At 42.3% G+C, this 106,692-nt stretch overlaps 1 protein-coding gene across 1 annotated transcript; it reads left to right on the plus strand.

Annotated features, from left to right (window-relative positions):
* Window positions 1-57,799: 57,799 nt before the first annotated feature.
* Window positions 57,800-104,841, plus strand: LOC309366298 (uncharacterized protein; the record flags this gene model as incomplete). Its single annotated transcript, XM_081904750.1, has 3 exons — window positions 57,800-57,860; window positions 100,906-103,191; window positions 104,822-104,841. Exons 2-3 carry the CDS (start codon window positions 101,367-101,369, stop codon window positions 104,839-104,841), a joined length of 1,845 nt encoding a protein of 614 aa, XP_081760876.1. The 5' UTR covers window positions 57,800-57,860; window positions 100,906-101,366.
* Between the last annotated feature and the right edge of the window lie 1,851 nt (window positions 104,842-106,692).

Genomic DNA, 106,692 nt, shown 5'->3' on the forward strand with positions numbered 1-106,692 from the left:
ACTTGCTGCAGTGTCCTCAAGGGCCATGGTATTGCTCAACAGAGTCGCAGAAATGTTCAACAATTACTTTTGATTCAATTATTTTAAACTGACACAAAAACGGCACCGGGAAAAGCTTTAGAAATGAAGGTTCTGAGGCTACAATCCTATTATGGCATAGTTTTTAAGGTGCCACGCAAGATGCTTGCAAGTTGTTTCTGATGCAACAGTATAGCCTGGTGAAGAAGAGGTCACCTTAAATAGCTGTGTAGAAAATGGAATTTCTGCAGGGGTTGCTTACAATTCAGTCTGAAATTCCCTCTTCGGCACAACTTTTGAAGACGTAGGAACCTTTCCACCCTGCTTCTAGCATGGCTACCCTCTGCAACTAAGCCCTGAATATGGAATTCAACATTGCATTAAGGTGATTGCTCCACCAGTCGAAGTATTCCTGCACGCCTGATAGAATGATCCCCCAACACCATTCTGGGGGGTACTCCTGACACACACACCCCAGAATGGATTTGAATGAGGCATGGGGACATGAAGGAGGAAAATTCCATTGCATTAGCAAGAATCTTTGTGCTGGCTTCTGCTAGTGCACCAGGTTAGCTGAATCTGTCTCAAAGCTCTGAAGGTAAGCTCAAAGAGGAAGCTCTTCTTAAAGTGTCTTCAAAAAGGACTTGGGCTTTCAAGACTTGCTTTTCATCCACTCCTGCATAATATTCTAGGGTCCATACTTAAGATGCGTATTATAATATCTAAAATCTACCAGCCCAAAGGCATTCCTGAGCACACTCCTTTGCATGTCTGCTCAGTAGCGAGTCCCACTTAGTTCAGTAGGGCTTACAGCAAGTAAGTGTGCACAATTGTCTAAAGGTTCACACAAAACCAAGACCCACTGAATTCAATGGGACATACTCCCAGGTAAGTAGGTATAGGACTGAACCCTAAATTAATATGTCATTTAGGAAGATTAATTCATACATTCTTAATATGTTTTCCAGCTTCGTGGTGACTCTGCATCTCCTTCTTTCTTGAAAAATCTCCCTCTCATTCCTATCTTTTTTCTTCTTTTTTGCAGTCTAAATATTAAGTAATGCAGAGCAATTAGTTTGAATGTGATCATTTCTATCAAGGAGAAATGAAGAGCAAGGTGTGGTTTCCTTTCTTGGAAAGAGAGAGCAAATGAAGATGGAGAGAAACTAGGCAGTCCACATAATATTGATGCAAACCAATAAAAATGGGTAAATTTATGCAGATCAGTTTGCCAGCCATCCCCCAAGTTCCCTACACTGTTTCCACAAGTTGGTCTCTTGTTTGGTGTTAATTTTATTAAGGCTTGAAAATATGGATAATGATAGCTAAAATTAGGCTTGCTGCTGCTGCTGTTTTTTTTTTAAAAAAAAAAAAACAACAGGGGGTTTTTCAGCCAAAATTCATGGGGAACTCAGTTCCGACACCCCTCAAGTGAGTGCCATTGCTATTATAAGAGAACAAAAGAGGCATTCAGGTGCATTCTGGCACCTCTTTTTCTAGAAAAATAGCACTGAAAAAACCTATTGTTTACCTGCCTCCCCCTTTACTGCTGATCTACAAATCAGATAGTGTAATTCACATCCCATTCCCAAATTGAGTAATTCCAGGCAGAGGATCTTCATTAGCTGATTGTGAATCAGACATCCCAGGGGGACCGAGGAGCCACAGTTGTGGTTTATTTGAGCCTCTCTCCCTGGACTTAAAAGCAGCTTCATCAATTTGTACTTAGATTTCAGTCCTAAGTACTGGGATGAAGGAAGGAAAACAACAGCAAAGACATCCAGAAAACTCTGAGTGATCCTGCCAGACCTTGGGAAGTTAGATCCAACCACAATCAGCGTTCCTCAGAGGAAACGGGAAATAACACAGTAGCAACTTGAAAAGATGTCATCCTGGCTATTTAAATTTTCTTGTTACAGTTACTTTGGTAGCATGACCTTCTTAGAAACTGATGTATCCAGCTGCCTGCACAACGGGCTCATTCATTGCTTCGCAGAGAAGGGAGTGTGTAGGGGAAACACACGGCAGAATTGCAAATGCAGGAACTGGGAAGCTACAACATGTTCCCAAGGAAGCTTTGTACACCCGTAAAAACTTGACAGAGGGGATCTGCAGCTCAGAGCATATAATAGAATGCAAATGAGAGGAGCTGGGCAGCGGCAGAGCAGTGATGCTTGGTGAAAAAGTAGAGGCATTGTGCCTTTCTTTTAAAAAAAGGGGGGGACACCACACAGCTCTCCAGGGCTGAACAAAAATAGAACAGACAGCTACTTCCTCTCTCCCGATTTCTCCCTGCTGAATAATTTTTTCCCTGTGAAATCTTGCATATGAAAAAAAAAATTCAATGGACTTCTGAAATCAGTCAGTGTGTGAGTCACCACCCACAACAGATATGAGCATTTGCTTTTTGTTTCAGTTTGTTTGTTTCGGAAAGGAGTGATGGGCAAAAAAGGGGGGGAAGAACAATGAGATGATGGGTATCTTTGAGAATGGGCCACTTTCAATTATCCAAGGACACTGTGGCTTTCTGTGGAAGCCTATGTTTGGGCTGCCAAAAAGGAGAGGGTGGGAGGAACATCACCAGGGGAAGGGGAAAAAGGGAATAAATCCAGCTAATTGTAAAAGGCATGAGAAAGTGTAAGCAGTCAGCAGTGGCTTGGGAGCTGGGGGTGGAGGGGAAGGAACTTTGGACAAGTTAACTAGCTTCCAAGTGAAGGGAAGACTGATGTGTGGTGAGAACAGGAGGGCAGTTCACAGACATATGTCCACAGTGATTTTTTTAAAAATGAAATTTAAAAATGAAATTAAGAGCATAAGCAACCCTCAGTGGAAAATCTGAACATTTTCATGCCGCCTTCCGAACAGATCTCTTGGGATCGTTTTACAGCCCCACAAAGGTCAGAGGTTATTCAGTTAGTAGCCTGTCTCTGGAATGGCTTTGGCACTTGTCCTCCATTCCCAAGGGGAGGCTGTTCAGATTTGCTGGGTCGTTTACTTTTATCATACATTTCATGAATTTAGAAAGCCTGAGCTGCTGAAACTGAAAATCTCCGTAAAATGCCCAATCCTCAGCAAAACAAGGCAAGCCAATCCTCTTCTTCACCCCCCCCCTTCATCATCGAGTAAAGAAGGGGCTGATTCACATGTTTTGACTTATCTTGTGCAATGTAAGCACTGTCCCTTGGCTGTTGATTCATCAACAAGGACAAAGTGAGATTTTTTTAAAAAAAAGAATGAATGTGTTAATCCTTTTTTCAAGAATATATTCAGTGAGAAGAAGACATTCATTGAGAAGGGAACAGTTAACCCTTCCCTTTCTAGCTATGCCCACCCCTCAATGCCCATCCCTAAACATGTTAGGACTTAAAATAGCATCCCATTGGAGTAAATGAGGTGCTCTTTCATGCCTAATTCATTGAAGTGGTGGTGAGGGGTAGCAATGAGGGATTAGAGACTTAACCTCTCTTTCCTCTGCTGTGACCCCTCCCCCACTGAAAATCATTACTCATGTGGCAATTAGGAACCAATGGATTTAAAAAAAACAAGACTAATTTAAACTAGACTAATTTCTGCATGGGGAGGCAAGGCAAAGCATCCAATTGAAGACACCCAACTGAAGCCTGTCAGACTTTTTTGGGAGTATGGGGTTGGGCTGTATCTTCTCCCCCTAACCATACCTGTGCCCCAACAATCTAAAAAAAGTTTGCATTTCACAAGATTGATCGGGGGGGGGGGGGCTCCCTCTCCTCAGCAGTTCCCTAAATTCTACCCAGGATTCGATACAAAGTAAAGCTGAAAGGACTGGAAGGAAGGAATGTTTTAATTTCAGGCGCTCAACCAAATCAGGAGTTAACGTATTAGTTTTATTTTAACAGCCGTTCGGTCATTTGCTTAGCCAGTATTAATGAACACCTTCGGCATGTTTCCCCAGATAAGGCTGTGATTCATGTAGTACATGTGACTCAGAGGCTCAGCGGGGCAGAAAGGTGGCAACGAAGAATTGCTATTTTTCTTTTTTAAAAAATCAACCCAGAATCCACTCTGTTCCTGTGGCTATTTTCATATCAGTAAATAACTATAGGTTTTCTGACCTAAGCAGTTCTGTTTGAGATGTTTGCAGCCTCAACGTTTTCTAAAATGTTACCAAATGATTAAACACAAAATCCTTAAATGAAGAGAGCAGGTTTTATTAAATATCCCAGAGCAATGTTGTTTGCCCGCTCTCTTGCCTAAGTCTGGCTGCTAGCTGATAAACGCCTTCGCTTTAAGATATTACTTATTAGCATGCCTGTATATTTCTACCTCACACAGTCACCCAAGGGTGATTGCTATCTGTTAATTGAATTCTGTGCCAGCAACGACGTCTTTGTGTGCCTGCCATTATAATTTCTGAGGATTGTAACTTCATTTCCTATTTACAAGCTGCAGAGACGTGTGTTGTCTGCATGTACATGATGTGTGGTTCTGTGTGGTGAAAGGGCAGGGGAGGAAGAGACATAGATACATAAAATGTGGGTGTTTCCAGATGGGGGCCTCAGATCGTAAATGAGCATAACGATCTTTATTATTTTACTGATTTAATGCCTACCCTGTCCTTCTTCCCAGGGAAGCTATGGGTTGTTGACAACAGTTATTTTTTAATGTATTGGCTTTCCCCCAGAAAGGTTAAGGTAAAGGTAAAGGGATCCCTGACCATTAGGTCCAGTCGTGGCTGACTCTGGGGTTGCGGTGCTCATCTCGCTTTATTGGCCAAGGGAGCTGGCGTACAGCTTCCGGGTCATGTGGCCAGCATGACTAAGCCGCGTCTGGCGAACCAGAACAGTGCACGGAAATGCCATTTACCTTCCCGCTGGAGCGGTACCTATTTATCTACTTGCACTTTGATGTGCTTTCAAACTGTTAAGTTGGCAGGAGCAGGGACCGAGCAGTGGGAGCTCACCCCATTGTGGGGATTCGAACCGCCGACCTTCTGATCAGCAAGTCCTAGGCTCTGTGGTTTAACCCACAGCGCCATTCAGATTAAAGAGGAGGAGTGATGCAGGGTGGCATTCTGATGCCAGCGATGTCCCATGGAGGCTGCAAGAAACTTGCATGTCCCGAAAGCACTGATCACCATAATAAACACCCATCTGGAAGCACTCTCTGTGTGTTGGGAAAGGAGAGACATTACATTTTGGGATAAGCAAAAATAGCAAATATAAAAATATGCTGGGTCGATGAATATTAGGAAAACGAGGCGATCCCATTCCAGAGATGCTTTAGCAGTTGCTCGGAGCTTAATTTGAGCCATGGCTTAGCCATGTTGCGCTGAATGCAATGCACGTGAATGACTAATGGAAAATGATGACCCGAAGCATGTTCAGAATTTCCCATTGCAGCTGCCATACACACATCTGGGATTAGCGGCAGAGGCTTCCAGATAGATCTGCCCCCCTCTGCTTCTTTGCCTAGAAACTCACCACTCTGAACACAGTACATGTGGCAAGTTGGTGCTTTTGCAAGCAGGAGGTGCAGCGCTACGGCCTCGAAGGCACTTAGTAAACTGCTTGGCTGGTGGACAGGATTGGTGAAGTTCCAAGCACACTGCTGGGGTTCTCCCTTGATTCAACTGCTTAGCACACCTCATCCATGCTACTGCATGGAGAGAAGACCTTGACATTTTAGCACATGTGCCGCAAAACAGGGAGGTGATGATGGGCGAGGACTGGAGACTGCTAAGCCACCAAAAATGTGTGGTTTGTGAGTGATTTATCTGCTGCAATCAGGGAAGCGTCGCATGCAGGGGTTTAAAACACCTGTGTTGAATGCAGTGTGTCCCAGGTTCAAGCCCTGGTATCTCAAGGCAGGGCTGAGAAAGATGCCACTCTTTGTGGACCAGAGGTAGGAACCTGAGGCTCAGAGGCCAAATGTGGTCCATGGGCTCCTGAATCTGGCCCTTGAAACTCTCTCTAGGCCAGGCTCCTCCCCAGCCCTGCTCCTTACCACTTCTCAAGTGCTTTGAACTATGATCGTGTTCCATCTTACCGGCCTCGACAGAGGATGGTGAAATGTGTGTGATGCATGTGCAGAAACCTCTCACTTTTGGATGGATGGACTATAGCCTCCTTACAATACAAAGAGAAGAGTCACAAAGAAATCTGGGTGTTTTGCCCTCCAACAAAATCTGAGAAAGGAAAATAACGAAATGAAATATTGCAGCCCAGCACTAGTTTATACATTGAGAAATGTTGGTGTTTCGTTCTCTGTGTTAAAGGTGCCCCACTCCCACCATGCCTGTTGTTGTTTCGTGCTATTGTTTCTATAAGTTTTCAGTTGTCCTTTCATTTCTCTGTTTTAACCATCGATGTGAGCACCCTTGGCAGCCGTTCCACTGATAGAGCATGAATACTTTAATAAATGCATACAAGCATTTATTATTTATTTACTGTTTATTACATTTCAGTCTTGCCCTTCCTCCCAGCCCAGGGCAGCAAATAGCAAAGCATGATCAAATGATACTTAAAAATAATAATAATCAAACCTTTTAAAGCATTTAAAAGCAATCTGAAAACAAGGACATACTCTCACAGAACACTGTATTTCAGCCATCAAATTCCTCAGTGAATGGAAATGTTTTGGATTCTTCTTGAATATTAAGAATGAAGGAGACAGGTGCACTACAGCAAGGAAAGTCTTCCATACATGGGGAGCCACTACCAAGAAGGCCCTGCAGTTGATCAGCCCGAACCGGGCAGCACCCAGTTTTGGCACCACCAACAGAACCTCCCCTGCTGATCATAGGCTCCAAGACGGTTCAACAGTAGGGGTCTCCTAACAACTTTCAGCACTGAGACTACAATTCTCAGAATGCTTTGGGGAAATCCATGACTGTTTAAAGTGGTATCATAGTGCTTTAAATGTATCGTGCAGATGGGGCTCCAGTCCAGTTTAAAGATTATGGACCATAAAAAGAGAGAGTAGGAGCTCTGAAATTTCACATCCACCATTCACACCTAGAGAGATTCTATTTAAATAATAGTAATTATTTCCACATTTGCATCTATGATTTTAGAATGTTGTATCATTTTATTGTTGTTAGCTGCCCTGAGCCTGGCTTCGGCTGGGGAGGGATATAAATAAATTATTATTGTTATTATTATTATTATTGTTATTATTATTATTATTATTATTATTATTATTATTATCTATGCATATAAATTAGCATACACAGATTTTATACGGATATGTGTCCTCTTTTGTCCTTTTGGAGATAGATATCTGACTTTAATATTGTATTGTTCCTCTTTACCTCTATATATGGAAAGATGGGGGTCTATTTTCTCCCGACAAATAAATAAATATTGTCTGAGACTCACAACATCCTGGAACTAGGCTGGTTACTGGGTGGGAGGGGGGAGGAGAGTCCTGCAATGGCAAGGTGATTTGGAAGCAGCAGCAGCTGGGCTATCAATGGAAATAGCATCTAAGGGAAGCCTTATGGGACATCTGTGGGGAGATGTCAGATGCAGAAACACACATTGTTTTGAAGGACAGGTGGCTAGGCTAAGTATGAGGATTGACAGATGCATTTTCTAAATTCAGAAAGAAAGGCATTTCTACAGATAAGGATCTTCAGGCACCCCCTCTCCAGTGATTGCTAAGTGCATGCATATGGTACATTTCCAGCAAGATATTTGGGGAACACCAACCTGCAGCCATTTGCCCCTGTCTTGTCACTGTGCAATATGATCATGGAATCTGTATAGTTCTTGACTTTTTGTTATTTAGTTGATAGATTTAGATCCTTTCCTCCCACCCACCCTTAATAAGAAAGACCCAACAATGCTGAAAACCAACAAATCAAATAATATACAATGAACAGCATAAAAGAAGCCTGGGTTCATCTTCCCATTGTGTGCAAACCTGGAAACTATGGTTAATGGGGAACAAACAAGCCAGGATATTAAGATACTTGAGAACTGGCATGTGTATGGTTGATTATCCACAGCTTGGGGGTTTGCATGTAACAGGAAACTCTGACTAAGAGATGCGTCCTGTTTTCTTCAGCCGCCTATATGGAAGCAGAAGCAAAACTCCATGCCCCACCACCCACCCACCCAGCATGTGCACATCCTGGCTTACTAAGTCAGAAATTGATAGTATGAACCAGGTGCAAGTGTGCATTCAACAAGAAATAGCCGCAGCCCTAGCTCTCTCATGGTGTCTGCAATACATGCATTTTTCGCACTTTTTGTGGTTTGAGAACTGCATTGCAAAACTTTAAGAGGTATACATTTTGAAGGGTAACTGTGTTTCTTGTTTTGGAAAAGGATAATTGATGCATTTGCATTGAAATGTGAACCAACATTCAACTAACCCAATGTGTTAGCAAAAGCCAGTACAAGGACTCCCACAAGCTCAATAGGGCAATCCCCTTCTTCTTCTCCTGTGTGCTGCCAGGGACTTCCTCAATGCCACTCTGGGGTGTGGTAAAATCCCCCAGAAAACTGCACAGAGGGAAGAGAGGGGAGATGGTTCCATCTGGCCAGCAGAAATGCTTGTACTGATGGTAGTGTGGTATTGAATTCCAGCCGACATTTCTCTCCCATCTCTTATACGATACCAGCTGTGTACGCACCATACATTTAAAGCACAATCGAAGCACCTACCTTCTCACAGAACTACAATTCCCAGCACTCTTAGTAAATTATGCTTCCCAGGAACCAGGTGTGTGTTTTAAACGGGTGGTGCGTACACAGCCACACATGTTCTCAAATCACCCGTTTTTCATATTCCCGCTGCATATTTTGAAGTGTACCTCCTGAGTGTGCATTCAGAAATGTAAAGTGTGAAGAGGACATCAGAGGAGATAGTTCTGTTGTTGTCGTTGTTTAGTCATTTAGTTGTGTGTAGGAATGAAAATCACGGGAGACGAGTAGTAGGTGTCATGTGAGAGGCGTCTGCCGGGAAAGCCCCGGGAACTCTCTTTTATTGAATATTACAAACATTGCCACAGGTGTGCTTGTCGCTGATTGGTTGATACAAACACAAAGAAACTTAATGCTGATTGGTTAACATACATACAAGGCGGGAATTACATGTGAGGGGTGGGAATTACACGTGAACATTAATCACCGGTGGATTAAAGGCTGGGAAACGAGGTTGGGACTAGACAGGCATGAAGCCTCCTAATTAATTTGTAACTAAAGATTAATATAGCATAAAACAATTGCTAATGATTGATCATAACATATAACAATCGAGTTCCGTAGATGTGGTCAGCTATGCACTGAGAACAGGTCATCATGATCTTAAGATGAACTGGGCAAGGAGGGAATGTCTTGGTGTTTGGAACAGGTTCGTACAGTGTGTGCAGAAACAGAGGAAAGATTATAAGTGAGAGTTCCCAGAATGCAAGAGAAAAGAAGCAATGCTTCCCTATAATGCAACAGTTATGTGCAGAGGGAAAACATATGTGCAGAAGGAAAACTTCCCTTTAGTTTTGTCTGACTCTTCGTGACCCCATGAACCAGAGAACGCCAGGCACTCCTGTCCTCCACTGCCTTCCGCAGTTTGGTCAGACTCATGCTGGTAGCCTTGAGAACACTATCCAACCATCTCGCCCTCTGTCGTCCCCTTCTCCTTGTGCCCTCCATCTTTCCCAACATCAGGGTCTTTTCCAGGGAGTCTTCTTTTCTCATGAGGTGGCCAAAGTATTGGAGTCTCAGCTTCAGGATCTGTCCTTCCAGTGACCACTCAGGGCTGATTTCCTTAAGAATGGATACGTTTGATCTACTTGCAGTCCATGGGACTCTCAAGAGTCTCCTCCAGCACCAGAATTCAAAAGCATCAATTTTTCGGCGATCAGCCTTCTTTATGGTCCAGCTCTCACTTCCATACATCACTACTGGAAAAACCATAGCTTTAACTATATGGACCTTAGTTCTAGGCTGGATGAATTAGTAATCTGACTCAGTATAAAGCAGCTCCTGATATTCTAAAATCACTAGGAAGCCAATCCTCTTCTAACCTAACCCTTGCATTCGTTTTGAAAAGAAGGACATTTGAATAATTTCTCATCAAAACTGAATGTTATAAATACTCGGTGTGCAGCTTCAGAAAAACCGAAGGCCACTCTGAGCTGTCCCATCTCTTGCAACTCGGTACAGTATCAGCATGCTGTCTACAATTTTCGCATTGCAGGCAATATTCACTCATACGTCATTACAGCACATTTAACATTGCAGACAATGTTTTGACGTTAAAATCTCAGCTCAGTGACTGACTGGAGGTTACAATAAATAAATAAATATCCACATATTTTATAAATATTTGCATAATGAGCTATTTAAATGCAAGAGTTTCTAAGATATGTAAACAATTGGAAAAACTGTTTATCTGCGAGGCTAAAGGAAGCATCAATATATAAAACCATACCCACAATTCCTTGGGGAAAAGCACACGTGTGATTTAGGGGGTTAACCACAGCACACATTGCAAAAGTTTTCTTGTCTTTGGGAACTACAGTTTCTAAATACATGTTGCATTTCAGACAATCATACATTATTTAGGAAAAAATAGCAACTAATGTCATTGAGCTGAAACAAAAAGCAGGGTTGTAATAAATGAGCATTAATTACTCTTCATTGACAAATGAAATTCCTACTGAATTCTGACATTGAAATGCACAGGAAAAGAATTCTGTGGAATCAGTACTATTATCTAGTAGAAACATCAAATGAATTTCTCATTGTTAAAATGATAGGTTATATAGTATAGCTCAAAGGTCTGAAAGCCACTTAATCTAGGCTCGCAAACAGTTGTTGTTAAACACTGTATATACTAAAAATAACAATACAGACCTGGCCCAGTAGCAATTTGGCCACCGGTGCAGCTCTCTGAATTATACGCTGACCATATCTTACTCCTGTCAGCAATTGTATTGCAGCATTCTGCACTAACTGCTGCTTCCAGATCAAGCACCAGGGAAATGACGTTCTTGTTATATGGCCAAAATGTTGCTTTGTGTTCCTTGGTAGGATGGCAAGCAGATCTAAGGCAACAGGTGCACAATAGGGTCAACCTTGTATTTGCATTGGAAGAATCGTCCCATCGACGCAGCCTTCGGGAAGATGATGTATTTCAGATGAATGTACAATACCCCTGTGGGAATTAAATTCAGAGGAAAGGGCTGTGCAGTTATAAAGTAGATGATACAGTTCTGCACCACTAGCTGTTTATAGTTCAGTGATTGAGGGTCTAATTGAGACTGTATAATTATCTCCTCACTGTATAAGGCGAAAAGTGTGTTTACTCAGAGGAGGCTGTTGATGGAGAGCCATGTGGGGAAAGGCTGAAACGTGCAGACAGATCAAATTTATTTTTAATAGCTTTTTAACATTTTTTCCATATATATTTTAATGATAGAAGCAGATGGCAATGAACGCCATGTCAGGTGCTGTGTTCTATGTCATGGATTGTGGTGGCGACTGTTTCTGGTCTTCTCAGTTTAAGAACTTTACACCCGAATATTTTATGACAGCTGTGATACATTTAAAGGAATTTTAATGGTGGGAATGTGTGAAAATAAATATTTCATTAAGGGGACCAGAAGCCTTTATCTTGAAAGTTTCTGTCTACCTGGAAGCAAAAATAAATAAATAAATAAAAATAATCAATTTGCAAATAACAACAACAATAATAATTTATTATTTATACCCCGCCCATCTGGCTGGGTTTCCCCAGTCACTCTGGATGGCTCCCAACAGAATATCAAACAGAATAAAACATCAAATAATATGGAAACGAGAGATAAACTTGTGCTAATATGCCACAATAGCTCAGCTACAATGTGGAAATTAAGCTGCCATGAGAATGCTACCTCAGAACAGTCGTACCTTAGAAGTCAAATGGAATCTGTTCTGGAAATCCGTTAGACTTCCAAAACGTTCGGAAACCAAGGTGTGGCTTGTCAGAAGTCAAAATGGACGTTTGGGTTCCAAATAACATTTGCAAACCGGAACACTCCCGGGTTTGCGGCATTCTATGAGTAATAATAGTAGCATCATTATAATAAGGATGTTTGAAGAATTCAATCTTCCTATATAAAACATCCTGATCTGAACCTCTCAGACAAATGTGTAGCTCCAAACTGAGATTTTCAACAGATTTTTCACTTCTCTCATGTTGGAAGACAGTTCTCAGTACTGAAACATAACAGATATTTTGAGAGAAAACATGTAGATAAATATATATTTTGAGAGAAAATGTGCCAGTAAATATGTGTGTTAGAAGGAAATAGGCATTTAAATACATGTTTAAAGAATATGTCTGCTTTATTTTATTTTATTTTTAATATTGCAGTTATGCCGAAATGGTACAGAACAGAATGGAATTATAGTTTACATGAGAAAGTGAAACATACCAAAAATAGTTTTGTACATCTCTAAGCAATATATCAGGGACGTGGGTGGCACTATGGTCTAAACCACTGAGCCTAGGGCTTGCCGATCAGAAGGTCAGCAGTCCAAATCCTGACAAAGGGGTGAGCTCCCATTGCTCAGTCCCTGCTCCTGCCAACCTAGCAGTTCAAAAGCACACCAAAAAGTGCAAGTAGAGGAGGAGGAGGAGGAGGAGGAGGAGGAGGAAGAAGAAGAAGAAGAAGAAGAAGAAGAAGAAGAAGAAGAAGAAGAAGAAGAAGAAGAAGAAGAAGCCGCCACCCCAGCCACTCTGGGAGGCTTCCAGCAAAATACAAAAAGGCAATACAACATTATACATTAAAAGCTTCCCTATATAGCGCTGCCTTCAGATGTCTTCTAAAAGTCATATAGTTGTTTATCTGTTTGACATCTGATGGGAGGGCATTCCACAGACCGAGCACCACTACCTCCGTTCAGAACAGAATGTCCAATCCTATCTTGCTCTGAAATGTGGGGGTGTTGAAGGGGGCATATTCAATTTAGCAGAGGCTGAGGCACTGCAAACAGGAACTGAGCAGGAAAAGCAAACCATCTCTCATGGGTTGTGGGTATTTATGGGAGTGTTTATGGAGATCTTCACAAGAGCCAAAGGATGTACTGGCAGGAACACTAGCATGCACAAGCATTACATTGCAGCCCCTAAAGTATATGACCAGAATAATAATAATAATAATAATAATAATAATAATAATAATAATAATAATTATTATTATTATTATTATTATTATTATTATTATTATTATTATTTATACCCCACCCATCTGGCTAGGTTTCTCCAGCCACTCTGGGCGGCTTCCAACAAAATATTAAAATACAATGGTCTGTTAAACATTAAACATTAAAAACTTCCCTAAATATGCACTGCATTTCACCCAATCAGTTTATAAATGGACATCTGCTTGGCCACTTAGAGAACAGAACATGGGACTCTTCTCAAGTTTTTTTGCAGAGAGGTGAAATACAAATTATTGTAATCAACAACACAATGACAAGAAGTATTCTGACAACCTCTGCTGCTCCATTATTCTGGTTTAAATATACGTTATGTTTCCACTGATTTTATTTTGTCCTTCATAAATAGATTTTGAAAGCATGAATGCACATTTATAGCTCAGCATGGCTCTTGATGTCACAGTGAAATGAGTGCTTAATTTGAGCCACATAACTACATATCTTCTTATGACATGGATTTTTGGAATACATTATGTCCTGGCAAAGTTTAGGCTGTGTTTGCTGGTTTAATCACGAATTGTACAGTTGACATTTCCCCTACTTTATTTTCTCAAATAGGCTTATGTCTCTTTGTTTTGCATGAATGCATTAAATCTTAGAAGGATCATCAGTGCCCTCAGATCTCCTATCAGATGTTGCTATTAGCTTTGACACCAAAATCATTAAGGAGTTGCCACGAGGAGACACAGTGATCAGAAATGTATTGGCCCATATGCATACTTGCATTATGTGTGTAAGTAATTAAAGAGAATGCATGCTGGGAATATATCATGTATGAATAATGACACAAAATGAAATTATTCTGGCTTCCTGGCAATTAGGTACTCTCCATTTCAACTTTATAAACTCTCCAGCTGATGGGAGTGACAGAAACTCCCAGTGCAAAACTGCTCTTACTGCTGCATTTATTTAGTACGGGAGACTGAAGCAGCAAAACGAATATGCGTTGGCTTGCCAACAAGCTTTTTTTACTTTTTTTACGTTTTTACTTCACTTTAGGCCTTGCAGGACAATTACTTATTGTCCAAAGAGATAAATGGTATTTTGCTCTTGCCAATTTCAAATCTCCAAGGTTCCCAACACGAAAAGGTTGCCTGCTATTAAAACATCAGCACTGTTACAGAGTGCTGAAGAAAAATAATTAACCTGAGAGTTCTTGGGCTATCTTCGTCCACCCCCAACTGCAAAGGGTAATTATTACCAATCAGTGCACAGGAACAGAGAGTGGGGATTATAGCGCTTTGTATGTGTTCTCCTAATTTGATGTGCAATGCAGAGTCAGGTAGCTTTGTGTCAACATGACAGCCTGCTCCCCTGCCATCAGTGGCAAGTGCATGCTTCCTAGCTAATCGGGCTCGTTTCTCAATAACGACTGAAGAGGAGCTTATATTGCCTGCCCTCTCTAAAGTGTCCAAACACTTGTTCATCCCTGCCAGTGACAGGCCTTACTAGAGCTGTTTCCTTCCTCCTGCAGTTGCCTCGCAGCTACATGCAAATCCATGTTATGTGCCCATTCATTTAGCCTGAGCATATGACATAAGCAAAGTTCTCCCGAATGCAACAGCTGGCTCTAAAGGATCATTCAAAGGACAACTTCTGTGCAGAGTTACAGAAGATTTGAAACATCAAATCACCAAATTTTATGCCCAGAGACTGGTGTCCGTAATATAGCTTGTACAGCATCAGTGTATGTTACAGGTAATGGCTGGAATATTCCATGCTATCCCAGAATGCAACGTATGTGGCCTTCAGTCCACAAATGTTGACATCATAATATCCTTACTAGTCTTTGAGGTGCCACAAGACTGTTCCTCTCTTTTTTCCCCCCCTACAAGAGACAAACATGGCTACTCAGCATCAGTTCTGTGATGCGGTCACACCTAAATAAATCAGCATGTGTCAGAAGGAATGAGTTCTTGAAGCCTCTGATCAATCAATATTTTCAGCAGAGCATAACACGCCAGCTACCTCCTCCCTGCCCCCACTGGCTGAGGCTCTACGCCTTTAATAGCTACAAGTCACTGAGGATTTCAACAGGTACAGCTTTCCTAGCATTATATGCATGGGAAATATTATACTGCATGTTGGAGAAAATGGAAATGCCTGTCTGCTATTATTAAAAAATGGGATCAAAATACAAAGTGGGTCTAAATGAATCTCCAAGTGTTCCATTCTTCCATACCAATCCAGGCCTTTCTTCCTATCTATTAGCAGATAGGTCAAACTTGTAAGCATAACCTAGAGTTATATATAGCATCTGTCGCATGCATTGCAAGAATCCATTGATAAAGTGCAATATATTATAAGTACAGCACGTGCCTCCAGAGATGGTGTCATGGAAAGGTTTCAGACAGAATGTACTACATCTTTGTAGGGGAAAGGCCCTTAGGTAAATAGAAGCATATAAGCCTTCCTTCAAAATGAGCACGTATAAATTCACAGGGAAGATTTGCTATGTCAATAAATCCTGGATCACCATAAGATTCTGAATGCATAAATGTGGGCAGCATTTTCTGAAGGCACTCTTAGGGTGGAACAATTTTAAAGGATACAGCGTGCACAGGGTCTATTCTCTTTTCCCCATTTCTAGAGTTGCTAATTAATTTCTTCCATTTACCATACTCTGTGCCCATTTGGGACATCTATAGCAATCCTTTTAAAAGAAGGCTTGAAGATGAATTAGAATTATTACAGATTTCCCTTACAACTATGAGATATATGGACCAAGAGAGGATAAAGTGAACAATGGCAAAAGGAGGGGGGTGAGGAATGAGGCTGTTTCCTGAAGAATCCCCTCAAAAGGCAGATTGGTACAATAGCCATCCTTCACCTTTTCAGAATTTGACAGAGATAGCAATCTATATATGAAACACAGTGATTTATTGATTTAGTTGACAGATCTTTATACATACTTGAATTTCCTCCCTCAAAAAGTAGCAATGGCCACCAACATGGATGGCTTATGGAGGATATGAAGTGGGGTAGGGGAGTACTGGTCTTAGTTTGCCAGTAGTAGAATTCTTGCAATGTGTTTTTAGGTTGACAGCAGCCACTCAGTCCAGAAAAAGACTGTGATTACAGAACCAGATCATGGTTCTTGTTGGGGGCACAATACTGTATATATGTAAGACCTCTTGTGTTAAAATTAGTTCTCTCTCTGTAAAAATGCTCTCTCTCTCTCTCTCTCTCTCTCTCTCTCACACACACACACACACAATTGTTTTGAATATGAAAGAAGCTTTGTTATATTTTTAGGCACCTTATAAAACAAGTTCTCTAGGCATCATGCAATGTTATACAGTGGTTTGCTGATAACATATTTTAGAAGCACTGAGATAATGCAGCTATGAAAACTGATGAAAAACAGTAAAGATTTGTAAATTCAGTAGACACATACAGTACTACTTTGTAAATAACAAAATTATTTAACCTTGCATTCCACCCTTCCATACGTAGTTTCCAAGTCATCTCCTATGTCCAGATCTGCTGAGCTTCAGAGGTGGATATACACAGTGCTTTTTTCGGGGGGGGGTGCAGGGGGGGCGCATACCCCTAAACATTTTGTGAATCTAGGTTTGGCTTCATTGAGGTATTGGTATTTCAATGAGTAGGAAAATGAGAGTACCCCTAAACATTTTTTTAGAAAAAAAAGCACTGGATATATGTACATCAGGCAACTTATCCCCATAGTTTTATTTGTACTGTAAGTGTCATCACCTGTTTGGAAAATATGTTGCTTTTTCCAATACTTTCAGTCCTACGGAGCAATGAGCTCTGCTTCTGCCCTTCATATTTTTCCAGCCCCTGTCCCCTCTCTAATTTCATTTCCCATCATCGGTCCAGAGTGTCCCTTACCTTTGAAGGATTGATCAGCAATCTATTATTTGGGCCCCATGGTAACTTACTTAGTTTCTAATTAAGAGCTGATAATAGGAATCATACCCATGCCAGTACCACGTCAGTGTGACCAAACAACCTGGAGGCCATCTCAGATTTTGTGGCATAGCATATTTCACAAAAAAACAAACAAACAAAGAACACCCCACCAATCTATTCTGAGTTCTTCCTTTCCTCCCACAAGTCCTTAGCTCTCAAATCCTGTCTCAAAATAATTTCCGTCCCCCACCTTTTTTTTTTGGTCCTCTGGATGATTAATGAGAATATGACCCTCCCACGCTCTCAATGCATCACACACATTCCTGCTGAATAATACATTTCTAGGTCTGAAAAAGTTCAAAGCCAGTTTAATTTAGCATCAATTCCCCCTCCCCTCCCTTGCCACCACCACTTAAACTATGCCTTTGCTACAAAACCAGCATGTGTTATTATGATATGATCGCCAGAAGCCCCGGCTCATGTTACCATCCCTGCAAGCTGTCCATGACTTTCAGAGGTCAGGATCATGTTATCCGTCATCTCCTCCTGTCTGAGCAAAAGAAAATTGTGTTCTACTCCGTGCCCAGTTTCACCTCTGCCTGCAGAGTTGGTGGCTGACAAGCACATGTATAATGGGGACGTGATCTACTAGCAGAAACTGCAGCAAACAGAGGGGGGAATGAAAACCTCTGTGGCCATATGTGAGGTTCTTTGCTTTTTCGGATGAAATTGGATTGAAAAGAAAAGCCGCCTGCATTTTTATCTGCAGAAAGTAAAACAGTCAACAGGGGAATGCGGCGAAGATGCTCAGTATAGCTTTTGAAAATGCACACACACATTTTTAATAGACTTTTAACTGGAAGATATATATTTCAAGCCAATGCTGCCCGGACACCTGGTAGCATGACATAAAATATCTGTACAATAAAAGACCACCTTGAATAGAGAGAAAGGCAATTCTTTGTAGCAGCATATTTGCAAAGGACGTCCAGAAGGATTTAAACAGGGGATACCCAGAATAATGAGCTGCGATATACAAAGGGTGGTTAAGGTCAGCTGACAAACAGCAGTGCCATTAATGATTAACAGCCTTAGCCAGGCCAACAGAGGTGAGTCAGTGTGGCCCACAATATCAGGCTTGTGACAATCCTGCATCCATTCTGTTCATTCTAACATTGATTTTAGAACCTGAATGTGATGCCGTGACTCCCTCCTGCTGGGCACCAGCTCCCAGTCCAATCCAATCCATCTCACCCCATGGATGGTCAGGCTAGGAGCAAATTAATGTCATTCCATGCAATTCTAGTGCTAGTTCCAGAACAAAGTATTGTGCAAATCTGAAATCTGCAATGTCAGCATCTTCACACAAGTTTATTTAAAAGTCCAGATCATTTCCAAGGCTTCAGTGGCAAGTGTTAATGTGCGGTTTCGAACTTTGTATCTTCTTGCCTAAACATCCTCAGATCCAACAGCATCCACAATGGTGAATGTTGTGCAATATCAAAATGTGATGGGAGAAAGCTTTCAAAGCTCTTAAAAAAAAAAAAGAGTCCTGAGAATACGCTTGAGGAAATGTTTTCGTCCAGATTTGGTTCAACTTTAATCCATTTTGCTTTGAGAAGGTCTGTAAATCAAAAGTAGAAGTGACCCTTTGAAATCAAAGGATGCTGCACTCGAAATGAAGATCATTCAAAAGTGTTCCTAATGGCAAGTGTTAAAGAAGAAAACAGGTATTGTCATGCTGGATCAGATCAGAGAGATCCATTTAATTCAGTATTATGTCTCAAACGATGGTCACCCAAATGCTCAAGACTTCACACATGGTCCCATGATAGAGAAGGACATCTCCTGTCCTTTGTCCCCATAGTCTGATAAACTGAGGTAGAAGTGGGACCTGTAATTCTTTATGATGGTTGAAGGGGGTGTTGCAGATGGAAGGGGGAATTTTATTCTTCTCCTTTGTTCTTACCTTGCAATTAACATCTAGTGAATTTATCAGTAAACCAAACTTAATTGTGCTACCCAAAATTGAGAATATATGTTGCTATTTTCTTTTTCTTTTTTAAAATCAGCTTTCCCAATTAGAGAAGTTGATGGTAATGTAAGTTGTAAGATGGAAAAATATTGAAGTTGATTCTAAATACTCTTACTTCAAAAATGCATTAAAAATATATTCTGAAGGATGGTATTGTTCAAGTGGTTATTCCTTTATTTTTAGTACACAATGATAATTTTGTAATTTACAAAAAAAGGGGAAATTGCTTTATCAAACTTTAAAATAAAGAATCTTTATGACTTGTTTCCCCTTCAAAGAACCTGTCCATTGTTTTAAAAGCAAAATTAAAAGGTTCAGAATTTAAACATTCTGATCATGTTTCAATTTTTAAAATGTGTGCAAAGTTCTCTTTCCACTCTAGAACATTCTTATAAGTGAAATTCAGTCTCCTGGAATCATGCCTCTAGTTTAACCAGGCAACTGTCACAAAACACCAGTGACTGAACAGAAAGTTTTAAAACCTTTGGGAATTTCAATCATTCATATAGTCAGAGGCAAATGAATCATTATGGCAGAAGGATCAAGGGTGGAATACTGTTTAGAAATTACCGTATTCAGAAACGGTGATTTTCAGAATGACTTCAGTGAGAATCAGTCTATAGAAAATTATAGCAATTGTCTATGGCCATTTCAGTTCTTTGTCTTGGAGATTTCAAACAGCAGAAAAGAAGTCTTACAATCAATGCCACCTATACAAAATCTTGCCCTATTTTAAAGTCAACTGTTTGCAAAAGAAAAGAATTATTTGAGCATAATAAACATCATAGACAATAACCTTATAGATAAAACACAACTATCATCACAATTTGAAACATATGCATTGCAGTTAACCACTCATATCAATGCTGGTCTTGTTCCCACTTTCACAATTGCTTTTTATTAAGACATTTGTCCTGCTGCCCTGTGCTTACCAATGAGTATGCGCCATTGAATACAGCGGTAGTACTAATTTCCAAGTAGCAGAGTTGATACCACATTAAAGAAATCATGCAGTGTAATCTTCTGCACATCCACTCAGAAAGTAGTCTCATTGAGTTGAATGGGACTTGTTCCCAGTTAAATATGTATAGGATTGAATCTTGGACTGCAATCCTATAACTACTTACTTGTGAGCAAGCCCTGTTTAAACTGGGATTTACTTCTGAGGGGACATGTAAATGTTTGCACTGTTAATTGGTTAAATTTGGATGCATGTAAGAACAATATTACTGAAGCAAAAAAAGGATATTTTCTTTACTTCTAGATGATGAACACACGTGCTTAAAAGATGCATCGCCAGCTGTGTGAAAAATGGAAATGTCTCTTCTGAAACGTAGCATGTCACCTGTAGGTTTTTTTGAATGACTTCTTTTTGTTTGTTTTTAAATTTAAATTAAAGGGGAAAATGCCCTAGTTAGTTGCATTTTTTAATTGTGTGTGTGTTTTACAAGTTTACTCCCAGGTAAACATGCAGAGTATTGTATCAGTCAGATACAGTCAGACTATGCTAGCTTAAAGACAAACTTGCGCCAATGTTATATTCGGTGAAAAAGAAAATGTCACTGCCTGGATGTTGAGACAGCCATATGGATATTGCATGACTTAGTAGTAGCAGTAGCAGCAGCAGCAGCAGCAGCAGCAGCAGTAGTAGTAGTAGTAGTAAATTTATTACTTGCCCTTCATCTTCAAGTCCCAGACTGAGTTATAATAATTTAAAATCCAGGATCAAAAAAAGCAGTTAAATCACAGTTGCAGTAATACGGTGGGTGTCCTGAGGTCAGGGTAACGAGGTGCATCTAAAGCATTCATTGAAAGCTGTGTAGTGAAGAAAACAGATCAGGAAGAATTCCACAATTTAGGGGCTGATACAGAGGATGCGATCTCCCAGGTCACTACCACCCAGAACTTCTAAGAGAGATGGAACTTCCAAAAGGGCCCCCTCTGCTTGTCTTAAAACCCAGGAGGTTCTGTAGGGAAGGAGGTGGTCTTTCAGATATTTAGAGTCTTGGTCATTTAGGGGCAGGCACTAACAGGAGCAATTAGAATTGTGCCCAGAAATTAACTGACAGCCAATTGTTGATGTCAGCACCGCCCACTTTAATGACAGTGACCGCAAGCAATTTGTAGTGGGATACGAACAGCGAGGCAGATGTTCTGTGAATATGAGTAGTCCCTATGAATGGGGAAAATTTGCCTGAACTGAACTACACATGTGTATAAACAAGAAATATTTCGGGTGGTTTTATCTGGGAAAAATTAAAGTGTAAAACACTTGCAGTGAAACTGCGAATGAAAGATCTGGTAATCAGCTCTGAGCTGCTTAATACTCAGTGGAAGAAAACTGCAGGAAGAGATTATGTTTTCAGCCACAAATAACGGCCCCCTCCCTCAAATTCTCCTTGGAAAAATTAGCCCGCTAAATTGCCATAAATATGAGGTGGTGGGAGGGTGGGGAATCTGTATTCAACAGGAGTGAGATTTATGCATGAGATGCAAATTACTATGTGTTATTTACACATCTGAAGAAAAACAAATCTTGAATGTAAATGTTTAGAGGGCATATTATTTTTTAAATATGAAAGTGGGGAAATTATTATAGTGTTTATAACTCCCACACTGTTAACAAGACATTTAAAATCAAAATAAAAAGTGTCTTCTTATTAAAACTATAGAGGGTGTACCAAAGTAAGACCAAAAACAAGTTTTAAAATTGCAAGTATTTCTTCTCTTGATAATTGGATGGCACAATTTGTTCCCCTAAGATTTTAGCCAACATAGGGAGAATTTACTTAAGAGTAATTGCTGAGGGAACAACTTGCATAGTTCCACTGTTTCAATTAAACATTTCATCAATAATACACATTTAATAACACCATAAAGACTAACAGATTATGAAAAATGGCAGCAGTCGCTGAATAATTAAGGCCACACAATGTATTTCTGTTGAAGTCTGATAATTCTATGTCCCTGATGCTTTTCAAGAAAACTTATAGCCAAAACATATGCAGAACCATACAAAGTGACTTTAACAAGTGTATTTGCTGCATATTATGCTAGGCTGTATCCAGTTGGTATCCTTGTCTTAGTACAATAACATTTGATCCAGTAGACCACTAATGGAAGAATAGTGGAGATAATTTTTTGCTCATTCCTCTTCCCACCTCAGTGACCCCACCCCTCTTAAAATCTACAGTAGAGGGTTGCGGGACCCACCATAATAGATTTTCTGGGGTCACTGGGGTCTTCAAAAGGGTGGCAGGTTAGCAAAAATCACCCAACGTCTCGTTAAGCCTGCACCTTTGCTTAAGCAATTGGAGTCTAGCCACTGATTTTAAATGCGGAAAATTCAGGTTTTCCCCCAAATTTGGTTAAAATATATTACCATTCCTTGAAAGGACTCAACATTTTGTTTATGTGGAAAGGAAATGTGAAGCAACCCACATTCTGATTATACTGGGAGAAAGGTTTTGGTTCAAACTGCACCTGCAGCAAAATAAGATAGTAGCCCCCTAACCTCGGTTAAAGAATGGACTGCACCACTTCAGAGTTCAGCTAGGGGTCACATTTTTAAAATATTTCCATTGGTGCAGGAAGCTCACATTCAAGCTGTTGCTCAGCTACGAAGCCAAAAGTGCTTTAGAAATGGCAAACAACATTAGATCTTTAAAGATAGGCATCACTCCCATGTGTGACCCTGTGCTTTTGGAAGCCATGTGAGAGACACCTCACAGTTATAATTTCACTTGGGCCAAATGCTTCCAGTACAATTAAACATGAAGACGTAAGAACAAATCACTGAAAAACCTATATGCACAGCTAACATTTGATGTCATTATTGTTGTTGTTGTTGTTCTAATTCTTATTACATGATTTCTTTTTTGGGAGTTTGCTTAAAAGAAGCCTCTAGTCAGGTGAGAGTTGATAGGAAAACTGGTCTTTATTCATTTCTAATAATTCCTCTGTACTGGTAGTACAGATAACAACACTGTCCATTCTTTATCTAGAAGGTCTGGATTCCACAATGGGTGTGGAATGAAGACCAAAAGCCAAAACTATCATAAGTCAGACCCAGGATCTACTTTTAATCCAAACAGGCATTTGGGGATCCATTTCCTAATCCTTTATTTGCATGGTAGTAATGCTCCTGTTGTGACCTACCTCTGATCAGGCCACAACTCACCAGAGTGCCCCATACCACAAGCTGAAGACAAGCTTGTAAACACAAATGAGGAAATAAACCTCCACCATTAGCATATAACAAGCATTCCCCTTTCTGTTTGTTTTCAAATGTTATGCATTCACACTCACTAAAGGTGAAGTTACACTGTGAAGTATCTGTTTATACCAGTGTAAAGGTAGAGTATAATCTAATTTAGGCCTGCACAGCACACTGATGCAAACACAGTGCATGAGTTATGTACTGGGAAACACAATCCTTTTCCCAGGCAAGTGGCAAAACCAGGAAGCATCACAACACTGTTTGTAGGCTAACCACTGAGGATGGATGGATCTGTCAGTTTCAGTTTCTCATTTTCCCCCAGTCTTAAATTCAGTTCTCCACATGTCTGCATCAGTTTACTTTTTTTTTTAAGTCCTCATGAAAATTTGTCAACCTTTAATGCAAATTTCATTTTATTTGTATGCGCATCTTGGTCTTTTCCCCTAATATAATGCACTTTGTATGGTATTTTCACTAATGTAAGACTTTTATGCACACTTTCCCTTCGCATACACATTGTTGTGCACATTATTTGGTATGGGAACTGCATCACAAAATTCCAAGAAGTGTAAATTTTAAAGGATAACTGTTTTTCAGTTCCGATATTCTTTCAGAAGACGTGAACTAGGCCAGTTCACATTAAAATCAAAACTCAACCAAATTTCTCCACCCTCCCTAGTAGCCTAGTAGCATTTGGCTCGATAAATCACAATACCTAGAACAGCTATCTCATAGGAGCTGTGCAGACATTGGCCAACAGGTCAACAGTGCTTTCCTGCTCAATGAGTCAGCCCTATTAATATCACCAGAAAGAACTGCATTCATGCAGCAGGTTTTGGTTTACTTTTGCAATTCCTCCAGCTTTTTTGTCTTCAAACTCATCAGAGTTCAAACAGAACTTCAAAGTGATGCAAAGGGGACAACTTTTCCTCAAAAGAAAAGAAAAGCAGCCCTTTGCTCACCCAGATGTCCTCTTATTAAGATGTCCAATTATTAAGGTCAGTAAGTCAAAATGCTTGGATTATTGGGTGAAGTGGTTTGAATTGAGCAGTAAGGGATCTGTGTCTAAACCTTCAGGTTCCATCTTGTGTACTCATACTATACCCCAGTACTTTGAAACAATACTGGGGCTGGATGGGAAGAAGGCAAGATAACAACAGAGATTGATTGTATACCTTTGTTCTCTTATTTTCAGCATCCCTTCTGTTGCTTGGCATTTGCTGATCATTAGCCTAGGGTCAGGAATCCATCTCTCTGATGGCCCTTCTGTATAGCTAAGGCCTTTTGGTATTTATGCTTTCCACCCCCTGAAACAACTGACATTGATCATTGTCACAGACAAGATAATGAACTAGATGGACCATTCATCTACTTGGGGAGAGCTGATCACGTGCTCTTACTGCAGTGATGACATCTGTCAGTAACATTTCGTTACAGCCTCCATTTTGCCGTCTTTCATTCCCTCCCTAGTACAGTAATGCTCATGCAAAGTGGCATCTGAAATCTGAAGTTCAGGCTTTATTTGATATGTGGTGATGGACACCAAAGTGCCTTTTTTGACATGCTGCCATCCTCAAGTCTGACAGAAAAATGTAGCAAATCCAACTGGCAAATCCAAAATGCCCAGAGACTGGAAAGGAGACTTGCATGGATCTGTCCACAACTCAGCCCTTTTCTCGTTCTGAATGTGTAAGTATTGTTTTCATTGAATTTTAGAGCTGTGAGGGATCTAGTCCAACCCTCTGCTCAGTGGTGGATCAGGCACACTCATTTCCTACTTCCTTTGCCTTGCTCATCAGTAGGACTTTAGTTTTGAGTAGCATATGACTTGTGAGGAGTTCTCGCTCAGAATCAACAGAAACCAACCTATGGAGCAGGCCACTGACCTGTCAAAACTGTCAATTGCCCCGTGACTCCCCTCTTTGCTCAACCCTCCTCCACCTTCTTCTCCTACCTTTCATGGTCTCTGGTCCTGCATCTGGGGGCTTTAGAAAGATGGGTGTGTTCCCTGAACTCTGTCCTGCAGGTATTCAAAGTAACTGCTATTTCAAAATCTTCGATGACTCTTACCTTCCAGGAACTGCCATCACCAATGAAAAGGTTTACAGTACTTAGTGTTCTGTAAGAATGCTTTCATGCAGAAGATCAGCTTGAACTCGAACAACCGGTTTTGGCCTTTGACAAAGCAAGATATGATAAAGGTAAAGGTAAAGGTACCCCTGCCCGTGCGGGCCAGTCTTGACAGACTCTGGGGTTGTGCGCCCATCTCACTTAAGAGGCCAGGGGCCAGCGCTGTCCGGAGACACTTCCGGGTCATGTGGCCAGCGTGACATCGCTGCTCTGGCGAGCCAGAGCCGCACACGGAAACGCCGTTTACCTTCCCGCTGGTAAGCGGTCCCTATTTATCTACTTGCACCCGGAGGTGCTTTCGAACTGCTAGGTTGGCAGGCGCTGGGACCGAGCAGCAGGAGCGCACCCCGCCGCAGGGATTCGAACCGCCGACCTTTCGATCGGCAAGTCCTAGGCGCTGAGGCTTTAACCCACAGAGTCACCATACTTGATGTTTGGTATTGCATCTTAGTAAATTCCACACCTGCAACTCATTTTTGGGTGGAAAAGATTTGCTAATACCTGGCATTACAATATCCTGAAGGAGTAATAAAATAAATAAATTATTGCACAAGAACCAATGACTAGTGTTCTGAATGACCAGCCATTAAAAATACAATATCCTCTGTAATTCTTCAAAACCAATGCAATATCCATTTAAATATTAGCTTTTTTAAGACCCCCCCCAATAAAGTTAATGTATTCTTGTTACTGTTTTTCTGATCTGCAAGGAAGAATGTGATTACGGAATACAAAGAATCTATCAAGAGATAGTAAGAAACTCCTGCTTTAATGGTGCAATCCTAACCCTGGTTGCTGCCTAGTAGGGACGCAGGTGGCGCTGTGGGTTAAAGCCTCAGCGCCTAGGACTTGCCGATCGAAAGGTCGGCGGTTCGAATCCCTGCGGCGGGGTGCGCTCCCGCTGCTCGGTCCCAGCGCCTGCCAACCTAGCAGTTCGAAAGCACCTCCGGGTGCAAGTAGATAAATAGGGACCGCTTACCAGCGGGAAGGTAAACGGCGTTTCCGTGTGCGGCTCTGGCTCGCCAGATGCAGCTTTGTCACACTGGCCACGTGACCCGGAAGTGTCTCCGGACAGCGCTGGCCCCTGGCCTCTTAAGTGAGATGGGCGCACAACCCCAGAGTCTGTCAAGACTGGCCCGTACGGGCAGGGGTACCTTTACTTTTACCTTTACCTAGGGCTTAATAGAGCAATGGGAATACCACTGCATCTGCAGACCTGCTGCACGCACTGGCCAGGATCAAAGATGTGGGGAGGAAGATGCAAATTGTTCTGTAAGCCTGGAGCTGGTACAGCAATTGGACCCAGATTGGGCCTGATGGAACTGCATGATGGTAGTAGAGCTGGCTCAGGGCCCAATGGATCTTGGGCCACTTCAGGCCACTGCTACCCCCAGAATGATCTATTTGGGGGCTTTCTAGTGGACAACCTGCAGGTATCACTGCCAAATTCCTGTATGTTTGGCAAACAGAAGAGGGAGCTCCATGCTGGAAGAGTGATGCTCCATCCCTCTGCAGGCAGAAGTTGGCAGGGATTGATGAAGGTACGTCTCCTTCCAACCCAACTGCCAGCCAGTCCAATGCATTGTATCTTCCATCAATATTATTGTTTTAAAAAAATGGACACAACATTGCATTCATCTACTTGTGGTGTGAATCTTCTAGCGCTCCTTCCTTGATTTTTGCCTTGTGTTTGGTAAACCGTGTTAAATATCTTCCATTATATCAAATGGAACTTGTGGACCAACATATAAATATCATAATGAGAATGCAGCAAAGACCTCAGACAGTCCCAAGTCAAGGTAAAGTTAAGGGAGTCAAGGGAGGGAAAAGCTATCAGTGGTTACCCATAATGGCTATGTTCTACCTCCAGTATGGAGCTGATATGCATCTGGATACCAGTTCCTGGGAATCGCATTGGGGGGGAGTGGTGCTGAAGTCAGCTCCTGCTTGTAGGTTTCCCATAGGCACCTGGCTGGTTGCTGTGAGAACAGGAAACTGGACTAGATGAGCCAGCCAGCTCTTATGTAGGTTCTTTGGGTTGTGTTGGTCATGGCCAAGACACAATTGGGGCTGTGGCTTTTGAAGGTGAAGCTGGTACTTTTTGAACATTTTATGAGGTGTCAGTAAGACGCCAAGGAGGGATTAGCTGCATGCTCACATATTATATTGCTACGATTTGTTTATTTTTTAAAAGCTACTTGGCTTTCTCTGTTTAACTCCATGCATGTTGCATGATTTATTGGCTTGTTTCTATATTAACTGCTCTGTTTCCAGAGCTTTCCCACTAGATTCCAGTTTGCTTTGTAGCCCTTTCTGTTAAATAAAAAAACCTGAGCAGGTATTACACAATTCTGGCCACAGGGTACTACTGACTGTTTGGCAAACATAAGAAAGAACAAAGGAAAAATACTATAGTTTTTCAGGAGCTCAATCAACCCCTCGTAATTTTTGCTCTTAGTATGGTAAGAGGCTTCAAGAACACATCTCTGAATTCATATTGAAAGGCCAGGTATAAACTTTCTTCAGTAAGACAGGCTGGTCCACTCAGGAGGCAAGATGCAGTGACCACCTCAGGCAGCAGATCCTGATGTAGATCTTTCTTCTCCCTTAGTCCTGATGTTAATCTTCACTTCTCCCCTTCTTCCCCAGTGGGGAGGGGGCACCATTTTGTGGTTCGTCTCGGGTGCCAATGTGTCTCGGGCTGGCGCAGATATTATATCTCCTAATATCTGACTGACCCTAAGCAGGCATCTCTTGCTTAACAAGTTCAGATCTGGTTTCAGAACTGAATCGACCTTGGTTGCCCTGTTGGGTGGTTTTTATCATGAGAGAGAGACAGGGGAAGTGTGACCCTGTCACTTCTGCTTAATTTCTCAGCTACTTTTGATACCATAGACTATCTCTCAGGACTGATTCAGTGGAATGGGTATCTTGTCACTATATTATGGTGTTTGCAGTCTTACCTTCAGAGCCATATTCAGAGAGAAGCACCGGGTGAGTACTCATGGGCCCATCACTTCTGTCTTTGCATGGGTTCCCATACGGATACACAGGACAGTGCTTGTTTTAATTCCAGCTAAAGATCCTTTTTGGGGTGACCATTTTGTGACAGTTTCACACAGGGTCCTCAAATGAACATGTCTATCACCCCTGTGTTAACAGAATAAAGGAATGCATGCAGCCTGCACATCTCACCCTCCCACTGCCACACTGCCTCCCTCTTTTGACAGACTGGATAGTTCTGGGTGTACCCAATCTGAGCCAGGACAATTTGCAGCAGTCTCAACCTGATCCAGCTAAATCAGCCTTGATTTGGTTCAGGATCTGGGATGCAGCCAGATCCAGTGCACAGATCGAGTTCTCAGTCATGCTTATTTTTAGTCCAAGTCATTGTTTGGGCCCATAGCAAAGAACCCATAACCCCAAGAGGATTCCAGAGACCAGTGGAAAAGATGGCCAATTATGCAACATCAAAAAGAAGAAATTCATCGTAAAAAAGAGGGCACAAATTTCCATAAAACTTCCTTATGATAATGTATATAATTTCATATCAAATTCCATGTAATTTCCATATCACATGATATGCATTGATGCACATTTAGAAATAATTACTATAATTTAAATAGAAACGCATTATATCTCATCATAGTAGGAAAGACTGCAACCAGGTAACCTGATACTTCTGGTCTTCCTTATGGCTCTTTAAACCAGACTTGGCCAGACAGCCTTTCAGTTAGACAAGGGGTAGTTAACCTGTGGCCCATCAGATAGTGAAGACTGGTTCACTGGGGCTAATAGGGCACAACCGTCCCACAGAAAATGTCAAATTCTCCCTAAACTCTCAAAGTGACATACTCTTTCCTGTCCCACATACATTTTATATTTACTCAAAGCTACAGAGGTATTTCTGTTAATCTCCTCTTCTCTTGCCAATCAGCTCTCTGCACCACTCAGCCAGTCCCAGTCTTGAAGTAGAGGTATGTGAAAGAGGTTTCTCCTATGCGCCTCGAAGCAGAAAAAGGCATGGGATTAAATGGGCTACCTGAATTGTAGCCCTGTTAGGAAGGCTCCTACTCCATCTGATGTTATGAGGCCTATCCAGCACAGCCACTAGAGCAGATATGGGAGAAATTAGGACTGCATCAAGAATAGATCCATGTAGCTTTAAACTATAGCATGCTCAGAGGCGTTTCCTTGAAGTCTGGGATTCCCCATAGGTAGCAAAAGGGAGCGTTTCCTACTTTGAGGAGCTTGTTTTGTTATGCTTTGCATTTATTCATTCATTTATTTGGAGGAGAAATAGTGGGTGGCTTGGGTGTGTCTTGCAACAACCTGTATTAACCATTTCCCGACATTCGCTCATTAAAAGCTGCAGCAGCTACTGGGTGGGGACAGAGCAGCTTGATCTGAGCCACATGCAATTCCAGACTATTTTCCAGAGTATTTCCAGGAAAGGTGTGCGGATTTGCTTCCAACAAGCTGTTCCCGAGCTTAAACTCAGAGAATACCTCAAATACAGAGAAAATGCTGTCACTGTTATTTCTAGCTTACTTAGAATCATAAAATCTTAGACTTAGAAGGGACCCCAAGCATCCTCTAGCCCAGCGCCCTGCAAGGCAGGAATCTCAGCTCAAGCTTTCCTGTGAGTTTGTCAGTGAATTTCTAAAATGAAAAGTTTGGGCTCTGTGCCTGTCTGGTTATGACTTCTGATCCTTCCCCAAACCTGGAAAGATACTCTCTCTAATCTCAGGCAACATAACAGAGGCTGGTTATGATTAGACTGATGCGATACAGAGATTATTGCTTCACATTTTTAGGACAAAGGTATGCACTGCAAATATGTTCTGCTGTGCTCTGATGTGCCCTGACTCAAATGAAACAATCTTTTTTTTGTCTGTTGGTAAGAATACTTTATTCTTTTAATTTAAAGGGGGAAAGGTGATTTTGATAACGGAAAGTGAAATTGATTTTCTTTGAGGGAGTGGAAGAAAACCGCGTGGATCTGGAAGCAGGTTTTCCTCACATTCTAGAGGTTTTTGAGTGTTCGTTTTGATTTTGGCAATGGATATGTAGGTGTATACAATACACGATTCAAAAACCTATGCCATGTGTCAGGGCAGGTTGCTGTCCCACAAAATCTGGAAGGCTGTCCTTATGGCAGCTCTACCACATAGGAAACTTTCTATCCCAGACCGATCACATTCAGCATTTTAGGCAATGACAAGCCCAAAAACCTTAGAGAATTTTTTTTTATATGCCACGGCTGCAGCCCAAACATTGGTGGCAATGAATTGGAAAGGGGGAAATGTTCCAATCATATTGGACTGGCAAAGCAAGCTTCGGGAATATATAGAAATGGCACAATTGACTAACAGCCTGAGGGGCAATTCAAGCCAAATATTTGTTCAGAAGTGGGATAAGTATAGGAGATATCTACAAAACCACCACAGCAGTATAATGTCTATGGCAGCATTCTGTTGACCCTTGTTTAAAGAAATATATGAGAAAAACGATAAAAGGCACAAATTGTTGTAAGAATGTATTAATAAAAATACAAAGAGCAAGCTAATAACGATATGTACATTCACTATTAGAAAGAGAATAAGCAGGAAGTATAACTTTATTCTTTCTGTTTAATTTATGTTAACAAATAGACAAGAATATAAGAGATATCAAAATACAACTTTAATTTGATTTCTGTAAATACCGTAATGGTATGAGATTTTTGTTTATATGGTTGAGATTTTTGTATATGTAAGATGATGTACAGTATATGTTATATATGTAATATGAAAATTTCAATAAACCATTTCTACAAAAATAATAATGAAACTTTCTATCCCAAACTGATCATATTCAGGCTTATGAAGTGTGCGAAAGAGATTTAAAGATGTTTTCAGCTGCCGTGTGTAAAAAAAACCCACTTGCTCCGTGTATTGCAACAGTGGCAGAGCTCTGAATAGCACACCCTTGTGAAAAATGCTAATCATTTCCCTGAAAGCATGTGCTTGCATACAATCTGTACAACATTCCTGTACTTGTGAGGGCATCACAGCGTGTTCCAGTCTAAATAAAGTTGCCGTGGAACAGATAAACAATTACACTTCAACACACCCAGATGCACACTCAGAAATGCTTTCTTATCAGGCCCGAGATAATAAACACGAGGAGGGCAGCCAAGTGAATCGGACCTGATTGACAATGCATAACAGATTGCCTAGCATATTCTTTGAGAGAAGGAGAACATACAATTAAATAAAACTCGTGATTAAAAGGCAGAACCCCCTGAAAAATAGATGTCAAACCCACAGCTAAACTAATGTGGTCCTTCAGGTGGAAAATTGAGTGGACTAATAGGAGTAATAGGAGCACTTGCTCCTGGTAGAGCCTGAAAAGTGTAAATATTGCTTGCCACAGATGCTGAGGAGTTGATGAATGTATCAAAATATTAGCATCCAAAGCCTATTGGAGTAGGTTTGCCGATGTGTCTAAGCTCGCAAAGGGTCTTTGCCTTCCTCCTGTGGCTATGTATTAATCTCTGGGCTCTGGCTTATTCTCCTGGGGTGGCATGCAGTATAATTAGGGGATAGAAATACATGAAGGGGGGAAGGAATGGGACTAATTAAGGTAAGCTATCTCAAACCTGTCCTCATCCTTTTTAAACCATCTAAAAATACACACATGGTGTGGCTGTTCAGCATACTGCCCTTCAAGGGGAAAGGAGCCAGACACAGTAATTGGGTGGCCTGGACTCCTGCTACTGGGGTGCCCCGCTCTTCAGGAAACCTATTTTCCACACCAAAATTGATCCTGCAAGGTTGTTATCTTATAATGCACACGTGGAGAGAGATGCTTGGAGGCCTCGGGGTATAGAATATCAGGGCCCTTAACAACTTTGGCAGTGCATTATGGGATGCCATACCCCAATCTTGAGCGACTTGATGCTGATATGGAATTAACATGAAAAAGAAAACCAAATATCTAAGTACCAGTCCTTTAAACACTGGGGGAGGAGAACCTGAACAAAGTAAACATGTAAAATTAGGTTTCATGACATCCAAACTGAAATTAACTCTGGCTTTCTCACCACCTAGGTATGTTTGGGACAGGAGATTGGAATACAGCTAGGACTTTTATTTAACTATCCCAAGCCCACTTTTGCTCCTCAGCAGACAAATTCCAGGCAGGCTGAATAAATAAAGTCATTTGTACATAATTGCAAGTGCTTCTTTGACATTTCCCCGTACATTTTTAAGGGCACTGCCTGCACGTTTGGGGCCAGTGAATAATTTAGTGCTGTTTGACATAAATTCTGTGGGTCAATTATTCAGTAAGTGCATTAATGCCTTCTGACTTTTAAAGAAGCGTGTTAGATTTTTGGCAGGCGTATCGCGTTACATCACTTCTTCCCTCTTCGGCTGCATGGTGGAGAATGCTAATGCAATCCAACAATGTCACTTGACAATGTTATCCAAACAACAATTGAACATTCCTCAAAGCTTCTCCACAAACCCTGATTGTGTATCCCTAGACCTGTATCTATCTAGCAAAGCCTTGACAAGTCTTGTTGGCTGATCCTGATGGGAGTTGAGGTCCAAAAACATCAGAAGGTTGGCAAAGGCTGATCTAGGCATTTATCAGAAAGAGAACACACCACAGTATTTGACCAGCCTTTACAAATATGACAGATTTAACATAGTCCCACCAATCTTATCTCATGCTAATTTTAAATAGCATCCTCAAAGTACATGGAAGGGAAGGTGTCTCCTGATGCGAAGCAGAAATTCTCTTACATGGGACATGTTCTGAAATGCACCACAGGACAAAGACACAGATCCCCTGGTTTCTATGCCTTTTTTCTGTAACTCTCATCCCACCCACTCTGTGCTTCTCAGTATTTTTAATTGTCAGGATTCCTCCTGACTGCCATCATACGGGTGGCTCTGACTCACAACGGATTGCCTCCAAACTAGACTTAGCAGATGGCCTGTCTCTAGGCCGAAAGAGCTCGCATTTGTAATTGCTGCTAGTGTGAGAAAGAAGGGAACAGTGAGGGAATAGTCATGCCATCAGATATGTCCGTCTTTTCTCTTCCCCTCCATTATACGCCGTAAAAACTATGGTGTCATCCTAGGGCTGACATAACAGGAACTGTGGCAGGGGAAAAAAGGAGTGTGAAATTATCCATACATTTCATCAGGTGAGGCCAAAGAAGCCCTGATATGCAGGGAGCTGTTTGGCAGTTGCCAACTTCTGACAATGCTATGGAGATGATGATGATGATTGTTGTTGTTGCTTTATTATTTCTACCCCACCCATCTGGCTGGGTTGCCCCAGCCACAATAGATAGATGATGATAGATGATAGATAGATAGATAGATAGATAGATAGATAGATAGATAGATAGATAGATAGATAGATGATAGATAGATAGATGATAGATAGATAGATGATAGATAGATAGATGATAGATAGATAGATGATAGATAGATAGATAGATAGATGATAGATAGACAGATAGACAGATAGACAGAAAGACAGATAGACAGATAGACCGATAGATAGATAGATAGATGATAGATAGATAGATAGATAGATAGATAGATAGATAGATAGATGATAGATAGATAGATGATAGATAGAATAGTCATCAATTAGCATGGGGGTGGGGGTGTTCACTAACAAATCCAAAATGGAGCAACCATTGTTAGCAGCACCAGCAGATATCACTGCTTGTTATAACAGTAAGAAAATACTGCATTGGAGTGATTGCCTCAATTAAGATATGAGGCATAGATCAGTCACCATGAAGCTATATGTTCCAAATAAGTTTGCAAAATGAGAAATCCATTTTAACCCATGATTAATGGATTTAGTGCCCTAATCAACTCAGGTTTTAGCATCAATATTTTGTAACTTCATTGCCAGTGAGAACTGCATCATATTACATACTCAAGAAAGAGACAGAGATGCTGTAGACCTGCAAAATGAAGAGTTTCGATTCAGTTCAGCTCCAGAAAACTTCTATGTACACAACCAAATTTGTGCATGGGGTTTTACAGCAGGAGTGGGGAACTCTCCAGATGTTATGGGACCCCCAGCCAGCCTGGCTGATGGTCAGGAGTGATGAGGGTTGTACTTCCATACATGTTCTGCATGATAGTGAAACTACTGAACACCTCCCACTGCAATGAGATTGCTATCCGTACATTGAAATCTCAAAACTACAACATTAAACGTTCACATAATGAAAGAAGTTCATTAACAAAATCTGTTTATTTTAATGTATTGCACACAAATCTCAAAATATTGGCTAGAGGTTGATAGATTAGCAGACCAATCTAGGCAGATGTATGTCCCATTATTCAATTGGATTTTGTGCTAGATATAGGATTGCAGATTTAATGTGATATAACTTTAGAATAAAATATACGTGTATTAAAAAGCTACTTGTTTTTTCCCCAAAAAGTATTGTTAATTTTTAAAATATTTCCTTGCAGTGTGGAAATTCAGAACACAACAGCCTTTTTGACAGATAGCATAATCAGTAGCTAAAAGGACTATAGATTCTTATTGAAATCAACACTAGCGATTTTCAAGCATGGCTATCTTTTTACACAAATACCAGAACTCGCAGCAAATATACCAACTAAATTTTCAAAAAAAATATTTCAATGGCCACAATCCAGCAAAAGTTAATTACTTTTATCCCCCATTGATTTCTATGGCAGAGTTAAGCGCACATGCATAAATCTCTTGTATTGGAATCAAGGGGACTTAGATTGCCTTAGCATTTGGAATTGTGCTCCATAAAAATGGAAAGAAAGTATTTTAGCACATTAATTTTCAACTGAATAAATTCTTCATATGTAAATAAATCAAACAAATCAATCCTATATTTTTATTTTAAGGTAATTTAAGTTGCCTGGTTTGGCACAAAACACACCTGACTTCCACATTATGCATAGATTTTAGTCCATCTTTCATTTTAATGGTGTTTTGTTTCTCAATTCCTTATGGATTAAAGAAAAGAAAAACTCTTCGTTCACCCACCCACCCTCTAAGTTGCTTCGATTTAAGGCTGCATCACTCAGCTAAAACATTTTGAAAAGATCGTTGTAATAAAAATAACCAGCAAAGATCAAAGCAGTACTGAAGACTTAATTGACACATGTAACTTTATCTCCTGCTCTGGTTATAGAGGAAGAAGCCAGCTTAGGAAAAGAATGTATTCCCACTGGGTGCAAAACAGGGAGTGTGACAGGTGCAAGAGGCTTATGAATCATGGTATTTCGAGGCAAGCAGATCCCTTTTATTTCAGGACAAAACAAGCAGTTTTGTTTAGTTCTCGAGCAAAGAAAACAGGAAATTGTAAAACATTAAGCTTTAGGACCGAAAATAGAAGTTCCTTCGCTTCCTCCTCCCACATGGCTTTTATGCATGGTGACTGCAGTTTCAGAATCAGAGGTGAAGACACAATATGAGTGGACTATGTTGTGCTATTCTTGCAACTGTTTTTGTCACACATCCAGGACATCTGAATTGCATTTCATGTATTGCAAATACTGCAAGGTTTTTCTGCCAATTACATTTTACTTAGGCACTTCCAATCAGTGTAGAGCAGGGAGAGGTTTTCAGCACAATACTACATCCATGCATTGACTTGGAAGGAATCTACACACATATAAAAAACCATTCTGAAAATGCTTTTTTTAAGTGTTTTTTTTTATTAAAAAAAAATACATCGAATTTCCGATAAGGCTCGCCATCGCCATCTAGCGTCACATTGTATATTGCACTTAAAACACACTTAAAACGTTTTATTTGCAGCTGTATAGCTGAGTCCTTGGTCTGTGTGAGCATACAGAGCTGGTTCACAAGGCCCACAATTTCTTATCATTTGATCATGCCCATGCCTGAGGACCCTCAGATGTCTTTGTGAACTGAATCTGTAGAACATTGTTGTGTTTGATGGAAGGGGAACGGGTATGAAATTTCTGTTTGTGGCCTTTTATTTGTGCTGGTTCATTTACATGTCACCACTTGGCGCTACATTCTTAAAGTGGTTATTCTGAATGTGTGAGGGGCACTAGCCCACGGCTTCAGTAACCTGTAATAAGAGTTGTTAGTGCAAATCAACACCATGTTTTCATCTTCAGCCAATTGACAGGAGTACACTTTCCCCTTTGGATCACTGATAGTGTTTTGGCATCTCTCTCATCTTTGACACCCCAGAATATGCCAGACCTTTCCCTTGAGGCACACATGTGTCCATGGAGAGATGGACTGACTTCATTCTTGTATGGTCTACCTCCTACCCACCCAAGAGCTCCTATTTGGGAACTAAAAATACATATCAATTTCACTTATTTATAGTTTCAATGTCCGACTGCTTGCAGTCATAATTCATTTCATAGGGACAAACCTCAGCATGTGGCTCAAGGATACTTAAAAGACTTTGACCTGTCACAGTCACACCTTTTGCATTTTATTTATCTTTCTCATGTGTGAATAAGAACAAGCAGCTTCAGCAGCGACTACGGCACCAACTTTGTGGCGGAGCATCCAGCAGCAACGTTTAGCAACCATCATTTCCACATCCATTCCTTAAAAGTTAATTCTGCGACAAGCAGGGCCAGCAACAAAACATTGCGGCCTGGAGTGCAGTAGTTTCTCTTTCCACTTAGTTTTCTCACCTCACCCCTGTCAGTCAGCATTTCATGCCCTCCAAGCATGCTCAGTCCTCATTGGTCTGTTATCCCCCTAAAGTTTTTCACACTTCTTCTAATCTGGCATTCCTCCACGCCTGCTAATGCCTTTAACATTCTGTGTGGGTGGTACCTTTTGGCTAGGTAGGCAGTGACACTCAGCCTGACTGTTGGAAATAAAATGAATTTGCTAGGACGGTATTCCTGTGTACACCTATCTGAGAGAGGAGTATTGAACTATTGAACTAATGCTTCTTTTTGAAATGTGTTTATGATTTGAAGGGCAAAGTTTACTTCCTATGTTGAATATGCCACTTTCAGGACAGGTGCATCTCTAGCCAGTCCAGAAGACTAGTCCATGTGCTTGCAGCCCTTCCAACTTTGTATATATCATAGAGCATATCTGAACATTTGTTAGTCTTGTTCATGAGTGCAGATAATTAAGTGCAGATTTGAAGCCAAAATAACCAGAGCAGGAAAGCTGGAAAATTCAAAAATTAATGTATACTAAAGATCATTCAATTAAGGGTTTGTCAGCTTTTAAATGCAAGGGGCAGGGAGAATAAGGTTTGTGTGACTTTAATAGCTACATGGCAAGTGGACGTTCAACAGCTGAATCTTATCCTGGCATGCAGATGCAGTAATGGGGTAGAAATTTCAGCAAGTCACACAGCTCTGAAAAGCACAGTAGTCCTGACAGAAGAAGAAAAAAGATACCAAGCTTAACGTAAGGTGACATTTCAGTGCCCCTCCCCAACACCACATGAAGGAAACCTCTTAGAATGAATACATTTCCCACTGTAAGAAAAAGGTCCCTCAAGTTTAAGATCATATCAGGACCTCACAAAACGATACAATAAATAAATACATTTGTCACACACTCAATATTTTGAGTGCAGTGTGATTTGTTGCTAAAGGAAAACTGTTTCAATGAGTTACTCTCTTTTCATTTCACTGACCTTTGAAAAACAACAGCACATTTTGTTTTGGTTTGATCTAAAGCCAACAAACAGCCCTTGAGAAAAGTTTAAATATTAATCAGTATTTAATTCCTTTTATGGCTTGGTGATGAGAAATGTTCACCCCACCTCAAATTAGTAAGTAATGAATGTGAACTGAGACTGCCAAATGGCACCAACTTTCTTTCAGAGAATCCAGCAACATACAAGTTCATGACGGAGCAGTAAAAAAACAGGGAGTGTATTCTTTCCTCACAGAGAAAGCTGAAAGTTTGGTGAGTCAGCCCAGAGCAAAATGGATGCACTGCAGTGTCGTCTAATATTCCAAATGCAAAACCAGCTGTCTGTCCTTCAGAACATGAAGCAAGTTAGGATACAGCTCTGTGGCTGAACAGACTTGAATGACAGATAGGCCACTGAGAAAATATTATTTTATTTATTAATAGATCACTACACCACACTTCATTGTATATGTTGGGAATAGCTGGTTAGGGACAGTCTGGTAAGATGAATGCTCCTCTCTGCCTTTTCTTCAGAGAGAGAACTGCAGTTTCTCACTTTTCTTCCAGGAGAAACCATTCCACTAACTGCAGTTCAGAAAAGGAAGGAAGGAAAACCCTTCTGTGACCTGCTAGTAGCCGATAAAGGAACAGAAGCTGAAAGATACTGGATGCTTGCCATATCTAACTAATACAGCAGGTGCAGCTGTTGCTCTGTACCCTTCAGGATCAGGCCCTCAATCCAAATGGGAATAGGAGACTTCAAAGAGTTGTGCAAGCAATACCATAAAGTTTGCCAGTTTGTAAAATTTACATGGCATGTTACATTCTCAGTAGTAGTAGTAAGCCACCCTTCATCTGAAGATCTCAGGGTGGTTCGCAACATAAAATGACAATATAAAGGTAAAGGGACCCCTGACCATTAATTAGGTCCAGTCATGACCGACTCTGGGGTTGTAGCGTTCATCTCGCTTTATTGGCTGAGGGAGCCGGCATACAGCTTCCGGGTCATGTGGCCAGCATGACTAAGCCGCTTCTGGCGAACCAGAGCAGCGCACAGAAACGCCATTTACCTTCCCGCCGGAGCAGTACCTATTTATCTACTTGCACTTTGACGTGCTTTCGAACTGCTAGGTTGGCAGGAGCAGGGACCAAGCAACGGGAGCTTACCCCGTCATGGGGATTTGAACCACCGACCTTCTGATCGGCAAGTCCTAAGCTCTGTGGTTTAACCCACAGCGCCACCCACGTCCCAAAAAATGACAATATAATAACCACAAAATTCATAGTAAAAATAAGAACAATAACCTAATAATATTCCCCCTCCCAAATCAGTTTTTTCTCTCTCAGTATGTTTGCTTTTAAAATAAAATAAAAGGAAAATAATACATGCTTCATGGGTTCAGCCAGATTTTAAAACCAGAAGGGCTCCTTAGGGCAATGGGAGGGAATCAGTAGCCCTCCAGGTCTGGCTGGACTTCATTACCCATCTGCCCCAGGCAATATGGTCAGTAGTCAGGGATGACTGGCTTTGCAGTCAAGCAACTTCTGGTAGGCCACAGATTTCTCATCCGTGTATTTTGCAGAGGAAAGAACAAAATGAGACTTGCTTCTCAGTTGTCATGCCTAGGATTGTAGTCTAAATCTGTTTCCTTGCCCTTCTCCCTTCCTCACATGCCAAACATATTTTCCCCCTTACAAAAAGACACTCATAATCCTAGGATAAGAATCATTTAAAAATAAATATATTATGCTGGTAAGAGAAAACATCTTATGCTTAACACACATACACACACTACATAATTCCATCTAATGTTTTGATCACTCTCTTATTTAAACAGATTTAACTTGGCAAAATGGCAAATACTCGATGTTCTATTAATTGCAAACTTATGACTAGGAAAAGTGTTAGCAGCTGCTTTGAGGTAAAGAGCTCCCTCCCTCTCTCTGTGTGTGTGTGTGTGTGTGTGTGTGTGTGTGTGGTTTCCTCAATGGCAGCCACAAAACATCCTAACAAAAAAGGAAAGGAAAGGAAACTGTCAAGAGGCAGTCTATTTATTCATACCCAAACACCAGTTTCCATGGGAATAAATTTAGTACTTTGTGTGGAGACTGAATGATCCTGATTATAATATACAGTATACTACTACTAAATTGTCCATCACAGCAAATATTATGCCACAAATATTTCCTCTGCTTCCTTCCCAGTCCCACAAAGGAACTTTCCACTGAAACATTGGGGTTGCCAACTGATGGAGGGGAATTATCAAAGCCTACTTGTATACTTTTGCCATCCTATTGATATGTAGCAAAAAGCAGATAAAGATTCAGGTAGGTACCCATGTTGGTCTGCTGCAGTCGAAATAAATGAACAAAAATACAAAATTGTCCAGTAGCACCCTAGAGTCCAACTAAGTTTGTTCTGGGTATAATCTTTCATATTTACATCATCATTATAAGCACAATTATTGCCTGGAGACCCAGTGCTGTTATAGGCATTACTAGAGACCAGCAGGCAGAGTGAGACATATGCCCCAGGTGGCAAATTTTGGGTGTCATGATTATTGTTGTTTAGTTGTTTAGTTGTTTAGTCATGTCCAACTCTTTGTGACCCCATGGACCAGAGCACGCCAGGCACTCCTGTCTTACACTGCCTCCCTCAGATAGGGCAGCAATTTTTTACTTATTTGATTTCTTGTTAGATAATTGCCTGGAAGGAGGAGAGGTGCTTGTGGGGTTTTCTGTCTCAAGTGCCAACATGACCTTGGGTATTATGTGCCATGACTTGGTAGGGGCAGGGACGGACTTTGGTAATTGTCAGGCGTGCTGTCAACAGTTCACTGGCTATCTGCCTAGTGAAATCAGAGAAGCAGAGAGAGCTTTTCAGTTCTTTAATTTTAATCCACAGGTACACAGGAAGACATGGAAAATACACCCTCTTGCTTGAGCCGACATTGCTCAGAGTGCCTCTCCAATCCCCAGCAAATACTTCCTAGCAATCAGATCCCTCCTGCTGCCTGCTAAGGACAATTCTCTTTGGGGCTTGTCCTAGGGAAAAGAGGTGGCTCCAGAGACAGCATGTCACTTGGCTGATGTACTGTTTCTAACACATCTAACTCCTGTCTCGGTTCACCACTAACTTGCTCCTGTTTGTCGTCACCCATTATTTCCCAGCTCCCTCTTTTTCCTCTGGGGTGTGACCTGTCTCAAACCACCACTCCATACTCTCTCCCACTTCCTCCTCTCTAGAAGGCTCTTGAGGTGGCGGTCTCCAGCAGTCCCCCTCATCTGCCCAGTCCCTGACATCAAAATGGCGCCGTGAGCAAGGGCAAAATTTGGTGCATCCCCCCCCCCATTTTTCTTTCTTTCTTATTTTCACAATAATTTATTTTGGTACAGCTGCTTTTTCCTGCATCTTCTCAGTAGGCACCTGTATAAACATAATTTGCTTTATGATTGTTGCTGTTATGATTATTGTTATTATTAGTAGTATTAGTATTATTATGTGCCCCCTCTGCCTCAGGCAGCAAAAATGTATTGGGCCAGTGCTCTCCTCCACATCCCCACATGCACTACTTGTGGGATTTCATGCGCCCCCTTGTATAAAACAAGTTTTAAAAATTGCAAATCCAGACACACACACAACAGCACCTGTGGGATTTCATGGGCCTGTAACACTAGCTGTGGGACCCTTTGTATGAAACAAGTCAATAAATGATGCGACTAAAACCTCATAAACATAGTGGATGCAGAGAAAAAAGCACCCATTATTGCTTGAACCACCTCTTCTGACAAGCAGCATTAGCAAATGGTCAAACTATGTAGAGGTTTACCTGACTTGTTCTGTGCTTTAAATGACAGCACATGTCGAGCCTTTAGGGCAACAGCAGTGATATGCCTATTAAAGCTGGCACATGACAGGAGGAGAAATCTGATGACCTAAGATCAGTCGGGTCACATGAGAACTCATGGTCTGTCTACTCCATTGGATCAAAGGGCTGTAATTTGACACTCTAAGACTTTTAAGGAAAGCAGTGTGGGTGTCAGGGGAGAAACTGTTTAGGAATCCATTATTCAGATGCTTCCACACACACCGTTTTGGGGTAGCAGTCACCGTAATGTCCTTGTCTTGCCTTCCAGTAAGGTAATTGTGTAGGACATCTTCCCAGATATCACAAATGAAATGCTTAATTTAATCTGTTGCATTTTCCAAGGCCTTAAGTTCATAAGGTCCATTGTTTAAAGACGGTGGGGCAGAGTGATGGTAGTCATGACAACAAAGAACAGTCAGGTGACAATGCACAATGGACAAAACTGCCAGTCCAAAGGATGATTATCGTTAAATGAAAACATTTTACTAAATCTCTACTGTACCTCATTCCTGGTGTGCGTAGGTCATTTTTAGATTTTAAACCTGTGGGAAGGGCCATGTGATTTTCAATTCCTGGTGTGCAATGCCTAGTAATTTTAGGGGCATTTCCGCCCCCGCCCCCAATAAGAGATGATGTTGGTGCCTGCAATTCACAAACCGATTATGCCAGCGTGTTTCGACTGAAGCCAATCAATCACATTGATCAGTTTAATGGGACTAATTCTACTTAAATTCAAGTACTTTAGCTTAGCCGAGGGAAGGATTTAAATCAGTATTCTCCTTAAAGGCTGCCATCATGTGCACTGATTTTGGAGTAAGTACCAGTGAACTCATAGGAGCATGGAAAGCTGCCTTAAACCAAGGATGTGTACACATTACCAGCTTAAAACAAACTATGTCAGAAAATGGGGGTGGGGGTGGGAATGCTTCAAAATATAAAGTGTAAAGTGATGTATGCTGGGACAAAAAAAATCTTAATTTCACATATACGTTCATGAAGGTGATGGACCAGGAATGTGACCTTGGGGTGGTTATAGATAGCTTGATGAAGATGTCAGCCCAGCGTGTGGCAGCTGTGAAAAAGACAAGGGATCATTTGGAAAGGAATCGATAACAAAACTACTGATATCACAATGCCATTATACAAATCTGTGGTGCGACCACCTTTAGAATACAGTGGACGCTTGGGTTGCGAACGTGATCCATGTGGGATGCACATTAGCAAACCCGCAATGTTTGCAACCTGCAGCATCTGCACGCACACGGGTTGCAATTTGGTGCTTATGCGCATGCGCAAAGAGCAATATAGCACTTCTGCGCATGCGCGACCCCAAAACCCAGAAGTAACCTGTTCCAGTACTTCTGGGTTTCAGTGGATCCGTAACCCAAAAAAACACAACCTGAAGCGTCTGTAACCTGAGGTATGGCTGTACTACGTATGTAGAGTTCCAGTCACCTCTCCTGAAACAGGATATTGTAGAGTTGAAAAAGGGTTCAGAAAATGACAACCAAAATTATCAAGGGGATGGAGCAATGATCCTGTGAAGAAAGGTTGCAGTGTTTGGCCCTTTTTAGCTTTGATAAAAGATGAGTAAGAGGTGACTTGACAGAATTTTATAAAATTATACATAGCCTGGAGAAAAGTCTCCCCCCGTCTCATTACAGTACAATGCAGCCAATGAAGATGCACATGGGAAAATTCAGGACAGATAACAAGAAAGCATTTCTTCATATAATGTATAGTTGAAGTATGGAACTTGCTCCCGCAGGAGGCAGTGAGGCCACCAACCTAGATGCTTCTAAAAGAGGACTCGACAAATTTGTGGAGGAATGTTGGCTGTGCTCTGTTTCCACAGTTGGAGGCAGCAATGGTTCTGAATACCAGTTGCTGGAAACCAAAAGAGGGGAGAGTGCTCTTGTGCTCAAATCTTGCTTGTGAATTTCCCACAGGCATCTGGTTAGTCACTGTGAGAACAGGATGCTAGACTAAATGGGTGACTGGCCTGAACCAGCAGACTCTTCCTATGTTCTTAATGCATCTCTCAGTGATTTCAAATAATAGACTTTCCTTATCCTGCCTGAAGATGCCAGGCACCAAACCTGACCTAAACCCTGTGCCTAAACAGGACCCTGACAGAGGTTATTCTCATGTTTCCAATAGATGCCACTGCCTGCAAATCATATGCTCTGTCGCTGAGCTATAGCAGCCATGAAATGATCAGCAGCTACACACCAGCCCATCCACTACTTTCTGCAAGGGGGCATATGTGCCCTGGGCAGCTGGCTGGGGAGTGACTTCTGCAAGTCCCATACAAGGCCTATTCAGAGAAATTTCTTTTGGATTCTGCCCAGTCTCTCCAATATAGTCATTCACAGGAAACTCTGTGCCAACCATTTCAATTAGAGCTTTAGCACTGGCTTCTATAGATGGAGCATTTTGTGGCCACCCCCAGGGTGAACATGGCACGCACCTGATTTTAACAACCCAGCTGAGGCACCAAAATTTGGTTCCATGGAGGAGTTTGTCTTTAATGGGCATATTTTTCTTATTTTATTGGAGCAGGAAAATCCTCTCTCTTCTGATCAGCTTCCCCAAATGACTTCTTTTCTTTATTGATTTGTTTTCCGGAAGTATTTTCTTTTCCTTCTAATGTTTTATTTATATACCAATGTTCACATTTTTATCCCTAGGAACCTTTTTAGGTCTGCTTTGTTTGCATTTGTGTTTCTCTATTGGAAGTGGGGAGGAAGTTCAACAACTTGAATTTCTATGGTAATTTTTTATAGTTCCGAACATCCCAAAGTGCTGTACATTTAATTACGCACTCACAACAAAATGACTGCATGACAAATGTAGCCTTTGGGCTTTCCATGGAGGGAGAGAATAACAACCCCTTCCTGCAGTCAGGCGAGAGAGAGAGAGAGATGCCTGGCAGCCTTCTTGCAAATGAACCACAGTTCTTGGGTGCAATGCACAGAACAAAAATAAAACCTATTATCTTAGGAAAATCAAAAGAAGAGCATAAGGGAAACACCTTTTCATTTCCCCAAACAAAGGTAAAGCAGGAGGTCGACATCTGGCATTTGCCAAAGCTTAATTCAAATGAATGCTAAACAGTCAGCTCTGTGCTCATTCTTTTCCTCCAGCTGTACAGAAATGAAGGCAAAGTTAAAGGAATGCAGGGGCCTGCTCTAAGCCAAACCTTGGCTTAGTGTGAATCAGAGGCGCCAAGTTTCCCCCTAGATTGAGGGGTGTGACATGTGGCAATTGTGTGTGACATCACACGTGCGATACACACGTGTTGTCTCGTTGTTTGGAGAAGGCCGAGCGCTCTGGAGGAGCCAGCCAATGAAGCTGCACTGCACTCATCTCCATGCTTGCCCTCCTCTTCCCCCTCAACATTGAGGGGGTCCTGCCCCCTTCCAACAGATACTGAGAGGGCCGAAGACACCTCAACCCCCTAGAGTTGGCAGGCTTGGCATTAACACACAAAGATTCTAGCTCTCAGGGAGGAGATCGTGGTCACTTTGTTCCTCTGTGGTCGTTTTGCTGCTGGGATGCCCTGAGCTAAGTCACTGCTTGGTTTAGCATGTCATCTAAACCCAAGCTTTAGCTCTCCCAAACCACGAGCTTTAACTACCTCAGGAAAGTTCATGCCAAGTGTGGTGGCTGAACCTACAGAGAACAAACAGACAAACCATTTCCCAAAATACATAATAGATATTATAGTGGAGTTAGGAAGCATTTGATCCTCCCACTTTTAACGCATTTCACTGGTAGACTGTTGGATGTTATGTTAACATTCTGTACAAAGGGAGAGTCTGAGTGAACAGATGTAAAGTTTTGTATGTCTTGCTTGCATTATCCTTCACACCAAAAGCAAACACTCCATATTATTTGGGGTCTGTTAGTCCAGTTGTATTTGACAATGGGTCTATGGCCGTATAAATAAATCCAATCAGCATCTTCGTTCTACATGAATGAACACCTGGAAGGGGCTCATGGGTAGAGTAATCAGAAGTAGATAAGAAATGAAGTGATATAGGCGGCTATCAATCCATTTGGTGAGGGGAATTCAACTCATGGAACAGGGTTCTCTCCTTTTTCAGCTCCTCCTTCTCTCTGCAGCCCCTGCAACCCTTGAACACTACCTCCAAGGTGGGGAAGCTTCAGGAAGAAGGGGGAGAATTATGAAAATTCTCTCTCTCTCTCTCTCTCTCTCTCTCTCTCTCTCTCTCTCTCTCTCACACACACACACACACACACACACAGATTTATGCACATTCACTCATACACTCTCATTTGCAAAAACCTTTAAAGCATCAAAGCCTGGATGGAACTGAACCTTCTATGAATGGATGGGTGCCTCTGGAGAACAGAAGACCACCTTTAACTTCCATCCATAGTGTTTTGAGTTTACAATGGCCACATTCACACACCATACACTTAAAGCACTATGATACTGCTTTAAACAGCCCTTCAAGGATTCTGGGAGCTGTAGTTTGCTAAGGATGCTGTTAGGAGACTCCCATGTTGGCACATAAGTAGATGAGGGATACAGAGAGCCAAAGGGTTAGCATGTTGGTACCTGATTTATCATACCAACATTGTTACATCTGAACCGTCTCTCGCTCTCACTCTCTCATTCTCTCTCACACACACTTATTGTGGGTCTTTTGACTGTGCTTTGAAAATCTGTAACTCATGTTCAAACTTGCAGCAACAACTCATTCTTCTCCTATCCATCTGAGATCGCTCCTACATAAATTAGAATTTCTGCTTCATTTCCTCTAATTTCATACCAATTTTCATATTTTTTCATCACCTCTGCAGTAATGATCTCTATCCCCACGCCATTATTACCAGACCCCAATACAGTATCTCTTCCATCTCTTCAGCAACGATGCCTCCTTTACCCACAAATTCATTCTAATCAAGACTGGAAGCCAAAATGTTGGATCTAATAGAGACGGTGATATTTTACCAAGCTTTTACTTATATGCTGAAAATCAATGCGGCACAGAGATTGCTCTGCTAAACGAATGCAAGGAGAAAGTGTATTTCTGGCTTGCCTGAGCCAAAGGAAAGTGTAGCAAAAAGAAGAAAGATTATGTAATCCAAATTGTCTCAGCTACCTTCTTTATCATTGTTATTCGCTCTGATTTCTCCAGGGGTGGAATTCAACATGGAATTTTCCATCTTATTTTTCATGAAACTTTGAATCATTTTAAAGAACAGGGTTCATGAAGGATACTTCAGTCACTTATAAATCTTGAATAACAATTAGACTGTGTTTTACTTCTGATGAATACCTGTTTCAGTTCAAGTTAAAAATGATAATCAGGAAATTGACTCATCATCACTGACACATCAGTTTTTAAGGGATTATTTTCAGGGGCCTTACAAACTTGTAACATGAGCTCCAACCTACATACATACCACAGGGGGATGCGTCCCATTTTGTCAATTGAGACGAAATGGGAACGTGCCCCCTGCTGCTTCCCTGCCCCCTTGCTGCCACCCCACTGCTGGCAATGCAGCTCTCTCGACTGCATTGTGTGGTGGCACCTGCAAAGTGGAGGTAGCGCCTGTCTGTGAAGTACTAGCAGCAACAGCAGCTTCTGGCAAGATCTCGTCAGATTTTGCCAAAGTCTCACGAAGTCTCACAAGAAACCGGTGCTGCTGCTGCCGCTGCTTCACCACTGGCAAGTGGAGGCTGCAGGGCAGGTGGTGGAGGCAAGGGAGGTGTCATCTCTTAGGTTTCTGCCACTTGAGGCAGGTGCCTCACCCTGCCTCATCAGTGGGCTGGACCTGTCACCAAGGCTGTCTTTACCTGGGGGTCCAAGGGGTGCGTGGCACCCAGGTGTTGAATCCTGGGGGGCGCCGGGCGCCCATCGCTGAAGCCACCTAAGCTCTTAGCTATCTACCTGTTATGAAATAATAAATAATTTTGATCAAGCTAGAAAAACAAAATACTGTATATATATATACCTAAGTATTACCAAAATGTATACTTACTGTTTCACTAAAGGACTTTTGACTTTGTGCGCTCATTTACCAAAGACTCGCCACACCAGCAAAGGCGCTTGTCATTCACAACGGCACCGTGCACGCGAAATTAACTCTTACATCAAACTATTATGTTACGTATTGTATTGAGCTGCTATGCGTCAGCGGCGTCAGCAGCAACTTTGACACGACTGATGTTTCTCCTAAGTAGGTGCCTAAACAATGCTTATAAGTTTAAGTGTGGTGTGTTGTATACTTAAATATAAGTCTATTGTAAATAAACTTTCTTTCGCAAACAAGAGATAAGGCGTAAGCAGGTGTCTGACATAAGCATAATAAAAGTTAATTTGACGGGCTAAACTAAATTTGGGGGTGCTGGGCAGATCTTTGCACCCTGGCACCACATATCCTAAAGACAGTGCTGCCTGCCACAATGCCATTCTGTACACATTCAATCTCGAAAGTCCTGAAAGAAATTTTTCTATTTTAATTCTGAAGCTACTGGGGCTTCTCTATTACGTCCCAACACATGCCTGCTGTCTCTCTCTCATGCTATTTTTGTTTAACATAACATCTAGCCTGAATATGAGTTTACAGACTACCTTGTAATTTGTTTGCTCCTAATAAAGGTATGATTATCCTGTTAAAGTTTTGATTTATTTATGTTTTTAAAAAATATTATACTATTGCAGCTGCAAACCTTTTATAAATAAACAAATGCACTGTAAGGCTTGGGCTTTCTGTCCTTCACTGCAAAATCATGGATTATTCCCCCCAAGTCAGTTTCCCTTACAAGGTCAGATTTAAAACAAAAAAAAATTCCTTCCAGTAGCACCTTAAAGACCAACTAAGTTAGTTCTTGGTATGAGCTTTCGTGTGCATGCACACTTCTTCAGATACACAGGTCAGATTTGATAGACAAATAGCTAGACAGCTTAACTGCTCTTGCCCATAGTAGATCTCCTGCAGTATTTGATGATTTCTAGTTTGCTAAAACTCCTTTTAGCTTCTGCCAGAAACACTGGCAGTGTGCAAAAGATCTGTAGGTTATGCACACTTCACTAAAAAAAATAGTTGTAATTCTTTTTTTTCTTTTTTTTGCAAATCTTATTCCAAAGTAGACTTCATTTTGTTTTAAAATTCAATATTTCACAAGGAAACCTCTCTAAAAGAGCTGTAGGATATTTGCGAAGTAGATATCTTGAAGGTTCTTCCATTTCCCCAGCCTCTAGTGTCACACATTTTAGGACTGAACTGAATGTAAGACAAATTATATGGTTGCTTTAATCTACCATTCACCCTCAGTTCTCCTTCCATTGTAGTGAAGTGGCAGCTTGGTTTTTCAAGATCTCTAGGCTTTGGGAAAATGTACCCTTCCCACATCTTTGGATTCTGAGAAATACTTTTACCAACAGTAAATCAAAGGACAAGGAGAACCTTGTTTTGATATGAGGTTTTTTTTGGCACAATTCTTAATGCAAGAAAGTTTAAAATGAAGCTGGAAATAATCTGTTTAAGATCATTTATGTTGTATTGTCAAAGGCACAAATGCTCTGAGATTCTTCATTTTGTGTTTAAGTGGGACCATTTGGTTTAGTTTAAAAAACTCTTTAGAAAAATTCAAGACAATGTTCTGCACTATCAAACCCAACACATCTTTTGTCTGACCATCTCTCCCAAATTTGTCCTTGGAGCTAGTAAGACTCCTATTCATGAGATGTACTGTAGCAGTTGGCACCCTTCTCAAATAAATGTTATTTTCCTTGCCCCCCAAATCTCCCTCCCTCTGTGTGTGTGTGTGTGTGTGCTGTAGTTCTAGGGATGCGGGTGGCGCTGTGGTCCAAACCACTGAGCCTCTTGGGCCTGCTGATCAGAAGGTTGGTGGTTCGAATCCTTACAACAGGGTGTGCTCTTGTTGCTCTGTCCCAGCTCCTGCCTACCTAGCAGTTTGAAAGCACACTAGTGCAAGTAGATAAATAGGTACCCCTGTGGCGGGAAGGTAAACAGCATTTCTGTGTGCTCTGGCTTCTGCCACAGTGTTCTGTTACGCCAGAAGCAGTTTAATCATTCTGGCTACATGACCCGGAAAGCTGTCTGTGGGCAAACGCCAGCTCGCCCGGCCTGAAAGCGAGATGAGTGCCACAGTCGTCTTTGACCGGACTTAACTGTCCAGGGGTCCTTCAACTTTACTTTTACCTGCTGCAGTTCTGTTGAATTTTAAGGCATTTATTTGAGAGGTTTCTAACCCCAGCACAGGGCTGCATGCCAGCAACTTGTAACGCAACATTTAAACAGGTTTGAAATTGTATTAGATTTGTACTTTTGACATGCCCTGAAAAGCACGATAATTTACTGTCCAAATGGATTATCCAGATGCACTGTTGACTTTACTAGATGTAATGAGAGGCACTGGTACTATTACCCTAGCTTTAAATATTCTGGCACTCCTGCCAGTGCTTGGAAGTCAACACCATTGATTTCAGGAGAATGCTTTTCCTGATGCAAGTGTACTTAGGATCTCAGCCCATGTTTCATAACCAAGTCATCAATAAAAGGGGGGGGGATCCTTTCCATACTGCACTCACTGTCCTACAGCCGAAGCCATCTAAATGCTGATTGGAATTGATTCTGACACAAATTGAATGCTCCTGATCTCGCGTCTCAGTGGTAGCCTGGAAAACGGGAAGATTTAAGAGGCTATTTTTAAAATTTATTTTTTGGGAAATTCTTATTATACCAGAGTTCAATACCCTGGCAATCCATAGTCACCCATCTAGGCACACGTAGAACAAAATGTCCACTGCATTGATTATGCACGGGACTGAATAAATCAGTTTAAAGAGTGCACTTACCACTTTCCCACAGCCATTTGGCATATGTTCCTTTTAAGTTTTTGACAAAAAGAACCCTCTTGATGGATGAATTCATCTCATAAGTGGGCAAAAAAAGGACCGTTTCTACAAGAGTGGAGTGTGGTTATGAAGCAGTCCCTCCAATAACTAAATCTGATGCACCACACTTGGTCATTAATCAACAGACAACATTTCATCCCTACAAACGCATAACAGTAATTCATCACCACCCTGAAAGACCCATTTGAAGTTTCTCCTGCTTATTTAGTCATAGTGGAAGTCTCTTTTTTAAACTTCTAAATGTCTTCTCAAGTGAACTTATAATACCAAGGGACATGGATCTTTCAGCCCAGCCCGGTTTGAATATTATAAAAGTGAAAAAATGTGGTGGAAATAGAGGAGATACTCAATTCAGGGGGGGGGGACCTGTTTTGCAGAAGTCCCACATTATCCTGTGTTGAACTCGGTTCATTTTGCCAGGATTCACTTAGATTCTCTGATCCCTCCAGACCATATAGGTCTTTTAACCATGTTTATGCTGCATCAGAGAGATCAGGATACAGAGAGATCACACAGGTATCCTAAGGTCTACAATATTCATAGCCTGTAGGGGCAGGAATTAAACTCCATAAACAACTGTTTTGTTATCACATTTTTGTATTGGATTAGATTGTTGTAAGGTGTACATTCTTTGTTTCTTCAGCTTGGAAACTGCCTTGAGTATTGTAAAATAGAAAGACGGTATACAAATTAAAAGTGAAATGAAAAAAATTAAGCCTCAAAGTCCAGTGCAATGTTGCAAGTGATGAACCTCACACTCAGGTCATATCTGCATTATACATGTAAAGTTGATATTCCCTCAGAGTCCCTTCCAACTCTATAATTCTATAATCCTACTTTAGACAGCCATGGCTTTCCCCAAATAATACAGTGGTACCTCGGATTACATACACTTCAGGTTACATACGCTTCAGGTTACAGACTCCACTAACCCAGAAATAGTACCTCAGGTTAAGAACTTTGCTTCAGGATGAGAACAGAAATTGTGATCCGGTGGCATGGCAGCAGCAGGAGGCCCCATTAGCTAAACTGGTGCTTCAGGTTAAGAACAGATTCAGGTTAAGAATGGACCTCCGGAACAAATTAAGTACTTAAGCCGAGGTACCACTGTACTAGGAAATGGAGTTTGCTAAGGGTTCTGCAAATTGCTAGGAGATCCCTACTCCTCTTATAGCATGACAGTTCTCAGGGTGGTTTAACAATCAACCCCTCTTCCCAGGGAACTCTGGGAATTGTAGCTTTGTGAAGGGAACAGGTGGCTCTTAACAACTCTCAGTCCTTGACGTGCCCCTGGATTGCCACCTTTCTGCCCTCTTTTCACCTTTTCTAATGGTGGGACACTAGCAGCAGAGATACTTTCCTCGACAGCTAGGAGGGGGCTTCCTAGGGCAGACCACCACCAAGGGAGAGAGATCAACAAAATCTCTTTGGTTCCTGAAATGCCTTCTGAGGAACTATAGGATTGCACTCTGAGGCATGTGAACAGCTAATTTCTTCTAAATGCTCTTGACAATTTATCCTTTCATGAGGTTCGCTGCATCTAATTGCATTTTCTTTCTCATCTGTTAACCATCATTATGTCAACTGTATTGCCTGTATTTATTACTACTAGCACAATTTAAAAATAAATATATATGTATATATTACATTTATCCTGATAGAGGTGAGATCATAGTGAGTCCATAGAAGCATGAAGCAGAATCCAAGGAAGAGGCTGTCGAAAGAGTTTGCGAGTGGAAACATGACAGGCCTATTAAAGAACGTGAGTCATAAATGGAAGTCATGCAGCGCTGATGCAAGGGGGGGGGGGGTTGGACACAATGTATTGGGGGTTTCCACACCAGTAGCAATATGTAGGAACAGATTTACAGGATAGACCAAGAATCCTGTCAGATTTAATGAGGAACACAACAGAGTGGCGCCTCCAGCTTTGTACTGCCAACTTATTTGCTTGTTCACTCCAATGGGAGCTTCTTCTCCCAATGCAAATTGCAGGCATGGGGAACTCAACCCAGAGTGGGACCACTGCAGAGGATATACGTATTTTTATGTATATTTGTATTTATCAGTAGATGCTAAATAGTGACACTAAATAGCTGTTGATTATGAGGGTTATAAATTGTGTAAATACAGACATAAAATATTTGCTTCAAGCTTATTAGGGGCTAATTTCTTATGTTTATCTATGGGGCAGTACATAGCTGCTTTATCAAGCGGGCAGAAGTGGAATGAAATGTAGATCAGGCCTGGTTCACACCCTTAGCAGTGCTACAAAGCTGCCTCCATACCCTTCATTTCACTCTACAGTTTGGGTCCCCAAGAGGGATGAAGAGCAGGAAATAATTGATTGCCAAAAGATCACAAAGGAAACTGCTAATTATTCAACCCAAACACTGAACTCTTAATTTCCTCACCACTATTGCCCTATTCTTTCAGATGACTTGCTGAATCAACACACTGGCGAACGAAGAGTCAAAGAGTTTCAAAATGCTAAAAGCAAAATTGCCTTAGCAATACTCAGTGGGTGGCCACTAATAAAGTCCTAGATGGGACCAGACAGTTGGACCTGGGACATGCAGCCCTCCTGTGGCCTACGTTCCTGCAATGCTTAAAGTGTTTTTACTGCTAGTTTCCTTCCTCAAGCAGAGCACCAGCTGTAAGACTTGCCACCCACTGAGCATCACTAATGCAAGTTAGTTTCAGATGCTAGCACCTAGCTTATTGGGCTGTAGCTGTCAGAGGTGACTGGGACACACAAATACCTTTTCATCCAATGTAGCGTTTCTTATTTACTCATCTTAATTCTGGGTGGGTGGGGGACAACCTCACAGAACTCAGTTTTCATTGGAAAGCGGGCTGTTCAGAAGTAGACATGTTTCAATGCCATTCACAAGGCATCGTCCACTTGATTTTAGCTCCCTTCTCCCATCCACATCGTTCATATGCTTTTGAAAATTATTCAGATATTTCCATATGTGTACATATATTACATAAACAAGCACATCCCTTGATGAAAATCAACAGAATAATTTCACCCTACTTAACAATTCTTCTGAATCTCCAGTGGGTTAAAAACTAAATCCAGTTCTCCATGTATGAGTTTATTTCCCTTACCTCTGGAAGGCTGCAATCCTATATACATTAAGGTAAACCCACTGAATTCCATGGGGATTATATCTGAGTACATAAATGGGTAAGTTTTGCCATCAGCAATGTAGTTCATCCTCCTCCTAGCCCAGCTTCATTAGAGAAAACATAAGAACATGGGGAGCTGACTTCTGTTGAGTTGGATCATCTAGCTCAGTTTTGTTGGTGTTGATTGGCAGTAGCTTTCCAGTAGATGGGGGTCCATTCTAAGCCTACCTGCAGATGGTGGACATTAAACCCAGGACCTTCTGTGTGCAAAGCAGATGCTCTACTAATGAGCTATGGCCTTTCCCCAGTCTGGTGGTACCTCGGTTTAAGAACCGTCTGGTTTAAGAACTATTTGGTTTACAAACTCCACAAAACCAGAAATAGTGTCTTGGTTTGAGAACTTTACCTCAGTATAAGAATGGAATCAGAATTGTGGAAGGGCACTGGCGGTGGGAGCCCTCATTAGGGAAAGCGCCCCTCGGTTTAAGAACGGTTTCGGTTTAAGAATGGACCTCCGGAACAGATTAAGTTTGTAAACCGAGGTACCACTGTATTCTATTTAGATTCTGTTTCAGTCCTGGATTTTAGGAACAAATTAATCATTTATTTTTCATTTTACTGTCTCAAAAGATTCCTTCATATAACATAGAAGAACTATTGGATTTAATGAGAACTTTTGGTCTGTCTTTTTTTATCACAGTTATAGCTTGCTGAAACCAGACATTTTTAGGGCAGGCCCACCAAATATAACCATTGTCTGCCTGAGGTTGTCCAAATCTTCAACAAGGATTATTTTGTATAAGATTATAATAATTAATGTTTCTTTATTTACCGCTTTTCAACGAATGCAGAGAGCCCCAAAGGGCTGATGATATATACGTATCTTTCTTGAGCTAAGAGCTGTTTGGTCGTTGTTTCATTTATTTTTCATTTTTCATCATTTAAATTGGTTTTTCTCTTAAAGCAATAGCTATAGACTTTTTAACCTCTTGAGTAAATATATACATATATCCAACATGATATTATAGTTCAGTTCCTTCCCCATTCAAGTGTAAATTTATGTTCAGCTAAAGATTTAGCCTTCAATCCTAAGATACTTTCAATGGGCCCAGCCATCCCAGAGGGTGCTAGAAACATTAGATCTCCTTCCAGTGTGGTGTAGTGGTTAAGAGCGGTAGTCTTGTAATCTGGGGAACCCGGGTTCGAGTCTCTGCTCCCCCACATGCAGCTGCTGGGTGACCTTGGGCCAGTCACACTTCTTTGAAGTCTCTCAGCCCCACTCACCTCACAGAGTGTTTGTTGTGGGGGAGGAAGGGAAAGGAGATTGTTAGCCGCTTTGAGACTCCTGAAGGGGAGTGAAAGGCGGGATATCAAATCCAAACTCTTCTTCTTCTTCTTCTTCTCTAAGGCCACAAAAAGTTGTTAAACTCTAGAGAAGGATAGCCAGTGTTGGATGTCTCCTCTTCCCTATCACCATGGTACTTTCAGGGGCCCTTGATCTTCTCTTGGAGCATCAACATCAGTAAGGCAGAAAAGGTGCATGTCATGGGCAGATAGAGGGCATGTTGGTGGGAGGCAGAACAAAAGTAGGCAAGGATGCAAAGGATCCAGCGCTTTCTGGGTCTCCAAACACCATCACTCCCTGACCTGTGGGAAGAAGTGGAAAAAAACCAATGGGCATTATTTACAAATTAAAATACTTACACTTCACCTTTGGAATCATGGAATCCTCAGGCTGCCTTGAGAACAGAGAAGTACACAATATAACTTTAAAAAATACATAGCATTATATCCAGGAAATAATCAAACCAAATGGAACAACCCCTGCTCCCTGTCCAAAGAACTTCAAAAATTCTCTGAAATATTGCTGCCTTTCCCAGGTATCTAAAGCAACAGTAAAAGAAGGTGGATGAACAACATTTGTGAGGGAATTCCATAATTTTAACACATAACTCATCATATATATAGAACTACCTCTTATCTTAGAGTGCTCATTGAAGATATTATCATTTTTAGAGATAAATCAAAAGCAATTTTCTGTTAATCTCATCCAAGTTCCAAAATAAGAAATATAGTATTCGATTATTATCAATATTCATTAGTCTTTTCTTTTGCTCTGACCATGAATGTGAATTCCAAGGGTATCCCCTTACCTTTTCGTTCCACAGATCAACGATATCTAATCCAGCATAATAATCCAATATATGATTGCCACCAATTCCAGGTGTCAGGAATATTCAAACTCCTATATTGATCTCTCTTTTGCAAGAATTTTCAATTCTACCCCCTCCCATTATTTATAAATTTAATACATCTTATTCCATTTTTAAAAACATATTTTATCTGATACACTAATAGGTAATGTGGGAAACAGAAAAGGCAATTTCAAAGGGCCATTAGATTTTACTACTTTTATCTGAGCCATCCATGATAAATTCATCTCATTCCATCTCCTGATATCCTTCTTGATTTCTTTACTATGGATCATAATTATTCTCAGAGTCTTTAAATCCACAGATAGGTTAATGCCCAAATGTTTATTTGAGACTTCTTTCCATGGAATTGAACAGGACGGTCTCCTGGAGCTTTTTGTATCGCAATCCTAGCTTTTCAAATTTGGTTTCATTTAATAAATCGCAGGGGATGCAGGTGGCGCTGTGGGTTAAAGCCTCAGCACCTAGGACTTGCCGATCGAAAGGTCGGCGGTTCGAATCCCTGTGGCGGGGTGCGCTCCCGCTGCTCGGTCCCAGCGCCTGCCAACCTAGCAGTTCAAAAGCACCTCTGGGTGCAAGTAGATAAATAGGGACCGCTTACCAGCGGGAAGGTAAACGGCGTTTCCGTGTGCGGCTCTGGTTCACCAGATGCAGCTTTGTCACGCTGGCCACGTGACCCGGAAGTGTCTCCGGACAGCGCTGGCCCCTGGCCTCTTAAGTGAGATGGGCGCACAACCCCAGAGTCTGTCAAGACTGGCCCATACGGGCAGGGGTACCTTTACCTTTTAATAAATCGCATGATGCTTTGCCATACTGGCGGAGGATTTCATTCAATACATCTTTTGAAGACTCTACTAGTTCTGTCAAGGAGATTACCAAACTATCGTCTGACATTATCTGTACCTTTATCCTATCTGCTTCCTGTTGCCTGCTATAATTCTTTTTATTTTATATATATATATATATATATATATATATACATATATATATGCAGGTTTTGGTGTCCTCGGGTGTCTTCCCGTGTAAAAGTTGGGGTGTCTAGGCGACGTTTCGACGAGGTCTCACTCGTCATCTTCAGGCTGGTGCTTTCGGCTTCTTGTTACTGGAACAGAGCAGGATCTCAGTGTTTGAGTTCCTATAAATACTGTTGAGGGGGTGTGGTGTATAGCCTCCAATGTTCTGGGCAGAGAGGAAGTTCCCAGGCTAGTGTGCCTTTTCTTCTTTTGTTCCTTAATTACTTGAGGGATATCTTGAGTGATTTCTTGAGTGATATCCTGAGTACCACTTAGGTGGGTCATTAGGTGTGGATTAGTTGCTAAAGTCTTTGTGTCTTGACCTCTTGAACTTTGTGAAGAGTTTTTCTGAGAAGATGGCTGTACTGCACTTAGTTGTGCTCTGGCTTGGCTTCGTGTATAGGGGCGAGCTGTGGTTTTGTGACTCAAACACTGAGATCCTGCTCTGTTCCAGTAACAAGAAGCCGAAAGCACCAGCCTGAAGATGACGAGTGAGACCTCGTCGAAACGTCGCCTAGACACCCCAACTTTTACACGGGAAGACACCCGAGGACACCAAAACCTGCATTCCTGTACCCGTGAAAATCTACGAAAGCATATATATATATATATATATATATATATATATATATATTCCTGCTAATGAGTTAACGGTCAAAACAAATAACACAAGGAACAAATACCACTGTTTCCCAAACAGCCACGCTCTCTAAAGTATGTTTAAATAACTAACCATGTTGGGATTCAGAATTAGACATATTTACAAGCCCAGTGGAATGAAAAAGTAAAAGTGCATCTTTTTCTTTTCAGCTTTCAAATCATGGTGGTTGTTGTTTTTTATACACCTGTACATTATTGAAGTGTACCTTGGTTAGATGTGTGTTTAGCAGAGGGGTGGGCAACCTTGAGGTAATTTTGAAAGCTTTCTACAAGTGATTGGTTCAGATCTCCAGCAAGAGTGATCTGTTTCTCTTCCAGCAGTCCAGACAAAGAGGGAGAACCACCATACAGCCACCATAAAACAGGAAAGCAGAACATGAAACCTCCTTTTTAATTATGAGCCTGTTACAATTCTGGAACTTCAGAGTCAGGGGTCGTTATACATATGGGAATTAGAATAGGCTACATTTGCATTACAAACAGTTATAATTAACTGGTTTGGCATCATCATCACTGTACATAACTTCAAGAAATGGATGGGCAAGTGTGAAGAAATAACCAGTCCTCAATACTCTTCCATCAAGACTCTTTCCTTGTTGCCCTTCCTTCTGCCAGCAAGTGCAGGCTTTCCTGCTCCAACAGGTTTTGGGGAACTAATTGGTTTTAATGAAAGGGCTCATGCTTTTCCTATGTTTTGAGCTATTCTTGTTTTTATCTGTAAGCTGCTTTGAGTCCCTATTAGGGGAAAAGGCAGACATTTTAAAATATAAAATGGTCTCTCCATTGGGGTGTATGGGGTGTTAGAGCATTTTGTGCTCCTTTAGTCCCCATCCAACACTCAGCTCTCACCTGTGGCTCTTAGACGCTGTCAGCATGTGACAGAAGCCACACCCTGGGAATGGATTCAACTGGCTGGCTAAACCAAGTGAGGGTAGCCGATGGGTCTCAAACACTCAGTGAGTTAGGGACTCCCCAAGCTCTGGAGGATTAAGCAGACAGGATTAACAGTGGGTCCAATGTTCAAGAAAGTGGTTTCTACACATGCTGCAGAGGGAAGTGAGGGGCAGATGAGGTCATCAACCCGGGAAGGTGGCTAATCTAGAAGAAGGAAAACTATAATCCTAAACCTCCGCTACCTCATGGGATATCTCCGGGAGAAGAAAAATCTAACCAGTAGACCCTACACAAATCTGGAATGGAGTCTTAAGATGGTTGGATGACATCTTGGATTCCACCTCCTAACAGCTCCTGCAGTCAAGCTGGTACCAAACATATTGCTCTGCTTTCCTTTGAACTACATCAGCAAGGCCAAAGGGGGCAGCCCAGGACCTTCATACACACTGCCAGGGCTTGTGCCACAGGGACGTCACTTCAGTGCTGCTAACACAGCAGTTTGACTTTACCCCTGTCTTTCGAGACAGATAGATGCCAACAACAAAGATCTCTCCATCCCCTCTGCCTTTATTTATTATTTTATTTATTAAATTTGTACACCAGCCTTCAGCCTGCAGATTTCAGAGCAGTTCACAATATAAAAATATGGGACCTTTTCCCACCAGCCATCATCAACTGGACAGTTTTCTGTGTGCAAGCACAGGGAGTGGTGAGTTTTGTGAAACCATGGCTATCAAAGCCCTGCTTCCTCACAACAGTTGCTGTCTTCAGCTGCTCCAATTTCATGCACCGACCTACAGCCCCTGAGCCTACCTTCAGTTGCCAGAAGGGCTTCACGGTAGCTTGGGAAGCAGCAGGGCAGCTAAGCATAGCAGCTGTCGGAAAGCAACAGGAAAACAGAGAGAAGAATTCTAGGGACATGACTGAGTTGTAATTGTGATCAGGTTGATTAGCAAGTCTGCCACACCTGCTGGGACCAGACGTCAGCAATGACTGTTCCCCTACCACACACACACACACACACACACACACACAAGGCTTTGTCCTCTGGAAGCTCATCAGCTTGGTTTTTATTTTTTGTGCAATGTACATCTTTCCAAGGATATCTCACTTAAAAATTTGCATCAGTGATTTGCAGAAGGTTGAGATTCCCCAAAGAATTATGGTTTAATTGCTGTTATTATCTTCATAAAGCTGTCCAGGGTGCATGTGTGTGCTTTTATCCCGTGGTTATTTAAAGCTTATCTCAAAGACATTGATAGCAGTGGAAGGTCTAGTGGAAGACTGCAGTCCTCTGATTTCCACTAGCAGAGTTATGGTAAAAATAATAGGACTCCTAAATCAATCATTGGCTTTCTCTAATTTATGGCATTGTTGTATTTTCAGGCCCAGCCGTGGCATACACAGCACATCATTATGGGGGAAAGCAGTTACTCGATAATATAAAAAAAGATAACTGCAGAGATAGTTAGTGTCAGCTCTCTGAAGAAAAAAATAAAATACTTAGACAACGGGTAGAAAGTCAATATTATAAATTGAAATGACAAAAAACCCCACCCTGAGATGCCTTAATAAAAAAACAAAACACAGCCCCCCCCCCAAGCTTTAAGAGTTCACATTAGTTTTAACAAGTTGCACAATGCAGTTGATTATATGATACATAGCAGAACTTTCAAAAGCGGAATGAGATGTTGTTAGACATCTTGAGAGTTTCGTGGTGGTAGGAAATGCCCAGCTCTTGACAATGGACCCATGTGTTTTGGTGGTACCCAATCACATCCCTCACCCACAGAGTATTTCTGCCAGATGGTGGATCTGCAGTCCACCAAGAGCAAGAACTAGAAATCTAACCACTCAAGTCAAATTTCCATTTGGAAAATGCTTTGAAATTTCATGAATTGAAATTCATTAAATTCATTTCAACATTATGGAAGGTGTTGTATCTACTGCTCAAGCTGTTTTGCTAATGCCTAATGGAGCTGTGTCCATGATGTTCCTTCAAACATGTTGGATGCTTGAGCATTCCTCCAGGCCACCCTTCCTCAACCTGATGCCTTCCAGATGCTTTGATCTACAACTTCCATCAGCCCCAGCCAGCCCAGTCATAGTTTCAGGCAATGATTACCTCAGTTGTTATTCGGGAATGAAACCAGAAAGCTATCTGTGTCCAAATGAGAAGCCGTGATGACTTAAGGGTTTTCATGACCATTCCAGCATATTTGGGACACTTGGAGGGTATGAAACTGCATCACAGCTGCACATTGACAAGGAGCCCTCTGTGACTTCTAAACAAAGCACTTGCTCCTAGACACCCTGCTGTACAATATAAGAAGCCAACACTCTCCATATACAGACCAAAGGGAAGCCACATTAATGAAGATGGTTCTGTTTTGGGAAGCTCTGCATTGCACCTCTTCTAAGCCTAATTTCCATAGGAAATATAGGTCTGCAGCACTTCTGGGAGAGCTTCTGTTTAAGTCAGTGCAAGGCTATGATTTCAAAAGCATTTAGGACTATGCATTTGTTTCTTTTGCTTCTTTACATATACATTCGGATGCACAGATTTTATGGAAATTTGCATCATGGACTCATGCCCTGAGCCCTTTAGGTATTTAACAATGTTCCTTGTCACTACTGGAAGGCGATTTCTGTGGTCACCAGCTGCCTCATCTCAGACGGTGGAGGTATCTGAAGAACAGCCTTTGCCAATCATCTTAACACAGGGGCAGACTGATGTAGGAACTTCAGTACCTAAGGTTGAGTACAAACCACATATTGAAATTAGATTGAAAGCACATTTCCCCTCCCAAAGAATCCAGGGAACTATAGTCCACCCTCTCAGAGAGCTACAGTTCCCAGCACCCTTAAACTACAGTTTCTAGGATTCTTTGGGCTGGGCGTTCATCAGTATGCGGATGATACCCAGCTCTACCTCTCTTTTAAAGCAGAACCAGTGAAGGCAGTGAAGGTCCTGTATGAGTGTCTGGAGGCAGTTGGAGGATGGATGGCGGCTAACAGATTGAGGTTGAATCCTGACAAGACAGAAGTACTGTTTCTGGGGGACAGGAGGCGGGCAGGTGTGGAGGATTCCCTGGTCCTGAATGGGGTAACTGTGCCCCTGAAGGACCAGGTGCGCAGCCTGGGAGTCATTTTGGACTCACAGCTGTCCATCGAGGCACAGGTCAAACCTGTGTCCAGGGCAGCTGTTTACCAGCTCCATCTGGTATGTAGGCTGAGACCCTATCTGCCTGCAGACTGTCTCGCCAGAGTGGTGCATGCTCTGGTTATCTCCCGCTTGGACTACTGCAATGCGCTCTACGTGGGGCTACCTTTGAAGGTGACTCGGAAACTACAACTAATCCAGAATGCGGCAGCTAGACTGGTGACTGGGGGCGGCCGCCGAGACCATATAACACCGGTCTTGAAAGACCTACATTGGCTCCCAGTACGTTTCCGAGCACAATTCAAAGTGTTGGTGCTGACCTTTAAAGCCCTAAACGGCCTCAGTCCAGTATACCTGAAGGAGCGTCTCCACCCCCATCGTTCTGCCCGGATGCTGAGGTCCAGCGCCGAGGGCCTTCTGGCGGTTCCCTCATTGCGAGAAGCAAAGCTACAGGGAACCAGGCAGAGGGCCTTCTCGGTAGTGGCGCCCGCCCTGTGGAACGCCCTTCCAGCAGATGTCAAAGCGATAAACAACTACCTGACATTCAGAAGACATCTTAAGGCAACCCTGTTCAGGGAAGTTTTTAACGTGTGATATTTTAGTGTATTTTTGGTTTCTATGGAAGCCGCCCAGAGTGGCTGGGGAGGCCCAGCCAGATGGGCGGGCTATAAATAATAAATTATTATTATTACTATTATTATTTAAATGTATGGTGTATATGCTGCCTGCATCCCATGATGTGTAGGCCTTTAAAGGCATTTCTATGAGATATATACTACATCTAAAAATCCAGCTCCCTTCCCTGGCACTGTCAACTTACCAGAAGCTTCAGAACAGTATGCGTCAGTCTGGTTTGGCACATAAGCATGTAATTTGTACAAATGGCTCATGAGTTACCAAAGTGAATTTAAAGTGGACGCCATGAATTGTGAGATTTATTTATAAAGGTCTCCTGATGAGGTAAGAATAAGATATCAGGATGTGAGGTAACATGCAAAACAGAGGTTCTCTGCATGAGATGAAAGAAGAATCTTAGCACTAACAAAATGGCAAACAATATGAAAAGTAAACCCCACTGAATTGTTCCTAGGGCTGCATATAAAAAGCATCTGAGTTGGAAAATCTGCCCGTGCAATCCTCTGCAAACTAACCTGGGAGTAACTAACTAACCATGTCTAGGATTTTGCTGTTAGGCTTCAATTCTGCACCTGGTTTCTTGGGGGTAAGCCCCATTGGACTCAATGGGACTTCATTTTAAGTGGGGGTATATAGCATCGCACTGCTAATCTGCAGTTTCTTCTTATTTGGGGAATTCCTTTAAAATTTGCTTCTGTTTGGGTTTTTATTCTTCCCTCCTCACCTTATTGTTTACAATCTCACTTAAAGTGCCCTGTAATTCATGAGGCCCTGCTTGGATTCTTGAAGGTCATTCGGGTCTCTGTATGTAGTCATACAATTCTGTTTTTCAAAGGTCAGCAGGGGGGGGGGGAGCAAAACTCTCCTTTTGGCCTACTCTGGCTCTGGGGTAATCTGATACTCTAGGAATCAATATATTCTCGAGACAGCGTTCCATGGAAAATGTAAACCTTAATGTTATCTGATATTTGGGTTGTACAAACTCAAGCAAATTGCCGAAACTATAATCCCAGGCTGTGAGTCGCTGGTCCAGATCTAATCAGTAACATGCTCTTCTGTCCATCAGCAGCATTTCTGGTGTAGCAGAGGAAGAATGGCTTGTGCGTTACTGCAGTTATGTTTTTAGCTTTAATAAGATGTGTAGAGGACTGAATAATGCTACATAATATTAACAAATTATTAGAGCATTTTAAAGCAAGTAAACTATCCTATACCGTTAGCTCATCTGGGATGGTGATTAGCTTAGTGGTAGAATGCATTCCTGGACTGCAGGAAATCCCAGTTCATTCTCTGATAACTTCCATTAAAAGGATTGCAAGGTTTGGGAAGGCCAGAGAGCAACTTCTACTCAGTGTAGATTGCACTAGCTATGGGGGAAAGGGAGGGGGAGAGAGATGGATAGGGAACTACTGGCAGATTGCTGAATACTGTAAAGCAGATTGGTAGGGATTTTATGAGTGTTTGTGACAAGGAGTGTTTGTGTCATGGGCCAAGGGGAGATGCCTTGGTGAGAGTGGTCAGACAGGGAGAAATGGGACAAGACTGGAGAACTGAAGGGACTCAACCCAGGGGAGGGGACCAGCAGAGTGGGGGGGCAGTGAGCAGAACTCATTGGTGATCTCTGACCCACGGCAAGGGGCTGCATTGTCATTGGATACTCCAAGTGCAGCATCCCAGCTGATCAAACACTGCCTTCAGCACCACCCCTCTGCCAGTAAAGAATCACCTCTTTCAGTGGAGAGACTAAAAGATAAATCTTACAGTGAGATGGTCTCATCGTACCTACCTCCATCATCAAGGACAAGGAGACGAGTGCACCAGCACAGACTGCCTCCTCCACACACTCACCCTACTTGGCAGGCTGCTTGCTTGCCAAGATCTGAGCCTTAGGACATCAGCCACATGAATGAAGGTGCCCACTCTGCTCTTCAAAAGGGGTGCGTGTGGGTGTATCGGGCGAACAGTCATTGCTGATGTCTGGTCCCAGCAGGTATGGCAGAGAGAGAGAGAGAGAGAGAGAGAGAGAGAGAGAGAGAGAGAGAAATGTTGAGTCAACATCTTAGCTTCTGCATAGCCATATACTCTAGAGCTCTGCCATACTTTTTGACTTAGTAATCTGTGACCAGACTTACATTTGGACACTAGCAGATTGTGGAATAAAGCCTTCTGCATGAGTGAGAACCAAGATAGCTTGCAAAACACAGGTGGGTTTTCAGGACAAGAGAGGTGGTGTTCACCTCTTTGGGGCCTATTCAGGTTCTCCTGAATATTCTTCTGAGAGGAAAATGCGGTGGTGATTGTATATAACCCCAGCCAATGATACTGATTCATTAAATGTGTCTATCATGGGAGAATCACTATGCAATGAGAAATGATGATAAACAGTGACCATCAGTCATGACATTTCATCTGTTGACTAGCAATAGGGAAGCTTGAAGAATTCAATAAAAGTCAACTCTGATGCAAACTGACTTGATCTATAGCTCCTGGAATAATGTGTGGATCAGATCATAATTACACTTTGGATTTCATTCTTTGAATGTTGTGGTGAACAGATCTCAACTCAAAAAATGTACCAAAATGTTATTTGAAATGTGTATTTTAGAATGAAATAGGTTATGAATGTATATATTAAGATAAGATACATATCTGAATGCGTATTTTGAGAGACAATGCATTTTTTTGAATTTTTGTGCAGATTGATTCAGAAATGGGATGAAACGGATTTGTTCATCACTAACAGCAATAGCTGTTTCACATGCTGGAAATCATCACTTGATATTGTCATCATTGATGGATGATTTTTCAAGTTCTAATTCATGCAAATTGTGAAGTCATTCGACTTTCAAAAGTGAAGTTCCTTTGAGCTATAAATATAATCAGGCTATCAAAAATAACCAGATGGAGACATTCTTTATCCAAGCAAACAAATACTAGAAAAAACCAGAAACATGCGCATATATATATATGAATATGCATTGAGCACAGTTTGAGGATGTTCTTAGAAACACCTGGCTCCTGCCAATAATTGCATTTGTGGACCCTTGATTGTAAAAATTGACTGGTCTGAAATCTGCTGTTGTAATTATGGTCTTCCATGGTTGCATGGATTCTTAGCAAGCTCTTTCATTTAAAAATGTCCCGCTGAAGTCATTCTTTAAATATTTTCATGCTTCAAAGAGGAAAGTGTCTTGGAGCCAATACTTTTTGGGAAAGGCTACCAGAACGAAGGCTGTGTGATTTCATAATGGGTTGTGCTTCCAGACAGCAGGAATTCAAAAGGTCCTGGGAAGAAGCAGAAACCAAAGATCTGATGAGATGAAAGCATTAAAAAAAAAAACCTTCCAAAGTGGAATAGTTCAATATGTATTCCAATATGTATTCTTTTTAAAGGGGTGCAAAAAAATTCTTGCCCTTACCTAAATCTGCTCTTGGAAACTGAATAGAGATCCCTAAATCAGAACTACTAAAGTTTGGTTTGGAAGGAAGAAAAGTTCAAAGCTAAAATATTTCAGTCATGATGAATTTAAGAAAGGAAGAGTTCAGTATTTTTTCTGAATTAAAGTGAAAATTCACCTGTTTGGGTTTTGTCTGGTTTATTTCTTCTGATAGTGTCCCATTTGACAAGATAGATACTTAAGCAGGGAACAGAAAAAGAACCCACTAGCTGAAGTATTTTTGGCCATCTTCATCAGGCAGAAGCATGACTGCTGCATGCTGAAGATAAGTAGAACATACACGGTAGGCAATGCCTGCCTGCCTGCCTGCCCTACAAGTCCTGGGAAAGACAGAAGGTGACAAGGATCTGTGAGTAGTAGATCTTTGCAAAGCCAATGTGAGAAGTTTAGAAAATGAGGCAAAGCAGAAATACGTGGGGCCATCCCTCCACAGTCAATAGTTTAATTTTCCATAGTCAGTTTACTAAGCAATTGCCATTGACATATCTAACACAGCTACACAAAATTAACTTAGTGATTTTTGTAGTCAAATTGCCCTAAATAAGTTTTCATTTCTCAAAAGTGTACATGTACTGCACTCTTTCTCTCGCTCGCTCGCTCGCTCGCTCTCATTTGTATATACAATGGAACCTTGGCTGTCAAACGTAATCTGTTCTGGAAGACTGTTCGACTTCTGAAACATTTGACGACCGAGATGCAATGGGCGGTTGGCAAATTCCATTGAGAAAATGGAGAAACCCACCTCAGAAGCTGTTTGACTTCCGAGGTGCATTTGAAAGCAGAAGCATTCACTTCCGGGTTTTCAGCCTTCAGGTTCCGAATAGTTTGACTTCTAAGATGCTCAAAAACCAAGGTTCCACTGTATATATAAAGTATATATAAACATTCCAAAAACTGGAATATGCTGTAGATTAGCTTGGAACCAAAAGTCTGGGTAGGATGGAGAATTGTGTTCAGATTCCCCAGCCACAGGGGGTGAAATGCGGAAACAGTAGATTAAAAGTGGGTTTGATTATATGACTCAGAACAGAAGGAACATTGTACAAAATGCCTTGTACGGGTAGAATAAAGGATAGAAGCCACAAACTGTAGATTAAAAAGAAGGCCCCTTTCAGATATCTAAGACACAGAAATGCTCCATCTGGAGCAGGACTCCCCTGTCTTTTACTGTTTGTGATGAAAAAGTAGGGAATGTGCTTGTATATGGAATGCACATGTGAAAAGCACAGAAGGTAAGTTGTGTGGCTCCTGAACACCCCCACCCCACCCCCATGCAAAAGCTTCTAATGCAGTTTGCATTTCTTCATCTGAATACAGTCCCAGACTTTTCAATCTGGAAGGAACTGAAAAGACTGTTTATATGTGCTACAACAGCTGCAAGGATGCTCCTTGCCCAGAACTGGAAAGATGACAAGATACCTACCAGGGTGGATTGGCAGATGAAATTATTGGACTACGCAGAGGTGGCAAGATTCACCAGATAAATCAGAAATCAGGAGGATCAAAACTTCAGTAAAGAAGGGGATAAATTTATATCATATCTGAAAGATCTGAAAGATCACAGTAAACACTTGAACTCTTTGGCAGGTTGTAAATAATTCTTGCAATGATATATTGACCTTGGATACAATGGAGGATTGTAAATTAGATGGACTTATAATATGCAGTTTAAAAAGCCTCCTTCCATGGAGGGGAGGAGGGAATTCTCGAGATTCAGAAGAATCTTGTGTAATTTTTATTATTTGTGATTATGAATATGAATGAATTTGTAAAATCAAATAAAAACTTTAAAAAAAAAGAATACAACAAACACTTCAGGCGTAAGGGGGCAGAGACAGCTAATGATTAGCAAAATTTGCAGACTAACATCTGATGACACCACTGTGTAGATTTCAGCCACTGACCTCAAAGTTTCCAGCACTACTTGCCAATCCCCTGAAACAGAGGTTCCCAAATTGTGGTCTGAAGGCAGCTGCTTTGTCACATGATGCTGGCTCCCTTCTGCATTTTAAACTGGGACATCATATCATCTAAAATTACACCAAACAATTTTTGAATACCTTTTTTACATATAACCAGCTAGCCACTGCCACAACAGCAGTGGGAGTGCAATTATGAAAATGTCCAGGTAGGCATCATGTTTCTCAATACAGTGAACAGATATGAGATCGCTTTCCCCTGCTAACCTTGTAACACCTCAGAAATGGATCAGGGTTCTTTCCCAAAACAGATAATTTCCCTATGCAACCTGAGACTCAAGAAAAGATCAGGAAAGGAAAGGGTGTGTGGGATTTGGTGGAGGCCGAATGAGAGAGAAGCGAAAGAGAAACCAAGAACCCTTTGCCAGATCAGTTTTTATTCCAAGACAGAAGAATTCCAGTACTTGTACATACATACATACATACATACATATATACATACATACATAATTTTATTTGTATGCCACCTTTCCACAGTTCAAACCATGCTCAAGGTGGCTTTCAACATGAAATAATGCGTAACTACAGCATAACAAAAGGTAAAAGGTTAAGGTAAAGGGACCCCTGACCATTAGGTCCAGTCGTGGCCGACTCTGGGGTTGCGGTGCTCATCTTGCTTTATTGGCCAAGGGAGCCGGCGTACAGCTTCCAGGTCATGTGGCCAGCATGACTAAGCCACTTCTGGCGAACCAGAGCAGCACACGGAAACGCCGTTTACCTTCCCGCCGGAGTGGTACCTATTTATCTACTTGCACTTTAACATGCTTTCGAACTGCTAGGTTGGCAGGAGCAGGGACCGAGCAACAGGAGCTCACCTCGTCATGGGCATTCAAACCGCTGACCTTTTGATCGGCAAGTCCTAGGCTCTGTGGTATATCCCACAGCGCCACCCGTGTCCCTTTTAACAAAAGGTAGTCATAAACAATAAATAAAACATTGAAACAATACATAGCCAAACTAAAACATTTCCACATAAATCACAAGAAGATCTAAACTAAAGAGACAAAAAACGTACAGCAAAAACAGCAAACAACATTCCAGCCCAAGAGTCTGTTCAGCAGCCTCAGGTTTTGTAGATGGAGTCAATCCAGATCCCCATTTTTGCAGGCCACATGGGAAAAAAGGCCTGCAAGGCATGGAGCAGGACTTCCAGACTCACAGCCAAGATGGTCTCACCTCGTTCATGGCTGGTTTTTTACTAGGCACCAAGTTTCTTCTTTGAGCATAGCCTGGAAGAAATGCATAGAACCATAGAACTGTAGTGTTGGAAGGGACCCCAAGGGACATCTATTCCAACTCCTTGCAATGCAGAAATCAAAACTAAAGAATCCCAGACATATTACCACCCAACCTCCATTAAAAAAACCTCAAATGAATGAGTGTCCATCACCTTCTGAAGTAGTCTGTTCCACTGTTGAACAGTTCTCGCCATCAGAAAGTTAGTCCCAACATTACCGTAAGTTAGAATCTCCTTTCTTGCCATTTGAATCCATTGGTTGGAGCCTTACACTCTGGAGCAGCAGAAAACAAGCTTACTCCATCTTCCATGTGACAGCCCTTAAGATATTTGAACCTAGCCATCATATTGCCACTCAGTCTTCTCTTCTGCAGGCTAATTCATTAACATCTCTAAATAGGGAATTAGAAGACAGGTGCTAAGGAGGATGTGGATCTTTGAAAAATCCAGTCTGGTGCACTGTCAAGTCTTTGAGGCTGCATTCCTAAAATTGTATTAAAATGCTAGAAAATGCAGCTTATGAGACATAATGCCATAATAAATTAGTCTGTAAGGTGCTACAAAACTGGTTGGTGTTCCTGTCAACCCATCAGCACTTAGTGCTGAAAGTGGGACAGAACGGAGTCCAATGTTGCCTCGCTTTGTTTTAAAAAGACCCAAAACCATCTCCCTTGTTTTCAGATCTGGTGTAACCTAAAGAAAAACCGCCCCACAGCCCTCCTCCATTCCACTTGGAGCACTGAGACAGGGCCAGCCCACCCATGAGGCAAGGTGAAGTGACCACCTCAGGCAGCAGGATCCACAGGGGCTCTAAATCACAGAAGCTGCTCTAATAAACCAGATGCCAGATTATTATGAAGCAGCAGTTAATTTCTATTCTGGAAGATGCTATAATTCAGCCGTTGCTGCACCTTGTTGCACTTAACCGAAAGGCGCTCTGCACATACTCAAGGATGGCTTTGAGCACTTCAGAAATCCAAAGCTGAGAAATAAATCCTAGAACTAAACCCAAATAAACTGGCTCAGATTATGGCCAGTTATGAAAGTGATTTATTTGGAGTAACAAACACCATGAACCTCACATTGAAATATAGTCCCGTTCCGTGGATGCCATGTCCAAACAGGCTGGGATCTTTCAGAAGCCTGAATGGTGATATCATAGACCACAGCCTGCTGAGGAATGCTGTGGGGCGGTTCCAAGGCAATCTTAGACGGGAAGCAGGGCAAATAAAGCTCCCTTTGCATGGTTTTTTGGTAAGGCAGCTGCATGGAGTTCAGCAGGAAGCTCTTTGTACTGCACACTCCGGTCACAGACACAAAGAAAAAGGTCAAGAGCTTCTGCATCTGTATGTGTCATATTTATGTCACCAGGAATCAAATGCTTACAAGGGGAATCTGAAATGAAGCACATGTGCTGCCAATGTGCCCCAGAGAACTAAGAATCTGGAAGGAGCGAAGGTGTGTGTGTGAAACCTCCCCTTGCACTTGGAGAAATTGCACAGCTAGAGAAACAGTGGCTGAGGGGTAAGCTTTCAGCAAGAAGCACAGATGCGTATTCAGCTGTGCAACTTCCATTAAGGCTAATCCCCTTGACAGCCTGCCTTTAAGGATCTAAGAGGGCAAGGCAGCGCAAGTGAGGAAGGGCTATTCTTCTCCACAAATCTTGCAATGGGAAGAGAGGAACAACAGTTGAGTGGTCATCCGAGAGAATCAGGGCAAGAGGCATTAAGATTCTCCAGGGCTGTTGTTAGAAATTATTCTACTTGCCACGATAGATTTAAATACTGAATTTGATCCAATTTGTTGCTTGTGGAATTATTACCCAGATAGGTTTGAAGGGATACGGAATGGTGGAAGTGAGAGATTCTGAAAGTAATGCCAGTTGCGCTCTGGGAACAGGTCCATGGAGAGAACACATTTATTCTATTTAGATTTCTAAATAGCTGCCCCATAAAGTGAAGGAAAGAAAACCCTGCCAGGGTCATAGGATAGGGCAGCTGCAGGGAACGTCTTCCACCTCCCTCCCAGAAGAGAAATCTGTCATTACAGAAGCGGAGACAAGGATAGGCTAGAGGGAAATGAGAGGTGGCATCCTATAATAATGCTTTGTGCGTTAAATATTTATGCCCCGTCTCATCATCATACTGACTCATAAGGTGACTAAGAATCATAAAAATGCATAAAGCCACTGACGTTTCTGCAGTAGAAAGACCTGACATGTTATCATATGGATTCAGCTGCTGCAGTAAACGGCGCTGAAGGCCGGGGGGGGAGACAGTGGGTTGATCCAACATTTCCTCTCCATTTGCAAACGGGTGTTGGGGTCAGAAGAAGGTCCCATTCGTGGAAGGGGGAAGGCAATTTTTGCTGATCCACACTTTCCTCTGCAGCCACCTGCACGCCCCTAACAAGAATCTGCTCTGGAATGTTGGGGGACCCTCACAAACAGTGTGGGAACTACCTAGCTAGCTTTAAAAGAGGATTAGACAAATTAATGGAGGAGAAGGCGATTGAAAGCTAGTACACATGATGGTTACTATGTTCTGCCTCCACAGTTGGAGGCAGCCATGATTCTGAATACAAGTTGCTGGAAACCACAGGGGGCAACAGGGCTCATTGGCCCAATCCAGCAAGCTCTTCTTAAGTGGAAAGTGACACAGAGGACAGATGGGGGAATCAGTGAAAACTGTCATCCAGTTCTGTTAGGAGAAGCCTCTGTGGGATCCAAGTCCATTCTGCGAAATGAAGAAGTCCTCACAGGTCCTGTGTTGTTCTGAAGAATGGCAAACAGGGGGGCTGGGGAATGGATAGTCAAGAGGCCAGGCTTTACAAGACTGATTTTTGTTGCCTGCCACCTACCACACCTCAGAAAGTGGAGAATGCTCCAAACATTATTGTAAGGGTTCATAGAGGAATAGAACAGCAGGTTATCCTGGTCTCCAGCTGTTTAGGGCATGCTTTCCATATCACCCTTAGAGCCAGGGAAAATTCAGGCAGGCCTGGGGTATTGGTCAGAGGAGCAATAGCTGCTGTGAGCTTTCTCAGCCTCCCACTGAGGGAGAATTCAGATAGCATTCTGTCAGCATTCCACCTGCCCTGTGGCTCTATAAATGAGGGGGAAAGACAGGCTGGCTTCTGTCACTGGTCAGAGGACTAAGAGCTACTGGAAGGTTACACCACATTCCTCTCAGTTGAGAATATGTGACACAACTGCCTCAACTGGCATTGCCTATTTAGGGAGGGGGGTGTCCAGAAATATTCAGGGAGATTCCATTTCTTGGTTGTTGTTTTTCCTTTTTTTAAAAAAAGAAACACACAATTTTAAATATTTAAGTAAGCCACTCAGAGCCTTCAGGACGGGAAGTGGGATATAAATCTGATAAATGAATTAAAAGGTTTAGAACGAGCAATGAAACATTAAATAGCAATCCAATAACACCAGCTGATTAAACTATCCATTAAAATACCACATACTGTATGCTAAAATAGAACTGAAATCTCCAGAGAGTGAGACCTACTTAGTTTCTGCTAGTAAAATGTTCCAGTGAAAGGGAGGGGACATCACTCAGGGACAGGGAAAATGAATAAAGTCTTTGGCATCCCAAGTGAGAGACTCTCAGAAAGTACCAATACAGCTAGCTAAGGATGGCAGACAATTGTAATCCAGGCCAAATTTTATGGTGACACCCCCTCTCCCCCTATTCATTCTGTCAAACCAGTCATCAGCATGGACTGCAGATCTGAGATTTAGGTTACATCCACACCATACATTTAATGCACTCTTGTGTCACTTTAACAGTCATGGCTTTCCATAAAAAATCCTGGAAACTCTACTTTATTAAGGGTACTGACAACACCACAGACCTACAGGTCTCAACACCCTTAACAAACTACAGTTCCCAGGATTCTTCTTTTCTATGCTATGAGGTATAAGGGTACGTTAAATATATGGCATGGAAGTGACGTTAGTCCTCAAATCTTTTGGAGAGCTCGTTGAGTTACAGGATGCACTGAGGGCTGTTCTGTATTTCCCCTCCTGTATTTATAGATGTGAAGCTGCTTGGAACAGCTTCATAGAATAGTAAACATGTTTTTTAAATGGTGCAGGAAGTGACCACATGCCACTCCTGTGTAGGGCCACTGAACATACAAGAAAATGGCTGCTACCAACTGTACAACATGGGGCAACATTTTGTTACACATGCAATGGTCCTTTGTTCATAGAATTACACAGGAAGTAATGTATAGTCACTTCCTGCATCATTTTTAAAAGCATTTTTTTACCTGGCATGGTGGAGGTGCTGTGATCTGAAGCTGCTCCAAGTGCTTCACGCTGTTAAAAGGGTTTTTTAAAAATTAAGAACAGCCCTTAGTATACCTTATAAGTACTCCTCAGTTGAGGCAGGGGAGTTGACCGTTTTTATGTGCAGATTTGTTCCACACAGGAACAAAGCAGAACATAGGTTAAAATGTCAACAACTAACTGTCTCATACGGAATCAGACCCTTTCCTAGTACAGACCACCCTGCCTCTGGAGCCTGTTTGATCTTCTAGAACAGGGCAGGCTATCTGTGGGCCTCCATATATCACTGAAGACCAACTCCCATCAGTTCCAGCCAGCATAACAAAAGGTCAGGGATGATGGGAGTTGAATATGGAGGGCCACAGGTTGCCCACCTCTGCTTTATATAACCTTTGCCTGTCAAGGTAGCCTGTACTGGCTATGTGGGCAATTGGTCTCCTTGTACCTCTGAATCCAAATATGCTGGACAAAGAATTGGACACAAACTAGAGAGACCTGTGTTGAAATCCTCCCTCAGCCACAATAAAGCTTACTGTGGGTCAAGAGGACCTTAGACCACTCATTCATTTTCAGCCTAATCTAGCTTGCAGGGTTGGTATGAGAATAACATGAGCATTAATTTACCGAAGGATGGGTGGAATAAGAGCAGAACTGATAAATACAGTTTGGCCTACACATGTCATACTGCTTGAGTTCTTCAGCGGCACAATAAATATAGGCTGAGTTGCTTGCTGGGTATGTGATGAAACTCCTACACAACAGCTCTGTTCCATATTTAATTCCAGCACAGACCCACTCATCCCTCATTCTCATCAAAGCATTTGCTTATGTGAATTCCCCTGTAAGGTCTCCAGAGCAGCGGCACTGACAGTCAGTTTTGTGATGTTGGTCTGAACCAGCAAGTAACGACCTACTGAATTAATATCTGGTGTAGCAGTGGGGACAGGCTATAAAACCAGCCGCTTATTTGACAGTCCTACTTCACAAAGAGCTGCAGCATAACGAGTCTGACCGGAATCAGAACCCAGTGAAACAAATAATAAAAGTGTATTAAGATGTGACTGAAGTTAAATGGGTTATAAAATATCGTACAGGGTTTGTTTGTTTGTTTGTTTGCTTGCTTGCTTTTTGCTGTTGCTGGATTATTACATTTTGAGCTTTTAAATTTGTTTTTCTTTCATTGCTTTATAAATTTCACCCTAGCTGCTTATTGTACTTCTGCTGTGGGACTTTTTTCATCATTTGGTAATAACAAACATTTCTAAAATAAATCCCTTTAGAAAAGATCAGAATACCTTAAACCATTACAGAGGAGGAAGACAAGGAGGAAAAGGGCTGGAGGACCTCGCTCTTCGATTGTCCCAATACTTGAAGAGCAAACAGTGCAACCAAAAGACACGTTGAGCAATGGTTCCCTAACTTCCCTCCCCTATGGACCACTTGAAAATTGCCTGCTGTAGCAATTGTAATGTTCTGTGCTAGAAGTGGTGTGATATTTTTTTTAAATTGTATTTCAACAGGCATGTTGAGGGCCACCTGAACAAAGCTTGCAGATTACTGGTGGTCCACAGATCAGTTTGGGAACCCTGGCACTAGAGCAAGAAGTCATATCTCAAAGGGGAGATCATTCCACAGACAAGGTGCCACCACACAAAAGGCCCTGTTCCAAGTTTTTGTGAGATGAACTTCCACAGGCTACAATACAGCAAATAGAATATCTTCTGAATATCTTAATGGATGGGCAGGTCTGTATGGTGGGGAGATAACCTTGTGCCTAAATGTTTGGGGCATTAAATGTCAGCAAAAAAACCCATAAACATTTTGGCTACTTGGCAGCCAGTGCAGCTCTTTCAACACAGGTGTCCTATATGTACAAGAGGATGTTCCACTTAGCAACCTGCTTACTCTATTCTGCACCAGCTGTAGCTTTGGAACCAACCTTAAGGGCAGCTCCATATACAGTGCATTGCAATAATCCAGGCCTGGGACTGGCCATGCAGGGGTCTGCGTGGCTGACCAACTCTGGTCCAGAATCAGTTTTAACTGGGGAATTATTATTTCTTAAATTTGGGGGAGCTACTGCAGAAAAGACTCACCCCTAACTCCTGCTGTGGAGAGGGCATCAGTGCCTTCTCCTGTCACTGAGGAGCCTTGTTCTTCTGGGCATGTGACTGAGTAAAACAGGTGTTGGGCTGGCACTGACACCACCTCTGTTTCCAAAGATATGGAGATTCCACAGTTAGAATGGGCAAACCTCATAGAACTAGCCTACACCAAGGAGTGTCTATTTGTTTGCCCAGTCCCAGGACTCTGGCTGCATGCCATGCTGAGAGCTGTGCCCACCCTGCTCTTCAAATGGAAGGTGAAGGTGAGGAGATGCCGCTCATTGGATCAATGTCTTAACTTGTGCTTAGCCATGTGTTTATACCCATGATGTACCTGCTGCACCTTGTAACCTGAGCCTTCCCTAGGTGCTGCTCTGATTTACGCATTAAAGCATTTTGCAGAAACACAGGTGGGAGTTTGAATTCTTTGTCTGACAGTGATGGCCAGGACACAGACCAGGACACAAACATAAGGGCAAGAAGTGAGGGATACATTCTAGTGCACAGACCTGTAAGATAGCCAGAGAACTATGGGAATCCCCATTCTTTCTAAAACACCGATTTCTGTGACATAACATGAACTCGGAGTCATAGTTTATGCAAACTCTTTTACACATTAGTCCAATTTATATTCCAAGAGACAGAAACCAATATCTTCTCTTGTATAAAACACATTATTTTGGTTCATGTGGAAACTTTACAAATGTGCGTTGTTATATTTTGAATGATGTGAATTTTTTTAAAAAATAAAAAAAATCACCTTCAAATAGAAACAAATCAAATTCCACAGGAACAGCTATAAAATGCCTCCGAAAAGTGAGAGTGAGCACTGATAATTGAATTTCCTCTCAGTTTAGAAAATGAGAACAGTGGAGAAAAGTGATGAGAACATCTGGTGTGTTCAGCGGGGTCTTGCTGCCAGAGTTTAATTGTGTTTCTGCTCCAACAATCAGTTGCAAAGCAATACATGAGGGCATGATGGGATACATTAGATATCCCATCATACATTATATATACATAATAGGCCAAACAGGCTCCCCTTGTGTTAGTAGCTAAGGTTGCAATATGGATTCCTCCTGCCCCACTCATGGCAATCTCAGACCCACGGAAGCAGCTGCAGCTGCAGACAATAAGGTTTCAATATGGTACTCATTTACTGAAGAACAAACCCTACTACGGTCAAACCTCAGCTCCTAAATACCTCCATTTTGGAACATTTCAGTTCTTGAACACCGAAAACCCAGAAGTAAGTGTTCCAGTTTTCAAACGTTTTTTGGAAGCCGAACATCCGGCGCCGCTTCCGCTTGAGTGCAGGAAACTCCTGCAGCCAATTGGAAGATGCGCCTCGGTTGTCGAACATTTCGGAAGCCGAATGGACAACTGAGGTTTGACTGTATCTGGCTTTCTGTGTTGGGTTGCACTGGAAATCTGATAATTTGTAACACTTCAGAGGTAGCAAAAAAGATTGGATTGTTGTTCTTTTTTCTTTCTTTTTTCTTTTTTGCTGAACTCAGAGAGATTTGGAGAATGATGTCCTAGGGGCCAACATGGTTTTATACTGTGGACCTGGTTCATCAACACATCTAAAGCCCTAATCTAAGTCGTTGTGAGCCTCCTCTGAAGATCTTAGTGAATGGCAGGAGTGCCAACTAGGCCCCACAACTGTGGGTGCCATGTAGCGTGCATGACCCTGGCACCGAAATTTGTGGATGCCCGGCTCCTTCATAGGGAACTTTGTGGGTGCTCAGGCACCCAGGGCCACAGGGAGTTGGCACCTATGGTGAATGGACCGTGCAGTGGGGAGGTATTCTGTCAGGTAACCTTTTCCCCCAGGCCTACAGCTGGAAAAACTCCTGTAAACACCAGAATTCCGTAACAGGTGCAGCTGTGGACAGTGGCTCTCAAATCCACAAACTTTGAGGTTGGCCCATCCTGAATGGGGTTGCGCTCCCTCTCAAGGAACAGGTATGTAAATGGGTTGATCCTTGTTCCATCAGTGTTGCCAGATGCACAAGTTAGCTCAGTGGCTAGGAGTGCCTTCTACCTTGGCTGTTTGTAGAATGCTCTCCCCAGGGTGGTTCATCTGGTGTCTTCATTACATATCTTTCGGCGCAAGGTGAAAACATTTCTCTTTCACCAGGCCTTGGGCCGATTGAGATCCTATATTCTTTGAAATGTGTTTGTGGGAGGAGGGGATTGTTGGTTTGTTCTTGTTCTTGCTCTTGTTTTGTGTTTTTATTTTGTGTTTTTATCCTGAGATTTTTGGATGAAGGGCGGTATACAACATAAATTAATAATAATAATAATAATAATAATAATAATAATAATAATAATAATGTCTCTTTGGGACTGTTTCTAGACTCATTATTTCCTTCATTTGCCAGTTCTCTGAAACACAACACAGCTTTCTTTCTTTCTTTCTTTCTTTCTTTCTTTCTTTCTTTCTTTCTTTCTTTCTTTCTTTCTTTCTTTCTTTCTTTCTTTCTTCCGTGAGAGGAGCAGGGAGACTCTCTTTCACCATTCAGCTCTCAATTCCTCAATGGATTTTGCAGAACACCTGTGGTACACAGCATATGTAGTGTACTGATTAATCCGGACTTGTTTGGAGGTTCATTGGTGCAATTTATTGGTGAGCAAAAAGGATGTGTCATGTTCAGAAATCCTAACTCCACTTTTGTTTATGACAATTTCATTATGACAACATGTTGAGTGCAGAGGGTTGGCCTCTAATTTATTACCATGCAAGTATTTTTAACCACATCTACCCCATAGTAAATTTGCCCAGGCTGGACATTTTGCATTACTGCCATTACGAAACTGTGCAAAAAAAAAAAAGGGGGGGGGGAGACAGCAAATCAATTTCATAGTCGGTGCTCACGCAGCAGGAGACAATTCATACTGACATTTGATACCTGCTGGCTGCTGCTTCCAATTATGCCAGATGCCGGGAGAGCAGGGCTGTCGAAATAACAGTGTCGACGGTGCAATCAGGTTGGTTAAGATTCGGGGAGTGTGGTTGCGCTTGGTTCAGCATGTCGTCAATTCCCCACCATAAGCAAAAGAGTGACACCTACTCCTTTATTTTGTTAACTTCTTAACTGGCAGAGAGACACCCATTAATTCAATGTAAAGCTGCATCTTTGGCTAGAGAACTGAAATCTGCCCAGAGGCTAACAATCAAAAAGATTGGAGGAGATGTGAATGAAAAGTGAAATAAACATGATAAAAAAAGCTATAATAATACAGGCCTACTAGACGGTACAACAAGAGTGCATTGCAGCCCTTGAGGCAAGATCATGCGAAACACTTGTCTGGCGGCTCACAGAACACAAGAGAATGGCCATGTCATCAAATCAGATTCATTGTGCATCCCCAGCATTGACTTAGAACTTGGGTAGTAAGTAGGCAGGACGGAAAGTTGAATACAAGGGCAGGAAACTGCTGGGGCATTCACTGATCTGCTGAGACAGAGCAGGGCACTCATCCCTTTGCAGCAGATGCCTCAGCATAAGTTGGGAAAGGAGGCCAGCAGGGGATGTTTGACAGGAAGCATGAAACTGCACAATTCCCCTGGCTCTCTTCCTTCCTCACTGGTTTTGAGGGTTAGAAAAGAACAATGGAGCTGTAGAACGAAACGCAAGGCCATTGTTAATCACAGCACACAATGCTTCCCTTAATCAAGCCCTTCTCAGGTGCAAGGAAAGATAATGGTTTAAGCTAATGGCTGTGCCAGTTAAGCTGGACCCAAGCTCAAAAACGTCCCCTAATTTCACTCCCCAATTCCTCTTTAGCTTCCATTAGAGTAGACCAAAGGGACGTGGGTGGTGCTGTGGTCTAAACCACTGAGCCTCTTGGGCTTGCCAATGAGAAGGTCAGTGGTTCGAATCCCCGTGACGGGGTGAGCTCCCATTACTCTGTCCCAGCTCCTGCCAACCTAGCAGTTCGAAAGCACGCCAAAAAGTGCAAGTAGAAAAATAGGTACCACTCTGGTGGGAAGGTAAACAGTGTTTCCATGCGCTGCTCTGGTTTCGATGTTCCATTGCACCAGAAGTGGCTTAGTCCTGCTGGCCACATGACCCAGAAAAACTGCGGACAAACGCTAGCTCTTTCGGCCTATAAAGCCAGATGAGCGCCGCAACACCAGAGTCGTCTGCGAATGGACTTAACTGTCAGGGGTCCTTTACCTTTACCTTTCTTAGAGTAGACCAAGGTCAAGCTGGATGACAGGAGCCTGATTCAATTTTACATGTCACTTTAAAAAAGAGGAAATAGCAGACACAGAGGGGAGGGGCAGTCAGGATCAAGACCACAGCATGGAGAAATGGGAGTTGGACGGGATATAAATATTAAATAATTAAAATATTATCTGCCGCAGCCCTTTTGAAAATTACTGCCCCTGTTCCTGAAACTATTTGTTCTGGGATGGAATCTGACCTTGGGGTAAGAGGCAATTTCTCTCCCAGGGCAAAGAGCAAATTCAGGAACAGTTTTAATTGGGACTTTGGCATAGATGAGAGGAAGTTTTAACACACACATACCTTGCTATGCTCCATGGTCCTGAATGTGATTAATCATCCCCCCCGGAGAAGGGGATCATTTTATCTGGCAAGCAGAAATGCTTGCGCTGATGGAGCAATTGCCATAGAGCCATACTGAATTCCTCCCTCGGATGTAACCTTAAGTGTGTTTTCAATTACCAGTTTTTACTAATGCCAATTTTGAATGGAGAGTTGGTCAATCAACTACAGTGGTACCTCGGAAGTTGAATGGAATCCATTCTGGAAGTTTGTTCAACTCCCAAAGCATTCAGAAACCAAGGCACAGCTTCCGATTGGCTGCAGGAAGCTCCTGCAGCCAACTGGAAGCTGTGGAAGCTGTGTCGGACGTTCGGATTCCAAAAAACGTTCACAAACCGGAACACTCACTTCCAGCTTTTTGGCATTCAGGAGCCAAAACGTTTGAGTCGCAAGGCATTCGTCAACCAAGGTATGACTGTAGATCCATCTCTGTGAACTCCAACATTAATATTGTTGCACCCCACTCCAATCTCTGAGCAGTACAAAATTCCAGGGGTTCCAAGTGCTTACCCATGATTCGTGTTTAATTTTGGAAATGAGGCACAGTGGTGACTGTGGTGTCTTTATGCTTTAAGGTTTATTTACATATATATATATATACAACCCGATCCTGTGTTGGAGGGGTTCACAGCATGAACACTCCAAAAGGGTATTGCTTCTTCCATAGCTATGGCCTTGTATTCAAAGAGAAATCTGCCCTGCCTTTCCATCCTGTGGCTTTTGCATCCAGCTTCTAGATCACATCACTCAACTCCCCCCTCTGACCTTTTGTCTTTCTAACTAGCAGACAGTTGAGAGAGGGAGGCCCACCCATTTGTTCTCTCCCACTAAGCCACTTCCTTTGTTCCCTTACTGACCCATGTTTCACAGGCCATTATCAGGATGGTCCACTTATTCCAGCAATTCAATCTGTGCCAGATCCAGGAATTAGAAGTGGCTACAGGCATTCAGCCTAACCTCTCCACACACTCAAAACAATATGTTTTGATATGTAATGGTGGGTATTTTTCATTAATGAACAAATATCTGTCATATTAGATCTACATTAAATGAATAGTTGGGACTTTCCATTTAAAATGTTACTTTTAAACTCAAACAATGAGACCTATGGCTAATTCTAGCCCATAATAAGCCTCAATGGCTGTCACTTTGCAATGCATCAATGACTCAGTTGCAATTATACACTTGGGAATAATTGGGGGGGAAACAAAGGAAATCAAGCTTCTTTCCTACCAGAAGCTGAATTCAGAAATTAGACCTTAAATAAATATCAAATTTTATAGATATATTTGTTTTGCAGGGGGAACAATTCCCAAACACTTAATTGATATGCATGTTAGGGACTTTAAAAAACGGTATTTAGCATGAGCTGTCTTACAAACACTTCATACAAACATTGCTTAGGCTGGACTATAACATATTCCTTGACGTCAAACAAAAGGAAGGTTAGTACATCTAACTAGCTGGCATCTATCCATCTGCAACCCTTGTCATATTCTTCATCCCTGTTGGAATTCAGATTGTGATCTGCTTTGGACATAGGCTTGTCTTTTTTCATTTATGGTTGCCAACCTTTTTAGGTCCATGGACACATTTGGATTGTTTACCAAGTGCTGTGGGCACTACCCATTCTGTGCATTTCTCCCCGCTCCAATCAGTCTTCCCTCCATGAGTGACAGAAATAAAAAACAGTGGTACCTCAGGTTACTGACACCTCGGGTTACAGACACTTCAGGTTACAGACTCCGCTAACCCAGAAGTAGTACCTTGGGTTAAGAACTTTACCTCAGGATGAGAACAGAAATCGTGCGGTGGCAACGCAGTAGCGGGAGGCCCTATTAGCTAAAGTGGTATCTCAGGTTAAGAGCAGTTTCAGGTTAAGAACAGACCTCCGGAATGAATTACGTTCTTAACCAGAGGTACCACTGTACACACATACTTAGTGTGCTTTTCCAAGGGTTCTGTGTAAAAGCTGGATTCAGTGGAAATAATCTGAGCCTTGAAAAGCATATGGAACTGAAAAAAGAAATGGGAAAGAGTGTCACTGGGACAGAGCAATGGGAGCTCACCCCGTCACGTTGACTCGAGCTGCCAACCTTCCGATTGGCAAGCCCAAGAGGCTCAGTGGTTAGGACCACAGCGCCACCCACTCCCTTCATACAGAGAGAATGTCATGGGAGTCGACAATAATTAGTCACTTTGTTATGTATTCAGTGGTCTGTGTTTGCCTGAGCTTGAGTCTGGACTAAAGATTCTGAGCCCCTGTGTTCTGATTTGATTCATGATATCCAATCACAGAACATTTCAAGGTTTGGGCTACTGGCATTGGCTCTTAAGCCCTGAGTTACGATTCGCAGCTTGGGAGTTTAGACAGCCAATCACATTGAGAGAGAGAGAGAGAGAGAGAGAGAGAGAGAGAGAGAGAGAGAGAGAGAGAGAGAGAGAGAGGCGCCCAGGCCTTCAAAAAAATACATAAGCAGTTGCTTTGCCCCTGTTCTTCTGTTCTGTTAGTTCAATAAAGTCCCTTGCTGTTATAAATGTGTCTCACCTCATAGAAACTCACATACACTTCACAACACTCTCACATGGGTTACTTGATCACAGTACTTTCACAAGGGTAACTTGATCCCAAAGATCACTTTATGTGCTTTAAACTCTGACAAAAGTATTCACCAGTGCATAGCACTATAAATGTGTGCAGTTTATTTTTTAGAAGAATCATAAAAGGTTTAACACAGAACAACTGACTAAAGAACCACACAGGGGCCTATAATTCTGTCAATTCCAAATTCCCCTCTTTTTTCAAAGACAGTTTCCCATTTAGTTGCAGGTTAGTGGGCAAGGTGGACATTATTTCATGCTGATCAAATAGCGCAGAAATATACTCTGGAGTTCAGGAGTGGTGTGTGATTCTCAAAGTAGGAGGAGGATCTCTAAGAAAGTTCCAAGAACTGACAAGATGGTGCCATTTTTTCCTTACTCCCAGCCCCTCCACATACCGTAAATATCCTGCAGGCATGCGGAGGGAAATTCCATTTGGTTCACATTTTAATGAGACCCTACCTAATTTGCGCTTGATATGAACTTAGACCATTGATTTGGCCCAATTAGGTACCCTCCCCCAGGAGTTAAGCCCCAAACTCTCCTTCAATAATTGACCCATTAGCTGAATCAACAGAGATATAAAAAATGAATTCATTTAGGCCTGAAACTCAGGAGTTCAGCTCTGGCATGGCAAAAAGCCTGATCAAGTACATGCCAAACGTGTTGTACATTAACAGAACTTTAATTTCTTTCTTGAAGGAAGGTCAGAATAAGTAGTGTGCAGTATAACTGATTGTGCAGGTCCATTCCTTCACAAGCATGTATTCATGATGTGCGTTCATCTATTTTGCATTAGCTTGCAATCTGGCTTAGTTGCACTGATGCATTTAGGCGTAAGTCCCATGCTCCAAGAGTGAGCAGATTTTAGGCTACAGCAGGCCTCGAAATGAACTAGACAGCTAGCAAAATAGAGCCCAATATGAAACAGCTGAGATGGATGATGGAAATTTTGCCAGTGTGGCCCATGAAACAGTTCATATTATACCTGTCTGCTTGGAGCTTGAAGTCTTGTTGCCTAATTTCAACAACAGAACGGGGCAGAACGATGGGGGAGGAGACGCTCCTTCAGATATACTGGACCGAGGCCATTTAGGGCTTTAAAGGTCAGCACCAACACTTTGAATTGTGCTTGGAAACGTACTGGGAGCCAATGTAGGTCTTTCAAGACCGGTGTTATATGGTCTCGGCGGCCGCTCCCAGTCACCAGTCTAGCTGCCGCATTCTGGATTAGTTGTAGTTTCCGGGTCACCTTCAAAGGTAGCCCCACGTAGAGCGCATTGCAGTAGTCCAAGCGGGAGATAACCAGAGCATGTACCACTCTGGCAAGACAGTCCGCAGGCAGATAGGGTCTCAGCCTACGTACCAGATGGAGCTGGTAAACAGCTGCCCTGGATACAGATTTGACCTGTGCCTCCATGGACAGCTGTGAGTCCAAAATGACTCCCAGGCTGCGCACCTGGTCCTTCAGGGGCACAGTTACCCCATTCAGGACCAGGGAATCCTCCACACCTGCCCGCCTCCTGTCCCCCCAAAACAGTACTTCTGTCTTGTCAGGATTCAACCTCAACCTGAATGTTTTCCCCAGAGTCTAGTTGAGAAAATACAGGTAAGTAGGGGGAGACATAGATGTCGTGATCACTGTCAATTTCAGATAGTGATTTCTGGCCATGTCACTGAAGCAGTTCAGCCGAGAGATTAAAAGCAAACAGTGCTCAAATTCTAATGTATTTTTTCCTGTACAGAGCAAAAGTCTGCCAAACACATTTAAGTGAATTTTTTTGTAGCGTTAAATATGGAACTTTTCAGCATTTCATTTGTTCGCATAGAGGATCTTTGAATTGTAGCTGAAGTTCAATCAATTTTAAATTGATTTAAAAACAATATAATATATTAGCTCTTCTACATGCACATGCACACACACAGATTTTTAAAGATTTATTGCTGTGTCTTATGCCCTTTTCTCCCCAATCCTGCATCACCAGGGGGTATAGAGCACAGAGAAAGAGAGAGATGTGGAACACGACCTTTATGACCATATTCCATGCTCTTACAGAAAAAATTAATGTCTCTTAATAAATCTGGGTATGGAGCTTCAACTGCACATATATCACTTCATATGCTGCTATAAACGCATTACTTTATAGTAAGCATGAGATCTTGTGACCTGAAAATTGAGCCTTTATAGTGGGAAATAAATGTGCCGAGTCAGATAATAGAATTACCATGCCAGTGAAACATCCCAACATGCGTCATCATTACTGGATGCAGTGTAATGGCAATGTAAAGCTTTTATGCAGACCTGGAAGAGGCAAGGAAGCAGTGAATGGGCAAAGCGTGTTCTCCCTAACAGAGAGCACGTGTTGCGGTTGGGGGAACAGGCCACTGTGTCATGACTAGGCAAATTTGGTGGAACCCAAGCCTTTAAGGGGTTAATTGGGTTGCTGGGGATTTTTGATTGTTGCCAATTCGGAGGAGGGGTCAGAGGCTTTAAATATAGGGGCCAGACGATGGGACGTCCTCTTGGCCGTTTTGCACTGGATCACCCGCCCTCCCTCCCTTTTATAGGGTGGTTTTTTGTTCACTTGACCTTGCTATGCCTGTCATGGGGTCGTCCGCCTTTGAGCGGGAGCCTGATAGGAATTTTGCCATTTGGCTGATTGGCTGGTGCCATTTGGTTTTTGCCTACTGCGTAGCAAATCGTCACAACTTGTAAGGTTGGCGGTTAGGCATTGGTTAAATTCCGTTAAAGGAATTCCGTTAAAGGAATCCAGGGGCTTGCCATTCTTTCGTCCTTGTCCGTGGAGCCGGGCTTGGGCCGTGCAAGCCCCACCGGAACATGAGGGTGAGAAGTGTTGGTCTGATTCCCAGCTTCATTTCTCACCCAATACTTGTTTCCCACGCTGGCTTCCGGTGGTGTCCAGAAGTGCCAGCTCTGTCCTTGGGGGGGCAAGGACAGATAGTCATAACCAATGCCTAAGCAACCACTCACATTTTTTGTATTTGAATAAAGTTGTGGCCAAAAATTATGCCAAAAACCTTAAACAAAAATTGAAGTGTGAAGTGTGAATTATTGGGGGGTGGCACTGTGGGACTCAACACGCAAGACGTTCTGAGGGCTACAGAAAACCTACCTATTCCAAGGCCTTCTAGATGTTGAGCCAGAATGGCTAGTATTGCTGTATGCAACTATGATACCGTATAAAGCTGTATAGTGTAGGATGCTTCCCTAACCCAGGACTCAGCTAGATTGGTAAAGAAAAAGTGCTTTATATGTGTTTTATATGTGATACCAGACAGCACTGTGGAGTTCCGTTTTTGCCAACGCGATTTCTCATTATAAAGGTTACAACGCATTTTTCTGAAGCACTTCTTTGATGTGTCTAGATCTAGCCCTGGTATTCTACAGATGTTTTGAACTTGTATATCTCTGCCTGGACCTAATGCATATTGAACCTTCTGCATGGAAAGCAGATGTTCTCCCAATGCAATACAGCCTCAGTTTGCTAGAACCCACTGCTGTCCTCCCTAACTTTTGCATACTTTGACTACAGACTCTGCAACTGGCAAGCCAAGACAGGTGCCCTGTGTGCTGTCACTATGCAAGAATAAACAGACGATTAGAAGAGCCCTGCTGGATCAATGCAGATGCCCATCAAGTCCATCATCCTCTTTCCAACACTGGCCATCCTGATTTACTTGCAGTCTTGGACCAAGATTGGTATAGAGCCCATAATTAAAGCAGGAAGGCAACCTCCTTCCTTGCTGTTTGCCTCCCAGCAACTGGTATTCAGAGGCCTATGGACTCTGAACCAATCAGCTGTCATCACCAAGAGCCACTGATACACCTCTCCTCCATCAATTTCTCTAATTTCTCTAATCCCCTTTCAAGATCATCTTTGCTAGTGGAGCGGCCATTATTGTCTTGTGGCAGCAAATTCAGAAAGTTAATTATGTGGACCTGTGAATACGTATTTTTCTTCAAATCCAGTGCTACTCAATTTCATTGGGTCACCCTAAGGTCTAATATTATAAGAGAGGGAGAAGATTATCTATTTTTCTCCACACCACACCATGCATAAACTTTTAAACATCTATCACATCCCTTCTTACTCATCTTTCTTTCTAAAAAGTCTTTTCTTTAAATGCTTTAACCTTTCATTGAAGAGAAAGAGAAGAAGCCTTCATCTGCCCCAACTGCAACAAAACATGTCTCTCCCCTATCAGTCTCTACAGCCACAGCAGGCACTACAACCTTGCAACAGTTTGACTTCATCCCTAACGGTGCACTCCTCCATTGTCTCGCAAGACAGACGGATGCCCACAACAATCCTTGCAGAGAAGATGTCCCAACCTCTTAATCATCTTGGTTACTCTTTTCAGCATTTCCCCCAGTACTATGCACTGTATACCAGCACTAACTAAGACCCTCCAATAAGGTAAACACACACACACAAAACAACCCTGCTGTTGCTTAATCTTGATGCCCAAACAATTATTTGAATCTTGGATCTTGAATATTGACCCACTATGGTTTTGTGATTTGAATCTTTCTTACACAACTTCTAAAGTGAGAAACAAGATTTTCTTCCTTAGTTTTTTTCTAAATGCTAATCCAGGCGACATGGATAGGGGTTGTCCCCATCTTTAGCCTGTAGATGGCGCTCACGTGTATAAAACCATCACTCAACTGACATTTGGAAGAATTTACTAGTGACAGCAAGCCAAATTGCATTCTGTGCCCTCAGATGACCACTGTCTTAGACAAGCTGCCAGTAAAATGGAATCTGGACCCAAAAAGGAAGTGAGGAAAGTAGTTGTGCAAATTGGCCCTCTATGACTATTAAACTGGTAGGTAAAAAGGTTGCTGAGGCAATATTTATTTAAAGATAGCAAAAGAAACAGGCAGAAGCATTTACCAGACTGCTCAAATACCTTCCTGTGCAGACGGAAAGTGGCAGAGGATCCAGCTGTCCTGGCTTTAATGCAATCTGAAGCTTCTCAAACAACTTATTTGCTGCGTCTAAGGGTTTTTCTTGCTCGCTGCTAGGTTACGTGTGGGATTCGTTTTAAGATCCTGTTGATTTTTAAAGCATTGCTCAATTTGGACTCCCCAATACAACTAATTGAGGTTTTGGTTCCCTGTTGCCCAGGTCATGCTCTGCACTCTGCAGATACTGGACTGTGGCTTTTACTGTAATTCCAGACTGCTGGCGTCTTTTTGCAGCATGTCCTTTCACCGTCACATGTCTCTAGGAAATACAATCATCACACATTAAATGCTGCAAATTCAACATTTTGTGCTAATTTAGGAACAGCACACACAGTACAGCTGGCGGATGACTACTTCAATTGTGTCACATGATGGTGATCACTTCTGCATTGTAACGAAAGAATGTCGGCATCTGGTTTTTCAAACAACAACAACAACCAAAAGTATATGAATCCAAAAATATTTTAATATAGAATTTATAATAAAGCATGAAAACCCCACTGCGTCATTACTATGTGTTTATGGTCAGAAGTAAGATGGCATCCGATTGACCTTGATCCACTGCCATTCTTGAAAATATTCATGGTTCATTGTGCTTTTTCAAAGGAGGGGTGGTGGGTGAAGCAAAGAAAACTATGCCGGGATGATGGCAGCATTGGCAGGAAGAGAAAAACAAGGAATGCCTTCAGAGGGGAAAGCACTGTTGTTGTTGTTGTTTAGTCATTTAGTTGTGTCCGACTCTTCGAGACCCCATGGACCAGAGCACGCCAGGCACTCCTGTCTTCCACTGCCTCCCGCAGTTTGGTCAAACTCATGCTGGTAGCTTCGAGAACACTGTCCAACCATCTTGTCCTCTGTCATCCCCTTCTCCTTGTGCCCTCCATCTTTCCCAACATCAGGGTCTTTTCCAGGGAGTCTTCTCGTCTCATGATGTGGCAAAAGTACTGGAGCCTCAGCTTCAGGATCTGTCCTTCCAGTGAGCACTCAGGGCTGATTTCCTTCAGAATGGATAGGTTTGATATTCTTGCAGTCCATGGGACTCTCAAGAGTCTCCTCCAGCACCATAATTCAAAAGCATCAATTCTTTGGCGATCAGCCTTCTTTATGGTCCAGCTCTCACTTCCATACATCATAATGAAGACTAAGTTGCATGGCATCCCAATGTTAGAGGAAGAACCATAGCTCAGTGGCAGAGCATCTGCTTTGCATACAGAAGGTCCCCAGTTCAAACAATGGCATATCCAAGTAAGGCTCAAAGAGACCCCTGTGTTGCATGCCAACCCAACCTCTGAGCGATGTGAGATTCCAGGGGTTCCAAGTGCTTATTTCCTTTGAATAAGGGACAGCGGAGACTGTAGTATATTTAGGAAATATGGTTTGTTTGCACATGTATACAACCTGAGCCTATGATGCAAGGGGTTCACAGAATGAGCACTAACAAGATCTTGCTTCTCCCATAGCCACAGCCTTGGCTTCCAGCAAAAATTAGGCATGCTTCTGTCTCCCAGCAGCCTTGCTTCTATCTTCTAACACACACACACCTCAGCTCTCAGCACTGGCCTTTTTAAACTACCGGCGAATTGAGGGAGCAGGACCAACCCAATTGCTGTCTGGCACAGAGTCACTCCCTTTGTTGCCTTAATGGCCCATACTTAGAGGGCCATAACCTGAACCAGAAGCTAGCCTGGCTATTCTAGGAATTGAATGTTTGCTGGATTCCGGAATTAGAAGGGAGTTCAGGCATAACCTCATAACAATTGTATGAAACCTTCGAGTATCACTGCCAATCATTGTAAATAATACAGAGCTAAGTCTGATAAAGCAGTCTTCTATGGTCCTAATGTCCAAGCCAACCCTATAGATGCGCTCAAAGCTTCTAGTTTCCGCACCTGAATTGATATCCTCTGCAGCCCCTGGTCTTGGTAGATGGTTATCCTCTTCCTTATTGATTTATGACCTTCCGTTTCCCATCTTTCCTCTCGCCTTTCACACTACAATACCCAAGGCAGCTTTTGAGGCAAACTTAGTTTTCATGGCAACGGCTCTGCCTTCTTTTTACTCATTGAGTTTGGCTGCTCCTGAAGTCTGGTGCCAGAACTGGGAAAGGATTTGCTGACTACTGAAAGGCATTGAGTCATCCCTCTGCAGGACTTCCACAACAAGCTGAAAAGAACCACCATTTCCGGCCACTCCCGGTGGCAAGGCATTTCTAAACCCAGGCTTTGTTTCCGATCAAAACCAAGACTCTGGACATTTTCTTGCACTGACACAAAGACATTTCCAACGAGCAAGAAAGAATGCCAAGGAATACTTACTGCACGTAGGCCTCACTCCAGCAATAAGAGTATCAAGCCAGATGCCGTCTGCAGGAAGTCCTCCATCTGTAAGTGTAAAATGCCAAGTTTAAAGAGCCAGGCATTTTACTAGTTTTCTTCCCTAAATGAACTTGGCCCAGATTGGTGAATTGTAGACTTGAGTTGGAAAAGTGCTGGAGAGAGATTGTCAAATGAACCAGAATACAGAACAGCAGAAGCTACTTGGAAAGACAATTACAGGCCAGTGGAAGAACTGGGGGAAGACACCATATGGTGAAGATCCCTGCCAGTTCTGTTTCAATGAACAAAGACTGAAGACAACCAAGTTATTTTATTGATGCCTGGCCCTATCCAGTTTTCCCTTGAATCCAGACATTAAGCCGGCAACTTCCTCTGAAGGATATCCACAAATGGCCCCTAATCTCATCCCAGGGGCAGCTAGAGTGGAATAACAATAGACGCTGACATCTGTCCAGTGGCACTCAACAACCCACATATCTGCTTCTGGAGATAGAGAGTCAGCCTTGCCAATGTTAAAAATAAGAGTCATTTCCAGGAGGAAGTGCAGAGAGCAATAATAAATACACCGGCTCCATGCCAGAGCCAGGCAGACATACACTTATGAGCTCAAGTCTAGAAAGGGAATCTGTATGCCTCCCACCTATACAGTCCTAAACCCAATGAGTCAGAGAACGCGTGACAGAAAGCAGCCCCTCCCACATGCGCATCTCCATTTCCCTATAAATCACCTCCTTCTCCCCTTTGAGGAGAGACAAGAGTGCCACTCCGATTGAAACAAAAACTAACAAGCGCTTGCCTTATTTGAATGATCCCTGCCTAAATTACCTTCAGCATTAGCCATAACAGATGAAGAGACAAGAACAGATTGTTCAAATTAATTTGATTCTTCCGTTTCCAATTTCAGTGCTGCAGAGACACACTCAGAGGGCCAGGGAATGTTGTTTCCTGAACTTCAGTTGAAATGGTGATGTACATCCATAATTTGGAATTAAAATCCTATCCACTCACGGAATTCATTGCACAGATTTGAGCTAGTCAGTAAGCAGCTTCACTAGGAGGGAAAGGCGCTAAACCAGGGCTTCCAGTTGCCAGTCTGTATGCATCCCTGCCTCTTCTTTACACCTTACCTCCTGGATCTGGTCATTCAGAAAACTGGGGAAATTCTCAGGCAGAGGTACTCCACTGCTAATACGTAGACTGTACTGGACTTGCATGATGACTGCATGCAAAACATACAGGCAACCCCCATGTGAAATGTTCCGAGTCACTGCATACGTTAGTGAAATTGTGTATATTTGAAACACCAATAAAAAAGGCTGGAAACACCCCCATTCCACCTCCACCCTGCCCTGCCCCGTTCTGCCTCTTTTTGTAACATTTTTGTGACATTTTTGGGTCACTTCCAGGTTCAGCGCAATGCACACATACAAAGCCATGTTCATACTGAATGTGTGTATGGGGGGGTTGCTTGTAAAATGAATCTGAGGGCTGTATTCAACTAGCTTTCCCAATGACCCCTCCCCAAATGTGCTCCGGAGGTTTGAGGGCGAAACCCTAGAACAGATTTAGGCAGGGCATGAGCAGATTAGGCTCTGTGGATCAAGACGCTGAATTTTATACCTGAATACAATTATGCATTTATTATTATTTATTAAATTTCTGTACTACCCTTCATCCAAGGATCACAGGGCAAGCTTACAATAAAAATGAGATGCGCCCCCCTCCCCAGTCTTAATACTGTCAGCTGGCCTATGAGCCAATTGTGACATGCCAGGCCTTTGTCCCAAAGTCAGATGACTCACTGCCTCGTCTTCTTGATCTGCTTGATCCAAAACCTGATCACCAGCCCGTTTTCAATGATGCCATTGGCTTCTGGCCCTTTGATCCTCAGGCCAGACCTAAGGGCCCAGTTGTGTTCTCTCCATTGTGATTGGAAAGAGAGGAAACAGTCCACTCTTCAGAGATTGGTCTCAGAAGGGCATAGTAAACATTTCCCCTGCTCACCAAAGCATTGTGCTGGGTGACTAGGAACCTTTTATCTCAGGCCAGCACTGCAATGGGGAGGAAAATACACCCCCTGCTTCTCTGATAATGTGTGCTGTGTGTGTCTTATTTCTGGTTCTGTGTGTATAGAGTGTGTGGTGAGTGTGCACATGTGGTTTACAGGGGTATGTAATCCTTATGTGTTGTGACAGCCATGTGACAACTGTGGCCACGATCGCCGCTGGCATGTGGCCCCAGAAGAACTGGCCAACCTTGAATGCATCCCTCAGGCTGTAAAAAAATGTTACCCCACCCTTGATTTGCATGCCTGTGAAATTGCCTCATCCACCAAAGAACATCTGCATATGCACTCAAGCACTTGTGGGGCTTTGGATTGGGGTACAAGGATAGACATGATGCAGCAACATCAGTCAAACTCCGTTATTCCAGTGCTACTTTATCTGTGTCTGGTATACAGGAACTCATTAATATCATTGTCTCTGTGCAGACAGCCTTGGACAAACTTGCATGCCGTTTTTCATACCCGCCCATTCAGAACACCTCCCCACACAGCTAACCTTACATTGGGGGCGGGGGAAGCCAAGCTCCACACTGGTGCCAGAAGTTTTCAATTGAGGCTATTTTCATCCAGAAATCCCCTTTGTGGTTGTGTCAGTTCTAATTTAATGTCAGCAAGCTCATACATCTCTCGGCTTCCAAGTTGTATTAAAAAAACAGGAAAAAAACGCACACTGATTTAGATGAGCTCTGACAGAAAATCAATCCTCAGGACTACGCTCTGACCACACCTCCACACTGTTTGCAAGGGGGAAGTCAGTACTAAAATTAAAAGTGTTGTTAACTTCCAAACTGTGCTCTTTGTTGTTTTATGTTTGGAATAACTGACCAAATGGGACATGTTCACTTTTAATGCTGTTTTATTTATTTTTCCTACAATATTTCTTTAGTGCTTTTTCCTTTTATATGACATATTAATACATAATTCAGTGGTTTTTATGTCTCCCTGCACAGTCTGCATGATTTCTTGTGCTAGTGAACTCTACTATTTATGATCAAATGGCCCAAATGTCTTTTTTTATTATCAATCTTTTTTTTTGGTGGTGGAGATTGCTTAGTTTAGGTTTCCAGCCATTTTTCTAAACCCGCCGAGAATACTTAACTCTTGAGATTCCAGCATGGCTTTTGCGGAAACAACCACCTCCTGCTCCTGGTATCAGAAGAAAACTCACCAGATGAACCAGAAGCTGAGCAAAAGGCTTGTGGTTGAGATTATGGATTTGTTTGGTGCTATTTAATAACCTCAGTGCTGCAAGGTGCTGTGGAAGTGATGTGGTCTGCTCTCTCTATAGGGACTGGTAACCATTCTAGTGTTTAACTCAGATAATGCATGTTAAAATAGCTAAACTATTATTATAACAAATTAAAAACAAATTGTCCAGTAGCACCTTAGAGGTATCTGAAGAAGTGTGCATGTACACAAAAGCTTATAGCCAGAACAAACTTAGTTGGTCTCTAAGGTGCTACTGGACAATTTTTTTCGACTGCGTCAGACCAACACAGCTACCTACCTGAATCTATTATTATAACACACTCTGATATTATAGCATACTCTTGGACTGCTCTTGGGTCTGGCCCAGAAACTTCAGCCAATGCAGATTGCTGTGGCTAGACTGGTGATGGAAACAGACTACAGACAACACCTGACACTGGGGTTAAAAGAGCTGCATTGGCTTCTCATCTGCTACCATGTCAGGTTCAAAGTTCTTATACTAGTGTATAAAGCTGTGAATAATACCTTAAAGACCACCTTATGTACTAAAGGACTCTATTGTAGTGAGGTAGGAGAGCTGACAAAATATTCATCTGGCAGCCAATGTACCCCTTTGGTTTCAGATAGTACATGGGTAGACAAGTCTAAAAAGCCCGGGACACAAATTTTCTCAGCCCTCTAGTGTTAACTCTGGAAGTGGATATTGTGCCCTAGGAGGCTTAGTTTGGTCAGAATTGAGTATACACTTCAAAATACATTACTTCTGGTAAATGAGCAACTATAGCCACTAGAAGGATGAAAAAATTGATGTCCCAGGATTTTTAGACTCATCTACCCATGTGCTATCAGAAAGAAAAGGGGCGCATAGGATGCCAGATGTGAAATGTATTGCCATTATTTTCAACTCTCCTGCGCCACTATTGCAGGCTACAGCACATAATAATATAATAATATTTTTGTTATGCCCCACCCATATGGCTGAGTTACCCCAGCCACTCTGGGCAGCTTCCAGCACATATAAAAACATAATAAAACATCAAACAACCGTAATAATCTGATCCACTAAAAAAGGTCACAATTACTTTAAAATAAGGAACTTATATCAAATAAAGCAATATTCAATACTCCATTAAAATCTGATAGTAAACAGTAAAATTCATCAGCAAATAATAATTAGATAGTTTGCACTTATCAGTTACAATAAAGAATTACTAATCTATAATCAATAAAAATAACAGCAAATCATCATGCATAAAATACTACAAAGCATACAAAACCATGTAAAAGGATCAAATTGAGAAACAAGGACACACATGTAAAATTATTTTTAAAAATATATCCCTGAATTCTTCTTTTCCCAGCTGCCTCTGCTGTTCTCAAAGTCATGGTCAGGGAAAGGCTCTCAGGGTTGGAGGATGGCGCAAGGCAGGTGGAGAAGCCATTGCCTGGTGGCCAGCAGAAATTCTCTCTCCTCTTACAGTTCTTCCTCTGGAGCAGCTCTCCTACAAAGCCTCCCAGGGCTGGATGTTCTCTATATGTCCAGTGCAGCAGTTGTTGTTTTTCTCTCTTTCTACTGAAATGAATGACAGCAATTTACTTACGGAGGACCAAGGGATGTGGTTCAGAGAAACATGGGTGTGGGGCCTGGTCCCCGCCCCTGCTTCCTCCAGCCATTGAGAATCAGCTTGCCCATTTTCCATAGCCCGTTTTCCATCTCTTCATCTGCATAACTTTGTTCCTTCATCACGCTGGAATCACTTAGCTGTGATTCCTGCATTTCAGGGGCTTGGATAGATGAATTTGGGGTACATTTCACCGCTACAATGCTATGATTCAGGAGGTGGATAACATATTAAGGATTTATTATGTTTTCTGAATGTATTGGAAAACATATAGAAAGGTTTATTGTTTTGTGTACATTCAATTGTAAGATAAAACATATGCAAAGGGACTTGACAGGAAGTCAAAATTGAAGAAAATATTTATTTTCATTATTATCATTATTATTCTTTCTGTGTGTGTGTGTGTGTGTGTTTTGTATGGGATGTTTGGGAGGAAATAAGACGGTAAATAATAAATAACAAACAAAATATTGATGTATGTAATTTTTGGTTGCAATTTTTTGTAATATAAAATTATTCAATATATATTTTTTTAAAAAAAATACAGTGCTATGATTCTGTGTAAACAGAATATGAAAATGAAGGGCTTTAATGATGAGGGGGACAGAGGCAACAGGACATTCACACACACCAAACAAAGCAGGTATATTTGAGGTTGAAAATAACAAAGAAAGGGAGGCAATTTTTATCAATTTCATATTTCCCCCCCTTCTTGGCTCTTATCTTATACATTTTTATTCCTGTCTCTACTGCATTTTATTCTTAAGTATCACTCATAGTTTGACTTCACCCCCAGAGGCGCACTCCATTGTCTCTCGACACAGATGGATGCCAGCAACAAATCCCTCATAGCTTTCTTCCATGGCATCTGATATATAAAATAAGTAAGAGAAAGACATATTTTAGCAAAGTCTTTCTATCCTTCTTTAGATACTTTTAAATAGCAGCCCAATACAAACCATTTGCTGCTCAGAAAGAGTTGAAGCCAGTGTTGCTCTGGCATGATCTGAATGAATGCCTGCTCTCACGAGCTCAGGCTGCCTCACATGGAGGGATAAACAAATCTCTCCATTTTAGTTGCTCATTTTTCTAGTCTTGAATTCACCTCGGCATGTTTCAGTATTAGTTTGCAATTTGTTATTTTAAGAAGCCGTCACCAAAAAAGGGGCATCCTTGTATTGCACATTTCCTCTGATATGCACATTTTTGGATGCCTAGTATACCAAATTTGCAATCAGTTTCCTATAATGTAATGCATCTCTGTATGCTATTTTCACTGACATATACATACTTAGGCACACTTCCCTATAATATGCACATTTTGGGAGAGCAAAATTTGGAGAAGTTAAAATTTCAAAGGGCGGCTGCATTTTGGTTTGTGTATTGTTTTGGGAAGTACATATTAGGAACTGAATCTCTCCCCGTCCCTACCTACACATGGTGAAAACGAGCAACTTAAAATAACACCAAAAACTTATTTTTATTTATTTATTTTAAATGCAGTCCTTCAGAAGACTTTCTCCTTGTATTCTTAACAATAGATTTACTGGGGAAGGAGTTTACCACACCTCCCGTTTGTACCCCCTGTCACTACTTATGAAAGCAGGAAGTCTCCACAGAGACTGGAAATCAGTCTCAACTGTTTCCCATTCTGCTCTTTCCTCTGTTGTCCTCTCTTCTTGATTCTGGTATAGATAGCCCAGTGGTGTGGCTAGCATGATGAATTGTGGTGGTAAAGCTCAGAGGATACACTGAATCCTCTCTGAGGATTACTGGTGTGTAGCTGCTACAGTGAGAGGTATCTGGAAAGCGCTGCTTGGCACCTTACTCCCCCTCCCCATAATGGAACAGCAATTTTTAGCATCCTGTGAATGTAGCTTTATAGTGTTGGCAGTTCAAAAATAGCTACAGCAAGAAAGGTAAGCTCCCAGGGACGCAGAAAGGTGGCAGCTGGCTATATAGAGAGGGACAGCCAGGCACCTGGAATTTTATTTCAAATTCCAAGGACTGAGCCCAACTCCCACTGCCTGTGAAGAGTCCTAGCATCCGAGACCAGAAAACCCATCAGTTGATTAGAAGTCTTTGCAGTTGTCCAAAGAATTGGTTATTTGCTTCTTTAATGGGTCACCTTTAAGGGAAGCATGCAAAAGGCTGTCTGGCAACGTGCTGTGTCAGTGTGCAAGGGGAATTCAGAACACCAGGAGCCTCCAAATTAAATTATGTCTTCATCCTTTTAGAGGAAGATAGTGAATGCATTAACATGATTGTGCCTGGCTGCTAGCGCTTTTACTGTTATTGGGAAGCCTCCAGTAGTTCCCAAAAAGAATTTTCTTTGTCGATGAAAGTTATTGTGGTGCTCATGAATCTTTTTCTCTCTTTTGTGGGCACAGGCATACATATGACCATGTGCATACAATGGAGACCTTCTAAGAAATGGCCTTATTTTGATGCCCCCAATGGGTCTGCCTCTTTTTCTTTCTTCTGACATAAACGGGGAACATGATGGAACAAAGATGCGCAGTCACAGTAATCACAGATAAGGATTTCCATCAGGCCTTGGAGAATGTGCAGATCTCAACTGCATTTGCTACACTTACTGGGTAAAAGGCACATTCTCCCTTAAGTATAATTGTCTCCAAGAAAAATGCCTCCCCCCTCCATTTATTTTTCAAAAGTGCGCCATCTGTGTTCCCCAGGCTGCTTTTGGCATGCTGTGTAATCTTACATAGCTCACAACAAACACTCCCATTGGGCAGCTCAGTAGCAGGAAGAAAGGGCCTAGCTAAAGATGGACTTTCTTCCACCATCCAATCCTGTTCTCAACACTCTCAGCTGGGGATTTCAGGGAGAAGAAAGTTTGAAACCATCCCTCCCCCTCCCACAATTCTGATGAAAACTGTCCCCACCTCTGTTGTCATTAAGGTTAGGAAGAAGCTTAGTAGTGGCATGCAGGGCCGGCCCACCCATGAGGTAGGATGAGGCAGCCACCTCAGATGGTGGATGATCAAGAGGCACCCCACTGCCTTTGCTGCCAATGGAGAAGCCAATGCTGGCTTCTGGAGAGATTATATATATATAGGAATAGGAAATAGGGGGGAAATGCATGTTTTTAGAGACTATGCGTTCTGACCAGAGAATGTGTCTATTGTAGATCCTCAGAGAATCTACAAAATGCAATGGAGATGTGCATATTCCTCTGAAGAGAAGCTGTTTAGCTCTGTCCTCTACAGCCAGCCAGTGAGGCACCCTTTTCTGCCTCCAAGTCCAAGCCCCTCCCCATGGAAAAGGTTGCCTCACTGGCTGTGGAGAGGAGGAGGAAGAATAGGAGCCACCCTCACCGCCCACAACATGGGCACAAGATATCACACGCACACACTTGCACGTCATGTGTGTCACATCACAAGCACGACGCGCAGGTGTGTGACGTCACACGACTGCATTGCAGTGGCAGGGACACCCACAATCCCAAGGGCAAGATGGAACCCCTGTTACATTCCCTTTAGTTCGATATCATCTGGGGGTTGGAGGGCACAGGTTCCCACTTCAGCTTCAAAGCCCTCTCTGAAGGACTACCTCCTCTCATATGATCTTGCCCACTTCCTTTAGGGTGAGAGTATATATATATATGCAGGTTTTGGTGTCCTCGGGTGTCTTCCCGTGTAAAAGTTGGGGTGTCTAGGCGACGTTTCGACGAGGTCTCACTCGTCATCTTCAGGCTGGTGCTTTCGGCTTCTTGTTACTGGAACAGAGCAGGATCTCAGTGTTTGAGTTCCTATAAATACTGTTGAGGGGGTGTGGTGTATAGCCTCCAATGTTCTGGGCAGAGAGGAAGTTCCCAGGCTAGTGTGCCTTTTCTTCTTTTGTTCCTTAATTACTTGAGGGATATCTTGAGTGATTTCTTGAGTGATATCCTGAGTACCACTTAGGTGGGTCATTAGGTGTGGATTAGTTGCTAAAGTCTTTGTGTCTTGACCTCTTGAACTTTGTGAAGAGTTTTTCTGAGAAGATGGCTGTACTGCACTTAGTTGTGCTCTGGCTTGGCTTCGTGTATAGGGGCGAGCTGTGGTTTTGTGGCCTGTGTCAGCCAGATCTGTGTAGGGATTGCAGGGGGGTGCAGCATCCGGAGGTGCCACCATGGTTTGGCTACTGGATGGTGTCTGTAATTTATCTGTGGAGAGGGTCTGGGTTTGGGTCTGGTGTGGTTGATTGGTGATGGCGTTCTGTGTGCCTCTGGATCTGGTGTCAGTTTTTGTGGGGAGGGCTAATTTCCAGATGTCTGGCAAGCGGGATGTGTCGTCACGCTTGTTCATGTTGTGAGGGTGTTTCTCTATCTCGATGGCTTCCATGATTATTCTCTTGTGGTGATGTTCCATGTTAAAGAGCAATTTGGAATCTGCAAAATTAATTTCGTGTCCTGTTTCTTTCATGTGTTGGAAAAGAGAGGAAGTTTTTTCTTCTTTTTTGACGGCATTCTTGTGTTCTGCGATACGTGCATTTATTCGTCTGTTTGTTTGTCCAATTCCTGTACCCGTGAAAATCTACGAAAGCATATATATATATATATATATATATATATATATATATATATATATATGCAGGTTTTGGTGTCCTCGGGTGTCTTCCCGTGTAAAAGTTGGGGTGTCTAGGCGACGTTTCGACGATGTCTCACTCGTCATCTTCAGGCTGGTGCTTTCGGCTTCTTGTTACTGGAACAGAGCAGGATCTCAGTGTTTGAGTTCCTATAAATACTGTTGAGGGGGTGTGGTGTATAGCCTCCAATGTTCTGGGCAGAGAGGAAGTTCCCAGGCTAGTGTGCCTTTTCTTCTTTTGTTCCTTAATTACTTGAGGGATATCTTGAGTGATTTCTTGAGTGATATCCTGAGTACCACTTAGGTGGGTCATTAGGTGTGGATTAGTTGCTAAAGTCTTTGTGTCTTGACCTCTTGAACTTTGTGAAGAGTTTTTCTGAGAAGATGGCTGTACTGCACTTAGTTGTGCTCTGGCTTGGCTTCGTGTATAGGGGCGAGCTGTGGTTTTGTGGCCTGTGTCAGCCAGATCTGTGTAGGGATTGCAGGGGGGTGCAGCATCCGGAGGTGCCACCATGGTTTGGCTACTGGATGGTGTCTGTAATTTATCTGTGGAGAGGGTCTGGGTTTGGGTCTGGTGTGGTTGATTGGTGATAGCGTTCTGTGTGCCTCTGGATCTGGTGTCAGTTTTTGTGGGGAGGGCTAATTTCCAGATGTCTGGCAAGCGGGATGTGTCGTCACGCTTGTTCATGTTGTGAGGGTGTTTCTCTATCTCGATGGCTTCCATGATTATTCTCTTGTGGTGATGTTCCATGTTAAAGAGCAATTTGGAATCTGCAAAATTAATTTCGTGTCCTGTTTCTTTCATGTGTTGGAAAAGAGAGGAAGTTTTTTCTTCTTTTTTGACGGCATTCTTGTGTTCTGCGATACGTGCATTTATTCGTCTGTTTGTTTGTCCAATGTACGTGGCTGGGCAGACTTTGCAGGGTATTTCATAGACCCCTTGGTTTTCCAACTGGATTTTATCCTTGGGGTTTCTGAGGATATTGGCTATTTTTTGGTTGGTGCAAAAGGCTGTTTTGATATTGTGTTTATGGAGGATTTTGCTAATTTTATCTGTAGTGCCCTTGATATAAGGAAGGAGGGCCATGCCATTGTTTTCTTCTGTGTCTTGGTTTTTGGGGGGTGTTTCTTTTTGGATTAGCTTCGTAACCCTGTTTTGCTGGTATCCATTGGCAATTAACACATTTGAGAGATTCGTGAAAATCTACGAAAGCAAATATCTCACCTCTACGGGGAGGAAACCTTCCAGCTGACAAGAACCTACGAGAAACTAGAAGTCCGAAGAGCCACCATCTTATGTGATCTCTTGTTCCTACGCAACTGCCGAGACAACAACTTAATTCCCACATGCTTCCAACTTAAATTCCATTCTAAAACCCCAGCTACCGAAAGGATCCTGAAACGAACTGAACTATCCCTAATCAGAAACGAACTACACAAGAAAAGATACCTACTAAACCAAACCAACAAAGATCTGCTCACTCTTCACCTCAAACTCTGTAACAAAATCCACCCTGCACTCTGGGACAAATGCAAACAACTAGCCGTCTGGAGAGCTGAAACGGAGACCTCACATAAGACAGACACACACACCAACAAACTCCACAAACTAGAGAAACGCCAGAAGCCCAGCCACCCTCCACAACAACCCATGAAACAAACAGTACATAACATATCAGACAGGATCCTCACCACAACTGAAACCAAAGTACTCTCCAAAGGTTTCAACTTTGCAGTCGCCCCGAGACGCATCCCCACGGAAAACATCATATGCGGAGTCGAAGCTAGCCTAACCAAAATCAACCCAGATGAAGCCAATAAAATCAGACTTGAAGTCACCAACATCCTCTGCTCCAGCAAACCACCCAGAAGCAATTTACACAAAGAAGAACAGAAAGCACTCACCAACCTGAGGAAAGACAACAACATAATCATTCTCCCAGCAGACAAAGGTAATGCCACTGTTGTGATGAACACATCGGACTACCAAGCAAAACTATCAAACCTACTCCAAGATCCTACCTACCAACCTATAAAAACAGATCCCACCACCTATCTGGAAAAAACCACCAAATCCAAAATAAAAGCCTCTCCTATCAGTGAAGAAATCCAGCTAAGAATCATCCCCAGAGAAAAATCATCCAGATGCCCCAAACTCTACGGCCTCCCCAAGATACACAAAGAAGGAACACCACTCAGACCAATAGTCAGCTCCATAGGCTCACCTCTACAAAATCTCGCTAAATTTCTCGCCAAGCAACTTCAGCCCTATGCAGAATCCATCTCTTCACACGTTCCAAACTCCTTCCAGTTCATAGAAACAATAAAGAAGCAAAACCTACATCCTAATGACCTACTTGTGAGCTTCGATGTTGTATCTCTCTTCACACAAGTGCCCATTAATGAAGCCTTGACAGCCATTCAAAACAAATACAACCCCCCCGAATACATCTTGGACCTGACCAACCACTGCCTAACCAACACGTACTTCATCCACAATGGACAAAGATACAAACAGATAGAAGGAGCACCTATGGGATCACCCCTCTCACCGGTCATCGCAAACCTGTACATGGAACACTTTGAAACCAATGCTTTAGACAAGTCAGAACACAAACCCAAACTTTGGCTCAGATATGTTGACGACACCTTTGTAATTTGGCCACACGGGAAGGAAAAACTGGATAGCTTCCTCACACATCTCAACAGCCTACACCCCAAAATACAATTCACTATGGAAATAGAAGCCAACAACCAACTTCCCTTCCTTGACGTCCTAATCTACAAAAAACCTGATGGCTCCCTAGGACACACTATCTACCGGAAAAAAACACACACCAACCGCTACTTACATGCACAATCACACCACCACCCTGCACAAATAAACTCCGTAGCCAAGACTCTCATCTCCAGAACCAAACGCCTGGCTGACAAAGACCACTTGACAACTGAGTTACAGAATCTCTCAAATGTGTTAATTGCCAATGGATACCAGCAAAACAGGGTTACGAAGCTAATCCAAAAAGAAACACCCCCCAAAAACCAAGACACAGAAGAAAACAATGGCATGGCCCTCCTTCCTTATATCAAGGGCACTACAGATAAAATTAGCAAAATCCTCCATAAACACAATATCAAAACAGCCTTTTGCACCAACCAAAAAATAGCCAATATCCTCAGAAACCCCAAGGATAAAATCCAGTTGGAAAACCAAGGGGTCTATGAAATACCCTGCAAAGTCTGCCCAGCCACGTACATTGGACAAACAAACAGACGAATAAATGCACGTATCGCAGAACACAAGAATGCCGTCAAAAAAGAAGAAAAAACTTCCTCTCTTTTCCAACACATGAAAGAAACAGGACACGAAATTAATTTTGCAGATTCCAAATTGCTCTTTAACATGGAACATCACCACAAGAGAATAATCATGGAAGCCATCGAGATAGAGAAACACCCTCACAACATGAACAAGCGTGACGACACATCCCGCTTGCCAGACATCTGGAAATTAGCCCTCCCCACAAAAACTGACACCAGATCCAGAGGCACACAGAACGCTATCACCAATCAACCACACCAGACCCAAACCCAGACCCTCTCCACAGATAAATTACAGACACCATCCAGTAGCCAAACCATGGTGGCACCTCCGGATGCTGCACCCCCCTGCAATCCCTACACAGATCTGGCTGACACAGGCCACAAAACCACAGCTCGCCCCTATACACGAAGCCAAGCCAGAGCACAACTAAGTGCAGTACAGCCATCTTCTCAGAAAAACTCTTCACAAAGTTCAAGAGGTCAAGACACAAAGACTTTAGCAACTAATCCACACCTAATGACCCACCTAAGTGGTACTCAGGATATCACTCAAGAAATCACTCAAGATATCCCTCAAGTAATTAAGGAACAAAAGAAGAAAAGGCACACTAGCCTGGGAACTTCCTCTCTGCCCAGAACATTGGAGGCTATACACCACACCCCCTCAACAGTATTTATAGGAACTCAAACACTGAGATCCTGCTCTGTTCCAGTAACAAGAAGCCGAAAGCACCAGCCTGAAGATGACGAGTGAGACCTCATCGAAACGTCGCCTAGACACCCCAACTTTTACACGGGAAGACACCCGAGGACACCAAAACCTGCATTCCTGTACCCGTGAAAATCTACGAAAGCATATATATATATATATATATATATGGTAGATAGCATTGCAATTTTGTGCCACACAGCAGGATATTTAATGGTTATATTTTGCCTTATGAATCAGTTAAGCTCAATTCTGCACAGAGCATAAACCATGCCACCCAAATAAAGCCACGAGATTAATTCTGTTTGCCTTTGTGTATTTCAAGAAAGCAAATACACGTCTATCAGTCGTTTCACAATGTGCCCTCCCTGCATGGCACACCATTACTTGACAAATACTATCAAACAACTGACTTGTGTTCTGGCACCTTTTTCTGTTGTTCACCTCTTTAAAATGCTGTTTAGAAAGGCACTTGCACTGCTATAATTAAGGTTTGTCAATGCCTCCATTAAAAATACAAACTTCCAGGGGTTTATAACTGCCATAAAAACCCTGCCTCAAGCTAATTTAGATAAGAGGTATTTTCCCAAGTTGACAGTAGTACGTTGACTTCAATTTAGCGCAAGTGTCACAGCCTGTCTGTGCTTTGACGCCATTTCCTCCTTTTCTCCACCTCTCATTCTCGATGGCCCACCAATTCACTGATTTATTTATATCAGATAAAAATTCATTTTGCCTGTTTCAACTAGCAGGAATCAGTCGGTCCTGCACCATCGCTGAAAGCAAAGGGAAATGGCCAGATATGTAAAACCAGCAGTGTTGGCTGAATTATACAGACTCTGTTTGGTATTAAAACTGAGGTAGCTCATCTGTGGTCTACCAGATGTTGCTGGACCACAATTCCCATTATCCATGACCAGGGGTCAGGCTAGTTAGGGCTTATCAGAGTTGGAGTCCAAAAATACCTGGACAGTAAAAGTTCCTCACTCCTGTTTTAAAACACTAAATATAGCCTACAAGCAGAGTATCTCAAGGATTACCTCCTCTCATATGAGATTGTCTGCTTCCTTTAGGGTCCTCAGATGAAGCATGACTAAGCTGCTTCTGGCGAATCAGAGCAGCGCACAGAAACGCCGTTTACCTTCCCACTGGAGTGGTACCTATTTATCTACTTGCACTTTAAAGTGCTTTTGAACTGCTAGGTGGGCAGGAGCTGGGACCAAACAACGGGAGCTCACCCTGTCATGGGGATTCAAACCGCCAACCTTCTGATCAACAAGCCCTTGTTGTTGTTGTTGTTGTTTAGTCGTTTAGTTGTGTCCGACTCTTTGTGACCCCATGGACCAGAGCACGCCAGGCACTTCTGTCTTCCACCAACAAGCCCTAGGCTCTATTTATAATATCCCCAGCCATATTCTACACCGCATATTAAACATAACCAGAGTGGCCCTTTTCTAACTTTCCCACAGTCCAAAAACCCAAATGGGCAATTTTCTGTGAAGTCAGCTAAAACCTCCTTTCTCTGTGGCTTCAGATCTGTTTTCCGTTATCTTCAAATTTATTCAGCTCTGTGTACATTTTAGTGCCTTGTTTGGCAACCTAGAAAACAAAGACGAGCCTGCTGTTAATGTCATTTTTCAGTCTAGATGAAAAGCAGCGATATTAGATGTTACTTTCCCCCTTCCATTGCTTGAAGGCTACCTCAGTTCCTTAAAAATAAATGGGGGAAGGGAGGGGCTGCGCCACATCTTTCAGGCACACTTTAGTGCCTTCTGAATGATATGTGTATTTTTTTATGTTTATGAATATACCATCTAGCAAAAAAAGGAAAAAAAGACCAGCAGCCTAATACTTTGACATGAAGGTCATTTGAAAGTTTTACTGCCTGCGAGGCAGATCCATTTTGTTGACAAAGAGCTCTCTCAGGACTCTTTATGCTGCCCCAGCCTCCTTTCCTTTCTTTCTGTCTAGCATTTCTCTCCCCCCACCCCTCGCCCCCTCCCTCCAGACTAATTATCAACTCATTAAAGCTGTCCTAATGAATTATGTTACAGCATTAAGGAAGGACTCTGGGAGAGACGCACATTTAAGTGTAGGGAGGTAGGGGACAGGGAGATCTCGACTACTGTCAACACTGGCAGCTTCAGCTAACTTGATCTGACTGAGCCGAACTCCGGCGCTGCCCCCTCCCTTCCAAAAATCATAAATATTTCAGCCAAAATGAATTTTAGATTGATATAAACGTGCTCTTGGGAGGAATTGGCTTCCTAATGTTCCTTGGCTCCACAGAAACTGAAATTCTCCAGAAGGTTATGGCTTGCGAATGTCTGAGTATACCGCTCTTTGAACTGTGTTCTCTGAGCGTGCGTCTGCATAGATAGGTATTCGGATGGCGTGAAATGAGGTGCCCAAAAGGAACTTGTACAGTTATCAAGCGCCGACAAAGATCAAGCAACAATGCTTCATCCTCATTCTGTCCTTGGGTATTTAAAATTGTCTTGATTTACATTTGGATTAAAATGAAATCCACTGTGAATATCTCTACCTGGCATCCCATTGAAATGCATAGGAATTGCATGGGAGCACACTCAGTGAATAACTCTCATATGCATCACTGGACCTTGTGCAGGAGATAACCCCTCTGGACAGTGCCCAAAGTCTGCAGTTCAGCACACTGCGGCAAAGGTCAGTTCCACATGACCTGTTTATTGAGCATTCATCCTGATTTGCCTGTGTGGACATTAGTCAGACTGTTTATAGAAAGGTTAAATGACATTGTGTGAAGCAAATGTTATCCCACGCTTTCCAGTGCTTTCCCCCGTCACTTTCCTTAAGGCAAAAGTCTGAGTTTTGGAGGAAGAAGTGGGTCTGCTGCACAAGAGCAGCAAATCAGCTTTGATTATGCAACCTGAATTTGTCAGCATGTGATCGGATCCCATCCGAA

This window comes from Podarcis melisellensis, assembly GCF_964234715.1.
Source record: "Podarcis melisellensis genome assembly, chromosome: 3".
Taxonomy (NCBI): domain Eukaryota; kingdom Metazoa; phylum Chordata; class Lepidosauria; order Squamata; family Lacertidae; genus Podarcis; species Podarcis melisellensis.